Source organism: Diceros bicornis, chromosome 3 (assembly GCF_020826845.1).
Source record: "Diceros bicornis minor isolate mBicDic1 chromosome 3, mDicBic1.mat.cur, whole genome shotgun sequence".
Taxonomy (NCBI): domain Eukaryota; kingdom Metazoa; phylum Chordata; class Mammalia; order Perissodactyla; family Rhinocerotidae; genus Diceros; species Diceros bicornis.
Window position 1 is genome coordinate 30,750,936 of NC_080742.1, and position 144,179 is coordinate 30,895,114.

General features: G+C 36.5%; 1 protein-coding gene across 1 annotated transcript; it reads right to left on the bottom strand.

Annotated features, from left to right (window-relative positions):
- Positions 1 to 3,746: 3,746 nt before the first annotated feature.
- Positions 3,747 to 60,952, bottom strand: CALCR (calcitonin receptor). Its single transcript, XM_058568624.1, has 12 exons — positions 60,886 to 60,952; positions 54,002 to 54,158; positions 52,120 to 52,230; positions 47,943 to 48,055; positions 42,887 to 42,978; positions 35,005 to 35,131; positions 21,304 to 21,457; positions 16,169 to 16,229; positions 16,021 to 16,087; positions 13,166 to 13,384; positions 11,102 to 11,143; positions 3,747 to 4,396 (listed from the first exon to the last, which is right to left on the bottom strand). The coding sequence occupies exons 1-12, from the start codon at positions 60,934 to 60,936 to the stop codon at positions 4,163 to 4,165; spliced, it is 1,428 nt and encodes a 475-aa protein (XP_058424607.1). The 5' UTR covers positions 60,937 to 60,952; the 3' UTR covers positions 3,747 to 4,162.
- Between the last annotated feature and the right edge of the window lie 83,227 nt (positions 60,953 to 144,179).

Below are 144,179 nucleotides of genomic sequence, written 5' to 3' on the forward strand. Positions count from 1 at the left end.
CTGCGGTGGACACGTTATTCGACTTCTCTTTCACTTAGTTTTCTCATCACTAAAATGGGGATAAAATTAGGTTTAATTGTTACGAAAAGTAGGTAAGCTAATGTCTATAAGCCATTTATATTGACAACAGTGTTTCAATGATTGGTGTTCTTTTCTTCTTAAATCATCTCTATTTAAGGGATGTTCTCCATAACTTTAAGCCCCACAATATCCCTCTTGTGATGACAGAATACAGAAGCTATAATGCATGAGTACAGTGGAGAAATGCTTGCTGCTCTGAGAATAAAACCCCTACCTTTGTGTGCAAAGATTTCAAGAGTTTGCAGCTGGGTGTATGTTTGAGTGTAGGGCCTTGTGTGAGAGACCCCTGTGCTAGCTTTGATCAGCCAGTCTGGCAGGGCTGGATGGAGACATATTTCCTGATCTATTCTGAATTTTTTTTTCCCATTAAAGACATGTCAACTAGTTTTATTGAATTTGTATTCAGCACTTCACTAGTAATACTAATTATCTGTCGATTAGTTCAGTAGAATCAATTTCATATAGCTTACGCTGGGAGTGACGCATCTTGTCTCCTCTCTCAAAATAACAAATGGAGTTTCCTTCTGAGTGTACCCGATTGCTTTTCTAAATATGGCTTCTGAGCTCCCCTCTTCATGAATAATCTTATTTTAAACTCCAAAGTTTTAACTTCTATGATCAGCAGTTGAACCGTAATCTCACCAATGGAAGAATCACTATTTTAGACCTTGTTGTCAAGAAAATGAGTTTTTGCTAAGACTTTATCCAGAGATCTTGTTCTGAGAATGTTTCTTATAACTTGAGCTGTCCTGTCCAGTGCCAGGGGGGGAAAGGTCACCCTCAGCTACCATGTCCAAGCACATGTCGCTTTGTTCTTCCACTCCAAAGACATCAGTGGTTATGGTTTTAGGGTAATGGTTCACTTAGCAAGTCTTGATTTTTACCATTGACACAGATAAGAAGCAGTCATCACTGCATAGAAATTTTGCCATGATAACTACTATTAATATTATACTATTTCTATAGCTGAATGAAAGGGGTAGGGAATATCTGTTGAATCAATGATAATGAAAGAAGGAATGAATGAGAAGAGTTGGAGCTCCATGATGATAGTGTTTCTGTCATTTCTTTTTATTTTTTGGTGAGGAAGATTGGCCCTGGGCTAACATCTGTGCCAATCTTCATCTACTTTAGATGGGACGCCGCCACAGCATGGCTTGATAAGCGGTGCGTCGGTCCGCGCCCAGGATCTGAACCTGCGAACACTGGGCCCCTGAAGTGGAGCACACAAACTTAACCACTACGCTACTGGGATGGCCACATATCATTTCTTTTTTAATATCTTTCCCTCCTTCAGGAACCAAGACATCCATGTGCACCCAAAGGTCTATTTTGGATCACTTTGTAATAAGGATCAGAGCAGGTGGGCAACTTGATCTGAGTTCAAGTTACCCTCCTGAAGAATCATTCTATGGTATGATGGAAAATTATTCTTGTTCTTCAAGGTCACAAGGGTAATAATATCTATTTGTATTGCCCATTTCCCACAAAGGGAAAGATGTAGCCCTTATGTAGTCTTTCTGAAAAAGTTCTCCAGATCTCATGAGGCCAGCAATTTTGGATGCTATCACATAGTGTGTAGAACCTACAAATTGCTTCTGTTTCCCTTTATTAGTCCATCACAGTTCTCTTTAATCCTCACTTTTTCCATTTCATGCTTTCCAGATCTGAAAATCTTTCCAATAGTGACCTTTATGCATTCTAATGATGTTTAATTAGTCTCCTTTTATCCAACCTCAGTCTCTCTCCCAAACTATATTAAAAATCAATGATTGTAACAATTCTAATGATCTGATGTGATGTTGGACAGTTCAAGTCTGGTCCCAGAATAATGAAAAAAAAAAGCAAGACCAATAAAAAGATGTGATACTTTCTTGCCCTAGATTTCTTTGCCATGCTTTCCAAACTTCCGCAATATAGATCGACAGTTGTGTGTGGTTTTTGCATTATCAAGGGTATGAGAACTGTGCTTTGGAGTTGATAGTCAAATTGAAGATTGAAGATGGTTACGTTGACAAAGATAATAACCTTGATGTTTTTGCACATGGTTTTCTAACCTATACTTTTGGATTATCCTTCCCCCTCCTGTAATACAAGCAAGATGGGATGTTAGCAGTCTATGGCTGAAATGAAAACGAGAACATGGAATGAGCAGGAGACAAGATGAATGAATGAAAAGATGAAGAATATATTTCTTTAGAAAAATATGCAAATATACATGTTTTTGCTTATAACATACTCTGTATTAATTTATACATATACATGGCATAAGCATTTCACGTAATTTTGACACTGTAGTACAGTTCTATGGTAAGCTGTTTTGTTGTTATCAGCCCCTACTATATTAGCACAATAGCATCTAGAATATTTCAGCAAGATATTATCACATTTGTACTAGAGCTGCCAGAAATACTCTGTTTTCCATGTTTGTAAACAACAAAAATAGGAACACTACATAAACACTGTGATTGGGAAAGTACCTTCTTTTTGACTCCTCCGTTACATTCAATAAAGGAGACTTAAGCTACTTTAGTATCCAAAATGCATTTTCATTGAAGGAACATAATTTTCTTTGGGTGCACTAAATATGTAACCACAACAAATCAATTTTTTGCCTTTCTAACTAAATCACTTCTAACTAAATCACTTCTGAAAGGCAGTGGCATAAGATGACATAGATGAGACAGGTTTGGAGGGTTTCAATGTATCTCCTCACTTAGCATACTAATTAAATAACAGTAACTCCGATTACTGTCGCAAACTCAGAAATTAATTTCAGGTGCCAGTAATGATACCGGTTTATTTGGGGATTTTCGAAGATTTTATACTGAAGAAATAAAGAGAGATGTGGGAATATAATATTGGGTTTTAATGAGAAACTCTACTTTTATTTTAAATGGACTGGTATATGGTTAAATTTGCAGCAGTTACTTTTTTTTCCCTACTGTTTTGCTAATACCAGCAAACAAGAGGTCAACTACCAACTGATTTCTAATAAGCCCTAGTGAATCTTCCTGGAAAAGACTGAGACCTTGTTATGCTTTGAAGCTGGGTGGAAGGCAGTTAATGGACTTATATGGAGTCTTTTAACTACCAGTCTTAAACAAATTTATCTTTTACTGCTAGATAGCACCCAAGGGCAAGAGGTAATCTGCTTTATAAACCTTGGAGTGATTTGCTTTACAAATCCTGGAGTTTAGGAAAATGGAAAACTCTCTTTAAAGAGTATTCTCTTTCAGTAGGAATTATATTTTTGGCAGTTTTGTGAAAAATTTAGGATAGATTTTTTGTGACCTCCCAATTTATAAATGTCAGCCACCAAAGCACATTCAACATGAAGGCCAATTCCTTACAGCAGTTAGGGCCTGCCCAAGGGACAGGATTATCCAAAACCAAGCCGAGCATCTGATATTGAGAAACCAATGAACAAACTGGTCCATCCTATGTCTTGAGCAAATTGACTCTAAATTTCTTTTTCATTCAAATCATTAAATCTTCCTGCCAAATGCAGTTCTTTTCTCCCACATCCTTAGTCATCTCTGTATTATAAAGCCACTTGTCTTGCAGAGGTCATGTTATAATTTGTGTGGTTTACATTGTGCGGATGGTAAAACATCTGAGTAACATCAGAACTGATTGAAATTAAAAATCAGATCTATAGCCAAATACAGAAATATTCTAATTCAAAGTCTAGAGTTAAAAAGAAAAATATTGACAGTGATTTTAATTTTTCAAAGGTAAAAATGGCTCAAGATTAACCAGGAGCACCCTGTTTCTGAACTAGGTTAATTTAATCGCGTTTTTCTTGGATACTTTGCTTGCATTACTATGACATCTGCGTCTCTGTCCTGGATGAAAGATGGAGTTCACAAGTGTTGCAATGGGAGACTCCATTCCTAGACTGTCTCCCACAGCAATAGTACCAAATATAACTTTCTTCACTATGGACAAATTCACTTAATAATTCTTCACAAATGATATGTTCGACTCCTGGGAGGATGGGAATCACTGTAAATGCATGGTCTGTTTTTCTCCCAGGAGATGAAGGCTCAGTGATCACGATGCTGTATTTGCTTCACATTCAAGCGGATGACTCTTGCTCAATGATTTCCAAAGCGATGACCTCAGCACCCTCGCCGCCTAGGTTGTTGGCGGGTTCATTCCTCGGCTCCTGATGGCAGATGTAAACGGGGATGTCACGGGCCCCAGCTGCGGCCGCGGCGTTGGAAATGGAGCGGTTGTTGCTGCGGCGTCCCCAGCGCTGGTTCCATTGGGTCTTAAATTGGGCCCAGTGACGCTTCAGGGTGGTTTGGACCTGGAAGAGAAACGGGGTCCTTGTTTTCATATAATTGTCAGAAATGACTCGAGCCAAGTTTATGAGTACAATTCTTGGATCTATATTATAAGAGGTTAAAGAGGTTGACTTGTAATTTTGATCTGAAGAGCTGTGTGGCATATGTTCTGGCTGTGGAATATACCATCTTGGGAGAAGAATTTGCAGGTTGGAGAACTGCGTTACCTGCCTAAGCTACCATTGGCAAGGCTATCTGCTATTTTGAGCAAAGCTTTCTTCTGTAGCTCTTATGTCCAATGAATGAAATTTGATTCGGTTTCACCCTCACTATGGCATACACATCATATTAGGGAGAAAGATTTTGAAAACTTTTTATCTGCTACCACCTCTGATAAGGTAGAAGCTTCTATCTAAATCTATTCATTATGGGTCATGAAAATATATACGTAAACCATAGCACAGTGGATTTTATGATAATGGCCTCATCCTGTCAACTTTCCTTTATTCAATGTGGTTTGAGATGGGATGTGCCAGATAAAACTGGTTAATGTAGTGACAACCTTTTAGAATAAAATTTCAATCTCTATCTATTGAAAGACTTCTAATATGTAAACAAACTTATCAAACTTGCTTTATAAATATAATAAAATCTATAATGAACACAAGAGAAGGAGAAGATGCTAAAGTCAGGAAGCTCTAAATATAACAACTACGATAACCACAACTGAAAACAACAACACAGGTGGTAAATTTGCTTGTCTTGCTCTGCTTTTTACCAAACTGAATTTAATTTAGTAGTTAAGTTCATCTTTCCTGTTGTCTCCTAACTTCTTGCTTTCCTCTATAGCTGATCAAAACTAAAAAAATAAAAGATTATTGCTACGATATCTACTCTATGTTTCTGAGAGTCTCTATTGCTCAGTACATAAGACAAGCTTATATACAAAATACTTGCATCAATTTATTAATAAATCCTTAGTTATTTTGCTGCCAAATTTGAATATAACACCTAAACTTTATGGGGCACATGAGGGGGAATCTGGAAATAATATGACATGAGCTAAAGCATGTAACAAGTTGATCGTGGAGAGCCATTTCATCTCCTCTACATTTGTATGAATCTGAAAGAAGATATAAACAATAGTACAACCTATTAATGTTATAAAACCATATGCATGATATAAGGCTGAATGTTTCTGTGGCAAATACATTTTTTCTGTGTATAGCAGAGTGACAATCTTTCCAGATAATTAACATTTATCATATAATTTTAAATATTTTACTCAGGAATAGGCAAAACAGTCAAATGATTCATTGAAAAGCAAGTCAAGAAGGTATGAAACTTGCAGCTGGAGAAATTCATTTTCATACAGCAGAGCAGCTGTAAGGTTCAAGATGAAAAGTGGCAATCAGAATAACTTGGTAATCTGATAATTTGGAATACTAGTCTCTCCAAATTACTGAGGCAACAAATCCTGGGTTTTTTTCGGGTGATGAGTGCTTGAGTTCAAAGCACTTTTTATTTAATTTTATGTAAAAGAGACAAAGACAAAAACTTTAAGTGCCTTGGGTGAGCTGTGTGCCATGCAGCTGAACTTGGCATTGACAAAAGCCATACAGGGGAATAAAGGATGGCATGAAAAGCTTTAGCTACTATTTATTGAGGGTTTACCATGCACCATATTCCAAGCACTTGATTAATATTAACTTATTTAATCCTCACCACAGTCCTTAATATTAACTTATTTAATGCTCACCACAGTGCTATGCGAAGGGCACTACTATTTTCTTCACTTTACAGATGAGGCTGAGGCTGTGTAATGTGTCCATGATCAGACAACTGGAATGTGGCAGAGTCATGATCCCAGGTGAAGCCTATGGCTCCTGACCATGCCACTTGGCCGCACCATACACTGTAGAGCGCTGACCATTATGTCTAGAACTGAACTGAAAATAGGATTTGTTTCCTGTGGTCATCGCACAGGCAGGACGACAGCATTAAGAGTCCGAGCATACGCTCCAAAGACTGCGTCCTTTGGGTTTCAGTCCCAGTTTGTTTGCTGCACGTTTTTTTCTTTACCTTCTTGGAGTTCTCTCCTTTGTAAAAAGGGGAGCATAACACTAATTCAAAGACATATTGGTAAGATTTACTGAGGTTATTTAAATCACCTAGTGTGGTGCTGGCCATAGCAGCAGTAATTCTCTTTTTTTCCTCTTCTCTACCCACGCTGACCCCCAAGGATTTTCCAGTCAACGTGGCTGAATTTGAGAGAGTCAAGTATCTCCCTTATTATTATCCAGTGCTTTCAGACTCCTGTCTGGCTTGGTTCTTTATTAGGGCTATTTACTGGTTTGAAATTGATTCATGCAAGTATTTTGTTTCCTATGGTTTTCTGAGCACGTTACTAGAAGAGGCACAAAATAAGCTGTAATATGGATAGAGAGAAAAGGATGGATTGGCAGAACGGAAGAGGTAGAGGTGAGAAAGAATGCAACAGTGAAGAAGCAAATCAAGGAGGACAGTTTGTCTACATCTAGTGCTGAATAGCTGAGCAATTGACTAGTTTGTTTACCCTTTGAAACATTTCTGTCTAGAGGTCAAGACACACGGAGAAGACAAGGTCTGAAAGATGAAGTTGTTTTACTCTTTATAATCAAAACCATGTGCTCCTTCACACACATTGGCTTCTTGCATTCAGCTATTGCCATTCAAAATAGCAATGGGGTGACATACAAATGGGTTGAACTTGATCAGGGTTATTCTCTTCAGAAGGAATTCAATCCACACCAAAAGTGACCTGAAGTCTTGGTCTGATGGTTTTGCCCTTTAGTTATTTCCCCAAAATGCTTCCATTTTAGCCACTTGACCAAGCACGTATAGGGAGGATTTAGTGTCCAGTAAGCGTACTTGGACACCAGACCCAGAGATGGGTCAGTGGGAAGATGGGAACATTCCCATCATTCCACTGCTTTTGCCTGAGTTGGCTCATCTCTCTGCTGAAGTGGTTCTTAGTCACCTATTGACTTGACTTTATTCTCCAAACTGGCTGTCTCTCCCCACCAGCTATATCATTTCTTCCCATCAGGCCTCTGCTCACTCTGTTCCCTCTGCCTGGAATGCCCTTCTCTCATCCTTCACCAATGCCAAAACTCCTTTTTCAGGACTCAACTCTACTGTCATCCCAAGCAACTTTTCTTGACCCCCTAATACGGAGTTAGAAGTCTCTTTTCTGTGCCGTTATTTCACTTGTCCATCTCCTCATTATTGATCTTACTACATTATATTATAATGATTTGTTATGTCTCTCTCTCCTCCTGTACAGTAAAATCCTTAAGAGCAGGAACCATGTCCTATTCATCTTTGTATTCCCAGAACCTGCCATGCTGTTCAGCATATAGCAGTTATTCAACAAATATTTGTTGACTGGTTGTCAACATCCATTGTAGAATGAGTTTATAACTCTTTCAAGAGTTATAGATCGTCAAGAAAACAATCATCCATGACTGTATTACGATTAGTGCGTTGGTATCCAGTGGCATTAGGGTGAGGGTGGTGAAAATGTCTAGAGCGAACCAGAGAGAGAAACTGAAGTTTTCTTGCTCACAACTCAAAACTGAGTTTGATATAGGACTTAGTATCACTGGTTTTTGAGAACTTGAATTCCTCCCTGAGGTGAATTGTAAGCCACTGGAAATTAGATCATCTACAACTGGTAGTCGATTGTCTCTCATGCTATGGTATGTGTTTTTGGGAATTGCTCTTGAGCTCCCATGGGTTGCTACTTTTGGAAATTATCAGAAGCAAACACTTGTCATATTGTACCAGCAACCAGCTGGGCAGCAGAGAAAGGCTGTCATCGGTCAATATCGCATCACCCTTCCATTCCTTTTCCATCTATAGGATCATTTCACTAGGTGTCATTTGATGCCTTGAAAAAAAGTACTGAACTTTGGATCAAGAAGCTGACTCTGCCCACGTTAGCTATGTAATCTCGGGCAGGATGCTTAACCTCTCTGAGACTCCCTTCTTCAATACAACTCTTCCACCTCACCTAGCTGTTTGAAGGATGAAACTATTACAGTATATATCAAAGTCGCTTGTAAGCTTTAAAGTATCATGCAGGGCGGCTACTGTTATTATTACTATTACTATACTGTTATTATGGCAGGTTGCTGATCTTAAGTCTTTAGACTAAAATGACTTTTCTGACAAATTTTTTTTTTGGAGGCCAGCGGTGCTAAGAAAATAAAAAGAGCTCTCAATTACTCACATAGATTCTGATCTCACATTTGATTGTCTCTCATACATTCTAAACCAGGTCTCCACAAAGAGTGCTCTATAACCTGGGCTTGTCGCTCCCTGTGAAATATCTGATAGCGATGTAAATGAAAGAGTTTTCTTTACATTGCGGTTTGCACTGGGAAAATGGTGGTGTTGGATCTTTTGGGAAAGGGGAAGAAAACACTCTCAATGGGAAGATCATCTCTAGTGATATATTTTCAAATACAAGTGCATTTATTAAAGTATTAATGAAAAGGAGTTCAGACTCCCCTCTTCCCTCGTTCCCCTCATCCTCCACCGCACTCCCCAGGAAGATTCTGTGCTTCCCTGTCTAGTTTCTGCGCTTTTGCTTTGCAATCTGTGCAGTACGGAGAGCTACAGAATTCAAGAGAGACTAGACTGATTGTATCAGAAAGTACTGATATGAAACCACTACCTGAATATATCTGGGAAAGAGCATCCCTACTGAGTTATACTTTCAGATAAAACACAGGTAAATTTTACTTTTTGCCATGCAATGAAATTCCTCCTTTAACACCTCTTCAAGAATCTAGTCAATATCTATATTGCTTTCCAATTCACTTTTGGACTTTGGATTTGGATTTCTTTGCAATGTATTTTCCTCTTGTGACTAGAAAAGAGGTGGCATGGCTTTATTTGGGTTGTACTGTCTATTAAATGTAGGTCCCTAAATGCCAGGTTTATAATCTAGGAACCATCAAATGCTCTGTTAAGGAATTAGGAAGTCTACTGGTTCAGCGTATTTTTGGAGACGCAATGTCTCCAGACAAAAGAAACTGATAGTTACTGCAGATTCAGCATCTCTCAAATACCAACATTGTCTTTATAGCTAAAACTTACACTGATATTTAGAGGTATCTGAGGCAGATGCTTATAAGTTTGGAGTGAGTTTGCAAAAGTGTCCAGCAGAAAAAAAATAAAGGTTTTGTTTCGCCTCAGCTGTCCTTTTAAAATTAGCCCCATTGGAGTATTCATGCATATTAGTGAAGTACCCAGCCCAGCGCGAGGCCAAAGGGTTTGAAGTCTATTTTAATATTTTAAAATTATTATTACAGTCATGTGCATAGCTTTCTTTAATTGTATTACAGAATTATAACTTATCTGCTTGTGTGGAGATGGCAATCTGCTTCAACTTGTAAACCAAATGTTAGGAGTTGCCAATGGGATAAAGATAACATACAAAGTTTTGAATTATGTAAATTCCTCACTTGTTATAAAAGAAATTAACACAGATGATGTTCAATTTCCCCTGATCGTGTCAATTTATGTATTGCCAACTATAAAAAATAGAGCCCTGGTCTGACAGTTTGAAGACAGAATAATTCCACCTGGCTCTATTATTAACCAGTTGTCTAAGGGTGGTATATTTGGGCCCCAGTTTATACATTTGTAAAAAAGAAATTCAGGTTGGAGTCTCCTTGGTTGGGTTTGAATGCTTTTGTCTTTGGCCTTTGTCTTCCTGTTAAGTTCATTATAAGCACCAATGGAAGGTGGGATTTATCCCAGAAGTTTTGATTCAATCAATGAAAAGATTTTAAGGCCTCCTCCTTCAAACCTTCACTTGCTGCCGCCACAACTCAACAGACTTGCTGCAATCTGAATTTAAGATTAAAAATCATGAGTTTTAAAAACACTTTCAATTCACTTGGAAGTTAAAAAGTAATTGCATGCTTTAAATATTTTTATATGACTTTTCAAAGCTGGGTCCCTATTAAGCCCTATTAATTAGATGCTGAAGGATACTTCTGAATATTATTCACAAAGTTATAACTGATATTTTTTTCACCTTTTTGGAGGACTTAGCAATATCTCTACTGGTCTTTATCTTACAGAACTTTTATCTTATACAATTTATATGCTCTATAGTGGGAGGTAATTGAGTACTCATGATTACAAGATCAGGGCTTTCTAATTCCTTTTTACTACCTACTTTCCTATGTTTGGAGAAGATTTCTTCTAAAAGACAACAATAAATTAGTGTTTCAAAGTGTTGAATAAGTAGTATGACACTGGCACCAAGCAACTGGAAAGGAAGGTAGTGAGCCAGTACAAACGGACTGGATAATGGCCCTGCCCTAGTGAGGAGCTGGGTCTTCCAAAGGGAATGGAGGCGTGACTTCTCTTTCTATGGGGATCCAGAATAGCTTTCACTATTGCTGCTCAGGGTGCTGACCAGCTTAAGGTGCAAGCCAAGGAAATCAGAACTTAGCTGCCTGTCTGGATAATATCTGCAATGGTACCACACAAGCATAGATAAGATTCAGCTTGGAGTAGTGGAAAAAGGACAAGCCTGCTAGTCATGAAGTCCCGTGAGGTCAACTGTAGAAATGAGAGCAAATGAAAAATGTACGAGGCCCTTTGGGAACCATAAATTGCTGGCTTTACATAAACAAGTGATGGTATCATGTGAAACACATGCTTACCTCATTGTTGCAGAAGCAGTAAATCATCGCAACGAAGAATCCCTAAAAAGAGGAGGAAAAATAGAGTTGAAGTTATTTTTGTGTGCATTACATTGTTTGGTAATCAATATAAACAGACACCTTGGAGACGAACATTTCACTACTGCAATAGCAGGTCAAGGCTCAATGAAAAACAATTACTACCATGCATATTCAGTGCCTCACTATAAAATATTCCATTAGAAATGCATTTTTCTTGTTAGGATTCTATCGTTTGGCTAAAAGGAAAGCTCTAGTCAATCTGGTTAATATATTGCTGCCTTTAATATGGAGATTTATAGCTGATATGCTGATTATAGTGGATTTGAAAAGAATTGTTGTATTTAAAAAATTTTAAAACTGAGATCTTGTAGAGTTTAGTAGAGAAGACTTCTGCAAGCACAAGTGTCACAGTGCATGGCTGTGGGCCTGACTGTGCCCTGTGTCCTCATGGTGAACAGTGCAGTACTGTACCCACAGCCAAGTTCATCTCTCAAATAAGGACACGGACTAGGTAACCTCTGAGGTCCTGGTCACTACTCAGAAGATTCCTTGTGTCTAAGCTTTAATTATCTATGGAAATGGCCAAAGCCATAGCTCAGATTATTAAAACAATCCCTAAATTTCAATTTTAGCCCTATTAACCTTGACCTCCTTCTTCACATTAAGCCTCAGCAGTAGAAAATAAAATTACTTCGAAATTTATAATTGAGACAGAAAACTCTGGCCTAAGAGCCTGTAGCAGACACACTTCTGCCTTAGGACCCTCCATGCTCCACCTTGCTTTCAAAATACTTAGCACTATGCCTTCAATGGGGCTTTGGATCTGGGGCAGAGTGAACGGAAACAGGGCAGCCATTCTCCACTCTTGTGTGGCAGACACGGGACTGCCCGGTGCAGCCCCTGAGAGCCCACTCCATTCTCTCTCCATGAGGAGAGACCTGGATACTTCCCTTTATAGTCACTGAACTGTGATGGATGGATTCCTGACATCCCTCTGGCAAATGGAGGGTGACAGAGCAGGAGGCATAGACAGCTCTGTGCAAATTCATTACACTCTGGGATTCAATGTTTATTTATGGAAGGAGGGTCTGTAAATTACTGTATGGCTGACCAGGGAGAGTATTCCTGGGTGGGAGCAGCTGAAGACCCTGGGAGTCATGGGAAAGCAGAAGCAACAAAGGGCCTCACAAAACCCAGTTTCCTTCATGGTTTTGGCTTGGCCTGTTGACTTGGAGGCTGTAAGATATGAGATTTTAGGTCATGGGCTTTAGATTTAGATCTCCTGACTTTGCCACTAACCAGAATAGTCCGTTTCCTTATCTGTAAGATAGGCATAATAATACTTAGCTTACACATTAGGTGCCTTATTTTTGATTAGACAATGTGAGAATGTCAGCCATATCCATTCTTTGGAGTCTGCCTGACATTGTAGGAACGGCTAAACTGATAGATATTCTAAGGTCCTGACCTCTCTAATCAGCGCCGAGGCAGTGAAATGAAGTAATAGGGAACTGGGTTCCAGTTTAAGAGGGATATAGCTTCCAGCTTGGGCTCCAGCAGAGGCATTTCATACTGGTAGAAACATCTGCTTCTCTACTCTTGTGTTTTCATGGCATTAGCGACTGTGTTGATAGTAATCCAGGTTGGGCAACTGATTGGCATTGGTTATGTTGGTCTTCAAAACTCCCCTCAATAAAGCAAAAACAAATGTGGCCCTCAAAATACTGGGAAGGGGAAGGAAATGTTGAAAGGACTGTGGAGTAGAAGCTCTGTCCTCAGTACTGTGCGATGGGTTAGTCTCTGGACAAATATTTGTCCTCGTAAAGATATGTTCTCAAAGCTCATACACCTCCTGTTTCCTTCCTTAATTTTAAGGTTCAATAAATAGGATAGGAGGCAATGAGAAAGAGAGGAACCGTATCCCTTCCAGGTTACATATAGTCGATAGGGTCCTTCTAATCACAGACGAGCCCCAGAAAATTGATCATCCTGCAACAACTAGCTGAGCTAGTAGCTGAATAAATACACCATTGACTTCCTTACCTGGAAATGAATCAGAGAGTGCATCAGGTAATCATAGATTTTCCCAAGCATCTTGTTGGAAGGTCTCCAGGGAAAGACGACAAACTGGATTCCCAGCAGGGGCACCAGGATCAGAGTGGCCCTCACAGCCTTCAGGTACATGTGTGATTCTGCCTCCTGGGTTTCCCTCATTTTGCTCACAAGCACCCGGACGATGTTGAGCAGAAAGAAGAAGTTGACCTGCAAAGATATGATGTTATGAGCAAATCACCCAGGTCAGTACCACTTAAGGACGCTCACTTTCTTTGATTCTTGTTTATCCAGTGTGGGGAGCAGACATCACCTACGCAGGACATGGGACACTGCCTGAGAGGTACTATAATTTGCTCAGCATTGCTGGGACACCACATATAACCAAAGAGTATAACCAAAGACCCCTTTCAGACCTGAATTAACAGCCTCCTTTTTTTTTTCCTAAATGAAAAAATATTTTCCTGTACACGTAAATATATTAGGTTCAACTCTAACGAAGTTCAGCTCTTTGTTTTGATTTTTATAATTTTTACAAAGGGGAGGCATAAATGACACTTGTAGATCTTGCTTTCTTGTCTTTTCATTATGAAGATTTTCCCCGTAGCCAGGACAACTTACCTGAAAGTGAAATGAGGACTGAAAAATTTATCTGTAAAGTTCACATAGTGGAGACAGCTAACCCAGCCTTCTTTTGTAATAACATTTTTTTAAAGAAAATAATTCATTCAAGTATAATGTGCATTCAATAAAATGGACATTTTAAGTTTACATTTGAGAAGTTTAGACAAATTAATGCACCTGTGTAAAACTCCAAACAAGAGAAGAACATTTCCATCACCCCAGAAAGTTCCTTCCCCCTTCGTAGTCAACAACCTCCTCTCCCCACCTCAAGCAACCACTGGTTTCTATTACCATAGAAATGGAGTATTATACAGTATGTACTCTTTTGTATCTGGCTGCTTTGGAGTATTATATAGTATGTACTTTTTTGTGTCTGGCTTCTTTGATCTGACATAATATCTGTGAGATTCATCTATGTTGTGTATATTAGCATTTCATGCATTTTTATTGCTGAGTAGTACTCCATTATATAAATAATATACATAATTTGTTTATTCATTCTCCTCTTGATGGAAATTGGAATGGTTTCCACAATTTGACTATAATGAATAAACATGCTATGAATATTCATATACAAGTCTTTGTGTGGACATATATTTTCATTTCTCTTTAATAAGTATCCAGGAGTATAACTGCCTGTTCATATGGTAAGTGTGTGTTTAACTTTATAAGAAATTGCGAAACTTTTTTCCAAAGGAGTGGCTTCATTTTGTGTTCCCTCCAGCACTATATGAGAATTCCAGTTGCTCTTCACCCTTGCCAACACTTTGTATGGTAACTGTTTTTTTTTTTTTTTATTTTTTTGCTGAGGAAGATTTGCCCTGAGCTAACATCTGTTGCCAATCCTCCTCTTTTTTTGCTTCAGGAAGATTAGCTCTGAGCTAACATCTCTGCAGTCTTCCTCTATTTTATATGTGGGTCGCCACCACAGCATGGCTGATGAGTGGTGTAGGTCTGCACCCGGGATCCGAACCCGTGAACCCGGGCCACCAGAGTAGAGTGTGCCAAACCCCACCACACTATGGGGCCAGATCCTGGTAACTCTTTTTAATATTAGCCATTCTAGTGAGTCACAAACTACTTTTGGCTTTGAAGATTAGTTTTGAAACCAAAGTTGTTTTAAAATTTAATCGATAATTTATTTAAAAATATTTAGACTAGTATTTCTGCCTGGAATAGAAATAAATGTTATGGACAAAAAATTCAAGAAAGGAAAGAGATCTTATTAATAATTGAATTCTTATGGGGTGTTGTAAATGTTCAAGACCCATATGAGTGGGTCCTTGTGAGGACAGTTGGGCTAGTAAGTACATCACCACTCTGAAAAAGGGCAAAAGAAATAGAATTTGCATTGGAAAGGCCAGGAAAGTTAGAAGACAGTCTGGTGATAACCCAGTTTGATCAGTTACTAATGGTCCCTTCTTGAGTGCAAGAGCAGAAGACGGTCTTTGACTGAGACTGTTTTTATTTTTCTTACTCTTATCTGAAGAAAACACCATCATTGAGGTTAATGGGAAAAATAATGTCTAAATATTAAATTTGATGGTTCTGATGCTGGCCAACATATAGTAAACCATGGGTGGAAATAGAGAGCTTGGATATAGATTCAGACAGTCATATCCTCCCCTACCCAAATTTCTTACTGGTCATGTGATTTGGGGTGAGTTTGCTTGAGTCTTTGGGTCTAGTTTTCCTAATAAATAATGTCCTGATGTTTCTACTTTGAAGGGTTGCTATTAGGAACTGAATGACAATGTATGTGAAGTGCCTCAAGTACTTTAAGTGCATGATCAGTAGTAGTTACGATGATGGCTCATGTACCAAAGATGAAATAGAAGTTGGTTTTGCTTGGCAGAGCCCAGGGAAAAAGGTGAAGGGGACTTTGTGGTCTCTTATTCCACTAGCAAAAACCTTTTCCCCATTTCTCAGCCCCTTGGTCTTTACCTTTAACTAGGAGAATTTAGTTATAGACTTGTTTAAAAAAACCCTATATCGTTATTATGGCATGTATAGAAATGAGCTTGCTCCCTGCCCCACATTGTATTAAATAAAAATCACTTTTTTTATTTGAAGACTCTCCGATAAAATTGTTCTTATTATAGATTATCATTAAATTAACTTCATTTTGAAGTTATAATACATATGTTACATAGAACCCTCTTCACAAAAATCCCCATAAAGAGATAACACTATTAATAATGGATGTAAAAAGCAATTCTCACCACTAATGCTGCCATGACAGGGCCGTGGATGATGTAAAGCAAATGAGTTTCCACACTCAGCCAGCAGCTGAAAAAAAGAGGAGGAATACATCAATGCAAATGCATTTTATTTACATATCTGTTAACTAAAACCCACCATAATACTTACTTGTCGTTGAAGTACAGCGCCCTAGTAATAGCATGGATAGTGGTCGGCACCAATGGGAATCCTAAAAATGTGAAAAAGTACAAATCACACCTGGTTTCTCGGTCATAAGCTATAACTACAGTTGCATGGAAAATGGTAGTTTACTTTCAAAAATAGTGGCAAATTTAATGTCTCTGTCAAGATATGTCCCTGAAGTTTTCACACAAATTATCTTTGGTTAAACCAGGTAAAAATGCTCTCAGTTAGAACATCATGTGCTTTCAGAAAGTTTGTTTAAGAACATCTAGATAATTATAAGCCTTTCTCAAATGATCCAGTGTGGTAGGTCCATTATTACTCTCACTATGACTATTACACCACTGTTAGGTTTGTGGTGATGATGATGATCATGACTACTAACTGAGACTCAGCCTTTCACTGTGTGTGAACTGGGCTCTCTTACGGAGAGGAACTGGGTCACCTTGGAGGGATTTGACCCGGGACAACATATGGAAGCGATAGTCTGATTGTTCTGAAAGCCTTGTTGGTGTTCACAATATTTCTTTTTGGCTTTTTGCTTTTCTTTCTGTTTCTATCATGTGCATTGATCCTGTTTTCTTTCAGTAAGAACACTTCAGAGTAGCTGGTGCTTTCCCTACCCTCTGTAAGTTCCGGTAGCAGAACTTTATTAAGGCAGCTTAGTATCTACTTCCCCGACTAAACTTGAAGTACTAGTTAAAAATGATTTGGCATTTATAAATGAAACAATGGAGATACTTACTGGAAATGCATCCTGTCAGGTTACATCTTTTTAAAATCAATTTTTATTCTACAAATGTAATCTAGAGAAAAGCTGTGATTTTTGTTAAAAAAATTCTCTTTTCTCAGATGTACCTATGCACAATAGAATATGGTTTGCTTTGGTTGAGACATTTGTAGAAAGAGTTTTTAAACTACCAACAGATTAAGAAATGTCTCAGAGTGAATTATACCTCCACGCTTTTATTTTCTGTGAAATATATGCAAAAAGACAATGCCTCAAAATATTGAGTTTTCACCTAAGAACAACCTCAGCTTCTTAACCCATGAAGCACATAATTCAACAGGACCATCGATTAAATGTTTGACCCGAAAAAATTTTGAGTTTGACTATTTACAGAAACATAATTGTGTTTTATTCACAGCAATTCTAACATACCATTTCCCCACTTGGGTTTAAAAACAGAAATTCATTCTCTGGATTTATTCTGAAATACATATTTTAGAACTAGACAGCAAGAGAGGCATATGGAGATCTCACTGCCACCTTATCATTTTGTAGAAAGGAAAATATGTTTCTCACTTAATATAGAGAGGAGTGTAGACCCCATCTGCTAAGTCCTGGGGATTTTCACCTTCCTCTAGCCATGATGCCTTTTTATGCTGTTTGCCTATTCTTTCCTCCTCCTCTTCTCCCTCCAGGCCCCAAGTGCCATAACAACACTTCCTTTCTACTAAAGATGGTGAGGGTAAGAATAATCCTTTCTGCCTAGGATTCTTTTTTTAGGGAGACTAGATAAATTCTATTTGTTCATTGTAAAAGTCCATGGGGGGGATTTTCCTAGTTTGATTTACAATAAGAGGAGAACTAGCAAGAAGAATCAATCTGAAGAAGGTTGTAAAATAAATGATTTTTCTGAGAGTTAAACTCCAGTATTTGAAGTTGTTTCGATTTGAGAGAAATCAACCAGTAAGTGGTCCCGTGCAGACTTGTGAGGGAGTGACTACCGAAGGAAGCATTCTTTCATTTTCTTTTGGGGAGAATTTTACCACCAGACACTTTTCACCCAGAGGGTGATGTTCATAATGTCTCATACCTCTTTGAGATCTGTTCCAGATCCCGGGATAGGTAATATTATTCACAGCTGAAATGAATGAATGGGATGTACATTGCCTGCAAACAAAGTTAGGTCTTAGCTGTCTTGGCCCAAATCTTCTGCTGTCCCACTTACAGACTATTTTCAAAGTCGAGGTTAAACCTTATTTTATGGCATTGTAAAATTTAGGACCTATCATACTATTTCAGTGTGAAAATAATTTTAAAAGGACAGTACAAATATTATCCAGTAGAAATTTCTTCTTCTTTGCTCCATTAAATCCTTCAAAGTCTGGGACACTATTTTTCTTGTGCAGTTATTTGGGTTGTAATTTTACTTGTTTTCCTCCCATCCAAAGTTAATGCTTGCCTAAAGTTCTAATAGAGGATTATCGCTTTAAAATACATCATCATGCCTGTCTCTCAATTTTGTTCTCAGAGTTGAGATTTGATACTGTGATTTTTGAATGGTAAGGAGTTTGGTGGAATTTGGGTGTGTGTGTGTGTGTGTGTGTAAGAGTGGAGAAAGACAGATTTAGCTCTGGCACACTAAAAAGTAATTACATTTTAAAAGAACTATATTGGTTGACTGTCTTTCCAAACATCTCTCTGTGGAACCGCAAATCCCTCTCATTCTTTTAAACTGACGATTCTGTACTGACCTTACCGAGTGCAATGTTCTTCAGGATTCTACTGGAATCATTCTGATAAAGTTTTAAGTATTTTCTGATTAAAGAAGGTTAAGGTATCCCATAAATATTTTACTTGTTTTCATTACCTTCTTTTTGATACAGCTGAGAGGCTTGTTCCTTTTTTCCTTTGAATTGTTTGTGTGTGTTAAGAAGATGTCTTTGTCGAGGTGTCTATGATGATGCTAAAAAGTTTTATAACTAATTCACAAGGCATCAGGATGGAAAGAGCAGTATAAATCGTTCCTTCTAGGGTGCCCTCATCTCTGCTGAATGTCACAGGTAAGAATAAATGTACAGCTTTTTCCTTCCATGGAAAATTTTCCATGAGTGTGGCAGACAGGTATTTTTGAATAATCAAAACTGGTAGAAGAAGTATGCCATAAATTTTATTTCAAAGGAAATAAGTAAAATAGATGAGACAGAAATGGTGTTTGCGTGTTTGTGGCAGGCTTGGAGTGGGATGTTATTTTCAGGTCTTCAGTTGTAAGGCATCTGACCAGCACTAATCAATAGTATTGTGATGATCAGAATTGCTATTGGGGGGATTAAATCGTATCCAGTTGATTCCTAGCATGACCAGCTTTGGCAGACGAGAAATCATTGAGAGGGTATGTATGAGGCTCAGAAGGGCAGGGAAACGAAAGATCAGCCTCTTGGGGAAGGCTGGAGCTAAAAGAAAAGAATAATAAAAGACTATTTTGACCTTGAGGACAGGGAAGAGCAGGAGAACCTAGCTGCTGTGGGACTGGCAGGATAGTCACAAGCCTGATTTCTAACCCCACGGGAAGGTTAAGGAAACAGGATGCTGGGGCTGCTGCTGCTGCCCCTCATGGAGGAGAGCAGCCTACAAGGTGAGGTGATTCGGAGTATATTCTAGATGGCTGTCCAGTTCACAAAGACCCTCTCCCATTTTTTCTGGATGGGTCACCCATCCCCAGACATGTCTGCAATATGTGACAATATCCCCCTCAACGTGCTTGGCCACAGTTCATTGAACCATGGCTGGCCCTTGACTTCAGTTGGACCAATCAGATTCTCCTGTCCTGCTGTTCAGAATCGGGACTTAAAGACAAGCATTCAGTCTTTCTGTGTACCTGGAACACAAAAATGTGAACTCAGGAAACTTCGGGGTAGGTTGTATTTACCATTAGGATTGGGGGAGCAGAGACCATGTGATCTATGGTCTATAGAGAAAGAGAAGGGTTAAAACAGAAGCTCAGAGAGAAGCAGAGACAAAGATAAAGGGAGAGTCTCCTCGTTGCCTGGTCCCAGATGCACAGCATTTTTAGTAGCCCAGCTCTTGACTTCCATGAGATACACTAGATTCTGATCATTTTTCTCTTTTTGCTGAAATTAGAACATCTTATTCTCTGTTTCTTGCAACCAAATGATTGAGGTATCATCAGTTCAACACTGAGATACCCCAAATATCTGCCCCATTGACCTACCATTATAAGAGTATCCGATTGGATTTGTGTCATGTGTTTGGTTAAAATCCATGTACTCCTGTTAGCGAGGGGTGTTATGGAAACAAATATTGCATAGGGCCAGCCCTGGTATAAACTGTGGAAAAGACTTTGGGCCGCTAATATGACTTCCCAGACACATTTCTATACGTGGGCAGAGGTTTAAACACAAAGGTTAATTTTTTACGAAGCCTTTGGATTATCCTACCTTCTCATTTAAATCTTTCTTCCTCCCTTATCAATATTTTTAGAGACGCCCCAAAATGCTGCATTAAAGGACAGGCTTAGTTGAACGCAATCCACAGCCTCTGCTCCAAGAGTCAAAGGCACCCTGTCAGTGGATAGCAAGGGCGGCCTCTGGCCCTGTAGTCAGGATCCTCCTCTGGCATGGGAGTTTCATGGGATGTGTCTTTTTTTAATAAGGCAGCATGTGTCTTTGGCCCAGAGCTTTTTCACTCTTACTGTCTCACTATCCATCTGCTCCCCTTTCACCAGAGTGAGCTAGACTTTTAGCAGCCCTGGGGGAAGGGGAGCAATTCTAGAGAGTCAATCTGTACAGAAGCAGCTATAGTTTAAACAATCCAACCACAGGCTTTTCAAAGCCGTTGCCATGTGCTATGGTGTCAGGTAGGTTCTACTTGGAGGCCCATGTGGTTATGTCTATTGCTCAGCTGGACTCCACTTCCTGACCTTTCACTGGAGGAGTCTTGCTGATGGATTGGAAGGAAAGTTCCCGAGGAAGGGAAGTGGGGCCAGGGCAGAGGAGATATAGAATTCAAAATGTGAAATTCTCCTTTGTTTTATAAACTGGTGATAAGTAAAACTGAAAGTGCCTAATCAGATCTTCTTTCAATCAGGCCATGTTTTTTGCCCATCCATTAGCTGAGTTTGTTTCCTGGAAACACTCTCATAATCATATCTCTCCTTTTCTGCACTGACCCTCATACTCATCACAGTCCGTACGAACTTGTTAAAGGGCTTCTACCAGGCTCTCTTGAAGACTGAACTCCTGCCAGCACCTGTGTCCCGTCATTCCTCAAAGGACATGGGCTCCTGACTGTTCTCCGAGACCAAGACTAGAAGACTGTAAATATATAGACAGAGGTGAAGGTGGCTCAAAACTCAGCTGGAGAAAATACATACCCCAGCCCAAGAGATAATACCACCGCAAGCGTTGTTCCTCAGTAAACACGGCCACCACGATGAGGGTGTGAAGATAGATCCCTTCGCAGAGCATCCAGAAATAATTGCAGGCCATCATGTACTGGTGAAAAAAATGCAGAATCTTGCAGCTCACCTGTCAGAAAGAAATGAAGATACTCAGTGGGAAAGATTGGCAAGGGTCTGGCAGTGAACAGAGGGTAAATGTAAAATGAGCCAAAATATGTACAATTTAGCCTGCAACACAGTTTCCCCAAGCATCTGTCAACATGTGCCACCCTCTAAATCCACAAATCAGAGTGATAGTGCATAGATCATTAGTATTACATGTAAACAGCCATCTCGGGAAATGTAAGCCTAGTCCTCAGTGTAATACTCTTTCTCCATTACATCGCAGTGACTTATACAGACTAGATAGCTTCATTTTCCTGCAATGTGTCTGAGACCCATAATTTTTGAGGGCATCCAAGGATTTGTCACATGACTTTTATGGCCCTTTTTCTATAGCCAATGAGCCGAAATAATCCAGAAATTGTTAATACTGCTCCGGAAGTTCATTGATCTGTTGGTGATGTCTCCTTAGCAGTAAAGAGGAGAGAACCAGGTGATAAAATTCTCAAAAATGAGCCAGGAGCTATGCTGAACCTAACTGATGTGACCGCTTTTGTTTTCATGTGGGAGGCTTGGTTTCTATGTTGAGATCTGAGCGTTTGGTGCACAGAGATTAGGATGGCATTTTTGCTTAGTACTCAATGCAGATGTGGGAGCCACATTTCTGGGGGAATGAGATTAACTACATATTGTTGTCTGTATAGAAATAATCATTGCTTAAACTCCACAACAATATCCTAAATCATTTCCTAGTCAGCTTTGGAATAGGGCTTCTCATCTTGTCACTATTGATATTTTGCACCGGATAATTTTTTTGTTGTGGGGGGTATAAAAGGGAGCTGGGGAATACCATCTTGCCTCCCAGAACTCATTCCACTATCTTCCTGATGCCTGAAATGCCATATAATTTTATTTCTTATGCTTATGGCTATTTTCCTTATTAAAATGCCAATACTTCTGCAAGGGTCTACACGTTCAACCCTATTCTTCATTCACAGAAACCTTAGAATAGCTGCATAAAAGAAAGTAAAGGGAAGGGGGGTGGAGGATCATAGAAAATGCAGATTTAGAATGTGGTTTAACAAATGCTTATCGATCTTGTACTGGATGCAGGCACTGGTCAAACACAGTTCCTACAGTTACAATTTGAGAGGTTCACAAAAAGAAGACCCAGGGAAATACTGCCAAAGCTAAGCTTTCTCTACTGGAAAACTTCAGCCAGGGCTAAGCCAGTGCACACTTCATTCTCAGTGCACACTTCATTCTCATGATACATTTTATAGGTGATCAAAAACTCTTATTTTTCACAAAAAACATGCTTGCGATTTCTCTCTCTCATTGGTAAAATGGAAAATCAGGTGAATAGGTTCAGCTTCTACATTGATTCTATATGGTTAGATACAATAGCACACTAAGGAAAAAATTGTGAGATGTTTTGGTTTTGTTTTGCTTTAAAACAAACTTGAAGAGGAGAATTCAAAATAACAACCACGTATTTCTTAAAGGACTTATTCTGCTAGAGTTTGATTAAAATGCATATTTTATTATTTAAGGTCTTTTGGTTTTTCAAAATGGTGGCTAAGTTTCACACATAAACCAAGCTTGTGTTTTTGTGTTCAATCCTGGACTAGGTCCTAGGGTTGCAAAAACAAAGTTCAGTGCTTGCAATTGAGGGAAGTCACCCTCTGGTGGGAAGATAAATATGGAAACAAATGAGTGCAACCATGCGCAATGACTTCTAGAAAAGGAAATTTCTGTGACAAACTTTAAGACTGTTAAAAATTCTTTTCTTGGGGATATAGCAAAACCTGGCACCTAAATCATAGCAAATAAATGAATCAAACTAATGAGGTTGGTGTTATTAACATTAAATAATCGATTCAATTTGTGTGAAAATTAACAAGGAATGCATTAGTAGATTCTGCCAAAGTTGAACACATTAATGAGCACTGTCAAGTATTCTGCTCTTCTTCCAATTTTTGTGCTATTTAGGGGCTGCAATACAGACTAACTTATAGTAAAAAAGATGGCTGACTATAAACTTACTTCTCAAATTTGCATCAACAATATTGAAGCAAATGAAGAGCATGCAAGGAGTATCTCTCCTGTCCATTTAGTTACCTGGGGCTATCATAAATATGTCTGGAAATTCACGGCGAACAATTAAAACTACGTCCTCTGCTATACAAGCATATTAATAAATAATTTAAAATACTGAAAGATTAGTTTGAAATGGTCTACGCAGTACTAACTCCATAATACTTTGTACAGAATCAAAGCTGCCAAGTTTATTTCTGCTAAGTCTTGTTTTAAAGCAGAAATCACCTTTGCTGTAGGTTCAGAGTGATCTCCAGTGATTAAGCATGATTACACTTTCCTGAAGCTTCTAAAAATATTTTCTCATAAGTTCATTTTAGCTCAGAAGGAAGCGTGCAAAGTTATATTTACTTGAGCAAGGGAAGAAGAATTGATGTCAATTTCTAGATATTTTACTTGAAAGAAAAGACATTTTAAAAGACCTTGAATAATAAAGATTTGGACCCTGTAACTTTACTACATTCATTTATTATTTCTAATAGTTTTTTAGTGGATTCTGTAGGATTTTCTATATATAAAATCATGTGGTCTGCAAATAGTGACAGTTTTACTTCTTCCTTTCCAATTTGGATCCCTTTTATTTCTTTTTCTTGCCTAATTACTCTGGCTAGGACTTCCAATACTATGTTAAATAAGAGTTGTGAAAGCGGACATCCTTGTCTGGTTCCTGTTATTAGAGAGATAGTTTTCAGTTTTTCACCATTGAATATGATGTTAGCTGTGGGTTTGTCATATATGGCCTTAATTATGTTGGGGTACTTTCCTTCTATACCCATTTTATTCAGAGTTTTTTTATCATAAATGGATGCTGTATCTTGTCAAATACTTTCTCTGTAAATAAAGTCCTGTTTCTGAGTCAAAAAAAAAAAAAAGAAAAAAAGATGGACTTTTCCAGCTTATTTCTCAAGGTTATTAAAGCATATATGATTACTACAGGAAAAAAAAAGATTTGTGGTCCTTATAGGTTAAATTTACCAGGTTAGTTTTTTAGTAAATTTTACTTAATGGACATTTAGAGTACATATTGAGTGAACATGTAATTGCTATTAAATGTGTCTGCCTGATTCATCTTTCTGTCTGTGCTGTTTCTCCCATCTCTACCCTCAAGACATAAACCTAATAATATTTATACAGAAGGTGAGAGTAGATGCTTATTAAATCTAAATGAATAGGGCTTTGGGTAGCATTTATAATGTTGTTCACTGAAAGTATTTTAAATCCTAATTTGATGATCATTTTATCAAGTGCCCAAGCAATAGCTGCCTAACCAAGATTTGACAAATAAATTCCAGGGTCATTTTTTCCCTAACAGTCTTATTGTTCTTGCAAATGTCTGAAGGCGTCAGGCTACTGACATCAATAGAAAACTTACAATTTGGGCAGCATCCCTGGGGGGGCCATCTTGAGTCTTTGTCATGTTCTCCTAAGTTTCCAGCAAGGGTATCTTTAGAAGGCAGCATCCCTAAGGCTGCCATACCCTGTCATTTATACCCTGTAGCCCTGGTAGAACAGTTGTTTCTCTTTGCACAGTGGTCTTCAAACTGGGCGTACGGATTCTTCTTTCTGAAAATACTTCCTGTCATCATGATTTGCGGTTTGTCTTAATACATTCCCAGTCTTGAGATAAAGTTCAAATAAAATATTTAAAAATATAGTTGCCTATAAACTTGATAGTTTAATTTTGATAATACATCTGCTTTTCACTCTGTGTCAATGGTTCACATTTTTCAATTATTTACAGAGCACAAATCATTCAGAACATTTCAAGGTCCTTAAATTTATTGCATGTAAAATCCATAATCACTTTTTTTCTCATAAAGGAGAGATGCAAGACATTTATCAGCTGAACTCAATTGCATGTGACACTAAGATGGATGTACTCCATTGAAGTACTATTTATGTATGCAATTGAAACATTTTTCTACAACGGCTATCTTTGCATGAGACCCATTAAGAGTATGTGTTTTTGCTGCTCCCCTTATCATTTCAATTAAAAGAAAACAAGTTTTTGTCTGAATCAAATATACCCAGTGTCCCTTCTCCACACGCCCCCATCCCAAACTGCATTTCCTCAGAAAACAGAAATTCCAGAGAAAACACTGAAGTGCCTGAAAAGAGTTCTACTTTATGGACCAGTCTGCTCCCATCCATGAGAAAGGCTTTTGATTTAAGGATAGTTTTAAAGTATTATTATTAGAGAAGAGCTTTCATAACTAGCTTTTAGTTTCACGTGAAAAAAGTTTACAAGCGTTTCCATTCTTTGTGATATGAGTGGAAGCGTGGTTTTATTTCTCATTCATTATAAACATTACTGAACTGTTATAGGACCAAAACAAAATGCGAGATGCTAGATCTGAGGAGGGATGTTGAGAAGAGTTTTATTTCCTTTACTTAATTATTTAAAGCTGTGAATCATGTCTTGAGACATGTCATGGGAGAATGAGATATCTGAATATTTTGGTATGTAATCGAAGAAAGGTAAATTATTTTACATTTTGTAGAGTCAAGGACTCCTCTTTTGTTCAACTCTTCCGTTGCTTTTCTTTCCTTCTAAAACAATATCAGTTTTACAAAGTTTCCAAAAAGATTTAGCAAAAAATTAATGACGTTATTTATCACTGCCATTTCCTTCCTCTTGTAAGTGGTCCCTTATCTTTCTGGAAGCTATTTTAAAGCAAGAAATTCAGTGTTCCCAGCAGAGAAAGATGCCCAGAAAAACGACCCAAAGTATTTTAAACTTTAGTGTGTGTAAGAATTTCTGTACAGGGATGTACATTGTACTTGATGGATGATTTAAGGGATTTTAGAGGACAATTTTGATTCTGTAAGGATTTGATTTTTCTAGGCTAACGTTAATACCCAACATTTCTAGTAAGATATTTCTCCACTATACTGCTTATCTCTTTAGGCCTTTACTTTCAAGGAGAACAATTCGTAAATTTTCAAACGAAATTTATATTCTTCAAATCAATTTCTTCATTAGGTATTTGATTATTTCCTACTTTCAGAAATGTCATCTGTTTCACTGGCATAGTAAACCATTGAACTGCTTTCCAAATGTGGAGAGTTTATGGGGAGAAATGAGAATGTTTCTCTGGAATGTGATATATTTATTTCAAAGGCAGCACACATCAGACCTGGTCCTTCAGGCCCTAAATGCTTCTAGGTTTCAGTGAAGATTTTTATTTTATTGTTTTTGTCCTAGGTTTTCCCTGCCTATAATATGTCTGCTTTTCAGACTAGCATTTACCTTGCTTCAGTTATTGTAACGTTAATTTTTTTCAGAAGTATTTTTATTTCTAGATGACATTTCTAAACACTCAAGGTCTCTTTATCTTCCCATGGGGATAATTCTTGATTACTTTTTTCAGGGCAACTTTTCTTTACAACTTTTTGGGGGAGCTACAATAGTGCTACTCTAGAGAAGTGTTTTGTGTCACTCAAGGGTGTCTCAGGATGTTGTGTGGATCTAGAAACACTGGAAAGAGCTTTCTCTAGTTTCTCCAGGGAAACATGCCAAGTGGGTCCCAGGGCCAATAGAAGAGGAATTTTATACTTTCAGAATCAATGTGGGGTTTCCTTCGGGAAAAGTAGTCAGGCCCAAAAGAGCAATGCAGTCACTTCCGGGTGACTGCCTGGGTTAGGACTTTGTCCATCCTCTAGTCCCTGCTACACAGAACACCAGGGTCAGTCAGAAATGAGAACTGGGGTACTCTGTCAGAGCAGGCTTCACTGAAAATATCCAGAAGGGCCAGGAGACAGGAAGGAGTGATTGATAAAAATGTGGAGAAGAAAATTCTTGTGGGAGAGAGATAGGTTAATAAAGACTAAAAGCCAAAACAAAAAGGATTCGATCTTCTACTTGATTTCGTTGGAGTCTCATACATTTCTGGAAATCGCATTTTGTTTATTTGTGAATGTTCCAGGGAGGGCTGGCTATCATCGATATCTCAACAATGCACCAGCCAGCTCTGTATCACAGGGGTGTGTATATCACTCTGCCTTGTGTGGACACAAAATTTGGGGAATGGAGGTTGCATCTGCATTATCTTCCCTGAATTATTTATAACTGAAGTGGGCAATGCTGTGGAGAGAAATTACTTTCGTTTGTCTACCAGAGAGGATGAATCAAATGAGACTGATATTTGATTAGGTTGGTAGTTTTCCCAACTCGCCTCCCTTGAAATGAGAGGGTGATTTTGATACACAGAGAACTAGAAAGGACACATGGCTTACCTTTTCTTCTTCATCCCTTTACACATCTTACAAGCTTTAAATGCCCTTTAATCTACTCCTTGACATTATACTCTAAAAGGTGTGGGCATGGCTTATTTATAAGAGTATGAGATCTTGAAAGCAGTGGTGTTATAATGAATCCCTCCAACAATATCCAGTTCAAATATAAATAATAAAAGAGCCTATAGTAGTGCTTCTCAAATTTTAGCATATATCAAAATCACTGGGAGAGCTTGTTAAAACACAGACTCTTGGGCCCCAGTAGCAGAGATTCTGATTCAGAAGATCTGGTCTGGGGTCTGAGATTCTGCATTTCTAATAAGTGCCCAGGTGATTGGTGCTGTTGGTCTATGGGCCACACTTTGAAAGGATTTAGGGTATAGAGGGAGTTTCCTCAGTTCCTGACTCCTGTTTTGGTTACCTGCTGGCCTTCCAGTGCTGATAACCCTAACCATCAAAGTGCGCAAGCTTCCTGTTCAGGTAGACTCATGTGCGATGGGAAACGTCCTGACTTTGATTCACATGCATACTCAAACCTCATAAAGAGGAGTTACAGAACTTTTTGTCAAGATGTGAGTGCAGTTGATAAACTAAGGGGCAAAAGGCTCTCATATCAACTTGAAAACTGTCAACTTGTACAGTCTTTAAAGCTAGCTGAACGAAGGAGAAAAATCCTCCAGCCAGAGAGTCAGCATTAAGTACCTTTGCAGGCAAGTCCTGCAGTTTTTTTTCTCCAGAGGAATTTAAAGGTATAACATATTCAATTAAACGTAAGTCTGTCATGCAATCCTGAGCTGACTTCTGATAAAACCTTAGAGAAAATGAGCTTGAATCTGTGCAACTGTAGTCATGATTCGGTGTATTTAGGAAAAAAGAATGCACTGGAGAAAAAGAGTTCCATCTGAGATAAGGACATTGGAAGATGATCCAGAAATTGGCAAAGGAAATATTCTGGAAATGTTCAGAAAACAAAGCCAGAGTAAACAAAAAAAAGGAGGATACAATACACGATGGAAAGGAAAGCCTGTTAGAAATGTAGCAGGAGAATAAAAATAGCTTGCTGTGCTCAAGGGTCTTTCTCTATATGGTGTTAGAGGATATTATATCACTTTTCACTGGGGATTCTCAAGCCATGACTGATTTAGTTTTATATTCTCAGACCACAGCCCTTTTGGTTATTTGTGGTTTACAATCCTCTGAGTATGTGCATTCTGCTTTTACACTTAGTCCCTTTTGGATTTAAACAGTATTTTACAAATACTCTGAGATTCTACATCTCCTATGCCATGTCACACAGAAATGAAACTGGGTGCCACAGTTAGAAAATAACAAGTGTTTAAGGCTTCATGACAATGGTAACACCTATAATATAAATAATAATAGCTAGCATTTGAGAGTTGTTATGTGCCAGACACTGTTTTGCGGATTTTAGGTGTATCGGTTCATTTAATCCTCACAAACAACTCTGTGAGGAAGGTACTATTACTATCTCCATTTTACACATTAGGAAAGTGAGGCACAATGAGGTTAAATAACTTGCTCAAGATTACAGAGTAATCTGTAAGTAAGTATAACAGCTAGGATTTGTGATCCTGTAGTTCAGGAAGAATAATGCTATAGTATTTGGAGCAATCCACTTAAGCACAGCAAATATCAAATTGACTGTGGCTCCATGACAATGAACCAACATACCCCAAGGGAGTGTACAAAACTCCTGGTATCTCTACTGAAAGCTTTCTGAGAGTGAAAACAAATCTACAAGAAGTTCTGCACTAAATTCATGACAGCCTTCTCAAAGCAAGGGAAACTCGCTGCAAATGTTGAGATGAACACACACTATATAAACTATTTCACAAGACACCATTTGTAAGTCACTGATTCCTGCACAGATGTACCACCCAGATTGGCCAGAAGAGAGAAACTGGAGATTGGGTTGATGTTTATAGCCATTTTAGGAATAAATTCTTTAAATCCATATGGGAAAGTGGTTGATTATAAATAATACATTTAAAAAGGAATAAAGAAATCCTCTATACTTTTATGCACCATATGATCTTGGTTAAAAGACCATTTACTGGTTTTGCCATATAAGTAAAGTGAAGTAGCATAAGTGACCAGGGTAGGATATTTTATTCTATGACCACATTTTGGCATTATTCTCTCCACATTATCCCTCAGATACATCATACTTTTTCATTCCCAATCTAATTTCTTCCATAGGCTATTGAAATGGATAATTACAATCTAGTTTTGTCTGCCATTGAACTCTCATCTCAAAAACTCTGCTGTCTCTGTCACCTCCCTTACACTGATACGCCCTCTCTTGCACTAGCCTCTGCTGGGCTGGGCAGAAGGAGTCCAGTTTCCGCCCTGGATTTCATCAGTCTCTAGGGCCTCAGTTCTGAGCATCCATTCCAAGCTGATCTTCCTGTGACTAGGATGACGTTCTGACATAGCCCAGTGGCTCAACCGTCCCAAACAAATGAGACTTAGAAGAAATTCACTTTGTTTTTCAGAAGTTGGAACTCATTCGACTTGACTTTATAAGAGGCTGGAGAAAATGTGACGATTGTTTTGGCTTTTGAGTTGCATAGTGCTCAGGTTCCCAGTAAAAACTAATCTCCCTGCATTGTCCCTTTCAGACCCAGATAAAAAGTTCAGAGAGACGTTCTTCCTAGAAAATGACAAGTATGCCGCCAGCTTCCTTTAGATTCAACAAGAACAATGCTTTTAATTCTGCCTCCTGACTCTCCACATGATGATCATTGAACAAGCAGATAGAACAAGAAAACGCAATTTTAGATATTACGGAAATCAAATGCTCAAATGACACAAATGACAATGGGCAATTTTCACATCACTCAATAAACTGAAGATCTATTCAGCTCTTATGTATGCCATGAGTTATTCTGAGTTTAACTTTTTAAAAAAAGAATATGAAGGAATAAGACTCTCACCCTTGGTTTTACAGGAGACACTCTGCCTAACCAAAAAAACTTCCAAGGGAAGAAACTGACTCCTTTGATGGGACAGAAACCACAAACCCATCGGGATTCCCCACTGAGGAGTGAGAACTCTGTGCTTTCTTTTGGCCCCAAGAAAATAAACTCTTACAGAAGTAGCACGACAGCATGTGGGAGGATGCAGCCTCCTTTTACAAGAAATAACTTTCTTTTTAATATATTCCCTTGGGCATTGAGGAGGAAAATCTTTTTGCCTCTTAACTGCTGATTCAATGACCTGAGAATTGGGTCAAAATGAAAAAATAATCCACAACTCTTACTTTAGTTTGCTTAAGAGAGAAAGTGTCTTGAAAAATTATATATTCTGCTTTTTTAAAAAAAGACACTATATATGCTTGAATCACAGAGAGATGAAGTGCTGATGGATGTGCTTTTCTTTAATTCATGACTATGGTTATGTTTTTCATGTTAGTTAAAATTTCAGTCAATATTTGTAGATTGACAATGTCCAATAACTTCCCTTTTCCAAAAATTTCTTGTGCTTTTTTGTTTGTTTGTTTCTTCTTGGGTTTTTCTTTATTATCTTCACTCTTCTTGGCTATGGAGAACCTTAATCTAATGTTTTCTGAAGTGTCAGTTTTTTCAAGAAAAATGCAATATTTCAAATAATTCATTTAAAGTATAAATTTTGAATATATAATGTTGCATGTGACTTAGTAATATATTGATGACATGAGTCTCAGAGTATGGATGCACCTCTAAAGCGGTGGAGAACTTTACTCCTAGAAAAGATGGGGCTTTTCTAGTTAAACCTTTCTTAGCTTTTGTTTATCCCTTGTATATTCAAATATATTACAACAGGGAAAATTTCTTTTTTCTTGATGCCTGAATTTCAGTTTCAACTGCAATTTACTTTAATAGTCTTTTGGATGGGAAAAGATACTCAAGAAATTGGGCTTCTATGAATGCATTTATGACAGAATTTGCATTTTCAAGGGGAGATACAACACAAATTTCAAGTCCTGTGTCTCTCTTGGAAATAGTAAAGAAGCAGTTTCAAAGATGAATAACATATAAGACATGTCTATTTGAGGGTTCTTTCCTGTCCTTTCTTGAACTAATTTTGTTTGTCTAGAGAGAGTAGTCCTGTGTTGTTTGTATATGGAGGATTAGATAAGAGATTTAATAAAATCTCACTGGAAAACAATGACTGTATTCAAATAGAGAAAGTACTAAAAACAAATGACCTAATTTTTTTTTCCTTTGGGTCAAGTGTATGCTTTACAAACATAAATTAATTTTTGTCATTGTAGTCATTTGTTTTTAGCTTATACTCCTTATATGTATTTGGTGAGAGGCATGTGTTTCCAAATTTTGTCTTACAGAAGAAACAGACATTTGGAAATGTGAAGGAGGGCACAGTGTGTACACACATTATGACATTCCCTGTTTACTATCGTAAGGAGCTTGTTAGTGGTGGGCTTATTCTCATTTTGTCTACCATCAGAGGGAGGGAGGCTTCTCATTCAGGCACAAAGACTTTTTGCTCCTTTGTTTTCCATTAAAAACACACACACACACACTTTGAAGTATGTAAACAAACAACTGAACTCCATGTGTATGGTTGCAAGACATAGAAAGCGGTTTTCGTGTGAGGCTTGGCACATTCCTAGGGATTGTGAAAGGAACGTCATAAATGTCATAAATATTTCCCCCAAATGATATGAATTTAGTTCAGCCTGAAGACTAAAATTTGAGTTTTGGGAACTCAATAAACACTTGATTCATTGGATTAAATTCTACCTTTCAAGTGTTGGATAGGAAGTTTGCTCTTGCATAGCTAAAAATAACAAGTGTGTTAGGTTAACAATACATTGATCGGGAGAACCAGGTGCTAGCCATGCCATAAAGATAAGTTTCTTTCCTGTTTTTCAACTTAGGTCACTTTGAGAAGGCCTAATGTGTGTGAGAAAGACACCCTCACTCCTCCATACCGGGAAGAAAGCTTCCTGTTAATTCCTCTGGCTCCCCCATGCTCACGCTTACATTCTCCCAGGAAATCAGCTGCATAGTGGCTGAGTCAGGTCCCTAGACACCTGCTTACAGGCTGTATTAAAGGTTTCTAGGCAATAGGGGAGCTGCAAGGCAGAGCTGGGATGGCCTGTTGGTGGCTAGGAGGCTTGCTGGTGTGCGTGGTGACTGGCAGAGTGCATAGGCAGGTCTGCCCCTAAACTGTCCTATGAAAGTGAAAACATGATAACTCATGAGATCATTAAGAGCCATGAATAGAGTAACAAAATGGTTGGGAAAGCCAAGTGCAGAGACCTAGGGAGGTGGCCCCAGGGCAAGGGTTAGCAGCAACCCTGTGAACATTGCTTGTAATACTAGCCCCTGGGAAATTTTAAAAGCTTTGTGTCTCTTTTGGGACTCCAGGATGACCTCTTGGAAGTAAGCAGGGCAGTTTTTATTATTCTCATTTGATGTATAAGGTTAAATGGCTTCTATAATTTAAGAGTGAACTCAGAAAAATCCTGAATTGAGACTATTTCAGGAAGACAACAGGTTTAGTACAATTTCACGATGGATGAGAAGTCCCCTTCACCTAAACCAGAGGATGGGCTGTGGTATGACACATGGGTATGAGACCCCCCTTACAAGAGTGATGGGAGACAGTCTAGTCAAGAATTTATAATACTTCATAATTTGACTGAGCACTGCTCCCAGGTTGGTGGGTTGATTATTTAATGACTGAAGCGCCATTTCTTGGCCTGCTCCGTACAGATAGGAACTTTCTCAGGGTTTCCACACTTAATGGGACGCTAAAAATTTGAGTCTTCTCTGCTGAGAGATGCTTAGTTAATTGCTTCTACATCTGTTTTAAACTTAGTGGGAGTCAGCTCCCCTAATTAAATACAGTGTGCGTGTCCAATTATGGACAGTTATTACTTTGGAATGGTTAAGCCTATTTCTTTAAGAACACATCTTCCTAAGGAAATAAATCAAGACTATCAAGAGCACCATGTGGTATAGAGGAGAGAGGATGAGCTTCCTTATGAGACAGATCTGGGTTCGAATCCTATCTCTAACTATCCGCAGTACGGATGACAGGTGCCTTCACTGAGCCTGAGTTTACACAGTTAATAATGGGGATGATATTCACCTTTTGCCAGGGTCTTGTGAGCATTAAATGAAGTGAGATTACTTTTATTAAAACTGGTGACATTAAAAAAGAAAACTCATCAAGATAAACCCAGAATCACATTCTGCAGATAAGACAGGACTTTGTCTCAGATAATAGATCCCATGGTTTTAAAAGATGGATCATAATGCCTTTCTGGATATATTTACACTGCAAAAATTATTAACACTGTGGATACATTAGAAGCCAAATTAAGCTGCTTTCCCATGCCATGCCACTGTCATGCAGGATGCATGCTCTGGGCAGATTTCACGCATTTTTGTCACTGGGTTGGCAGAGCTGTCAAATGCCAGTTTTGAAAGATGAGGCTATCTACAGATGCTTGTATAACACAGTTAAGCAGAGAAACAAAAATGAAAATATCCCTTGGCCATTCATTGTGTGCTAGATAGCTTCTGTTTGTGCTTTCAAGTGCACTCTCCAGCCTGCTCCCACTGCCCTGGGCCCAGAGAATTGGATCTGTATATCTCCATCAGTGCTCCCTTGCCCTCTGGTTTCTGGCCGAGCTCAGTTAATGAGGACTACCAGCAGAGATTGGGAGGCAAGAGTGACTCAATTTTCAAGGCATGCAGACATAAAACATACTAATATTTATATGGCTTATTAGAGTAAATGCATAGCTACTCATAGCTGAAGTGACTGGTCCAAGACCAGCCTGGTGCCAGAATGCTGATGGGATTAATATCTAGGCACATCTGTAACCCATTAATGACACACTGGGGCCACTGGGAAGCATTGCCTTAGTATACCTAGTATTGTCTATGTTCACAAGATGTACTCGGTAAACTTCCCATGGATGTTAATAAATTTTTGATTAGCAGTAAAAACTCACGATTTGTTGTATAATTCTTATTTGGTTATGATTAAATTACTCCCAGCCCTTTACTATAGCATATAACAATTACTTCCAATAACTACCTAGAAATGACATGTCTTGCTTAATGCAAAATTCAAGCGTAAAAGTAAATATGACTACACATATAAATGCTGCTTAAGTGAAATAATAATACCAAATTCACTATTTATGGGTACTATATCCTTAAAAATAAAATTAAAAACAAATCACGCAGTGCTTACCGGATCCCTTCGCACGAGCTCTCCGTTGGGTACGACTTCAACCAGGTGGATGATGATAATCATAGAATTCAGAATGTAAGTCAGAAACATGTTCTTGTGCAGAGTCACCCTTTGGCAGCCAAGGCTCCTGGAAGAAAAAGTAACAGAAAGCATTAACCAGTGCCGAAATGTTGAAATACCTGGAAAAAAACCCTTTTGGTAATATTTTTAATATTTTCTTTAGCAACAGGTGAGAGAACATATAGAAATAAGTGAGGCTGGTTCCATCTTTAAGACTCATTACAACTTTTCTGCCTGATTTTTAAAAACAGTTTTCCAGTCACGGTAGCTCATAGTTTTCAGTCCTCAAGGTCACTTTGTACAATAACCGAAAGAGTAGGATAAAATCACGTTTAATTATAACAAATGCCGTGAAATTAATTAAGAGAAGGACTCTTACAAGAGAAACCATTAGGGTTTGGAGTGTGCTTCAGATGAAAAGTTGACTATTCATTGATGTAACCATGTAGAAATTGTGTAGCAAGTGGGACAACAGAGCGTGAAGTCAGAACCAAGGTTGCCTGTGACAAAGGACTGAATCCCTGTCCTTGTCCCATCACATACACAAACTTTATGAAGTCTTCCGTCATCCTTCTCTTTTCACTATTTCTTTTAACATCTTATTTCTCATGTTCCAACTGGAATCAATTCAGTGGTTCCTCCTTTCCACATCGTCCTGATGGTGGAGCTCAGACACAGGTAAAGAAACCTAAAAAGGCTCAAATTTGATCTCATTATGAGGCATGCTGCGGTATGGATCTGACAAGACTTATCCAAATGCTGCTGCTTGTTGACATAGCCATTTCCCACCTTTTGGGTACTAGATAATTTATTGGATTTTTCATTCCTTTCCCCACCATTTCATAAACTTGTACATATGTATTTGTGTGAATGTTCACATAAATAAACATTAGTTCAGATATCTTATTTTACTTCTTGATGCAAATAGAGAGAGCCTGCAGGATGGCTATAACAAAATCGGAATGATTATCCTAAATGAATAAAAATCTTGTATTTACCATATTTGATCCAGTCAAAAAAATGTTTAGCATAATGTGAAAACTTAAAACATTCAGTTAATGATGCCAATGATTGATCATAGTAACTATTCCTAAAATAATCTCATGGAAAAAAGTTAGAATTCCGGGAATTTTGAAAAGGAAATTCTAGGGAAAGATGAAAGATGAGAATGGTCTGGGTTTACTTACAACGCTTTCCTGCATTTCCAAATCAAAGGAAAATGAGTTGTCAATTATCTGTAGTAAAAATTAAATTTTATGTAATGGGGGCGTCTGTTAGAACACATTTTGATTACTGTAGCTACATTTCTCAACTTTTCAGGAAGCACAAGCATTAGTAAATAGTTAATATAAAATATTTTAAGATTCTCAACTTGTTGAGCACGGGTAGAATTCAGAACTCTACATCCAGGAAGCAGCCTATGGTAAAGATGGGGTTTAGAGAAGAACTTACACACACACACACACACACACACACACACACACACACGTGCTACTTTATTTAGCAGCAGAAAAGTCTGTTAAATAAACCGAACTTAATTGGTTTTATAAGAGTATTATAAAAGTAGGCTGCAAATTTAAGGCTTTAAAAAGAAAAAAATTATTGATGTGAAACCTCGTACCCATTCATACTATATGATCCCTTCCATGTTGCAACTGCTGTACTTAGCACTGTTCAACCTGTGACCTGACTTTTCCCATACAGTCATGATAGTATTTTATTTACTCCCCTTCTCACTGGGAGGCAAACATCTCTGGTCTCATTATTGGATTCAGCCTGGCTGAAACCAACGACAGTGGACATTATCCAGAACAAAGGAGAATGGATGACTGCATCCCACAGCGCTGCTGTTCTCAGGCCTGGCTTTCTTTCGATTGCAGAGAGTTCAATAATCTGCTGTTGTGCAACATTAGCTCAAGGACTGGTGAATGTTCAAGCTCCCGTGTAAACCAGAACCACCCTGAATAAGACACACTTCCTCCACCTCCAGCTTACTCTGTCGTCCTTGTATCCTTGCTTTATTTTTCTTCCCAACACTTATCACCTCTTGACATATATATTTGTTTATTGCCTGTTATTTTTGCCTTTTGTCTCACTAGAATGGAAGCGCTAAAGAAATTTGTTTTATGCACCTAGAAGACTGGCTGACACATCATAGGGCTTAATACTCATTTTTTTGAAGTAAAAATCTTTATATAAGAACAATGTTCTTCTTCAAGCCGTGACCACTAAACAGTTTTCCAGTACATCAGAGAATTACATTAAACGCTAGATGATCTCATATCTTATACTTCGAATCATACTGAACATTTGCCAAATTCTTAATATAGGTATTAACCAGCTGATGTTGGGCATTATCCTGTTGTTCAACACTAGCTAAAACATATATACTGTACTGCATTATGTACACATAAGAAAATGATGGTTTAAAGCTGGATTAACTGTTAGGCTCCAGAGGAATAATATGACTAATATACAATATGAGTTTCTGTTTCTCGAAGGTTTCAATATAATTTCTGCTTATTGAGTTTTAAAATTTTATTACATTTACTTGATGACATTTACACTCAGCTTTTTGAAGTGAGTTAAAGGTACTTTAAATTTATTAAAATTCATTCAATAATCCAACACATATTACTGTGTACCCACTATGATTCAGCCCTTTTGGTAGATGCTAGGGACATATGGGTGAGCAAAACGAACCGCTTCTGCCTTCAGGGACCTGATATAACATATAATTGTTTATTTACTCTTATTATGGTAACTGTTCTGAAGGAGAGGTATAGGATGCTAAAGAGGATTAACTGAATTTAACATAAATAATTATGTGTTTAATTGTTCCCAGTGCAAATATCTTGTTGCTTGAAAGAACATGAGAGAAGCTGACATTTTCCAGTCAGATCTGAAATAGCTTATGTAGAAATAGCACAAACCTGATGTCAGCTACACTTATTCCTCTTGATAAAAAAAAATAGGTATTTAGATGGACAGAACATTGCTTACTCTTTGAGTGACAGGGAACCTTAAGTACTACAGATTCTCCAATAGTGGGAGGATAAGACAACATAATCTCCTTCTGTCTTGGCCCAATCAAGGTGTCACTCAAATGTGAAGAAGAGATAATGATTTACTTGAGCATGAATCTCAAGATGTCATATTTTAAGGCTAAAGCTAAATGTCGTTTTCATGGTTTTAGTTTACCTGGTGCAAATCTTTTCACACTAAAAAATTTGTTTCAAGTTATTGGTACCCTATGTGTGTGCTTTTTGGCAGCTTGTAGTTGTATGAGAAGGCATTTAATATTTGCCCTGAGTTTCGTAGATTGCGTAAACCAGTGTGATATCATAGGACAAGGAACAGCAGCATTCACTCCTTTATAAGACAGTGTAATTATAGTCACATTCAAAGCAACAAGGAAAGTAACAGTAACAAAACAAGTAAAAGTTGTTATGAATTTACTGGTGCATGGGAAAACATGCATTTGGAATAACTGTTGTGATCGGTACAAGCAAAGTCCTATCCTCCAGTGTAACTTTAAGTTTTCTCTTACCCAGGTATTGTACCTTGTTCATGAAGGGCAAGAGAAGTGAGGGGAGGAGAGGGAATAGGGAATAGATTGCATTAAAACTTCTAGAAAAATTCAAAATATATCATAAATACATAATATATGATGTAAATAATATAAAATATAATATAATATACATTATATATTTATAATAAAATATAAAACGTATAATAATATAATATATTATTGTATATTATAACAAAATTCACAATATATTATGCATCTTTCCAATCTAATAAGGAACTTTATACCTTTGGATTTAGAACAAAATCTTCATCTGTAAGGAATTCCCTTTCGATCATAAATTTTGCTTCTTTTCCTACTACTTCTATTCTAAGACTGAGTGGTATGCCCAGATATGACCAAAAGTTATCTTTGGTGTCATGCCAAGGGTGGGCTGGGAGAAAGAAGGCTAACTTGGGTGCCATTGATTTAACGGTTTCTCCAGAGGAATGGGAAGGCAGCCAGAGATGTATAACATTGGATACTGTACAAGATAAAAAGTTATCTATCCATGAACTATGTAGATGTGACAAAGAATAATAGGGAATACTGAGTGAGTAGTAGAGGAATCCGTATTCCTCTGGAGGTCCTAGGGGAAACCCTCCTTTTTTGCTGATGTGGCCCATGTAATGTAATGTAGACAAAGTAATGCAACGAAGACATCCGCTATCTTCCAACATATATCTCTATTAACTTTCAGGCAAGAGAAATTAATATTCAAAACATTTAACAATCAGGAAGCCCTGCATATCAAGCAGTCAAAGTGGATGTTAGTGAATGGTCTATTATTGTGCTTTCTTGAGAGAAAACAGTGAGGTGTTTCAGTATTTGGGATTAGTCCACGGAAAAGTAAATTGATAAATTGTAAGTGGAACGGAGGGGATAAGTGAATTTACTGCAAACTTGCTTAAAATGGTCAGGAAACAAACACAAATAAAGGCCCACTTATGGGACTTTCTCAAGCCAGCCTTCCCTAAGGGTATCTTCATCTTAACTCTTGCTGACATTTACTATTGGCATCTAGTAGTGAGGTGTCTTGCTGAACTCACTGGATGTTTCTATTTAATCCCTCTCCATATTATTGCTCCTAACTACTTTTCCCACCAAGGTCCTAAACTGAATACCATCCTAAAGAGGCTGTCTTCAGTCATAAGCCAGAGATAACCTGTATATCATCCTGAACGTTATTTTAATTCTGCCACTTTTGTACAGTTAAGATCTTTAGTATTGTCTTTTCTATGATTTAAATCACTGAAATTTTTTTCCCTATCTTGAAGAGGGCATAGAAGCTCAATTTTCCTCTTTTAAAATAACGAAGACTTTATATACATTTCTACACTTATTTTCTGATAGCACAGGGAGCATAATTCTTATTTGTTTCAGAGTTACATAGCCCTGCCTTTTACATTCCCCTGCATGCTCAGAATAAAAGCACATTAAGATTAGAAGTGTGTCTTACTGACTGCATTCTGAGTAATATCCCAGGATTTTTAGCAGCAAAGTATTGGCAGTTCCACAGCCTCCCATATATTCAGCAACTTTAAATTCCTCTGCAGGCCGCCTTAGCCTGCTGGTTTGAGGAGGACACCTGCAGGGTTATTCTTTTTTACAGACCCTATAAGGCACATTTTACGAGTGTAGAGTGAAATTTCAATGGGATGATTATGAATTGGGCATTAGGTCTCAGGAGTGGAGCTGGGTGTAACTTCCCATGTAGGTTTCATGAGCGTTTTATGAAATTGATTGTTTGGATTTTGCAAGATAACACAATCTTGGGAATGTGGAATTAAGAAAGAGAGTGATGATTATTTTTTTTCCTCAAGTTTCACACAGATGATGCCATTTAAGTGCATAAATCATAAAACCTTCCGTTATAATGTGCAATAAAGACCTTAAGGGTGATGCTGAGTGTTTGAGAACAATTCTGGGAAAAGGTTGCTAATCAAAAGGTAAAATCCAGTGATAGATCAGAACTACCTTTTATTTTTCATAATCACTTTTAATATTTCTGAAATGCAAATGTAAAGAAAAAATTTGAAGAATCAGACACGTACTTTAATTTTAAGAAAACAGACGCTCTTGATATTTTTAGTTTGGGTAGGTTTAAGATAAGATAAAGAACAAGTACAAAAATAAGATAGGACTTCTTTTGGATTTGAATATTTAGCATCTCAGCATGTATGTTTTTCATATCCTGTTCATTTCTTGGTGTGTGTGCTCTGGAGAACTAGCTATTTCAGTTTTTGTCTTCCCATCATAATATTCAGATTATAAATCAATAGAACTTGTTTTTCCTCCCAAGATTTAAGTTGCTATTTGGTAGGTTCCTGGAATTGAGAGACGGTAGGACAAACTCAGTTGCTTCCTAGACAATCTGCCCCCACACTCTCTCAAGGAATTGACCAGAATAATTTTGTTTTGGGGCCAAGTGGAGTAGATAAATATTTTACTTTGCCCATGCGCTGCACTTTTAAACACCCATCTTCAGTGGCTTAATAGAGAAATGATTGCTGAAAAAACATTCTTATTTTCTTTGTTGATTTGGCTCACACACCTCACCACTCATTTAAGTGACTGGAGAAATAAGGAACTAAGAAATGCCCCCTTGACATTTTTTATCTTTAAAGTCCTGAATCCACTTATTAGTTGCACTATTACAAATCTGGGGACTTTTTCTTTCAATTTTCTTATGGTTATATTAAAAAATTTTAAAGAATAGTCTTTTAGTGACAGACTTTTTAATCAAAGTTGTATGAGAGCCATGAGGATGTATTTATTCACTGTGATCAACTGCAGTTGAAAAATGAACAGACATTCCCAGATGAATCATGCTATGTGTTCACTCTGATGTATTCCAATCATTATAATTGAAAATACTCTTCTGTTCTAATTCTAGCAATTAATCCCTCATGTCTTGTTGCTTTGTTTATGTCCTTCTTCTCTTAAACCACATATGGAAGGAGCTCATTCTCTGTTTATTTAAGTTATTATTTGCTATTCAATTAACAAAAAATTGCTATTCAGTTATATTGTTTGGTCAATATAAGAAACTTGACTATATAATATATAGACATTATATATAATTATTATATAAGATGTAGACAAAGATTAAAAAAGGATCAAGGAAAAAATAATAGTAGTAGTTGTGTTAAGGGTGTGTTTACAGGTGAGTCTCCCCTTGGTTTAATTTTCTTTAGTATTATCATGATAATATTTTAACAAAAATCAAATTAAGATTCTATTATTCTATATGTGAATGACTGGATCTTTAAAGTGTGGCTGATTATTTGTAGTCGGGGCCTATGAAGGAGCTTGTCTTCATCATTTTTATAATACCACCACAATTAAAAAAATATTAGTGGAGGGAGACACCGTGGTAGTGTAGAAGTTAGTCAGAGTTCTCATGAAAGTGTAATGTAGAGCCTCCTGCCTTTGATTTAAAGAAATTACACTAAGTTTAGGACATGTTTTTAGGACCAAATTTAAGATATATTACTATCTCACATAAATTGTGAAGTCATTCCTGAAAATAGAAAATCACCGTTTTAAATTCTCCGTTATTGTGAAATCAGCGTATATATCAACTTAATCATTTTGCCATAGATAATGCAGCACGTGTATAGACACAGCGTCAGAATAGAAACCCTCATTGGAAGATAATTTCAGTTAACAATGCTAGGTTTGCAAGGGCAAAAAATTAACACTTGACAACAGGCTATCTTTTTCCAGAGATTCTCTCGGACCCTGGCTGAGTCAAGGCCAGAAGAGAGACCTACCTTCCTTCTCTGGCTAAACACTATCATGGCCTCACCAGCTCCATTTCCTTTCGGGCCAAATCCACTTGTAATGCAGTTCATAACTAGGCAGGGTGCATTTGAACTTGTGGCTGCGGCCTCCATGTTTTAAGAGTGGGGGTAAAAGAAGGAGGTGGATCCTTTCCTCAACACCTAATGGAACCTTAGCCATGGTAAACGGAACCTTCACCATGTTAACACAATGCACTGATGGGCTCGTAGGACTGTCTCATTTTGGGAAAGAGACATATGGCCTTTGAAAATTATTTCAATCAATCTTATTTTCCTTAAAGAGAAGGTTAAAAGCATATTTTAATTAATTTCATTTTTCTTGCTACTTCAATGTTGCATGTCTCTTGTGATTTGCAGAAGATCCCCCCCCCCCACTCTTGCAGAGTTTGCCTTTTATTTCAATACCTTAAAGGAGAAAAAAAAAAGCAGACGCTATAATGGTACTTACTTGAAAAACACGAAAATCCCCAGGGAAATCACTAAGGTGAAAATCGACAAAGAATGGCCCACAATAGCCAAGTAGTACAGAACATATGCATTCTGGAACAACAACAAAACAGAAAAACAAATAGGTAAATAAATGACTATAAAAGAGGAAAAATAGTTTCCATTTTTAAATATCAGTGTAAATCAACTGTTTTCCTCCTTAAAAAATATCTATTAAAATTATAACAAATATTTCAAAGAATTAAATTATATTGAATTATAATAAGATGGATTAACAGATTAACTATTATATGATTATCAGTCACACTAGAATATGCATGATATGGTGGGAAGAACGTAAGACTGGATTCATCAGAGCTGCTCTTTACTCAGAGTATTATCATTACGTCTTTGTGTAACCCTCATAAGTTAGTCACTTCACCTCTCTAGACCTCAGTAGTCCTCATCTGCAAAATAATCTGGCTGTACAAAATTATTTTTAAAGCAATTATATGCTACTTATAAGAAATACCATTAAATACTGGCATACAGAAATATTGGATTTAAGGGATGGGAAAAGAGGACCCAAGTAAACACCAGCCATAAGAAAACTGGTGTAATATCATACAGGTCCAGATGTTAAGTCAGGAAGATATAACAATTTTAAATTTCTATGCACCTAACAACATAAACTCAAACCACATAAAACATAAAACAAAAACTGACACCTTTTAGTAATTGATAGAACACATAGACAAAAAAATCGAGCTATAGAAGATTTGAACAATGTGATCAACAGATTTTACTAACTCACGTATAAGATGCACTGCACCCAATATCTGCAGATAACCATTCTTTTCAAGTGCACAAAGAATATTTATCCAAATTGACATAGTCAGTAAAGCCAATCTCAACATATTTCAAATAACTGAAATCTTAAAGAGCATTTTCAGCGACCAATATAGTCTAGAAATCATTAATAAAAACATAACTTAAAAGCACCCTCACGTTGTTGAGAATTAAGCAATACATTTCTAAATGACCACGGATCAAAGAACTCACAACAACATACCAAAACTTTTTGGATACAGATAAAGCTGTACATAGAGGAAAGTTTAAAGACTAAAATGCATATATGAGAAAAGGAGAAAGTTGAAAATCAATGACCTAAATTGCCATCTAAAGAAGCTAAGACAAATGAAAATAAAATTAAACTCAAAGAATGTAAAAGAAAAGAAATAGTAATGATAAAGAGAACTTGAACATACAATTGATTGGATCAACTAAGATAAAACTTAGTTCTTAAAAAAAAATTAATTTTAATATCCCCTAGCAAGACTGATCAAGAAAAAGAAGACCCAAGAGAAATGAAAATGTATGTCCACACAAGTGTTTATAGTACCGTTATTCTTAATAGCCAAAAAGTAGAAACAACTCCAATGTCCATTAACTGGTGAATGTGGTTTATCCATAGAATGGAATAGTATTCAGCTATAGAAAGGAATGAGGTACAGATACATGCTATAACATGGATGAACCTTGAAAACATGGTAAGTGAAAGAATTCAGACACAAAAGACCACATATTGTACAATTTCATTAATATAAAATGTCCGGAATAGGCAAATCTACGGAGACAGAAAGTAGATTAACAGCCACCTAGAAAATCATCTGTAATTATTTGCAGCTGATATAATCCTATATGTATAAAATGCAAAATAATTTATAGACAAACTAATAAAATTAATAAGCGAATTTTATAAAATTGCTGGATATAAAAATAAAAACAATTTTTAATACATGAACAACATATAGAAAATAACATTTCAAAAGTGAAATTCATGATTTCATAAAAAAATCAAACGCCTGAGAATAAACCTAAGGAAGGATGTGTGTAATCTCTACACAGAAATCTACAAAACGTTATTGACAGATATTAAAGACAGATGAATAGAGCAATATATCCTATTCAATGTTTGGAAAACACAACATTATAAAGATCTCAAATTTCTTCGAACTGATCTATACATTCAATGCAATCACAAGGTTTCTTTGTGTGTGAAATTTGACAAACTGATTCTAAAATTTATATTGAAATACAAAGGACAAAACACAGCCAACACAATCTTGAAGGAGAAGAACACGGCGGGAAGACTTACTCTATAGAGTATCATGACTTATAATAAAGCTACTGTAATCAAGCAGTGTGGTATTGGTGCAAGGAGAGACAAATAGACATATGTAATGGAGAGTCCAGGAGCATGTAGTGACATGTATGGTCACTTGATATATAAAAATGGTGACACTGCAGAGTAGTAGGGAAAGGAAGATCTTTTCAATAAATGTTGTTGGGTCAGCTGAATATCAATTTGGAAAAAAATGACAATTGATCTCTAACTCTCTAATTTTCAACAAACTAAAATGCATGTTCTAAAATGAAAAGAAATAGCACCTTTTGGGTGTAATCTGTGATTACCTGTAGACATAGGATCAGGCAGATAAAGGTCTGTGGTACGTGAATGGTTTGAAAGTGCTGTTAGAAAATCATGTTGAATCTAAGTTCTTTACTTATTTTATCCTCACATTTTTATATTTTCCAGTGTTGCCTTTATGTTTGTGATGCTAGTGGGAGAGACATTTGGGGTCAGGTGGGCCTTTGGCACTCCTCAGATAACAGTGGAGGATTTCCTTCTCTATTTACTGATGGGTACCACCCCCAAACATCTAACTCGTTTGGGGAGCTGGTCGCATTTTGTCTGAGAGAGAAAGAAACTGTAATATCCACTGGATGGATGAAAAACATAGAGGCCCAGAGAGGACAAGTGACTTGAAATGAAGACAACATAATCTCTTGACTTCTGGTCTTAAGTTCCTTCCACAGTTTATTGGGTCCTGGTATGATCGCAAATGTAGTGTAGATAAGTGGGATAATTTCTTTGCAGTTCTTCGAATTCCTGGGAGAAACATGGCATTTATGTACAAATCATTATCCGTGAACATTTTGATGCTTGTCAATTTCCTTGTCAAGGGTCTGAGATTGAAGCGCTAATTCTGCTAAAAGGCTCTCAAAGCATGTAGACTCCTTTGTTTGGTTATATGCATTATTGCTGGACAGAAATAAATACTGCCTTTCTAGAATTTCTTTCTTAGACTTTCAAAGTGAACTAATCAACTTCTCCTGAATTACGCCTGTTGCACCATTTGACCAGGCATTTACATATTGTTTACCATTTTCACTGTTGATACTATTCCCCTAACAGCACTTTTCATCCTTGCAAGTAATGATAATAAAGTTGGAATAGTTGGTTTATATTTAGAGCTGATAAAAACTTCAAAATGGCTTATAGGTTTCTTCTTAGGAGGTTTAGGAATCTTTGCAAGAAAACAAATGCTCAGTTCCTGTCTTTTCTCCCAGAAATTCATTTTCTGGCTATTTTTCTAACTTCAACACTAGACAAAGCCAGGAATACCATTTCCTAAAAGTTCTTTCTTTTAAATCGTTTGTCATATAGAATCCCCTTACCATTTAAAATACTGTTTTTAATTTGGATATATATCCATGCCCCTATCCTCTGTCAGTATTTTATTTTTATCTTTGCATATTTTATTTCTAAGAAAACTTCATATAACTTAATTCTTTTTCTTTCAGTTGCCTCCAGAATACTTTAAAAATATTTATTCTTCTGAAATAGAGTTGTCTAAATGTGTAAGATTAAACCAACAGCTCATAATTTAGTTGCCATTCTTGTGTCATTCTTAAGACTAAGAAGTGTTTTTTCTTAGTAAGTTCTAGGTTGATTTCTTCAAATCTTTTTTGCCTGTATGTAGATGGAAGATTTGTGCAAATAATTTCAATCATTATGTTAGGTGTCTAAAGCGAAGCATTTATTCTTGACATACTTTATTTCCTTCTCAGATGTGGCCAGAGTGTGTGAGAAGGTCAAATATGGCGGCACTGAGAATTATTTATTTGGATCTGTACTCTTTATAGCAATTCAGTTAACAGAGTTATATTTTTTTCTGTAAAATCATAATCAGCACTTATTCAGGAAATTCCTTACTCAGTGACATATCATTTCAGTCAGACCTTATTAAGTAAATAGCTCTGCCTTAGGGGGTGACTAGGCAATTTGTGAAGAGGTAACTGGCTTTGGTGGCCTCAGCCTGTGCCTATGATGAGGTGTCTCTCTACTTAACTGGTCTCCAAGCTATCTATTCATCTTGTTTGTTTTTTGTCACTTGTTTTGTTTTTAATAAAATGAAAATTTTCTGTACTCCTAAAGTTTCTCTACGGCAAACAATAGCACTGATGTGCTTTTAGCTTGCAACTTAGTTATTTAGCATACAGGCCTATCTTTGAAGGAAACAATACATTTCTGTTGCAGCCACCAGGGATGCTCAGAGATGCCCTGTGTGGCTAAACTGTGACCAACTGTTTCTCCCAGCTCTGTGGAGAGAGGAGGCTGGTTGTGGGCTTAGTAATCTTTTCAGATTTCTCTTGCATCTGAAGCAGAGTGTAGGTGTCTGGGTTTTTTTCCACTGGCTCACATGTTTCTAAGCAGAGATGATATTAAAAATATTTAACAGCCAGTAAGACACACGTACTAACAAATCAGAATGGACTCCCACTGAAAATAACCTACACAGCCACATCTGTATCAACAGGCTGATGAGAAGCCCCATTCTAAGGGTAAGTGTTAGCTTGTGATTTGTGGACAAATCTGTAGTTTTAGAACTCTTCCAGGAGAAGAGAGATTTTATAGAGTCCTTGGAAATGCTGCCTAATGTCTGGCATCACAGGGAAACCCATCATCTGTTCCATGGACACTGCTCCTCTTGCCATAAACAGCCTGATTCCATATGCTTACGGAACTCTCATTGACATTAAGTGCCAAGCAAGATGTAAAATGTTGTTTTCTCTAATGCCACTTTGTAGAGTCCCTAGAACTTACAGGTCACTATCTGATTTCCTTCTTTAAAATAGGTTGGCGTCTCGGTAGCAGGTATTTTGTATGAATACATTTCTACGTATAAATAATGGCATTCTTACCCAATACTAAAATTTGAAATAGAACCTACCTTCAGTTTCTCAGGAGTGAAAGCATTGCACATAGTATAGTTGGACCAGGTTCGATTGTTCTCAGGATGTTTAAACCAAACTCCTTTTTCATCACAGTATTTTGTTACCTTTTCTGTTTATGAAACATAACAGTTATTACATTATTATCTCAAATACCAAGAAAGAAAAATAATAAATTAAAGCTTAAAAGCCATTCCAAAGTGTTAATCACTTTATAGAACTTGAATGTGAGTATAAGTCAATAGAGACTGCCCTGAATCCTGCATTATACAAGATGCCTTAATATCTGTTGTCTCATCTTATCTTCAGCAGAGCCATGTAAAGCAGACATTGCTGTCTCCATTTTACAAACAGGAAGCAGAGAGTGAGAGAGGTTATGGAGTCTGAAAAGTCACTTGGCAATGGGTGAGCTAGGATTTAATCCTAAGTCTGTCAGATTCTGAAGTGCTACCCACACTGTACCTCATATTTTATAACAGATGTTAAACTTCTGATTTTAGATAGGAACTACGTGAGAAGAGCAAGACCATATGTTTCTTCATTTATTCATTTGAACAAATATTCATTTATTAGGTTGACTGTGTGAAATTGCAGTTTTTGTGGGTCAAATAGTCAAATATTGGCAATATCATGGGGTTAAAGCCAATAGGACAAAGAAGCCCAAAACTAAGGGATGTATCAAGAAGTCATTTTTACACCTCTCAAAAAGATTCCATTGGAATCATCTATCTTCATTCCACAGAAAATGTATTAGGAATTCATAGATTTAGCCTACACTATTCTTCGATCATCTCTTCGGAGAGAGTGAAATCTGCTGATTCAGCTGGGTTGGCCTATTAAAGATTTCTACCTGCTATAGGCCAGGCATTGAGCAAAGCACTTTGCAGAAGTATCTTCTTAAATGTTAATAATGACACTTTAAGGTGGGTATTGGTCTTCCCATTCAATACTGTCATTCACTCTTCAGGACCTACCTGTCTTTTACCAAGCGCTTTGTTTAAAATGAAATTTGTCATTTCATTAAACTGTTTTGTGTATCAAAATATAGCTTTGGGTCAAGAGTAAATCCTAAAGCATTCAAGTTTGTTGAATATAGGTGTTTTTAAGATGTGCTTTTCTTTTGAAGTGGATTTGTCCCCCCCCCCCCGCCGCTGAAAGGGTTCTATCTAAACACCAGGCTGTAAAGATGGATCTGTGCCTGGAAATCCCTGTTTTGCTGACCAGAAACTTGCCTTTTAGTCAATAATTACAGCCACTTTGGCAAGCACCTGTTGCTGCTTTGGAACTGGCCTTGCAGCCTCAATTGCAGAAAAGCTCTTTGTGCCAATCAAGTTACCTCTAAGGTAGTTGTCAAATCAAGATTAATGGAGCCTCATTTATTGGGAAGAGCCAATAAAGGCCTGAAGGATTACCATCAAACAGCATTTAGTTAGAATTTACAGGAATGCCTTGTTCAGCACTAAGCCCTTTCTCTTTTCGCACCCTGACTTTTCCATCAAAATGAGAATTCCCAGATGTGGCTGGCCTGAACTGGTTTTATTTATTTATTTATTTTATTTATTTTTTATTTTTATTTTTTATTACTTTTTGCACTTTTCAAAATATTTTTAATTGCGCTGATGTGCTTCCTTTTTTTTAAAAACTTTTTGTTTATTGCAGTAACATTGGTTTATAACATTGTATAAAGTGGCCTCCTGTAATCCCATTTCCATTATCTCTGTTTTATGAGGGTGGAACTTTGGATCTTATCCTCGAAGAAGCACAAAAACCATCTCCCAAGCACTGTCTCAGGGATAGACTAATTTCTCTGTTCTAATCTGGATTCCAGAAACTTTCTTGCCTAGATTTTACCATGTGACTGCTGTTTTCTATCTTAACTCATGTCCTCGCTTTCAGTCTGTGGGCAATAACTGATTAATAATAATCGTCATTCATAGTCAATAAGTGAAGGTAACCAGATGGGTTGGCTGACCCTGAAATGTGGCAGGAACTCTGACCAAACAGCTCTTGGAAAAATCTGAAAGTCAAGGTTGATTTTCCAGAGTCTCTGAAGCATGAAACAAATACCGACACCTCTCTTCAAAATGCTATTTCTAGTCCAGACCAGATAATTCAAAGAAGATGCTCCTTTGTCAGGACCCAGGCATTCCCTTCCGCTGAGTGGATGTTCTAATTATCTTCCATAGAACCACTCCCGAAAGGACGCTGAAGGAAGGAGGAGGAACGTGAGCACCGTGAGGTGTGGAGGATTACTGTGTTTTGTTATATCACGTCTTGTTAGAAGAGATTTGGAGTTTGAGGTGAAGCGACCTGCTTGCCTGGGGCCCCGTGCCCACAGCCAGCCAGTTTCAACATCTAGAGCCACTTAAACACACACTCTACAGGCTCAGGCGCACTGTACTCTCAGGAACAAATCTCACCCCTTACATGGTGTGTCTTACATGGTGTGTCTGTAGCTGGACCCACTTAGTATCAGCATCTGGATCTCCTGTATAACTGCGATTTATACTCCCTTTTCAGTATCTTAATCCCAGATTTATTTCAATGAGACAGATTTTCTATCTAGTTTTTTGGAACAGAACTTTTCTGGTCCTGACACCTGCAGTTCCTGGAGCTGGGCAGCTACCCCCTTTAACTCCTCTGGGACCCACCTTCCTCCATTGCCGGGATGAGTCTCATCTGGTACTGTGCTCTGCCGCTCACCGACACAGCTACGTAGTGCACTGGTCGAGCTTCCCTGGTACCAGCCATTTTCTTACCTGGACTTTCTTCGTTTGACGTATTTTCATCTTGGCTGCATATTTAGTCACAAGCAGAACTTCTAAAAATCCTGATGCCCAGACTGCACTCTAAACTAATTAAATCAGAATGTCTAGGGTGGTACCAGGCATCAGGAAGTTTTTAAGTTTCCCAGCTTCTCAGCAAAGTTGAGAATCACTCATTCACTACTACCACCTACCCAATCCCATTCCCCACCCCCACGTGTCTAGTCTCTGGATTGAGACTGTTATACAACCTCATATATCTCCTCATACATTCCTCTGCATTCCTCCTGACTGCTAATCATGGAGCATCTTGGATTTCAGTCTATTTGGATATCTGACAATTCTAAGGTACAACTGTAGCCCCCTAGCTTCTCATTCTCCTTGGTACCTGGTACTCCTAGACCTTTATCCTGCCAGCCCAACTTCCAACCACACCAGTGTGACTAGATTGAGGCCTGAAGGAAAAACATGTCCTTCCTTGAAAGTTCTAAAAGCACTTCAATCTGCACAAGTTTGTATGGAGATTTAGAAATATTGTTTCTCAAATGCTTTTCCAAAACTATCGGACTTAGAGAGGGGGGTTAGGTAAGAGCTCAGGAGACTCGGGTTCACGTGCGGTTTTGTATCAAATATTGTGTGAGCATAAAACAAGACAATATATATGAAAATGTTTTGAAAACTTAAAAAAAAGATGTTCAATGAAAAGTATTTATATGTTACTTTTATAACTGAAGCGAATTTGATGTCACTAATTTACTTAACACATATTTGTTGGCCACTCATGTTTGTGCAGGGCACAGAACTGGGTGTTAGTATAACCCATTTTAACAGTCTTATTCTTATTTACTGAGCATAGTTTAATAATCTACTAGTGGAACAGAAATCTGCTAAGTGTCTATAGTTAGCACCTTCTGGTTTATTTTTTCTGACACCTGACAGTTTTATGTAATTCCCAAGGTTATATAAAATTTCTATCATGCATGTTATACCAGCTCAGTATGTGCAAACTCTAGATCAAGCACTTGCATGTCATCAAGTGTGAGACAATTGAAAATTACAAAAAAAAAATACATTTAAATCAAACTGTTCACAGTTTTAGAAACATTAATTTAAATTTTTATTAAAATTTAACTTTAAATACTTAAAATATATAAAAATTTAATTTTTATTTAAAATTTAATAGAATTTATGATCAATATGCACAACTGACCTGTAATGTGACTTAAAAAATAAGGAGAGCTTACAATATTTGTACAACCGGATAGTATTTCATTTCCGGAAATGCTTCAGAACATGGTAAAATCTGTAGAGTATGATTAGGTACGTATATTTTATATCTGATTTTCCTTACAGAACCATGAAAATTCTAAAATCTTCATAGCAAAATATAGAATGAAAATAAATATTCTACCTGCTGGATCAAAGTCTGGGAAATAATCTGGGCAGTACTGATGGGACAGGACTCCGGCTGGTGTGTCGTCCCAGCACAGCCATCCATCCCAGGTGCGGTTGCAGTATGGACCTGGCCATTTAGAAAGAAATTAACATTGCAGTTGTCAAAAATTGCAGAATCCTCAGCAGGATTTTACAGGGCCTAGACAGAGGCTCTCCACTGGGTTGTAGAAATATTAAAAACGATAGTAGCAGTAGCAGCAACAAAAGTATTAACTTTACCAACTACTAATGGAATTTACATTTTTGTAGAGTTTTCTCCATTTGTTTCTCAAAAGACATACATGTTATCTGTACAGAATCTTTCCTCCCAAGTCTTTCCTTTGAAATATCTCCAGAAATGCTACAAGAGAATTCTTGTGAAAGCATATGCAATATCACCTGTTGATAAAAGGCTTACCTTGAAAAAAACTGTATAACTTTGGAACATAGGTATCCTACTAACCATTAACCCTCAAAGAGGCTGGCTTGGGTAGTTCTATTCTTAATCTGAGGGTGATGCAACTGTTCAAAATTCCTACTGGTGATGCATTAGCAGCCAGTAAATGGATCACATATAAAAATTCTTATTACTTTAGAATCACACTTTGTTACTGGCTAAAATAACGCTTAGTTTGATCACATTATGTATTCATCAACATTGGCTCCAAGTGGTTTCTCACCGCTTTCAAAAATTAAATCTATCCTAAAATATGAAGATTTACCTCTATAAAGATATTCAAAAGAATGAGCCTCAGGCTTTGAAGGCAGTTCTTTCGGAGAAAAGAAAAGTTTTAAATAATGATCATAGCACAAAAGTTCAACCTCCCAAGATGACTAAGACAAAAGTGAAGGAGACTGCTCTCACTTGGTCTCTGAAAATATGTTTTGTTTCTATTGTTTCATTTGCTTCAGAGAAATGGTTTCTTCTTTGGCCCAAGTTGCATCTAATTTCTTTTCAGGTTCTTAAAAAACACTGAAAGTACCACAGGCAGGAAAATAACATGTATCTATCTTTTTTAATTGACTTGATTTTTGTTCAATGGAAAATGCTAAAAATAGGAACTACAGATTAAACTTTAACTGTTGGAAGGCAAACCATGTGTAGTAATAGAGTATATTTAACCAAGTTTTCGCCCTACCAAGCAGTGTTGTATTAGAATATACAAGGGTGTACAAGATCTTGTTGGGTCTTTTCAAACGTTTTGGGAGATGAGGGAGAGAATTTAAATTGATGTAGCACTGTTTGGCCACCACATCCTTCCTTTTGTTTTCTTCTGAGCCCTTTATAGCTAATAGAATATGCTTGGCCCTGAGAATATTTGGGCAATTACCTAGAGCATTCTAGAGACGGTGATAGATAAACAGTGTCTGCCTAAGAGATATCTTTTCCTAATTCCTCTGGGAACTGGGGGTAGAAAAGGAGAAGGAATAGCATGAGTTGCCAACCAATTGACAACTAAGGGAAGATACTGTGTAATTAACCCAAACAAGACATGGTTTTGACAAGTTCCACCTCAGGCAAATTCTCTGCCCATCATTTTCCAATTCTCTTCCCGTCATTTTCCAATTCCACTTCCTCACGTAGTCCTGTATTGTTCCTGCTTGCCGGGTGTGAATACTGAGTTACTGAAGTAATTTGTTATAAGTACAGATGTTAGCCAAAAAGCGGTTGGATGAACTTGAGCAAAGAAACTAGGCATGTCTGCTGCATGAAATACACAAACGCACCATGGTATGACAACTGCTGTTAAAACTGCTGGGATGTTAAATTAAAATTAGTCAACACATATTTACCCATGGAAGAAAATAAGCCTTTAATGATGTATGAAACATATGTTTACATACATCCTTCTTTTTACCTTCTCCTTGGTATGGGGGTAACTGTTTCATTCGGTCATAGCATTTGTACTGTGCATCCATCATTCTCTTTCGTCCTAGAACGTACAGAAATGGCTCGGACTCTATTGTTGGAGGATAGGTGTCGTTTGAAGTGGCAGGAAGAATCGGGGTTGGGTGCTGCATTAAAAAGGAAAGTCAGTTACTTATGGGAGTAGGGATGGGTGTATACATAAACAAAGGAGACAATCAAAAAGTTTGAAAACATTTATTTCTTCTTCTAAAAGCAACAATTATGCATGGTCTTCGTGTACAATATTTTTGCTTTATAACTAAAAAGCTTATTTGTATTTTATCTACAAATTCAACCTACAAATTTTATATTTGCATTCATTATACTCACTATTGAAAATGCATAGCATCCACACAAACTCATGCACCTCTTTATCATATAAAATCGTTTTAATTTTATTATCACTGTAAAGTTTAGAAATAAACAAAGCAAATAACCTGATTTCCAAAAAATACTAGTATTAAATCAACTTTGCCTTCTTTGGAACTCCTAAGAATCATAAATCATGTTATTAAAAATAAATATATTAGTGTAATAAATAAGGTTTTTTATTGGATTCTTTCAGCTAATTTTTATTTGTTTTTAGATTGTGTACACTGCCAAAAATTTACCTCATTTATTCCACAGAACAAACAAAATCTGTTCTTCTGAGATATTCTGCCTTGGATAATTGGCCTTAATCTCTTTAAATTGGTTTTATCAGCAGATGACCTATACAGGGTAATTCATTTTCACTGCTGAAAATCAATGTAAATCTTAAATATTTCTCTTAGTGCTTTTGCATTTTTGGTACAGGCTGGCATTAGTTTTGTCAGACTCAGTTAATCCTCATTACCATCATAGGTCCTGTTTATGAAAGTTGATGTGTGTGTGTGCGTGTGTCTGAAAACAGCACTGTCTGACATATTGTTCTAAGTTGTGTTTACATAGATTTCAGTTTCTTTTGTGGCTGTGATGTTTTTAGTGGTGCTCAAATTTAAAAATCAAATGATTTTTAAAATCCACGTTCTCAATAGAGACTTGGAGACGATTTGCAAGCTTTACCCTGCACTGACTTTTCTTCTGAAGTTAGGGATACTTTTTGCTCTCTCTCTGTCACACACCTGGTGAAACATCCTTGTAGTTGGCCTTATTCTGCCTAAATTATTCTAAGATTGAAGTTTTCCCAAATGTATTGATGGCAGAAATAGTGTTATGTACTTCTCTCTATTTTCCACAGTCTCTAAAACAAACTCATCCTTATTAAGTGGACCTGTATACCCCAGGTTATTCATGGTAGAGCCTCACTGTTTTCCAGTGTCTATCATTGTGTAGATGGGGCATCCTGACCTAAGATACAGATATCACTAAATGCTAAACTGTACAGCACATAATACAATAAAAATTCAGAGTGGAGAGAGAGCATGGAGCAAGAATAGTCAATGATGACTACAAATCTAGGGTAGAATTTGAATTGGACCTTGAGTATATGTAGTGTCTGCATGGGCAGAGAGGAAAGGGAAGGCTTTCTGGATGGAGGGGAAGGGACGCATGTTAAGTCCAGAGGTAGGAAACGGCATGTGTTGAGACACTGTAAGGAAGCCATCCTGCGAGGAGGGGAGCATATTTGGGGGTTAGTAAGAAATGGAGTCGAGGAAAATCAGATAATGCAGAGCCCTGAGAAAACAAACACAAATACAAAGCTCCCGGGACAAGAAAGGCTCAAGACATTTTAGCTAATGTTATTAAAACGTGAGAATAAAATAAAGATATTTTGCAGCTTTTTGATCAGTGAAGGTCGAGAAAGGAGAGTGTTAGTAGAATTCGTGTGGGAGACATTAGATGTCCACAGATTAGAGTTGAGGAGGCAGCCAGGAAGCTAAAGGCATGGACTAGGTCACCTCGTGGTGGAATACAAGGTGTGTTCCTCAGCACTTTCTCAAATAATAAAAACAGAGGCATATTTGAATATAAGGAATAGAGAACAGTAATAGTCAAATAGGCCATATATTTTAGCCTATATAACTGGAAAAAAATGTTAGTGCCCTGAGAAAGAGGAGAAGTTGGGAAAGGAAGACTTTACTTGGCGGAAGAAGGTAAGTTCTCGTTTGGACTTGTTTTGGAGATGCCAGCAAGCTGTCTGAGTAGAAATCGCTTGCAAACAGAAGAAGATGAATGCTTGTTACTGTTATCACTCTAGATGGACACATTGTGAATACAGTTGATACTACTCTTTAAATATTAGGATTATTTCTCATTTTGATGCCTCTTGAATTTATGACAGAAGAAAGAGAAATTAATGAAGCAACAAAAATGATTAAAAATGTACAAATCCTTTACCAGTGTAGTTAAACACAATTCTGTTCTCAAAATACCCTTTTCCCACTGGTTTTAAGATCAGTTAATCAGCAAATATTTGTTGAACTTGATACGACAATCATTGTGCTAGATAGTGAGGATGCAGTGCTGAATAAAACAACCATAGATCCTGCCCTCAAGGAGCTTACAGTCTAGCAAGAAAGACCAACACTATAAAATATTTTCTGACACCAGAGATTGTGAAAGATAGAGAATCATCAATCGTTAAATGCTGAGATGTTCCATCAGGAATTGGAATGTGATTTGGGAGTAAAAATAGTATTTTGAAGAGGTTTCATGTTAAAGCTTCTTTTTGGATTTTATTAGCCTACATTTGAATGAATGCATGTGCATGTGTTTTAATAATTCGACTAAAGATCGTGTAACCATGACCTTGAATGGATCATGGTGTCCTCACAATAAGAGATATTAATGATTGGTTCAGCTTGTGCATCTATTTTAAATTCTTTGTGGCTCTAGTCTTAGAATCTTTAGTTGATAAAAGAATTATCATTTGATATATTTTTTAGTTCTGGGTCATTTTCTCACAATCTTCAAATCAAATTAGAAGATGGAATATGACATCATATATCAACCTTTTCTGTCACTTATATTAGATACTTTTGACATTAGGGACTGTTTAGCTTAAGTTTGGCATTCTTTCCAGAAGTCACATTCTGAATTCTACCTTTAAATGGACTGGATACCAATTAAGAAATGTTTCTGTACTAGTTGGAAATTCATGGAAGCCATGGGGAGGCAGTATGTGCAAAGATATCAAGTGGAAAATCCTATACTTGTATTTTCAATTACAGCATTATTTGGTTTAATGTAGTTTTAACATCAGTAATAGAGGAGATATGACCATCTGAAAGAGTAGGTGTAGTTCATGTAGATGACAGTAGCATCAATCTTATCATTCTTGCAATATTGAAACAAACTCCAGTGAACTTGGTTTGGAGCCTGGTTCAGCAGAGATTGTTTCAACACTGAAGGAATGAGGAATTAGAACCTCTGTCGTTAGATGAGCCATAATAATCTGAGTCCGCTCCTGGTCTGGTTCACGTCTGAGCACTGATGATGGAATTTTTCCAGTGGTAGCTGAATATTTCAGTAACTTTATTCTGAAAATAACATACACATTGAGGCATGCTGTTATATATGTATATATAGCAGATATTTAGATATTGATATGTAGATATAGACATATAGATATATAGCCGTTATATATGTATAAATCCAATCATGGAATTACTACTGCTTAAAAATAACATGTATACAAATTTCATAAAGTTCATTAAACATATTAAACTTTTTGCTGATAATTTAATACAAATAAAAGTTGCTAGTGAGGTGGTATAATTTTCAGCAATAAAAAGGCAAAATAGAAGCAGTAGTGATTAGATAAAACTACCAATGATGTGAAAGACTTAAAAATATTCTACTTATCATAAGTGTTATGTTTATATTATATATTTGGAGGATACAAATAAATATACGACATGAAGATAGAAATGAGACATTAAGGCCATACTGCTTTTCTAAAGAAAGATCGATGTTCAAAGTTTTGCATCAAGCCATCTCACATGATTCTTCCAAAACTAAACAAAAAAACAACCTCTTAATTGTTGTCTTATGTAGCAGTTTAGCTGCCGTATATGTGATGTCACTCCTAAAGGGTCAAGTAAATGGCACCACACATATGACCACCAGGCTGCCACCAACAGCTGTAGTCCACAGACGAAACATCGCTGGTTCTTTCGATTAATAAACATTTTGAGAGCCTCTCATGTGCCAGGCACTGTTCTAGGTTCTGGAGATTCAGCAGTGAATAAGACTGGCAAGGTTTCTGCCCTCATGGAGCTTACATTCTAGGAGGTTTCATCCACACTAATTATGGAGCGCAGAGGAAAGCAATATCATTTGAATGGCCATATGCTCAAGCACATGATGTAAGACACATGACGCAAGATAATTCATCTACTTTTGGGTTTCAGGTGGTTTCTAGAAGTACAGAGACAGGACCATTACAGAGCTGTTCTGGGTAGAACTTTGAGAAATCATCCATCTCTGCAATGGTTCAAACCTACTGAATGTGGGGACCCATGCGTCTGTGCTGAAGGGTGAGATTCCTATTGATTGCCACAGACAGAACTGCTCTAAAAGGAATATGAATCCAGAATCCACAAATTGATATGACCAACAGGATTCCCATGTCACCATCCTTAATATTGATAATGTACATGTTCGAATTATTTGTAGTTTTCAGTTGCCTCTACTTTTCAAAATAACAAAGGATAAAATAGAACTTTGTAATGTGTTAGCCCTGGTTCTTCCAGGTAAGATTAGATGCCTGGTTGGTGTCCTATGTACTTTCCACTTAACCATTATATGAACAACAGAACTGCTGCGTATATGATAAATTCAAAGCAAATAGGGGAATACAGCTATGTAAACAACAACAAAATGCTTCTCAGAAGAACCCAGTTTTTCTATGTCTTCGTCATTGTTGTTGTCACTGCCATCAACAACAGTGCCCAGCACTGTTCTAAGCCTATTGCATTACTGCAGATAAGAGAGAGGAAGTGAATGGGTGGCTTTGGCTAATGTAGATGAGTCTAATGAAATGTGGTGACCCAAACGGACACTTTAAAGACCATTTGGAAATCAGGTTAGTAGAATTCAATCAATACACTCGCAGTGGTTTTCCACAATATGTATCTAAGAAGTGACATTTTGAAGTAACTAAAATCAATGTTGTTTTTTTAAAAAGTTTACTTTTCTCTGAGGAGTATCAATGTGGAACATAATGGGTGTTTTAGAAGGAAACTATGTATCAAAAAATTTTTATGGACAAATCCTCCAAAGCAAATATATAATCCAAATATCGACAGAGAAGCAAATTTCTGTTACAGCAAAGAGAGCACAGAGACATTTAAGTGCCCAGTGCAATTATGTTTGACAGTAAAAGAGACGCCCACGAACTATAAAACATTTCTGTCCCTGGCTGACGCAAATATATGAAATTCTTTCAATCTTTGAATTTTAAAATATATCAGGTAAAAGTTTTGAATAAAAGTGAGCTACTTCAGTTTTTTAACACATCAAAAAGTATCTGTAGACTTCATAATAAAAAAGATGGTAACACTCAAACTATCGTGTTAATATCTAGTAGTTACTTTAATTTTTCTTCTATCAATGTCACGTATAGTTGATCACATAGGATTTTATTTGAGCTATGAAAAATAACAATATCAATTTCTGAAGAGAATATATCAATATTTCTCCATCTATAGAATACAGCATAAGGTTTGGGCATTTACAGACACAATAAAATATTCTAATAGTTTCTAAAATATTCTTGTTTAGATGTTTTTATTATTTTTCCAACAGCATGAGGTATGTGCATTTCCAAATACTGTATTACTTTTAGCGAATTATACTGTACTTTGCCTAAAGATTAAAATATGACAGTCTTACATAATAAAATAAACTATACTCATTATCCAAATAGGTACAAAAGGGCTATGTTAACGACCATTGCCATAAACCATTTATTTGGTTTATAACATCACAAAATAAAAACTCCCTTAAAAATTAAGCTAACATTTATGGACTATTAGTAATATTTTTCCTTGAATAATGTAAAGAGAAACAGTTTATGCAAACTTGTAAGCCTGTGATTACACATTAATTAACAATGGAAATCCTGGAACCCTAGGCAAGCTTTGTCTGGGTGAATATAACAGTACCAGATACTGAGTGATCTTTACTAGCAATTATAATTCATTGGCCAATCTTATTCTGATGTGGTAGAGAGGATAAGGATCAAGATAACTCCAAATTTATTTATGTAAAATTTACTCATTTGCCTTTCATGTGCTGTTGAAGCTGATGTGATGAGGGGTTAACAAAACTGACACAAACAAACAGGTGGTGATGGTGTTTTCTAAGACAATTATAGTTCTGACTACTTGCTAAGTCATTTAGGAATAAAACAATATAAAATTATATAAATTGGACATGATTTAAAAGGCTGGAGAGTTATGGAATGACAGTGGTATGTTAAGACTTAAGATTCTTAGTCAGTTTTTGATAAATACATTTGAAATCAATAGCCAGACTGAAAGAATTCATATGTTTTAAAAAGACAGCCCAGAAACTAGAATTCAAATCCACATGTCTAACATGAAAAACGTTTATCCAAGAACATTAACCTTCAACGTCAACTTCCACGATAATATGGAGATGTCTCAAATTAACGCTAAATTTTTGTAAACAAACAAAGCTCACATTTCTGGGTAAACCATAACATTAATCTAAATCAGTGAAAGTTCAAGGGGGAGATTTGCTAACAAAATATTAAGAAAATGATAGTTTTGGCTTCTGGAGAACAATGTCTACCTTTGCAAATGCCCATTCAATCATACTCAAAACATTCCTCTCTATTTCAGCATTCTTGATTAACGTAGTTTAGCATAATTTTGTTTTACTTACGTTTAGGAAGATGAACAGTACCAAGCACCGGCGTGTAAGTGAGAACTTCATTTTTGGATTTTGAAGATGGTCTTTTAAGTCCTAGAAAAATGTAAAAGTAATAAAGACATTTAAATTAATATAGCTTTAATATTGACTATAGTCTTTCTTTTTCTTTTCCTTCTGTTTAGTTTGAAGAGGATCTATGTCCCAAGACACCCTAAATAAAATCCATGTAAGTTAAGAATGGTATGCTTGTGACACAAATGCGGCTGCGTGTTGCCCTTCCTTTCAGCCACGAGGGATTGGCGTGTGTTTGTTGTCTAAAGTGCTCCTATTAAGAAATTCTGGAGCCACCTTTACACATCAGGACCAAAACAAAGGATTCAGAGAAATCAAGAGCAATCAATGTGGACTTCAGTTCAGACGTGGCATCAATAGAACTGCTGAAAATTTCAAGGGAAACATCCACCCAGAAGTCACCTCATTGGACACGAATAAGTAAAATCTGGTTTGTAAAGGATCAATAGTCATGCCCTCCAGGTAACTTAAGGTCAACTTTTATTTAAGTAGTCTTATTTAAAGCCTTGAGTATTTTCCTTTCCTACAAAATTTGCTTCAAACTTCAAGTTGCTGTTAAGAATAAATTTCTTCCAGAGCAAGGATTGATTATGTCACCTAACAGCTGACCATTTACTCAAGAGCACAATAGTCAGAAACGGGTTGTTTTGTCATAAATATCAAACAGTTTTTCATGACTCTGCAGATAATTTTACACAGGAAAGATAATAAAGGGGTGGAAATTTACTATATATATATTTGTTTTCATTGGTGGGATTTGTATGAAAACTATATTTTAACTAGGGTGGAGTGGTTATGATTGCATCTTATATCTTACATGACGTATTTTGCTAGTTATGAGTTAGTATCTACACTGCGTGCCTAATATACTCCCCGCTAAGAGCATAAGTTGTATTCAGTTTACATATCAGTATGACAGGAAATTGAGAATGTAAAGTATAATTTTCAAGTGTCATATGCTGATCATTATTTATTGCTTCTGATTTACCTCAAGTCCACTAGTTAGTTAAAAACACAAATATACATGTACTAATTGCTAAGGCACTACAAGGGATGCAAATATGGGTGAGCTGGATGAGGTATAGTTCCATTTCAAGAAACTGAGCATGGGGAGGGGGCAGGCAGTGGGTATGAATAATATAAGACATGTGCTAAAATAACTATAATACAGACTTGGTAAAAAGTTCAATAAAATGGTACAAATACAGAGCCTCATAAGAGAGAGGGATAATTCCTGATTGCGGGACCAGGGCAGGATTTGTATATTGACATACAATTTGAAAAATGAATAGGATTTTGAAAAGCAAAGACATATAGGCAGAGAAAACAGACCAAAACAAGATATGGAGATAGGAATATTTAGGGGTAGCCAAAGAATAAGGAATATAATAGTTTAATTTAGCTCGAGCTTACAGATTCTCAGGAAGTGAACATAAGGCTAGAAAAGTAGGTTTTGAGTGCCTAGGAAATTTATTACACAAAAGACCCTTTTGGCACTTTATGTGCCTGCTATACACTTTCATCTATGTAGATACACAACCTAACAACCTTACCTGATGCTAAACCCCTTTCAGATAAGACTTATGTTTTAGTTATCTATATATCTCTAGTACTTCACACAATCACTTACACATGATTATTATGATTGATAATGATGGTTTGTGGTCTAATGAATTAAATGAGGCATAGAACTCTGACTTTTTACAATTGTATCCTCTCTACACCACTACATTAACAAATCTGAATATATTTATTTTCTCTTTCCAATTCCTTGCATCCCCACGTCAGTGACTTGCATGATTATCCACGAATTGTCCGAACGAGAAACCAGGGATCATACTTGATTTCAACCGCTTCCTCATCTTGTCTCCACGACTCCGATTCTATCTGCCTTGAATATCTTTTTCAAATACGTCCACCCCTCTCCACCACCTTGGTGCAGTTCTCCGGTTTTCTCTTCAGGACATTAGCAACTGCCTCACAACCAGTTTCCCTGCTTCAAGTCTTGATCTCTCCAACCCATTTTCTATACTTAAATGAGTGTAATTGTATCCTCCTTCAGTGGTTCCCTACAAACTTTAAGTAAATGCATAAAACTCTTGGCTAGTAATATAATACAGGCCCCTCCTGTATCAAGAAGCACCAGTATAATAATGGCGAGAGATAAAGAGGAAGAAATTAAAGTTGTCTCCCAGATGGCTAGCTTGGGTACAAAGACAGATAATGAAGGAATTCAGAAAGGGGAAGTAGGTAGAAGAGGAGAGCTTTTAACTTGTCTTCTCCCTCAATTGGGAATGTTACTACCTGAGTATTGGATGAGACTTATATCCTGGTGTGAAAGGTAGGACTTTTGAAATGTAAACATACTTGTGAAATTTGACACAGTTTTCCTTAAATAGATCCTGCATTTTTAGAAGGAAATCATAGACATACATTGAATTTCTAAAGGTCTGCTGCTTATGATAGTCCTATGATTTAGCCTCTGAAGGAAGCAGGATGTGTGGAACATCACAGCTGTCAGAATTAAAAGCCAGATCTCTTCTTCACATGAAAGTCCTGCTCATTAGTTCCAAATGTGAGAGCTGAGCACAGTGAGAAGCCACCTTCTCTATGAAGGTGAATATGGAGCGATTAGGCAGTTAATTGGCTTGTTCTATCTATGTTGTATATTTGACGTCATTTGATATTTTATGAAGTGTAAGTTGCACAGTATCATCATAACAGGGAGCCATGGAGGTGGTGGGAGACTTGTCACCCCTAAGGTGAATGGAGCTGCATAATCATCCTACTGTAGGAAAGGGGAGCCCCATGATGTCAAAGCCCCACACACTGCTTATACAACTGTACCATGAACAACTAAAGGTGAATGAAAATAGACCCAAGAGTGAACATTTGGAAATGACAGAGGGGTTTAGCCAAGAAACAAAGTCCTTTCTTTTTTCCTGTTAATCGAAGATGTCTATAATTTTAAATACTCTTGCATTATTTTGAACTATAACAAATTCCTCATATGCAACTTTATAGTAGATCTGGGCTTTACTGAACCTGCCTTTAGTCAGAAAAGTTCATCTGTAATTGTCCAGGGCTAAACAGTATCTTGTAGATATGCCTTTCTTTGAGTATTTCATGGTGATTTGTGATAAGGAGAGAAAGAACATATAGGTAAAGTTGTGAAGAAAGACATGGCTTTATGAATTTAAGGGGGAAAAACAGGCAAAGAAGAGTAGAACCTGAATGGAGAATGAGGTAATCCCTCTTCTCTAAGATTCTTCAAAGGAAAGAGAAAAAAGAATGAAGAAAGAGAGTTAATAAGAATGACAGCCATGGAAAACCCAAAATGAACTAACAGAGACCTATAGCTTAGTTGAATGGATGATTAAAGAGTGGATAGACTGCAGGGTGGAATCTAGGGAAAGACTAATAACGGAATTTTTGATAGGCAGGGCTCAGAATTCAGTGGCCTTGAGCAGGAGAGTTTTGACTTCAGGCTTAGAGAGTTAAACCTGAACCCAGGTTGGAAAGGACAAAATCAGGCAAACGGCAGCTAATGGAGATAAAAATGCAACTTAGAAACTCGCAATTTGGAATGGGAACAGGTGAGACAGACAACCTGTGATCAGACAGTATACCAGGAAGATGACTCAGAACAAAGCTTAACTTTGACATCAAATTATTTATTTGTTTACTTGTTTCTTAATGTTTCCCTACTCCTCCTCTACAGCAATCACTTTGTTCAGTCTTGTAACCCCGGAACCCAGGAAAGCGTCTGGAATATAGTAAATGCTCAGTCAATGTTGATTGCTTAGTTTAAGAGAGGATTTAGGGTCAGAGTTTAGTAAGGCAGGAAGCATTATTCTTTTCACAAAGAGCCCTGATTGTGGAGCCAAGAGACTCTAATTTCTGCTTCTACTTTTACTATTTCTTTAGTTTTGGGCAAGGAGCTTTACCTCTATGCCAGTTTCCTATCTATAGAAAGACTCCTTAGTCGTAGCCTCCTTGAAGAGGAGAAGAACACACTTCTGTATGTGAAGCATATTGATCCCCTTGGATCTGTCTCAGTAGTCTAGTTACTTGGGGCAGTGGTTTCCAAAATGTCTTTTAACCACTTTTTTAAACAGAAGCTCTTGTGGGAGCTCCATATATAAACCAGATGAATGTGGAGTCTAAAAACCTGATTGCAGAACCTGGTTTAGAACATGGAGATGAAGTAACCTTGGACAGTGGTTCAATTACTGGGTGGGACAACAGAATCTGCACTGCTCTGAATCCATAATGAGAACTCAGCTCTCATCTCCTCTGTAGAAAGTTGTATCCACATGTTGCAGGGGTGAGTAGGTCAGTGGAAACCACTCCTCCTGGGCATAAATAGAGTCTAAATCACTAATGCAATGATGATAATTGAATAGAATAATCTTCATTTAAGGACAACAAATTTCCTTGAAAAATAAAGTTATTATTTTTGGGGGGGGGAGAAAATGAAATGTCAGTGTCTGAAAATAATGTGTCTATTCTCATAGATCAGCATCTCCAAAAGTGTATTCCATAGAATAGCAGTAATCCCATGAGAAGCAGTATAAAATAAAATTTCCATGGCCAAAAAAGTTTAGGAAATTAAGCATTTCCTATATTCCTCTTAGAGATTTACCATAGACATTAACATTTTAAAGTATCTAATTTTCCTGTATCAAAAGCACTAGTTTGACTTTAACTCTTAATTCCCCAAACCTGTTTGACCACGAAAAAAAAATTTTTTATGATAATTATTAACCCATCTACAGAATATACTTTGGAAAATGCTCTTTTGGCTCAATGGCAACTTCTAACCCACCATAGTCAATTGAGCCTGCAAGTCATGAAAAAGAGCTGCCCTTTTACTTAAAATTTTCTTTTCTTCTTTTCCATAGAGCAAAAGTGGAATTTCTGGGGTCTTAAGCGTTCCTAGCCCTGGTACAAAGCCCAAAGCTATAAAAGGCATCTCAGAGGCAATTGCTCCTTTGGAGTATTATTTGTCAAGAACCTCTTCTCCAATCCCCTGGCTATGAGAACAAGGAATAAGATGAGAGGTATGGGCAAAGAGTAGCAAAGAGAAAAGGCAAGCATTGCTTATCTAAAAATAGCTGTGGGGTTATGTCACCCAAAGCCTAGAATCTGTTTCAAATTTGAAATTTAGTATTTCCTTTGAAGATAGCTCTATTTAATGTTTCTGTAGATATAGTCCAAGTGAGTGGGTAAGTGAAGTTTGTAACCATGGGGTATGCTAGTTTGTTGTCTCAGCAATGCCTTCTGTTTGGATAACTCCTTGATTACATAATCTATTAGAAAATCATTCTTCATTACAGTAGGAACTAACTTGCCGAGGCATAGTGTGGTCATAAATGCATTTTATGTTGCCACGTTAAGCAAAATAGAATGCCTTCCTGCTCCTCGTCATGCGTTTAAAATGCCCATCTAAATCGAGGCTCCAAGTCTTGCTGGTAAAAAACTGGCACTATCTGCATTGGGGAGCTGTTTTTGGCCAACAGGTTGGCACACCAAGTAAAAGGAAGAATCTAGATGAGAAGTGAAGCAGAATAAAAATAATGTCATATGGAAAAAAAATAAGACTTTTTCTTTGACTCACGTCAATGACCTGACATGGTAAGTGCTCAATAAATATTTATTGAATGAAACAGATAGATTGCCTCTAAGCAGTTAACTAGGTAACATTAATACACGGGGAGACCTTGCAGAAATGGTTCAGAATCATGTGCAGTTCAAAGCATGCCATTACTCAAATGGATATTATTAATGAATAATTAGATAAAATTTGGCTAATTAAAACTAACTGGAGGAAAGGGCATTGTAACTCCACGGATACTTTCTCTTACTGGATCTCCAATAGCGGCCATGATAGGGAAAGGGGAAATAGATACTGTTTGGTTGAAATGAATTTAATTAAAAATACATCATGCACTTATTATATGTGTCTTAATGCCATCTCAAGATAAGGTTTAACTTAAATATGTGAGAGGTTGGGAGAAACATAATGTAGTCTAAAGGGTCAGCATGAGCAAAGATAAGGATGCAGGAATCACTGAATATATTAAAGAAACTCGAAGTGGGCTGATGATTCCAAAGTACATGTTATTAGCCATTACACACATACTGGCATATAATGAGAAAGAAAGAAACTCAGTTTTGGACAAATGGCATTTCAATTGTCAGCAGGGTCTTCTATTTGGAGAACCTAACATGCATCTGATAGTAATTAGCATGTTCATGGGTTCTTTCTAAGCACTTCCGTTGCAATCAGCGACTGCGAATATGAGAAGAGTCAGTGCAATGTAATGGAAAAAAGATACTGAGGGTAGAAATAAGGGATCCATATTCTAATCCTAGAACAACCTCAAACTCCATGTGACCCTTAAGCACATTACTGCACCTTTCTGGACATCAGTTTCATTATCTATAAATTAGACAACTGGATCATACTTAAGGGTTCTTCTCACTCCAACATTGGCTCTAAGTTGAGCTGCAACAAAATACAAAAAATATATTTTGCATATATTTTGAGACAGCATAGCAACTAGAAAAATATTGGGTCTATTTGACCCTCCAATAGGAAATTTTAAAAAACCGCCTTTCCACATTGTGTTCTCCAAAACATGATCCCTGTGACCACTCATTTAATAATGGAAAAGGGAAGTACTTCACCAGACAAGCTTTGAACAATGTGGAATACTATGTGTTCTTTTTTGGAAAAATTTTATATTTATGTTAAGATATTTATGTTAAGATATTAAAAGTTCTGAGAAGTCCTGCAACAACAGATCCTTTAATTAAATTCATTTGGATTAGCTCTTGTTACTAATTATATTTACCAATAGTAATGTGCAATCAACACTCAAGGAATGAACAGGCAAGCTTGACTAATAGTTGACTTCTACTGATTTCAGTGAATGAAAGGTGTGTTGCTCTCTCTTTATTAGCAGAAAAGGCTGTATTACAGGCAAATGTTGCACACTTATTAGCATATCTTTATTATATTGGAATGGAAATTGCAGGACTTTGCCACAACTTGTCTGGATTATTGCAACTCGGAGGAATAGATGATTGAGTTAAATATATTACTGCCTTGTTTTGAAGGTCCACTTTAACAAATACTGATATGTGAAAAGTATCCTTCTCTCTTACCCAGGAGACTTCTTGAGAGGCTCTGCATTGGCTGATACAAGTTATGAACTCTTTTAAGTCAAAGTTTAAAATGTTTATATAGAATTCAATGTCATACACACATCAAACCATTCTATAAATACCAACAGGAATTTAAAATTGTAAGTTTATAATTTAGTCCTTATATACTCATTATTGTGTCCTTATATACACATTATTGAAAATCTCCTCATTCAGAAAAAGATAAGCCTGATTTCATTGGATGATGAACTGGAAGGGATTCTAGAATTCAAATTTTCCAAACTTTTCACTGGACAGATGAGCTAATAAAAAATTACCGAGGGCCGGCCCTGTGGCTTAGCAGTTGAGTGAGTGCACTCCGCTACTGGCGGCCCGAGTTCGGATCCCGGGCGCGCACGGACGCACCACTTCTCTGGCCATGCTGAGGTGGCATCCCACATACAGCAACTAGAAGGATGTGCAACTATGATATGCAACTATCTACTGGGGCTTTGGGGAAAAAAAGGAGGAGGATTGGCATGGATGTTAGCTCAGGGCTGATCTTCCTCACACACACACAAAAAAAATTAATGAAATTATTTCCTTCAAATTTGTTAGAAAGTTAGTGGGAGAGCTCTGGTTGAACCTCTATCATAGATTCCCAAACTAGTGTACACTCTAAATTACTGCCCTGCCTCACATCAAAGGTTTTTCCTAGCTAGCTTCAGTTTTCTGCCAGTGAAGCCTCTAAGGCCTGGTGTAGTTGGGACAGAAGTGACCCAGGACCTCAGTTCATACTCTTGTCCAGATGGATTTCTTTCATCATCTTTAGGAATTTTGTTTGGTTCTGATTTCAAGGCTATCTTAGGGTAGAAGGTGCTTAGACCTGAATAAAATGGGCTAAATAAAGGAATATCCTGTAGTGTTATTCAAAATATTTAACAATCATTGCTAGTTAAACATTCACCAATCAGAACAGTTGCTGGATATTAACCACAGGCACTGTTATACCAATGCTCACTAGCTGTAAACCAGCCCTTGAGTTCTCTACTTTCCTCCTCTCTCCCTAAACCTTGCTGTTCATTGTTCGTGTATCTCTGTATATTTGTGTTTGCAGAAATGGAGGTGGGGTGGAATGAGGCAGAGAGCACTTATTGTATTTATAAATTCACTCATCAAATATTTACTGAGTCAGATACTCTTCTTACTCATACGAGTCGTTACGCACTACAGAGAATGCCTGAGTGGGAGCTAACCTCTTGGACCTCCTTATTTATACATGTTTTCTAATCCTCTCACCATTTCTGGGATTCCACATGAAGATATTTCACCTAGAACCTTACAAGTGACAAGTTTGGCCCTGTATTTCCAATTCCATATATTTGCTAGAATATATTTGCTAATAGACAAATGCACCATCAAGTATAATTTAATCATTACAAAGCTTTCCTTTTCCTCCTATTAAATTATTTAAGGACCCATTTCTCTGAAATTTGAGTGCCTTGGAAATTATGCTTTTTTCATGGCTGTATAAGCAGTTCAAATGTGTAAAATTAGCTAGATTCCTTTGAAAAACAGAGATTAAGCGGGATTAATGACATCAGGGATGGCCAGCCAAGCTGGATCCCTAAATGTCAGCCATAATGATGCAAATAGTTTTCATCATAGCAGTTGTTTCCCACTATGATCCTAACAGCTAATATTCAAGGCTCTGTTATAAGGAACTTTTATCTAAAATGATGACGTCAAAGTCAATTTCAATGTGACAATTTAATATTTCAAGTGAAGCAAACATTTTACAACCTGTTTTATTAATGAAAGCTTGGTTCTTGTGAGGAACTTGCATATAATTCACTTTGCCAATTCACTCTTAAAAAATTAAGGATACGAAGAAGTTCGGGTGCATAAAATAAGACTTAGCCAATCAGAAATTTAATTAGGATTCTTAGTTCTCGTTAGCAACCCATTATAACCACCAAAAACCTCCAGTAGGACCAAATCTAAAAGGCATTAAGAGATTTATGGCTGCTCATTTTAAAAACATTAGACAAATGTTATTTTCCAAGATCAACTGTATTGACTACATTGACTTTTATCTAAATCATACTTGGGAATGATTATTGCTTAAAGACAGATGTAAATTATTTAGATTTTTTTCTAACTTAACTCTATTGAAGCAATTATTCACAAGCGCATCAATGTCAGTTTCAGAGTTGCTCTCTGCGGAATTGAGCTAATTCTAGAGTTGGCCACTAAGGTGAATACTGGGCTAGATTACAACTAATACTCCTTGATTAACTGCTCCAATATTTCTACATTATGGAATTTAAAGATGAAGTACTATATTTTTCTCTTTTTATCAGAATCAAATGCAGAGTCCATATAACCAAAGATAATTAAGATCAGTACGAAAATACTTAAATCATCAAGGATCTTCTTAACCCAGTATGAATGATGAGGCTACTGTTCACAGATCCTGATCCCAGGACTCTCTTAAACCAAAGAACTGTGAGAAGTAGAGCCAGCTAAATGTTTCCATTTGGTCCATATCAACTACTGTTTTAGAGTCAGCTTAATTAAGTATTGGCAAGAGAAATGTTGAAATAATTTAGAAAGGTGTACAGAAAGAAGCCCATTAAAACACATACAAAACTTAAAGGAATTTTCAAACATAAAAAGCAACATTTTTATGAGTAGTTTCCTCGTGTTGCCATCAGTTAATACTTTGTTAAATGCCATGGAGGTTCACAGTTCGCGTCACTAGATTAATTGTAGTTCAATTATAGTCTCTCTCCATAGAACGGAAAGAAGTTTTTCTGTGTATACAACAAATTCAACATTTGAAACATTGCTGTATAGTGCACTACCCCACCCACTCCACTCTCCAATACACACATACTCTCAACTGACAGAAAGGTAAAACCATGACCCCATGGGCTGGCAATATTAGAACAGGAAACAAAATCAATAGCACAATTAGAAACATAGCCTAGAAGGTGTTTCCTTGATTTATATTTTAGACTAGGATATTTATCACGGTCATTCAGCAGTGTCTTAAAGTTATTTGTAATGAAAACCCAATGTTTCTTGAAAAATAATATAATATAAGGTCTATTTTATTAAAAGAAGACAATATAGAAGAGTTTGATTGTCATGCATTTGAGTCCTATGGCAAAATGCACCTTGCTGTTCTCACACAATAGCGTCAAAGATACAAGATGCTACAGTACCCCATATAAGAAAAATGATAATATCATGCTCAGACAGCATATTTTCCCTCATATCAACATAAATATTAGATGCTTAGAAAACAAGTCAGAATAGGTCCTTTTTGGCTAAAATAATTTAATGAAAGCAGGAAAAAATACTGCAACATAAGAGTCTTGCATTTCAACATAATTTCTTGATGGAGTTTTACCACAGGAAATTTTAAATATAGGTATTATAGCAATGGAGACATATAACTATCTTCTGGCAAAGTTTTGCTTTATTAACTGTGTAAGTGAGTAAACTGTAACCAATTTTGTAATATATGTCAAAATCCTTAAAACATCCATATCCTTTGACCTGAGATTCTTTTCCCAGGATATAATCATAAATTGGCCCAGATTTAATTATAGAAATATTCATTATAACATTGTCTACTGGAGTGGAATTTGGAAGTAATCTAAATGCTCAAAATAATGGACTTGTTAAATAAGTTTTGGTACACTATGGAATACTATGCAGCCACTAAAAATTGTCTATTAGAATATTTAATTACCTAGACAGATATTCATGGTACATTATTACTTTAAAAAAGTACTACAAATTGAATGCACTGTATAATTTCATTTTTGTAAATATATATTTATACGCGCAAAGATAAAAGCCTTGGAGAATATAATAAACTTAATTTTTACAATATACAGGAATTGCTTTTAAAATATAGAAAAGAAGAGAAAAAAGAAGAGACAAAATAAACTAACTTGCTTTTATTCTGGGTTTTATTCAGTGTTGCTAATAGGAATGTTCCCTGTGGTGTAGCTTTGGAGCACAGAATCATAAAGCTGTGGAGGGGAGGAGGGCAAGTTATACTCCTCTCACTTTAATTGTTTGGCTCTGTTTTCAATCTGTCTTTTGGTAACTGGAAGTATACTTAAAAAAATGTTTGACAATAATACTTGATAAAAAATACCCCACAAATTAAAAGAAGACACTTAAACCAATGGGAATGCCATTTTAGCGAGGACCATTCTGTATAATTAAAACTTCTTTCATGATAACAATATCAAGTTGCAATAAAAAAAATGAGTTAGTACTAAATTAGCAAAACATTTAAGACAGAATGTCTGATGGTCTTTCTAATTACATCTCTTAAGAGTACCCTGATGGTGATTAAGTTCTAAAAAATTATTTCACAAATATAATTACTAAACTATAAAAGGAAATCAATCTCAGTGGCCAATGAAGAATAGTCATAATACACCCATAAAAACACCTCCCAACAAAACACAAACAAAGGCAGAACACATTCAGTGATATTATAGAAAATTGCCCAAGTTTTCCATTTTACTTCTTATCATTGTTTTGCTTCTTTGGAAATTCCCACCAGCAGGGGAGAAAAACAACAATTCTATCTTACATTCCACATTTCCATTCCCTAATATACACTATCATAGTAACATTATTTAAATGTAGCTAAAAATAGTTAAATTTTGCAACATCTGTGCTTGAAATTAAGGCAACTCCTGACTGCAAAATAATAGACCATAAGGTAGTTAAAATAGCTAACCTCAGCAATATCTAGTACTCAAAGAATGCCAGCAGGAATTCCTTAACCGTATGTTACTTCCTCTGTTCAACAGCGTCTTTGTCTTTCTCCCACTGTATGTGAAATCTGTGATCTGCCACCTTGGGCAGACACTCAAATAGTACTTGTAAATAAGATAGGCTTCTATGTCTACCACAATTCGTGAGGTTTTAAGACCTAAGGGAGACAAATGTTCAAAATGTTCAGTGACTAGGCTTGTGATGTATCTTTGACCAAAAATGCCAGATCGGCAACTCTATGTAAATTATACCTATGTTATATCTCGAAATGGTATTTGTTTAGCATGATATTTCTCAGAAAGAGACAGGTGTTATATAAGCTAGACAAAAAAAAAAAAAAAAAAAAAGAAACCCTCAACAACAAAAATCAGCTAGCACATTAAAAAATGGGCAAAGGACTCAAATAGAAATGTCTCTAAAGAAGATACACAAATCGCCAATAAGCACATGAAAAGATGCTCAACATCATTAATCATGAGGCAAATGAAAATCAAAACCACAATGAGATACCACCTCAGTAGGAATGGGGGAGGATGGTGGTTACTGTTTAATGAGTACAGAGTTTCAGTTTTGCAAGTTGAAAAAAGTTCTGGAGATAAATGGTGGTGACGGTTGCATGACAACGTGAATGTACTTAATGCTACCAAACTGTATACGTAAAAACGGTCAAGTTGGTGCATTTTATGTTATGTGTATTTTACCACAATTAAGAATGAAAGTAAATAATAATAAAAAGAAAGACCAGGAAAAAAAAAAACCTCTAAATTATTGGCATAACAGAGAGTTCAGCACTGACACAGTGGGAAAGAATAAAGTAACTGACTGGGGTGGGGCTGAGGGGGATAACTTGAGTAGGAGTCTAGAGATATGGATTCAAGTTCCAGCCCTGCTGTTAGCTACTTGTGAGAATTTGGGCAAGATGAGGACTACAGATGTATAAAATGAGAGACTGCCCTATAAGCTCTCTAACTTTCAACAACTCTACAATTCTATGAAGATGGAAAATGATGAATAGAGAATTGAGTATTAAGCATTGCAATACTCAGTATTCGGGATGAAGGAGGAAACAGAAGGGATTTTCTTGTGGGAAAAAATCCTGTGTTCTAAACGGTAGCCAGGATCTTAGGACCTAGAGGATGCATTTTGTTCTCTTCTGTCGCTCTGTGAGGCAAGATCATTTCTCCCCTCTGGATGGCAGTGTGCTGAACAACAAAACACTCAATTTAATGATACTGCTTAGACAGGGGCAGATACCATGCTCCTTTAGAGAACTGCTTGGAAAGAATCATGAGGACATCCATTCTTGGATAGCTCTAGAACTTGGCCAAGAAATAGAAGACATTGAATCAGGGCTGTTGGCTATGTTAATAACTCTTCTCTTTTCTTTGTGGACGTTGTCTGCACAGTTCCTCACGGAAAAGCAATAAGCACAGCTGCCTTGAGCTACCATCAGAAACAGAGAGCTACTTCATTAAAATGCTTCACTAGAGTGATTTTGCCTGGTTAATAGGCATATCAGTGGTGAGTGCTGAAATCATCATAAAAAGGCAAAAAGAAAAAGCACAGAACAAAATTGAATCATAAACTAAGACAAACAAACAGGTAATAAGATTTTCAACGAAAATGAGCTAAATGGCCAGAGGTCGTGAATGAACTACTAAAAATTATTACAGATGTGTTGCCTATGTGGAAGCCAAATATGGTGAAAACTGTATCATTATGGGACGGATATTAGAGTTTGGTCACAACTAGAGATTTCTTTGTTAAATCTTTGTTTGATCTCTTACTCAGGGTTGTAGAAACTCCAAAATGTACACCATTTCCTTATGCTAATTTTATTTGCTTGGTTATATGTGTTGGTGAACACAATAATCTTTTAGAGTCATCTCATTTTTTCAAACCAAAAAAAATATTTGTTGAGCTTCTATTCTGTGCCAAATGGTGTACTAGACCCTGGAAATATAATAGTAAACAAAAGTATATGAGATCCCCATAACATGGCACTTAAAGTAGATTTAAGGAGACAGATAATAAAAAAATTAGGAGAATAAATGCAAAATTATAATCATAGTAAGTGCTACAAAGGGGAACTAGGAGTTCTGAGCATCTTTAATAAGGGACTTTGCCCAGCAAGGGTGGACAGGGGAGATTTTTGAAACAGCATAGATTGAATTGGCTGTGACAGAAGAGTTGGAATTTACTAAGCAGAGGAGGAAAGAGTTCTCGGTAGTGGAAAGAATACATAAAGTTCTGTGGTGTGGGGGAATATGAAGAATTTGAGATTTCTGTGAGCTAAGTTGAGACATGGGGCTGGAAAGGTGAATTGGGGTCAGGTTACACAAAACCCATATGTTATGGGCTGAATTGTGTCCCTCTAAAATGGATATCTTGAAGTTCTAGCTCCTAGTAACCCAGAATGTGACTGTATTTGGAGCTAGGCCCTTTAAAAAGTAATTAACATTACATGAGGTCATTAAGGTGGGTCCTAATCTAATATGACCAGTCTACTTATAAGAAAGACAATTAGGACACAGACACACATGGAGGGAAGACCATGTGAAGACACAGGGAAAGATGGCCACCTATGAGCCAAGGAGAGAGGCCTCAGAAGGAAATCAACTCTGTCAATAGCTTGACCTCGGACTTCCAGCCTCCAGAACCGTGAGCAAATAAATTTCTGTTGTGTAAGCTACCCAGTCTGTGGTACTTTGTTACGGCAGCCCTAGCAAACTAATTGACCATAGAAGCTCCTTGAAGGCTTTGACTCTGTAACCTAAGATCCATAGAAAAGCCTTTAAAGTGTTTCAGCAGGGGTAGAGGGAGGGGTGGTGACATGACAGGTAAGATGGAGGAAAATTTGGAAGGGGGCCGGAATAGAAGCAAAAAGACCAGTAAAAGACATGATTACAATTGTCTAGGGGAGTGACCCTGACTATTTGGAAGTGATTTAGGAGGTAAGATTAACAGGACTTGATCTTGGATTAAATATGGGGGAGATGGAGAGTGAGGAAGGTGTGCAGGATAACATCTAGGTTTCTGACTTTTATAACATGACTGACGGGGGTGCGATTTACTGAGATAAAGTACACTGGAGGAGAATCAGGTTTTGTCCAGAGGCTCATAAATTCAGTTTAGGACATAAGTGGATTTTATTAAAGACCAATTTCACCATTTCTTATCCATATTCTCCTAGAGATATGTGTTTCTTGGTGGCACAATTAAGGTTACATCACCAACTCATAGCCACTTTAAGAGCAGTCACACAAGTGGTGTTTAACGTCCCTTAGTGTGTTTCCTTAATGTCCTTAAAACAAAAAATGATCTCTACACTACAGAAGAAAATTGCTAAATGGCCCTGTAGAAAATACACAGGACTCTGCTGTTGTTACTACCTGCTACCAAATATCCAGATGGCTGAGTTGTCTGTTGAATCATTTGGCCTAACAGTTGTCTATGGTGATTGGTTTTTTCTTTTTTTCATTTCAGTTGGTGATTGGGGCATAAGATCTGGACAGTCTCAGCTTCCTAGCTTACTATCTAAGCAAGAACTTCTCCAGGAAGTGGCTAACAATCAGAAAATAATAAAGTCCCAAAGAGCCAAATTAGGGTTAGTTCCGTGAGAATGAAGAGTAAGCAGACTTACTGTAATTAGAAGGCAGCAGCACACTTCCTTGTTGAACACACACACAGTAATATACCAGTGAGATGAGGAAGTGGTAAAAAGGGGACACATTAAGCGGTTATAAGTCACTTAACACCTGACTGAGAAAACATTGGTGTAACAGCAGCATTTCAAAAAGACAACCAGCTGGCAGGGCGATGAAGAGCAGTGAGGGTAGTGAGCCAAGATTGAAAGGGGCAGGGGCACGGTCAGGTAGGGCAGGCCCACATGGGACCTTAATGTTGGGGTTCTTGAAACAGACTGGATGCTGACTCAGGTCCCAAGGTAAGGAAGAATGATTGAGAAAGAAAAGCAGAAGAAACCAAAAAAACAATCCCCTGCATCTTTGAACAGGACTGGAACCAACTGATGAAGTCTGCATTCCTTTGTGCAACTGTTCACATACACAAGATGATGATGACTACCTCTTCTCAATTTTAATCTATAAGAATCAATGCTCCCAATTTCACAAAACCTTGAATCTCTGATTAACTTAAAGAGTTCCAGGATCAAGTCTACGATATGTCATAGGATACTCTCAGAGAATCTTATGGAAGCATAGATACTAAATACAATTAAATCTCTATTGCCATTTGGTAAATACTCACAGAAAGATAAGTATACATTTACTGCACAAATATGGACATAAGATAATTCTAATGTATATATTAAGTGTTTTACCAAAAACAAATTCAATGTACTTAGTCAACAAAAGGGAGGAATGAGTCAAAGCAAAACGTAATATATTTTCCAGTTGGATACACTACACTCTCAGAAGTGCAGCTATCAGAAAACATGTGGACTCACAAAGGAGGGTGGGCTTTTCAATACATTCCAATTAAAGCATTAAATGCAATTGCTTTTTAATGCAATTTAATTGAACTTAAACCTTAATTCTGCTTCTGTTGGCATTGAACTCTCCTGTAGCAGTAAACAAAATGGAAGTCATGACTGTAAATAGCAGTTGAATGGTTTGGTGGGTAGGGTCATTGAAATATTTTTAATTAACCCTGTTTGAAATAAAAGTCTAGTCAAGGGCATCACAGGTTGAGTGTGGCCCTTGCAATGACCTCTTTGTATGTGTGATAATAGCTGTGTGCCTGGAGAGGTGCTTAAGGCCTTTAACTTAAATTAATTTTCTCAACAACCCTAAGAAGGAAGATTTGCAGGTGAGGAAGTGGCGGAGCTGGGATTCAATATCAGATCTTTAAGATCTTATAGTCGATGTACTTAGCGACTATGAAGTGATGTGTCCCTGATTTTAATTTGTATAGAGCTGGGTTAAAAATTGGGTTCCTCTTTCCTACTCCCTTGCTCAAAATTCAATAAACTATGTACTCAATACAGAAAAAGCTGGCTAAGACTTTTCTACCTCTCACTACCCACAAAATGACTACCATTCCTGTGCACTTACCAATCAGGAACATTTGGGGAATTAATTTCAAATAGACTGTACTTATATTATGCCAAAATAGGTGCCAGAAGAGACTGAATCAATTAACGAAGAGAAAACATCAGGCAAACTAGAAATAAGATATTACGTAGATATGTGGTTCTCACCTTTTCAGTTTATGGGTAACTTGATTGGCAAAGGAATTCAAGAATCATTTGTCCCACCCATTTGTGCCTTCCACTGTATGTGTATGCACACAAATGTAAACTCATTACATATATATTCCTTTTTGGAGTTGACAGAAAAAAATGTGTTATTAGTTTCTGCTAAGAATGAAAGTATGGACAGCGATTACAAACATCATAAATATAGATGCTACAACAAAAAAGTTCATGAACCACCTAAAAAGCCTTGTGACCTTCATTTGTAAACTAACAATACTAGATATTTTTCTAAATAGATCTTTAAGTTTTAGATACACTGTAATTATAGTGTAGAGTGCCCTGATAAATAGATGGTAACAGACATATGACACGATCCAAGATTTTCATTTTTGTACGATATATAATTGTCATGATTGAGTAGTGTATAAAACTTTCAACATTGCCTTTAATAATGTTATAACATCAAGAAAAATTTTATACTTGTAATTCTTTAAGAACGTGCTTTTGAATTCAAGTTAGTGTTAAGGGACTCTTCAGTTGGGGTTTGACTTAAGGGTTATTCAATTAATGACGCTTGAATCAAGGACTCTGTCCCAGCTACATTTTTAATTCAAGGGCTGTGTTTTAAATTCTAAAAATATTTAGAAAACAATTCCCAAATAAATTGATAGAGCTTTTAAAATTGAGAGAACAAGGACTTAGACCATCTACATGTTTAGTGGTTGGAAAGGATGAATTAATGAGGATGTTCTTCCTTTGGGACCTATACAACAAATTAACTTTGACATTAAATTGAAAGGATTAGAGAGATTTTTCCTCTTACCTTTTAATACCATCTTTATGCATGTATTTAAGTTATTACATACAGTATGAGAGATGGCTTCTAAATAAGATAATAACAATGGCCCCCTGTGTCAGCAGCCAAATTGGTAATTGCATGTCGAAATAGTTTGAATCTACTAAATTATGGTGATATTTGCTCAACTATATCAGCAACAATAAGGCTGACAAAAATGGACTATTTTCCAAAACAAGATGTCAATGTAGTAAATTTTAAAAAAAACAAAACGTAAAACTAAGGTTTCCCATCATGAAATCAAATTAGTTAGATGATTTAAAGTGTCTTAATTTTTCTGATTATTTTGCAGAAAATGATATCCTATTGGTTTAAAGTCTGTCAATGATTCTTGTCTCTCAACATTCAGATATATATTCTTTAATATTCCAAAATAATGAGATATTTTCTAATATGACTTACATAATAAATCTCTAGTGAGTTTTGACTATGAACCTGCTTATCCATATTAAAAATAAAGCCAATACAATTCTATTTCTCTCCCATGAATAAACAGAAGGAAAAAATCACAATGATAATAAAAAGAAGTCTTCTGGTATTTTTCAGCATACACCCCCCCAACAATGTTTCTGAAAGGAGATAAAATGGCTCAATATATATATTGACATATATATCTATATATTATATATGACATGTATATCATATATATATTGAAATATATACATATTGTGCCAAGGACTGTGCTGGCATTAGAAATGCAACGATGAGTGAAAAAGGCACAAGCAATTCCCTCTCAGAACTACAGTCTATATAAGGATACAGAGAAGAGAAGAGGAAGCTGTAAAATATATGCTTGGGAGGGGAAAGTTCTAGGTTTCAGGAGACATTCAGTTGTCTTACTCCACTCAGTTGCCCAGATATATTATAATTTTTTTCTGACTTCTTGAGGATCCATATGATGGGACTAAAGTCCCTTTCATTTTCCAACATTGTGAAAAATAACGAAAAGAATATTGTTCAATTTTTCAAGGCTCTTACAACCATCATTTACGCAGCATTAATAAGCCAGAGGATGAAGATAGAGCATAAATTCAGAACATTAAATGTGGAGGGGATATATTGTATGTATGTGCATATGTTCTGAGGTGATATACTGTTAAAGCATGATTGGCTTTAGGCTTTTCAGGGATGTAATCTTGGTAGAGTTGTGCTGTCTTGCCCCATTTATATAAAAAAGTGGTATACGGTTTTCAACCCGTGCCACGCTCCCATAAGTAAGCTCTGACTTGTGGCAGATAGTATTCTCCCAAATATGGCGGCTCCACTATATATCTCATCTCACATGATCTTCTTACAATGTGATGTGGACACTCTTCCATCAGGAGGTGGGGTCTATATTCCCTCCTCTTGAACCTGGGCATATCTTAGTAACTGAATTGACCTTCAGAGTGTGGCAGAAATGATTCTTCATGACTTTCTAGGCTCAACTATAAAAGGCTAATGGTTTCTCCTTGGCTCTCTTTTTCTCTTGAGACACTTGCCCTTGGAACCCAGGCACCGTGTTGTAAGGAAGCCCAGGCCATAATACACGGAAGGGCCAAGCATGGGTGTTCTGATCGATAGTCCCAGCATCAACTGCTACACGTGTGATGAAAGAGCATTCAGATGATCCTAGCCCCCTACCTATAAATCTGAAGCCCCAGACATCAAGGAACAAGGTCAAGTTGTTCCCGTTGTGCCCTGTCTAAATTCCTGACCCACGGAAACAGTGAGAGAGAATAAATGATCTTTATTGTTTGAAGCTACTAAATGTTGGGGTAATTTTTTATGCAACAATAGATAACTGTGATAAAATATGGCTCAAGGGCCTCAGATAAAAGATTAAGGAAGAGTATTGGGGTCTATTTCTAGCTCTACCACTAACTAATGGTGTTAGTCTAATGTAACTAGTCTTGAATAAGTCACAATACCCTCTGGGTCTTGGTTTTTCCATCTTCTAATTGGGAAAATTAGACTAGGTCCCTTCCAGCTCTAGGATCCATGATTCTGTGATGGGGCATTCTAAATAAGAGAATATCATGAGGTGTGTCCAATGGATATTTGTTGAATGAATGAATGAGTGAAAATTTAAAAATAAACGAATATAATAGCCATTAACTACAAACCTTGGGAACTTTAATTCTGGCAGAGTGAACGGAGTGGAAACGATATACTGATCATCCTAATCACACTGATGCACATTTACGACATCCTCAAAAGAATGAATTGTTATATGGAAGGTAAATGTTTTTGCCTGTGGCTTTCACTACGAAAAAAAGAAAATAGAGCAGTTATCACCACTTACCACCTCCATTTTTCAGATACGAAAACAGTATAGACAATATTAAAAGTCACACAGGTAATTTGCAGTAGCAAGTGCAAGCTGGGGACACAAGAAGTATTCAATCTTGTTTCACAATTGGAAACTCTAGGGCTTCTCAAGCCTGGGTGCATATTAGAATCACCTGGGGAACTTTGAAAGCACACTGGTTCCCTGGCCTCTCATTTGAGGTTCTGATTCACTGGGTGTGGCCCAAGTGTTGGGAAGGAAACCTCCCCTTAAATTCCTGGGGAGCAGTCTGGCTACATCTAAAATTATTAACTTTTAGCACTTCATTTCACTCTTGCCTTTCACTTTCCCTGAGACCTCTACCTGAAGAGAAACATAGAAGAGAGGAAAAGGGAACTTCTCTGTCAGGAGGCATTTGGTATGCTTTTTTATTTTTAGAAACTAAATGATTTGTAACTGAAATGAGGGAAATAGTTATTTTAAGGGAAGAAAATCAGATGAAAATTATATGATTCCTCTTTCTTGATCATAGGAAATCCAATTCCTATGTCAAAAATCCTGTGTGGCAGAAATGAACTATGACATAAAGTGAAACACCACCCTGTGAGGCTGGGACTCAACTGAACCATAATGAAGATCTACACCAGGTAAGGGGCGTCAATTTGTTATTCTCAGAACCACCAGCCTGTCTGCTCAGGAAACATAAAGATGACCTTTGGCAGGCAAATTAGATTGAATGTTTTCACTTGAAAGATGACGTGGTTTTAGGGAGAGAGGATTACGTTTTGTTTCTAGGAGTTGGACTCTGCCTTTGAGAGATTGTGACTGAGCTGAGGGCAGAGCAAGGCACAGTGGTGCCATGCTGGTTCACATAGAAGCAGGGCAGACAGGGATTCCATCAGATTCCCAGGCAAAATGTTTTCCCCAAAATCTCTAAAATTGTCCCCCACAATTTTGGTTTTTGGACAGGCAATGATGAAGTCTCATCTTGCACAATACTGAAATCTAATCTGGGGAGCCACTCTCTCAAGAGTTGCTGGCAACTCTGAAACTCAGGTTATTAGAAATACGATATTGTCATCTGGGAAAGAGAAGATCCTAATAGGGTGTTTAAAAACTAACAGGCTTCCTAACCTCATATCATATCAATAAACAGATGCCCTTGGTCCTTTTGGACCTTTTAGTATATGTGACCAAAAAAAAACAAAATGAAAAAACTTTCAAGACAACTCAGCAAAAAATTCCAATTTAGAATCAATCTAAAACTTTGGAGGTCAACTGCTTTCAAAGCAGAAACTAGCTTTATCTTCTTTCTAAAGACTTTGGCCAAAGCAACATTTGGAATACTCACATTTGGAGATTAACTTTCTGCCAAATGCAGAAGTTCCCAGTTTATTTCCTTAATGGAAATCATTCCATCAAGTGAATCTTATTTATTCCAGGAACAAAGTTGCATTTGCGGACTATGTCCCTAAGGACTCAGCATCAAGTGAATTATACATATGATGTCAGTGTATCATGAAAGTTTAAATATAGAACTGAAAAATCTCTATGGTAAAATTAGTAATATTTAATTCTAATTCCAAAATGTGGATATTTATAGGCTGAGTACATAAAAATACAGTTTGTCTACATCATCAGTTTGACCTAAAGCTTTTCTATAATCATATTAGTTAAGCATTATATTTAGAATACTTTTATAAAGTATTATAAATTTTTTTAATGTAGAAGGAATTTTCAGAGATGATTTGGAATGACCTATATCTTTAAAAACAAAACAAACCAAAAAAACCAAAAACCTTGTCTAAAGGCTTTTGAGATGTTATTTTTTTCTTCCTGTAAATTTACCTGTTGTGAGCAAAGGCTTTTATGTGCATTATTTCACTGATCAGAGTGGAATTCAGAGTAGAGTAACAAGTACTCCATAATCATTACATTGATTGTATAACAATGTGTGTTCCCCTAAAAACTATATTTTGAAGTCAGAGTAGGGCTGCATTTCTCTGCTCCACGTTTTTCTGGTTCAAAGTAACAGGAGGCGCTAAAGACCTGTCCAATAGCCATGGGAGGAAAGGTCCCCAGTAAATATCAAGGTGGGGTTCATCTTTCACTGCCAGAAAGCCTCCAGGCCTCTCTGGGACAGCTCTGTGTAGATTCCACTCTCTCCTAGTAGACCCAGTGGGCATCCATCAGGGAGTAGCAAGACTTTCCCAAAGGAGCTTTAACCAGTCTTTTGAGAAAAGCTAGGAATAACATTGCATTTGCATATGTTGCATCAAATCCTTCATCTCTAAACCTGGACCAAGAGAACTGAAGAGCCTCTAGAGTGTTAACCTCTCCATTTGGAGAATGGGTTGGGGAAGAGCAATCCCAGAGACAGGAATAGTCAGGGAGCTGGGAGCTGGGGGGTTGGGGAAGACTTCATGGAGGAGGTGACCTTGAGCTGAGAACAGAAAGACAAGTGTAAAAATATGCAAGGTGAAAAAAAGTACATATGTATTCCTTAGGGACACAAACACATGTAATTAAGAAAATAATGGAGATAATAACTAGAAATTTTAGCATGACAAATAATAGTTGCCTCTAAGTGGGAAGGGAATGGAGTGAGATCGGGGAAGGATTCATAGGGTACTGATAGCGATCTTCTTAAACTCAAAATTGTTGGAGACCTGGTATGGCCAGGTATCATGCCTTTTACCTTTGCAACAACCCTATGTGGTACACAGCATCTTCATTTCATTGAGGAAGAAACTGCATCCTAGAGAGATTAAGAGACTTAACGTCTTCCATTTAGTAAGAGGCAGAGTCTAAATCCAAACCTGAGTTTTTCTGACTCTATAGCCCATGTTCTCATTTTTCCAGTCCCTCATGATGGTTTCCTCATTTTAGAAAAGCATTTTTTTGTTTTATGGTACCACAGTTTGTAATAAAAGTAATTCAGAGCTTTAAAAATATATGTAACATGAGACTTTTGTAAAATTTACATGGAATCGACAACCATTTGGTGCATATAAACATGGGGGTACCCTCATGCTTAATTAAATCCAGCTGGAGATCCTAAAATATTTAAGATGATTATATTTTTGATACTATGACTTATACAGATAATCTGAAAAGTCTAATTAAAAAGGAGCTCTCTTTCAGAACAGAAGAGGCTCTTCATCAGTTCTTAAAGAGCTCCATGCAGTTTGGCTGCATCTGCCCTGTATACACGCAAGAGTATCATATGATTCCATAGAAAATTATCTGGTTCTAAATAGCACTTGTAAAATTTTTTTCCTTGATACAAGGCGACACTGACGTAATTTATGATAACCACATTTTTTCCAATGTATGATTATCGAACTTAGGAACTGGCATCTAATTAATAAGGCAGTAGAGACTGCTATGTAACAAACAAAATATTTAAGGCAAACCAGAGGCCCCATGGAGGCCAGGAGTGACCATTAACACTTCCCAAATACATGTCCATTCCCAAATCTAGACAAGAGCTGCTGCAGGAGGCCGTTCCTCCTCCATAATGCTCTGAGCTCCTCGGAAAGCCCAGAGAGTCGGCCTTCACCTGCATGTGAATCCTGACACCCCCTCCTCTCACTGGCTTCTAGGATGGTCTTAAAGTAATACTGGCTGCAAAGGGAACTGGGATATGAGTAATCCCAAAGGACAATTAGAAGTCTCAAATGCTCCACAGAGGATGTGAAAAAAATTATTGATTATTTTTAAAGAAGATCAAGCATTCATTCACGTTAATAAATGTTAAAATGAAAAAAAATCTTTCTAACAACATCTACTGCTCAGAGTAAAAGTATATATATTTTTATTCGCTAGGACACTCTGTTGAATACCGCAATAAAGAACCACTGGTTTCTCACAGGATAGCTGGTTTAAAAAGATATTTCTTCTGTTTTTATATTTCCATTCATTTGAGTTGTTCCATGTTTTAGTATTACTATTTCTATATATGTTTTAAAAGGTAATATTTTCCAGAATGTTGTTTTTTTCAATAAAACCTCTTATATGTTCCACATGGCATCATGAAATGACCAAGCTAGGGGTGAGTTCTTGCTACAGCATTTACTAGCTCTGTGACCTTGGGAAAGTTAGTCAATCTCTCTGAGGTTCCATCTTCTCATTTGAAAAATGGGGCTCATAATGCCTGTCTTGCAGTGTTAATGTGAACTTCAAGGAAGTTGGGTCCATAAAGCATTTGACATGCAATAAGCATTCAATATATAGAAGACAATTATTTTTATTGTGACCTGGACATTTTCCATTTCTCTTTGAGAATAAATTATAATTTAAGAATGCAGCCTCTAGAAAGCCTAGTAAGTCAGGGAGAGGGTCCAGATATAGTCAGAGAAGTAGAAAATCCTTAGAAAGCTTATAGAATTAAGATAATAACCTTTATCTCTTTGTGCAATAAAATTATTAGGAGAGATTCACACACTCATGGGATTGTTTTTGTGTATTCCTCATAAACTTTTTCCTTTCATAACCAAATTGAAAATTTTACACATTAAAAAAGAGTTCTGTTCATACACATACTATCCTCTACACCATTTTCTGTCATTATAATTATAAGGAACAATGTTCAATGAGATCTTAAAATTATTCTTCTCTTAAACTGATCTCAAAATATATTGAGGCTATTTCACCAGATTTTTCCACATGCCTTGTGAATAGCCTTACTACCTTAAAAAGTGGTATCTCGGGGCTGCCCTGTGGCCTAGTAGTTAAGTTTGGCGCGCTCCACTTTGGCAGCCCAGGTTCGTTTCCAGGGTGCGGACTTACACCACTCATCAGCGGCCATGCTGTGGCGGCGAACCACATATAAAATAGAGGAAGATTGGCACAGATGTTAGCTCAGGGCGAATTTTCCTCAGCAAAACAAAACAAACAAAAAAAAGTGGTATCTCACTGACACCGTCTGAAGAAAGGAATTAGTAAATAACGATGCTAATAATAATAGCCAATATTATTAGCATTTACTATGTATTAGCAATGTTCAAAGTGCTTTATATATGTTGTCTCATTTACTTCTCACATTAATGAATGGGGTAAGTACTGCTGTCACCTTGATTTTACAGAAGAAGAAAAATGAGGCACGGAGAGATTACAAAGAAAGGAGGGAGTGATTGACATGGCATGCCCTGAGAACATCAATATTAAAGCATCTTGCCCTAGACATCCTGGATGCAACTGAGCATAGACCCTTCAAATTAAGGAAATAAGGAAAAAGGAAGAGTGACAATGAAAACAATAGAATCACAGCATTCCTGTCCCTCTTCCTTTCCTCTCTGTGGAAAGCTTCCTTTGACTATATAAGCCATATATAGAACCAGTTCTATGGAAAGAGCATCTTAAAGAGTGCCCTAAGTACTTATGGAGCAATATTTATAACTAAAATTGAAGGAAACTTAGAGTGTAAATAATTACTGGAGTTACGAATATTAATATTCAAGTGATGTTATTGATCCATACTTTTGTCCTGGTTTACCACTCAGTGTACCCATATCATCTTAGGCTAAGCAATACACTGCTCTAGTTTCCCATGTATAAAATGAAAGGGCTTTATTAGCTGATGTCTAAGGTCCCTTGAAAATAGACATTCTCTAGTGCTTATAACAGCTCAGGAAACTTCACTCCAGTCTTTTATATGATGTTCTGATCTTTAATATATTTTGAGACCAAGGTCCTTATCAAATTGCACTTGACCTCTACCCACAAGGCCAGCTTCTTGTCTTAGTCATTGAAACTAAGGCATGAGAGATTTCATTTGCCTTGAAAACAGGGAAAATGAGACTGACATCCTGTAGATGTAATCTGCTCCGTTCTGTTTGCTGACTGAGTTATTTGTTTCTGCTGTGATACTGGCCTAATAAAAAAATTAGTAAGTTCCAGTTGCGGCCAAGACAAAGAGAATCTATATTTTAGGGGAGTTATGCCCACCTTTGACATAAATGATGAGAATAAACTGTTCGTTAACTTACAGTGCAAGAGAAGAGATGGAAAGCTTCTTTGTTTTTATATGTTATGATGGAATTTTTATGTTAAAGGCCGAACACTTCTGGAGAATAATTAGCACATTTGTTTGTGTCATTCTCAATCTCCTTACATACCAACAGTAGACCCCTCACACCAATAGAGACCAGAAAGGTATGAGCAGGATTCATACAAAGATTAGCATCTCTAAGAGTGCATTGCTCTGAATCTTTGAATCTTATGCTACATTACATTTTGCAATTGATTTCTACATACATGATCTCAATTCACAACAACCCTTAATGAAGACAGCAAATGCAAATGTATTTATTTTATAGATAAGGAAATGAGGCTTAGACAAGTGGAATTTGTCCATGTTTTACCATATGCAACCAAGCTAGATACAGGACTAGGAGCTCAAGGGAATTGCCATTATTACCCAATTTATGAGTGCTAAAGAAAGGACTAGAACCCAGATCTTTCCACTCAAAGGTCCATTTTCTCTTTGCTCTGTCATGCATATATATATATATATATATATATATATATACACACACACACACCCATATGCAAAGTTTAAGATTGTTTATCTCTTATTGTAGAATGATGGGTGATGTTTCCCATAATGCTACTTATTTTCCAAGAGGGACTATATATTTCTTTTATAATAAAAACTAATAATCAATTGCTAGAAGTTCTTCATAAAATATAAATGGCCCGGAAGAGAGGAGTATATTGCATCACTCTTAAATTCTCATCGGTTTTTTGGACATCACTGTAGGATGCAGAGCTGTAAGTTTATAGCATTGAAAGTGAAAAGGAAATGTGGTTCAGAACACGTAAGTCCAAGGAGGACAGGCTTCGGTAGGACATTGGGGTGTTTTTTGCCCATTAGAACCATGAGAGCACGACACTGCTGGTGTTTGAGAAGAGGATACTATAAAGTTGCCAAGAGGGTGTTGAGATAAGCCACTGCTTCACAGTTTTGCCTCTGCCTAGTCTATAAGGGACTTCAGAGGCGATTCCACCTTAACATAGGGAGTAGAACTGAAGATTTTTTTCTACCACTCAACGCCTATTGTAGTGTTAGGCACAAAGCCTAAACTCTGAAAATGCTTCTAATTTTAGGAAATTTTAAGTACTAGAAAGAGTTTTGGATTACTGTCAAAAGATCTGAGTTTGATTTGAGATCTTTCTGTTATTTGCTAGCCATATGTTCCTGGGCTAATGATGTACATTTCTGAGACAAATATCCCCCCTATAAAATTTAGATGGTATTTGGGAAGACTAAATAATTATATATTATAAACTATAATGATTAGTATACATAAATTATTACTATTCTTATTTTTGAAAAAGACTTTTTAAATATAGCATTATAACAATTCATAACAATGCTACCATCTTTTTAGAATTCTTAAAGATTACATGACTAAGAACTAAGAGCAGATGAAATTATACAGAAAGAAAGGAAAACTTTAAATTATTCTTACACCCAAGCTGCTAAAACTTTAAGGATTTGAGATATTAAACACACACACACACACACACACACACACACACACACACACACACACAGGACTTCTTTGTGTCTAGCTGCTATGAAGGCAGCGTGACTCGCCTGACTCATTGACCCCTTAGGATTACTTTCTATCTCATAGCTATAATGAGGATATATTTTCTATCCAAGATAAAGAAACCTTGTTGAGTAAAATGTTAACCCAAGGAGAACTTTAAAAGAGATTAGTTCACTATAACTATATAGAAAATCCAGAAATAAGTCCAACTCCCCATGGGAATTTATTATAGGGTAAAGGTGGCATTTTATATTAGTAGGGAAAAGATAAATTACTTAATAAATGGTGCTGGAACAACTGCAAAGCCATTTGGGAAAAAATTGGGTTTCTTCTTCATTCTCTAGATCTAAATAAATTTCAGATGGATAAAATAAATAAATGGAAAAACATGAAACATTAGAAATAGTGGATAGAAATATGAATATTTTTATAATCATGGAATAGAAAAATGCCCTCCAAGCATATCAAACTCAAGAGGCATAAAAGACAAGATTGATAATTCTGACAGGATAGAGATTTAAAATTTCTTTACAACACCATGTACACATACACACACAGCCAAACATAAATAAGCAAAACATAAATCAGGAACTGGGAAAAATATTAAATCTTTATAAAAACAAAGAAAAAATCAATAAGATGAAAAAATCAATTAAAATGGAAAAAAGAAAATAAAATACAAATGACCAGTTCAACTATGGGAAAGCTCCACTCATAATTAAAGAAATACTTTCTTAATTCTATTAACAATTAATTTACTCCCTTCATAATTAAATAAATGCAAATTAATGTGAGGAACTTTCTCACCTGTTAGTACAGCAAAGACTAAAATGTCTTATTATTTTTGAAACAGCAAAAATTTGGAAAAAATCTAGAATAGTTATTTTTCATCAATGAAATGGAACATTAACTATTAAAAAGAACACGATCAGTCTCTATAGAAAGACCTCAAGATGCACTAAGTTAAAAAAAACAACTCTATAACAGTATTTATAGTTTGATCTCATTTAAATTTCTAATAAACATATATTTGTATTTATAAAAAAGTATCCAGAAGGATACCAAAGAAATTACTTACAGTGGGTTCTTCTGGGGAGTTGAGTTGTGGGCTTGAAAGAAAAAATACTTTTATTTTTATGTAAATCTTTTGTATTATTTAACTTCTGTATAGTTAGCATATTAATTTTATAATAAATAGCTTAGACCACACTAAGTAAATAGTGAGTTATGCTCATTAACTGCTATACGTAATCTCCCATGAGATCTTGAGTCTTCTATGAAGACCTTTTTAAAGTTACAGACTTGAAGGACTTCCATTCCTCACTCATACATACCAATCTTTTCCTCTGGTTTATTTGCTCTGTGAATTTAAGTTCTACAAATTTGGTTATCATATTATCTAGAATTCGTTATATTGCCATAATTACCTGATTAGCTTAACATAAATTAGCCTAAATGAAAACTGATACCTATCATCAATATAATAATTTTAAATAAAATGATTTTATAGGGTAGTGATTCTAGAATTAGACTTTCTGGATTCATACCCAGCTCTTTCATTTTTTAGCGGTATGACCCTAAGAAAATTACTTAATTGCTCAATTTTTTCATTTGCACAATGAGGTGAATGATGGTCCTTATAGGGCAGTTGGGGGATTCTATAAGTACATATAGCACGTTTAACAGTCCCTGGCACATAGTAAGCATTCAATTAATGTGTTGAGTATTATAATTTATATTATTATTAAAACACTGAAAGATATTTTCAAATTCAGTGCTGTTACAATGTAGTCTGGTGTTCAAATACAAAAAAGCCTCCAAAATACGTTTTTAAAAATAGAATAAACTGCTATTATTGCTGAAGCTATTTCTCATTTGTTGAAAAATATCAGAGTTGCAAATATTACCTTCAACTTATCAAGCAGAAATTATTGAATATACAAAAAATGAAGAAAGAAAAAAGATGAAGATAAACCCTGAATCAAAATTACCAGAGGGTTCACAAAGGAAAAGGGAAATTATGTCATTTGACCTGATGGGGCAGTGAGATTACAGATGTACATGAGGACTTAAGTTTGATTAGTTAACTTTTACTCTATTTAAATGTAACATGTAACACATAACATGTGTGGCATTTACCCAGATATTTTCCTTTTATTTCACTGTTACCATGATTTACTCATTAAGTGGAATACATTGCTTGATTCAAAATAATTCCACCTACAGCTAAAAAAGAGAAAAAAGTTAACCCTACAAAAAATTGTTTATTTATCACAGAGAAACTGACTATGGCTACAAATACTCTGACAAGAAATGTGGGCTTTCGTCCATAGAAGATGCCTGATTGCTATTTGTTTATTTTTTAAATGGTACATAGTGCACTTTCTGCTTCCCAGAGTGGCCAGTTCTTGGTGAATCCTTTTACTCTGAGGTGAAGATAAGATTGGTGGGTGTTTTTATGTTTATACTTTTTATGTGGCCACTTTAAACGGTGTCGGAGCCCATTAGCAATGAACACATGCAATTTGAGAAAGGTCACTGTGGTTTTCTTCAATAAGATGCCACGGCTATGAAATATTTGGTGTTTCTCAGTTGCCCCCTGAGTAGTGGGCATAAATCCTTTCCTTTTATTCACAGCCAGTGAAAGGTCCAAACACTTAGCCTAGTAGATGTAACCTATTCAGGAAGCCCAATAATTTGCCACGTTTAACTCTAATTTAGTAAACAGCTCTGGGGTCTATTAAGTTCCAGTACCTCAAAGTTCCAATTGCCTGATTTGTTGCCAATAAGGCGAAAGTTGTGACCAGCCTGGATAGGCCAGGTAACCTGACGCAGTTCCAGAAAGTCTGTGCAGCCACCCCTCACACAGGACACATGAGCACCTCGTAAGAAAATGTCTCCGGAAGAGCAGCAATCGACCACCTCTTCTGGACATGAGAAATAGTAGACTGTTCATCCGACCAGTAAGCAAGAGAAACTTCATTTTTATATGCAGAAAGGAATAGGCCATGTATCAAATAAGCACATTCACATTTCTCAAATATTTTTCTTGCCTAACCAAAAAAACTAAGGCACCAGAAGAGGAAATCCTGTAATCAGAAAACTAGGGGGAGAATCGGCTGCTGCCAAGTCAAAACTAAAGGACTGTGTGTTTCCCTTTATTTTTCATCCTGGATTCTAGATTTTTTCCAACTCATTCTTTTTGTATCCACATAAATTCATTGTTAGGGACTCTTTTCCATTTAGAACTGTGCAGAACCACAGATATTAGGATGCATAGGTATCTCCATATCTATTGCATATATAGCTATCCCATACTCTATTACATAATCACCTCAAACTTGCATTACCACTACTTTCACTTTATCAAAATTCTGAAGGGTGCAGTAGTCTTTTAGTCAGGTTTATTGAGGTATACTTTGTATACAGTTGAACTCACCGTTTTTAGTGTACAGTTCTGAGTTTTTTTTTTTTAATTTTCTTAATATATATTTAAAAAATTTTTTTTTGTTTATTGCAGTAACATTGGTTTATAACATTGTATAAATTTCAGGTGTACATCATTATACTTCTATTTCTGCATAGATTACATCATGTTCACCACCCAAATACTAATTACAACCCACCACCACACACATGTGCCCAATTATCCCTTTCGCCCTTCTCCCTCCCCACTTCCCCTCTGGTAACCACCAAGCCAATCTCTCTCTCTATGTGTTTGTTTGTTGTTGTTATTATCTACTACTTAATGAGGGAAATCATACGGTATTTGACCTTCTTCCTCTGAAGGGTGCAGTAGTCTGATTGCTAAACTTTTGTTATGTGATTAGGCTCTGACTTTATAGTATCAGCTTGGAGAAAACAGAAAGCTACAAACACACTTCTGGAGTTTGTCATTTTCAGTGAATTCTGCCGCTCTTGCCCCAACAGTTTTGTTTTTATTTTTTAAACAATAGTTCCAAGATAATATCCCAAGCACAAGTATATGAATGAAAGCCTGTGTGTATGTTTGTGTGTGTATGTGGGCAGGGTTTTTTTTTTAAGTAGTGTGAAGCATATCACTCATATCATGGAGGAAGCCAGATACCTCATCAACTTAAAAATTGAGTATCCAATTCTCTAGGTGGTAAATCTAGTAAAATAAAAAGAAAATAACCTTAAATCTCTCAATGCTGCTCTTCATTTGTTGATTTGTAAAATGTTTGAAGCCATTTCTCTTTTCTATGTGAGATGTATTGTCTTTCATTGAATTGGACACATGACTGTTTGCTTTCGATAATGTGTGGATATGAAGCATTTCTCTGTCTCTTTCAGTTTTTGGTCCTCTGGGTCCTTCAAGGGCTCTCAGAACTGGAGATTATGCGTGTTCATGTGTACACACACACACACACATCCACACATCCGCACATGCAAGACAAAGAGTATTCCCTGAGCCAGCAAAGATATCTATAACCACCTGCTGTTCTTTTAATTTTAGGACCTACAATATTGATAAAATGTTAATGATTTTTCAGACAAAGATTTTACAGTCTGTTCATGCAAACAAAAGTGCAGTTTTCTGGGATGTCATTCTGGAAATTCATCAGAAACTTTTCAAATTGTGCTTCTAACAATTCAAAAACAGATCTCTCATCAAGCCCAGTCATTAAAAACAGTCTAGACAGACTACTGATCATTAAATTGGCATCTATATATTCAGAGGCCTTGAGGAAATAGTACAACTTGGTATGTGCACTTTGGTGAACTATCAAAACTTTGGAGATGTTAACTAAAGATAGTGGCATTTACTGAAAGTGTTTAAAAATTGACATGAGAAGTGAAAGTGTGGCTTAAATTTTCTTTGAGTTGATATTCCAAGAATTACAAGAAATAAGAAAATACAACATGTGTAAACTAAACCTCAAATACCTGTTTATGGCTTTGTTTTCTCTGATATGTATTTACCTGCATATAGACAGATAGGTATGTATATATGTGGGTATGTATTTATACATAGTACATATATGTGTATACATGTATGAGATTGAGAGGCAGAGAGAAAGAGAGATAGCAATAGAGAGAGAGAGAAAGAGAAAGGGAGGAAGGTAGAGGGAGACAGAGAGAGAGAGACTGTTGCTCTTTTCAAGTAAATCTTTAGGAGTCAAGTATTTATTTTATAAAAGTGAAGTATTATAAAGCTGAAGGGTAATTCTTTATCAATTTCCTTCAGATTTTCCCATTTTGAAGCTGAGTAAGGTGAGTCACAAAGAGCTTGAGTGGTTTGCACCAGATCACAAAGCTAATTTAATGCATAGCCAGGAAAAGCCCAGTACACTATCCGTGATCCAGGCTTCTTTTAACTCCATCATCCTACCTTTTTTTGTACAGTTCCTCTCATGTTGTTACGAAGATGCAAATGACTAAGAAAGAAGACTAGTATTTAAGTAAATATCAACAAAATTTTTTAAAAGTATGTTCTCTTATGCCACTCGCAAACGTTTTAGAAGCAAAAACCAAAGCATAATCAACTTATTTTTAATTAGCTTATTACTTCTTGCTTTTTTTTGATATGTGTAAACTAGGTTAAGAAAATTGAGATGACTTGGCTACTACATTATTAATGTTAATATTTTAAATTAGCATTACAAAAATGTTGCTTCACAATACTTATCTCTTTGAAATGTAATAGAATGCAGTAATTTAAAAGTTATTTGTTCAAATGAATGCTTGAGAATACTTCATCCATGAATGTGTCCCTGGTTTAATCAGGTTTCTAATTTATTTCCCTTCATACCACTCAAAACCTAGAAGAATTGTTTTACATTTTCTCTCCAATAGTTTCAAAAGCAAACAGTTGCCTGCTTCCTTCTACGTAGTAAATTTCTCTCCCTAAGGACTTAATTTTGACATGCTTCTGTACCCCTCACGTTTATTTTGGTAGTTTCATAGAGGGTGCTTAGTGAAAGCTTTAAAAATGAACTAGAGGTAAAAGGATGGGTAAATGAGTACATTTGTCTCATAATCACTGGATTTCTTATCTATTGCCCTTATGGACTGTGATGTTATCTAGGGCAGAGACTGTATCCTGTTGACCACCATATTCCCTTCAACTAGTAGATATTCAATGTTTGCTGAACGAACCTATGAATCAAGTCTATCCCTCTTATGTCTTCGATTTTTTTTCAACTTTTATTGGTTATATGTCTCATGTCTTCAGCTAGACCGGGAACTCTTTGAGGACAGGACTCATATTCTGTTGGTCTTGGTAAGCCCCAAATAGTGCTGAGCAGAGTGCCTTAAAGCAGCACTTCAAAAGTACTAGCAAATGAGCAAAACATTCCCTTTGATTGCTTTTTTAAGCCTATAGCTTGTTCTTATATTTTTAAGTCTAAACCACAATAGTGAAATAAAACTTAGGTCAATATAAAGAAGTTTCCAATAAGTAGATATTAAATATTCAATATCTAGTTACCATATCTAATATTTTAATGGTTTCCTTTTGAAGTAGTGAGTTTCTAAGATCCCAAATCTAACAAATGTGCATATTACTGCCTAGAAATTTCTATTATGGATGACCATATTTTATAGAAGTTTATTTTGGATAATATATTTATAACTCTAAGACTCTGATTATGGCACTCTGTAATTAGATTTCCTATTTCCATACTTAAATATTTTTCATCATAGTGGTAACAACCACTCATTAAATAAAGTGGAAAATAAATGTAGAATGAAGAAGAAAATTGGCTAGAGTCCCACCACCCCAACACAACCACCTCCAATATTCTGGTCTACTTTTTCCAATTATTTTTTTACATATATTTATAATTTTCTTTTCCAAGTTATAATAAAATTATAATCATGTATCAAATATTTATTAATTTTATTTCTGCTTGAGGAGAAAAATGCTTTCTAGTACTAAGTAAGCAAATTTAACTCCAAGTTACCATAAACTTACTGATCATGTTCTCCTCTCATGAGGAGCTCACATATGCAATTGAACTCAACGAATTATCAAAATATTAGACTTGGAGACAAAATAAATAAAAATGAAAATAATGTGTGTGTATACGTGAGTGTGTATAATTTTTATAAATATTTGTATCTTTAACCTTTTGATCCCAAGTAGAAAATGAGACTCTACAACCTTTTCCAGAAAGTTAATTCCAAAGACACTTATAATAAAGTAAGCTTTAAAGTGAATTTTGTGTCTGTATTGGTTTCTAGTATAAAATTGAAATTTTTAAGGCAAATCATATCACCTCTGCAAGTGTCAGTCTCTTCATCTTTAAAAATAAAAGGCTACTATAAATATTTACCTTTTAGAGTCATTTGGAGAATTAAAGAAATTAATGCGTGCGATGTATTTAGAGAAGTGCCTGAACACATAGAATGTGTTTCTTAAATGTTAATTATAATTATCATTGGGAAAGTCTTGTGGTCAAATAATAATCTCAAATCTTGAGGCTGAAATTTTTTTTCTTTTCCTGGTCTCAGTTAAATAGAAAATGATAATCATTTTTTTTTGTAATAATAATCTTTTAGAAATCACTTAAACATTCTCATATTTCCACTGTTCTATACATTCGTATCTTCCCGTTGACCAATTCAAAAACTATTGAAAAACATGACCTTTTAATACTGACTCCCTGCTGTACTTTTCTCGAATTATTTGAATTTCTTACAGAATCTGAATTTAGTATAACAGAAGTTGCTAGGCTACTAGGGACTTCCAGAAGCTTCTATCTCAGAAGCTACCTGGTTGGATTTCTCAGAACTGTGTTCAGACTAATAACATGAAATACCTATCCCATCAAAGACAGAGAGCTTTCAATTTAAAGTTGAGAGCAGAAGACGATGTAGAGCAGGTCAGAGTGTGTATGCTAAACACAAAGCAAAAGGAGCCCGGAGCCAGGAACTCAACTTGGGTCTGCTTTGCCCGACAGCAATCTATCCTGGATATCAGTACTGCATTTAGTCATTGAGATCAAGACTGGAGATTTTAGTCTAGTTTTTAGTCAATCAGTGTTAATCCTTAAATTGTTTCCTTCCTTCCTTTCTTCCTTCCTTCCTTTCTCCCTCTCTTCTCCCTCCCTCCCTTCCTTCCTTTCTTGTTCTTAGAAACATCTTTATTACAAGTGTTCTAAACACTTCTCTACATTCGTTGCAGAATGCGTATAACTTCCATTCACTGATTACTTCTTTGACTATAGAATATTTCAATAATGGCTTCAAATATTTTCTTTTCATTAACGTTCTTATGTGTTTTAAAGACTTGTTTCTTACTAAGTTAATTTAAAAGTGACTGAGCGCTTTTTGGAAAAGAATTATTGTGTGATGAGAAATACCAGTGCTTACTCCTAGTGGAACATGTGAGCAAATTTGGAATTCACCTTTTTGCATCAATTGTCACTTCTAGACATAGAAAATAAACAAGGACAGATGAAATGTGATTACAATTAATGGATATTTCTCAATAAGCTCTTCTAATGAGGAGTCAATATAAAGATTAGAAACCACTATTCCAAAAGGATTTATTGGTAGGAAAATACAGACAGCCTCTAATATCCATTTATGTGAATTGGATTGGTTTTTGTTTGTTTAGGTGAGGAAACTTAAACCCTGAGTGATGAAGCGATTTTCTTCAAGATGACACTGCTAACCAGTAGAAAACATGGTAGAGACACCATCTCCTTTGGCATTTATTCTTTTATTTGTATCAATTCATTACATTGTTATTGTCAATACCCTCTATAAAATAGTATAAAGAAGGGCGGGAAAAGGTAAAGTATTACCAATATTGATTCAGAGACAAGGTAAAGAAAAAAATTAGATTGCAATTTATAATGAATATTTTGAATCATTTAGATTTGTATATGGATTATTTATTTAAGTATGGTCATAAATAATGTTAATAAGAAGACCTTCAAGAAATTCTAGAGAACATAAAATAATGTAAAAAGATAATTTACAAAATTTTATTCCATTCAGGCAGATCATACAGTTTAAATAGCAAATCATTGCAAAAAGAAACAAAATGATTCCATGTGTTTGTCAGTAAGGAGATCATACAAGATGTTAGTTCTTACAACTATGTAAGTTTTAGAAGTATTAAACAACATAGTTCCTTATGACAAATAAATTTTTTTTAAAAGGACAGAGGGAGTCTATGTTTGATAGGATAAGATTATCAAAAAGTATAAGATACGAAAATTCTAGCTTTGGGTCACTCCATTCCCAGAATGCATGGCATTAGACTAGCTACCTATTGATAAAAGATAAACTAAATTTTTCCAAAGTGCATAAAACTATGGAACAGAATAAAATGGTTTTGAGAAAAAATCTAGTTTTTCTTCACGAATGTTCTCTTTCTCTCAAATTTGGATTCATATTATGAAATGTATTTTTCTTTATAAGAACTGATTATATACAAAAGTAGCTCTAAAGCTCTAACAGAACCTTAAATTCACTCAATAACATATCTTCTTCCTTCTCTGTCTGTCAAATAGGTGGCTTGGCAAATGAGTGAATTTCAGAGGAGAGATATATATATATAATATTCATATTTGTCATATTTATATATATTTATACATACTAAAATAAATATTCATATAAATACAAATTTACATGTGATATATAATTTTTATAATTTAATATGTATTAAACACTATTAATTAAAAAGTATACATTTATATTTAAATTTTATATCTCAATGTTGTCTCTCTCTATGTGTCCCAAAAGTCTTCACATAGTTTTAAACTTTAACCACTTCCAAATTATAAATGCTCTAAAAACTTATAAAAATATCACTTGAAAATTTAATCACTTCAATTTATTTTATACTTATTTAGTTTTGTGATTTTTGAGTAATAAATATTTTATTTAAAAATTTTTTAGATCCCTTGATTGAAGATGACAAACAACTGAAGTAGGTAGACATCTTCAGAAAATGACTGAATGGTTTTCAAAAGAAAGCATCCAAAGCAAACTTTTCTTACTTCAAAATATTGTCTAGGGATAGCTTTGTATATAAGCTCCTGAGACAGAACAATGGCCCACAGCTATTATAAAAGATAAAGATAAACAACAGAAGTGCTTCACTAAATAGACGCCCATTTCATGAGGGCAGAATTCTGAGCTACTTCATGCAAGTTTGCTCTAGTGGGAAAGGAAATGTTGTCTTCAGGGTTAACATGATTAAAGCTGAGACATCTTTGGAGAAAACAGACCTGCTCAATTTTAATTACAGAGATGAAATTTTTGCTATTCATTGCCTCAAAGTGTGAACATTTTAAATTTAATTTAGTAAGCTTATTAAAGAAGCATAGTAATCAATGGCTTATTTGAGGTTCCAGAGTATAATATACCAGAGTATAATATAATGTCTACTGCCTTAAAATATTAGTCTTTTTTTCTCAAAGAGTCTAAAACTGCTCAGTAAATTCTCTGATACCTCTGATTAGTCCAAAAGTTGATCTAGGTTTAAATAAATTCTGTCCACTACTCACCAGGATTAACACTAGCCTGCCCACTTTCAGGTCCACCTCCAGACTCCACTCACTTCTGCAGTACTGGAGGCTTCCACAGTGTTTGGCCCAAACTGCACCCTCAATAATGTTTGGGAAATTGCTGTGAAATTTTAAATTTTATGATATAGTATAAATAGGCTCTAAAACATTATTCTCTATTTAAATATATCAAAATTGATTTTTTTATTTGAAAATGTAATATAATTTTTAAAAACTTTAATGGGAAAAGAATTAGAAATATGCCTTACTCATATTTAGCCTTTAAAGAACAAATTAAACACAAATGAAAAGCCACAGTGAAATTTCCTAAAGTCAGAGTTCCATAATACTTGTCCTGAATAAGGCTTCTGATTACCCTCACTCAAGTTGCTAACTTAGCCTGAAACTGATATATAGTATTTAACCAACTTTATTGGAAATTTTGTGAAAGAGGAATATTAGTTTTATTTCTGTAGAAAACCTTGGTCTCCAATTTTTCTTGGAGTAATGCTGTGTTCTCTAGCTGTAGGCACTGGCCTGGAGTATGATTACAGGAAAATTAGTTTATTTTAATGCCTGCTGCATGCATGGATCAAGCAACCAATGAATGAAATTTGACAAGTGGACCAATGATAAAGATATAAGTATGTATTTCATATAGTTTCGAAATAAAGCAACAATTTGAAGAACCACAAAAACTGCATATTTGATATTATGATTTTTCATTTATTTTTAAATCACTTACCCTACAAAACCCAGCTATCTTTTCATCTGTCTTCTTTATTTCTTTTAATTTCATGTTTGAACATCTTGTATCTGGGACTTATGTAACTCTGATTAAAATGTAGGGTCAAGGCATAGTTCCAACCACAGTTCAAATAGAACACTAGGTATTAGTATTTGCTCAATGAATGAGTGGATAAATTAATGGAAAGATGTCTAAGGTTGGGACAAAGTCAGTGATTACCACTCTAAAATACCTAGAGTAGTCATTGGAAAGATAGTACAATAAAATTAATGTTAGCATATGTGAAGGCAAAATTTTCCTCTTTGTTTAGATTACCAGTTCAATTTATACTCCCCTTATAACAGCAAAAGCCTCACAAACATCAGTATTTCTACATTTCTATATGTAAAACAGTTCTTTTTTTCAGTGCTCTCTATCAGTACTCATATTTTATAGCATGAACTCTCAGGTAAATTGGTTAGCCAAATTGAGCAAAGATATACTAATAAGTACTTTGACCATTATTTATATTCTAGAATGTTAAGTTCTGAAAAGGGCTCTTTTCCATTAATCATGTTCTCATACAGTTATGCTGCAGGTTGACATAATTGTCCCTTATTATGGAACTGAGAAAAAATACAGTGTTTGAAAGGTTAAGTGATCCTCATAGGAAGTCAGTGGTACACAGAGATTGTAAATTTATAAATCAAAATATTTATATTTTTGCTTAGTCTGATGACCAATTCTACTATTTTTATAGAAACGTTAGATATGTGCTCTCCTGACTGCGGATAATACTCCCTAGCCCCTTCCTGACTGCTAGACCTATTTGGGACTCAGCAGATGAACCAGTTTTTTTTCATTCTAGAAGCTATATAGATTAGGTAACTATAGAATTTATTCCCATCTTTTAATTTAACTTTAATGTCACATCACACAAAAGGGTTGGCCCAATTTCATTTATTTGGATTAATGTAATATATTAGACAAGAGACCCATAATTTCCTTTATATAAAAAGTGCTTCAGATCATCCATAAGTGGTGCATTTTAAAATTCATTAAAGATCTTTGACATGTTCTCCTATTAGTAAGGTTCCAGAGAGCACAGATGGCAATTAGGCACACAGATGTTGGTGGTTAACTTCTTTGATTGAGGAGAGCAGCACCATCTACGAAAAGAACCTCTGAATCTTCAGAAACAAACAGTAATATTAGACGCTATTCAAAGCATCTCCTATCAATACTCCAACTTTCTTACATCCTTATATAAATTCTTTGCTCATTAAGCAGCACGTGGTACACCTCAAACTTGCACAATGTTATATGTCAATTATACTTCAATAAAGCTGATAAAAAATAAATTCTTTGCTCATTTTAGAGCTTTCAAAATGGCTGATTGGTGGAAAAATCCAATCCCAGCAGGATGGATGGTCCTCTAAGCCAGGGGTTCTCCAAGTGCAGTCCCTGGACCAACTGCACCATCATCACGTGGGAGCTTGTTAGAAATGCAAATTCTTTGGCTCCACCCCAGGCGTACCGAGCCAGACACTCTGGTGGTGAGGCCCAGCAATCAGTGTTTTTACAAACCCTCCAGTTGATTCCCATGCAAAGTAAAATTTGAGAACCTTTGCTGTAAGCTACTTGGAAATGCCTGGAAAAAAGGCTCTCCAGAGAGAACACAGTGGAATGTAAAAGTTGAAGTATTATTTTAATTTATATTATATTTAAATTATAAAATATTATTTGGTCATGGATAGGCTGTTTAATTCTTATCTTTAATTTCTTCATTTTGAATTCATTAGAATTAATGTCTTTGAATTAATAATTTATCAACATAGCACTATATGGATGCTAAATGTGACTTCACTCTGTGAAGAAGAATTTGCTTTAGGCAATGGTAGATTGAAAGTTATTGAGTGTGGTAACCTAGGCTGAGTTGCTGTTAAATTCTTTGCATCCCGTCAGGGACCTGAGATGCTAAATTATCACCTTTTGCGTTTCACATGTCCATCTTGCATGCCCTATCACTTTAGGAATATTTCTTCAATCATACATCACCTTTACACATCACAAAATAGATCTGAAAATCACAAACCATCTTGGAAGATGGAGAAATTAGCAAATTACCAATCTAGGGAGCCAATATGAAAAATATCCCGTTTCCTTGGATTTATTTTTATATGCTCTACAAAGCAACTACAGAATTTCAGGGCAATATGAATATATGTGGTCATATAATTATATTTACATTCTTTTAATCCCTTTTTTTTTTGTGAGGAAGATCAGCACTGAGCTAACATCTGCCAATCCTCCTCTTTTTGCTGAAGAAGACTGGCCCTGGGCTAACATCCATGCCCATCTTCCTCCACTCCATATGAGACGCCGCCACATCATGGCTTGACAAGCAGTGCCTCAGTGCGCGCCGGGGATCTGAACCCGGGCCGCCAGCAGCGTAGCGTGCGTACTTAACCGGTAGGCCACTGGGCCAGCCCCTAATCCTTATTTTTTTAATTTTGTTCATTCTTTATACTCGTTTCCATGTCAACACTATCAACTGGGAAAGCTACTGCTAATGGAAGCTTAAAACAAACCAAAAAAAGGAACCCTCTAGCTTTAGGATAATTGAACCAACCCAAAGATTTGGCGGTCAAAGTCCTACTCAAAATTCAACATTGCTAAAATTTTAATATGATGAAATCATCACCAATGAATTATCACAGAAGTTGTTTTTAAATTATAGCTGAGGAATATTTACTATACTGAATAAATAAATCAACAAAGCTGATAATGTGGTTAACATTCCCACCAAATTAAAAGTATAATTCTTTCTGAGATTTTAAGAAAACAACTTATACAAACTGGAAGAAGAATATGAATTTTGCTAGTATGAACACTATTGAATACTCTCAAATACTATCTATAAATAGCCATGCAGAAATAATTGTCATAACTGTGTGATATGAATAAGAGAATGTAGCAGCAAAATAACCAAAGTTCTCACTACTTCAAAACTTCTCTCCTTCTCAATTTTGGGACAGATATTGCATGATTAAGTCTATCTAAAGGCAAATGCAGGCTCTGTAATAAATAGCTATACATACAAGCCCCAAATAGATTATATTGGTCTTGGAAGGGTTTAGCTCCAAGAGCGGGATGGTGCTGAAGACAAGAAGGGAATTCTTCCCAGTCTTTCACAGTCTCCTCCTCTACCCACCAGTCACTAATCTACCTTTACAAGCCCTTCTGTTGCGTGTGCTGATGTTTGCGGCATCTCCTTTTACCTTAGGCAGAATAGAATAATATTCAGGAGGTTAGGTTAAAACAGACCCCAAACAGCAACAGAGAATATAGTTTATTGACAGGACGCTTTACAGATGGATAATGAGAGTAATGAGAAAGCTGCATAATTGCTGTCCGTGGTGGGCCAAAACCTCAGTAAATGGCCGACACACATGGAACAAAATTATTAAGGCACTTTATTTCAGAACTGGAATGGTTCCCAAATTATAACAGACCCACTCACAGTCCATCTGGCTAGGTTTTGGAATGGTGGACAGATTGTGGCCTATGGATGCAATTCTTTAGAATAAAAATGGCGGGGGTGCTCCTTTGCCAAAAGACCCAGAGGACTTCGCAGGAATTCAATATACATCTACATCATAGAGCCTGATTGCTCCTGTCCAAAGCAGAAAAATCTCAAAAAGGACATGAGTATATGAAGTCGTTGATGTGAAAGATAATTTTACACTTCCTGGTCAATGCAGAAATGCTTGGCAAACTAAATGTAGGCTCAGTGGCCGATATGCTTGGCTGACATGCTTACAAAAGATCAACGTACCCACCAAACCAGTGGGAAAAATGGTGTTTTGGCTTTCCTTCATATGACTCTGGTATACAAAGGAGCCCCAGAGAACCAAGACTTCTTTGGATCACAGTTAAAATTAGAGCTGGCCTTAAATTTAGGAAGAAAGGGATCATATGTTCCAGTTGGTTGACTATCAACTCCTTTAGTTAGTTTTGCCGATTTCAAATATGACTTTTCTGCTCAAAGAAAGATTGTGGAATAAAAGCCTCCAAAGGATTTACAGTTCTAGATCAAAGAGAAGAGCTTTGATTTTTTTTTTTTCTCTTAGGCACATGCAATCTAACCCAGGGAACACAGCAAGAAGGGTCACTCAGTGTGGGCGGGGGCTTCTGGGCTTTGTGGCGCAATGCAAGTTGGAGAAGCCAAAGCCCCCTCCCTCCTTGGTCAACTCATAGCATTAGTGTAGTGCCCAGCAGCGTTGCTTGGGTTTTAGGGGACCTGGATCACAGTAGGCACTCAGTACACAGTCCACTGAACAGGACAAATTAATTCTAGCCTCAGCTCTGCTGATAACTACCTACTCAACCTTAATGACTTGTTTTTCCTGAGCTTTCACAAAACAAGGATGACAACAGCGAATACCTCCCAGGACTCTGACAAGCACGAGGTGAGACAATACTTAGAAACACATCTTGTGAAGTTTGAGGGATTAAAGATGATACCTCTCTAAAAGTCGCCCAGGGAATAACATTTTAGAGAATAAAAGTGGTGCCAATTTTCTCATTTTTATCCTTGTTTTATTCAATAAAATAGATAATCTAAATTGAAGAATACTTCCTTTCCAATGGGACTCATTTTGTGATTTTCGTGTTGAATAAACCAAAAATGTGTCTAACGGACACTTTCATTTTTCCTGGATTAACTAAAATGCCCAAGAGATGGCTGAGTACCAATTATCCAATATAACTTTATTTTTTCAGAAAGTTCTAATTGTCTTCCTAATTTGCCACCTTTTCCTCCAAAAGCTTGACATTTTTACAAATTATGCTTCATGTTTTCAATTGAAATGTTGGCCTTTGACTTCTTTTGAAATGTAACGACCAATGGGAGAGATAAAGCACTAAGCTGTTATTGGCTTTTATATTTTTGTGTTTATGAAACATCAGAGATGAAGTTTCAATGGGGGAGGACATTGAGGGAAAGATCAAGAAGACTGGGCATTGTCAGATGCTTAGACGTGAGCTGGGAAGTGAGGGTGGAGAAACACACTAAAATAGTCTGTTCATCACATCATTTTACTCTGGGTTCATTCTGATTGAAGGAGAGTGGAAAGATAGGGTCCTTTGCTCACGAGGTTTAGTAGTAAGTAGATCTAAAACTTACAGAGATAAGCTACCAACATTTTAGAGTCTTTTTCCCCCTTGCCCAGTAAATTCAGAAAGTATTCAATTTTTTTCTGCCATAAATGTTATTTCTTTGGGAAATGAATTTGAGGGTCATTGTCCACGAGTTTGGTAGCTTCCTGATGTTCATTTAGCAGTTGGTATAGATATTCTCTTCACCCTAAAGATCGGCTCTCTAGTCCACATTTCAAAGTGGGAAACAAATCAAGCACCACTGATTAACAAAAGATCCCTTTGTCTAACAAAAGGAAAATTTTAAAGATGCAACTTTAAAAGGAATGATCTAAAAGAGAAAGCTGACTATGAACATTTTGTCAATGTCATAAGGTTCTATAACTAAATATGAAACTAAGAAACGTGATTTACTACACACCTATCAAATGTTTGGCAAGTATTGCATATTATCTCTAACATTAACAACAGCCCTAATAAAAAGTAAGTATTAGTAGATCCTGTTGAAAGAGTAGAAAGTAAAGCTGAGTGAGATTAAGAAGCATGCCCCAAATTGCACAGGGAGTAACTGGATGAGCTGGGGTTTGTAAACTCGGAGAATCTGCCTCCAAAGCCCATTCGCTTCCCACTATCCCATGCTGCCTCTTAAGATGTGGTCTCTTTAGTCACAAGTGCACAGATTTGCTCAGAAATTGCAAACCTGGATCTTTCAAAAATAATTGTCATTCTTTTGAATAAAGATGTAAATTAGGTAGATATAATTTCTGTTTCTATCCATGTTGGTACCCCTTCCAACAAAATTCCAAAGTTTTACTAATTACGGGATCAAAAGAAACCATTCTTAGGAAGAGTTTGCGTTTCTTACGGTGATAATGAGAGATTATTAAACACACATGTAGCAGTGGTTGCAGAACCGAGGACAATATTTTTGTGAAACAAGTTTCATTACATTTTCTCTTTCCCTCATTTTCCAGTAAAATCATTGTATCACAAGGCTCTACTGAAGAGACACACAGATGCTACAAGAAATGTTTACTCTTACACAAGTCCAGAGAGCCTACGGTGTTTAGAAATATTTAAATAATGCCATATAGAGCTATTCAAGTACTCATACAAAAGAGATAACATTTACTGAGTTATACTAGGTATTTTATGTATAGTGTCTCAATCTGTATAAAAATAAAGAGAAGACTGATTACTACCTTCATGTTATACAAGAGAAAACTGAGATTCAGAGAAAAACTTGCCCAATATCATTAAATTAGTGAGAGCTGTAATGTAATGCTAATCTTCCTAACTCAGTAAACTATATTGTATCTCAACATTATTTACAGATTATTTTATGGCTATTCATAATAATTCTCTCATGATTCTTCATGTGAATACACAGAAAAATGAGTGTAAATTTCACTGTCATTGAATCTTGCTAACCTATGACTTAATTGTATGCTTATGTGCCACTTCTCCAAGCACAATCAGCATTTCTTTTAGTTGTTAAGACAGGGCTTCCACAAGACCCTGGTAATTGCACAACTGAAATCTATTGGATAATTTATATCAAACAAGCTGAAATGTGAATTTTATTCTTCATACTAAAATAAAATTCCACCTAGCTGTGTACTTCACCATGTAAGCTTAAATTCCTTAAGAGCATGGGCTGGTCTTAACATTTCATTCTCTTTAGCACTTAAGCACAGTTTCTTGTAAAATGGAGACATTGAGAACCTCTATCTTACAGGAGTAAGTATGAGGATTACATGACATTATGTATGCTAAAATCTTTTATAAACTGAAAACTAATATACAGATGATTATTATTGCGCTGCTGCTTCTCTCAATAAACTTAAGTTCACAGTTTTTGAATGACTGAATGAATTAATGTTCTCACAGAGACCAAAAGATGTCTCTCACTTGGCTTCATAATTTTCACTTGAGATATGTAGAAAATTGCCAAAGAATTTCAAAATTTGAAAACCAGAAGTAAATAACCTTGGCTTATCTACTCAAGGCTGTATATACTCTTTAAGTGCTTGCTCTGGGCCTGAGAGGCAGCATGATCATTTCTCTGACCTAATTATGAAGTTAGGGGCAACTGACCCACAGCATGGACTTGGGAAACTACCAAACCAGACTGAACTCTGTCAGCTAACGCCACGATATTTAAAGTTCTTTGGATAAAAACAGAATTTTCAATTTTTTTTTTTTTATCTTTGACATAGTTATTTGCATCCTCTCAAATCTCAGCCTTCTTCACCTTTGTTGAATTGAATAATTTTGCCTATTTTCTTAATATCGTATGTGTTTATGTGCATGTACCAAGATAGAAAATGCATTCAGGTTAGTATTTTGCTACTCCATCTGAGAATACATAATTTAACTGGTGAGGCTGTCCAGAAATTATTTCTCGCTTCTAGTCCTTGACTTTAAGCTGCGAGTGCCAGAAGGAAGTATAAAAGCATTTTTAAAGTGCAAAATAAATCCTGATAGCCGTTTTCTATGCTAAACGCTTTTTGCTCCCAGACAGACACACATGATTTCATGGAAGTGAGTGGCACACTGTGTTCCCAGTCCTGGGCATTAATTTTGTTCTTGCTGTACCGATCACCTTAGAGAGATCTGCCTTATTATGCCATGAGCTTCTGTTTAAGACGTGTTAATGTTTCCTGTTAACTGATTTTGGAAAGAAAAACCAGAGCTGTTGCAGAAAACTCTGAGCTCTTCTGACATTATGGAAAAAATAAAATCTCTAAAAATTATAAGGAATAGTGGAGAGCATCATTTTTTTTTCCAAGAGGAAAGCTTTTTGTGTCTTTATATGTTTAGTGACTTCTAAATTTTCTTGCCTTTTTTCATGAAGTTTCCTTTGGGTCATTCTTGATATAAAAAATTAGTGATGGAATTTAAATGTGGACTGTGGATTAAATAATAGTACTCAATCATTATTAACTGTCCTGATTTTGAGAACGCATCTGTGGTTATTCTTCAAAAATACACACTGAAGTATTTCAGGGCAAAGGGGCACAATGTTTCCAACTTCCTCTTAAACAGTCCAAAAAAATAATTATAAAAAATGATAAAGCAAATGGATTGGCAAATCTGGGTAAAGGATATATAGGAATTCCTTATCTTCTTCTTGTGACTTTTTTGTAAGTTTGAAGCTCTGTGAAACTAAGTTAAAGAAATAAAATATTAACAAGAAAAAGTTGTGAAACAATTTTCTTCATTGTAAATGAGAATTCATAAAGCTCTTATTAAATATGAAGTAATGAAAAGATTTTTTTCTCTTAAACTCTGTTCCAGGTTTCAGGTTAAAGTGAAATTCCCTCATTTACAACATTTTCTAATATGTTTGGTGCTTTAGAGGAGAAGAACGTGACTTAGCACTTTGAGAGAGAAAGCGCTCATTTGTTAGGTTACTCCATAGAACCATGGTGTATCAGAACAGAGTTATTCAAAAGCTGGTGGTGGAAGTGGGGATAGAAGCCTGTTTCTGAACACGTTATCGCCCTTTTACTATGCTGCTTTAGACAATGTCCTGCTGTTTGTGGATATCATCTTTGTATAGGGTTTAATTAGTCGAGTTCTACATTATACATTTTCCAATTTTCAACTTCTCTCTCTGATATTAATACGATTAAATGAAATTACATTTCAAACATTCTGAAACATAAATGAAAACTTGCAGATATAAACTATATCTCTTATCCCTTTCTGAAACTTTGTAGAATCCTATAGTTTTTGAATTTAACAGTAAAAATATTTTCTTTGGTTTTCCCTATTATTATAAATTTAAGTTTAGTCTATGGAATTCATTTCTTATTTGATCATTTTTTTGTAATTTTATTGTAAAACTTAACAAAAATAATTCTCATATCAATCATGTAATCAGCTTGTTACAATTTTTTCCATGAATCACGTCCTACCAATTTCCCAATCTTGTTTATAATCCTGTGCTATGTTTTAAACCATTTTTCACCATACATCTATATCTATATATAGATACGTGGATATATATTCAAGCCATCCGGATGAAAAAATTAACATTTTTTTCCTCTTATAGAAGGTCAAACAATATGTCTAATAGGTCTTTTTTTCTTACTTAATGAAATTGACTAGTTATTATGGGGCTATTTTAGCCAGGGCCTAAGACAATTTATACTATTCCATTCAAAAATGTACATTTACTTTGTTTTGATGGGTACTATTAAATATAAAACTTTTCACATCTTTTTCTAATAGAAAATTAGTTAGGCAATATATGCTCAACCTTTTAAAGGCATGTGCTCATGTCTTTTAAAAATATCACTAAGTGATCCACTAAACTGTAGCAGTGATCATTTTGCTATGATGCTGGATGATTAATGAAGGACATAGAAAACATAATAAGGGACTAACTTAAAATTTAATTTTTAATAAACCTAAACATTCAAAATACCTTAAATGTCATAAATTCTCTTGCTTTATTAGGACCATTGTGGTTACTGTAACAACAAAAACAACCAAGAATGCATAATTATATTTTGTGCTGGAAAAGCAGACAGACTTGAATAATGTATCATTCAGTGTGTCTGACTTTCTGGATAGGTGATTGTTTAGTTTATTCCCACCCTCTGGGGTATTGCCAGCGTTGTTAGCATGAAGAAGTGTTTATGTCCTCAATTCCTTCTGCTACACTTTTATGATAGTTATTCTTCTTCCACCTTCAATAGAGGTGACGAGCACTTGGTCAGCATTATCATCCATTTAACATCACTGCGTGCTCAGATCCACCCTCAGGTTAGGGTTTCTCTCCTGGGCTAGGCAGTTCTGATCCCCTTAACAGTGGAAACATTCTGTTTCTCTATCTTTAAAATACCTTAGTTTTCTCTCCCGTATTTTAGTGATTCTTAACCTTTTTTGGATTGTGGACACTTTTGAGAATCTGATGGAAGCCATGGAGCTTCTCTCCAGGCAGATAGGCACCCATGTTCAAGGCTGTGCACCGTTTCAGGATATGCTTTACCTCAAATCCTGTACGTGCACCCTCCAGGACAGCGGTTATTGAAATAAGAATCTTCTCAGGTGGTTGTTTAAATAGTGGATTCCTAAGAGCAAATCCCTGAGATACTAATTGAATACAACTGAGGAGAGACTTCAAATCTGCATTTTAACACACTCTAAGTGAAACTGACATATGAAGACCACACCACACTCTGAAGAAGACTCCTCTAGAGTCTAGGAGCCTCAGATGAAGAATCTCCACTCTATGTTCTCCAGGCTTTATGTTTCTTAGCTCCTAGAAGAACCTGAACTCAGAGACTTTATATGCTGTATTTAGTATACAACATGTTATAACATGTTGATGTGTTACAAAAGATCCCCAGATAATTTTCTTCTATATATAAAAAGTTCATCCAAATACCGAATGTAAGGATTTGTGAAATCCCAATCACTTAAATCAAAGTCCCATTTCCTTTCTGAAGTTTTCTGTAAATTTTTAAGCACATAACGGTCTACATTTCTTGACTGTACCGCTTGTTTGGCAAATGTATTATGTTTTATGTACTCAAGATCTTGGTTGCTGTTTAGGTGAGGCAAATGGTTATCTTATTTCTCCCATTTTTTCATTGAGATATAACCGCTATATAACATTATATTAGTTTCAGGTGTATGACATACTGATTTGATACTTGCATATATTGCAAAATGATTGTCATGATAAGTCTAGTTAACATCCATCACACACACATAGTTACAAATTTTTTTTCTTCTATAAGAACTTTTAAAATCTACTTTCTTAGCAACATGGTGACTATAGTTAGTCACCTACACTAACTATGCTATATTTCCCATCCTTGTTTATAATCCTGTGCTATGTTTTAAACAATTTTTCACTATTTCTCCTATTATTATTATTTCTCCTATTTTGATCATGAGCTTTTGGGGACCAGGATCTAGTATAGATCTGTATAACCACCAGTTGCTCAGCCCAGTGTCCCAGGAAAAGTGAGGAACTTAATAAATCTTTGTTGGTTGATAAATACATGAAATGTTTGTCTGAAATCAATGATTCTCCTTAAAAGTCTATGAAAAAGTACTCTTTGGGCAATGACATCCAATGAGTCATTTCTGTGTGGCACAGGTCTCTGAAAGCAGACAGATCTGATTTAGGATTACATCCCAGCTCTGATACCTGCATGTTGTGTGTTCTTGGGCAAGTTATCAAATGCTTCCAAAAGGCTTGGTTTTCCCATATGTAAAACACGGAAATAAGATCATTTCCACCATTGGATTGTTATGAGCATCAAAATGAGTTAATAGAAGCAAATTGCCTAGCATAGAGCTGGCATATGGCAAGTACTCAGTAAGAGTTAATTATTTGATTTCTTGGTGATGTTGGCCTCTTACAGCGTGTGGTAGGCAAAATTCTAAGATGATCCCCAAGATTCCTGCCTCTCTGGTGTACTGTCCCCATATAATCCACTCCCCTTGAATGTGAACGAGACTGTGAATATATTCTAATTCACTCCCATCATTAGCCTATGTTATGTGACAAAAGTGAAGGAATTTTGCAAATATAATTAAGGCCTCAAATCTGTTGATTTTGAGCTAATCCAATGGGAGATTTTCCTGGGTGGGCTTGAGTTAATCAGGTGAGTCTTTAAAGGAACTGGAACCTTCCAGAAATCAGAAATTGGAAGAATGAAAGGGCATGTGGAAGGGGCCACATGGCAAGAAACTTTAGGCAACTTCTAGGAGCTAAGAGTGGTCTCTGGCCAATAGCTAGCAAGAAAGTTGGGACTTCAGCCCCACAACCAGCAAGAAAACAGGAACTCCTATCCTACAACTGCAAGAAAGTATATTCTGCCAACAACCTTGAAACATCCTTGTAAGAAGACCCCCCAACTCTGATGACATCAGAGCAGGGCTGATACCATGATTTCAACCTTGGGGGACCCTGAGCAGTGTATCCATAGGAGCAATAGAATACTAATACATTGCGTAACAAGATTGTGAATGCAGATTGAAGCCCGATAAACCACAAATCATACCTTAAATTTTCAAATCTGAAAAAAATTGTTTACTAATAAGAGAAAGAAATAGGTAAATGGACTACTTTCTGTTTCTGTGTGCTTCCTTTGAGATTTCTATTATGATTTGGCATTACAAGCTGGTCTTCCTAATGCCATAATCGAGCACATGTTAATCATTCACAACAACATCACAATGTTCCATTAGGAATTAATTTATGGTCACCTTTTTCTGCAGCACATTAATAAATTTTGAAGCATTTTCATATGTTTAATATGTTTTCACAATTTTCAGAATGGAACATATTTCTGAAAGCACTTCTATAATGGAATCATGACATTTCTTAACTGTGTGTACAAACACAGCCTCTACTTAAAGGTTCCATTCTTTTTCAACATAATAAAGGTAGTAAAATTTCTAAGTATAGATCATTACATACTCTTAACCACAAAAATCAAACTCAGAGTTAAATTCTTGCTTTGCCGTCTCAGTGATCCTCACCTGTGAATTAAAAAGGGGAAAATATGAGACAATCAAACAGAGACAGCTAGCGTTTGTCTTCCACATTAAATTGAAATAAATTGAAGTTGGGAAGTATTGACTAAGCTTGTACCAGCCGTTATGAAACTCTCTGAGAAGCCAGCATCTTTCAGAAGGGGGACAGGAAGCAACGGAATGTTAGAGTTTATAGCAGAATGCCTGATGTTTAGTGGACTGTCTCTGGGTCTTTTGCTATGTAAATTAAGATACACATCACTCCAAAAGTAGAAAAGCTGCAATTCTAACCAAGTCTTGTGACAAGATAGAATATATAGGTGTAATGTACAGCTGTGAATACATAATTTGGCCACTACTAACTTAAAAATTGCCTTCGGTGCAGCAATTTAATAAAGAAAAGCATTTACTGTGTTTGACTTTACTGAAATACAGCATCAGAGTCCACTGAGAAGTACCTCCCCAGGGAAGTGAATGTATATTTAGGCTATAACTTAGGTGTAAAGTTAGACCCTTATTTGATTTTCTCTTGCCTTATCAGATATTGAACATATACCAAAACAAATAAGAACGCAAAAATGTCATTAAAGAAAGACCACAGAAGCCCTAAAGAATTTTACTATGTCCTTTACTCCTATTGCTACAGAAAGAAATCCAAAAAGAGGGTATCTATGTCCTTTATGTAAAATAATTAAGCTAAAACTAGTTTTGTACAGCTCAATTTGAGCTTCCAATTTAGCTCAATTTTGGTGTCTGAGTGGGTGTCATCTTCTTTTGTTTTCCCACTGTAACTGACAACTGTCATTTCAGGATATTTTTCAAATAATTATTTCTAAGATTTAATTATTAGATATATCAAAACAATGTGAGCTGTTATTTCTTTTTTAACAAGTAATATTTTCCCAAAACAATGTGACTAATCATGGATAGAAAATAGTCATAAACAATCCCTGGTATTAGTAAAATTTCATGGAGGCACAAATAAAGGATAAAAACAATAGAAATTCCTTTGATAAAGAAAAATATCATGCAGCATATATGCACACACAGAGCTACGAATAATATATTTTAAAAGAATAAGCATAATTAGCTATCACCCTGAAAACAATGTTATTATTTGTACATAAGCGTTTTATAGAAAGGTTATCACTAAGCTGAGATGTGTTAGACTTAGGTTTAAAAATTTGAAGGGATACTGATTCAGGCATTTTTAAAAATATATTATTTGTCTAAATCAGATGCAAGAGCTACATACTGAGTTAGAATTTTACTGAAAGAAGTGAAGGCAGTAGATGTGGCAAATCATGCTGCTATGAAAACCTTGTATAAGAAGAAGGAAGAAATTAGTAATCAATCCTGAGAACATAGGTAGGGGATTGAAAGACGTAAAACTTTTAAGAGCATCGCCTTTAAGTTATCTCCTTACATAAATAATTTGGGAGCATTTACTATCCAGAGAAATTGAAATGACCACCTTGCAACAAGGCCAAGCAGATGATTTCAGTTCTCATTACCATCTTGAGCTGGATTCTACCGGGGGTCCAGGATTCCATTTAGCTCATTCCACTTTATGAGCACCCTCAAAGATTTTAAACATTGCACTAGGTGTTTCCACATATCCACAGAAACAGAATGTGCAACAGCCAATCCGATTGATTCCAGCACCTTCCAGATGGAATTCCAGGGACTAGTAAGTAGTAGAAACGTCTGAATCTGGCCTAATGAAAGTGTGGCGTTGGAGTGCTGCCCTGCCTAATGTATTAATATTTAAAAAAAGATAATTACTCTACCAGTCAAACAAAATGTGCCTGTAGCCAAATCTGGTGTGCAGGTTACTAACTGTTCACCTCTGCTCTACCACCTTTTTTTGGGGTGATCTCATTTTCTGTCATGGCAACTCTCTAGGTCATGTTCTCAGTGTCTTGAGAGACACTAGCCTCCCTTCAATTCTTCAAATGCACGTTAGAGCTGGTGTACGTTCTGATTCCTTTGTTTGGATCAGAACCCTGACTTCTTGTCCTTTAGAGGTCTCGGCTGAAATATTACCTCCTCAGGTAGGCCTTCTCTGACCACCCTGAGGTCTCCCTATTATTCTTTATCCTATTGCTTTCCTCTATTGTATTTATCATAATGGATACTTATATATTTCTCACACACTATAAGCTCCTTGAAGGCAAGGACCAGTGTTCATCCAGTACCCAGCACTGCATGTGACACAGAGTAGGTGCTCAGTAAATATTTGTTGAGTTAATGAATTAATGAATGAATGGCTTAAGAATTAAGAGACAGTCTCCTGGAGGAAACGACTTTCAAGTTGACAGCCCAAGGATCCCTAAGAATTAGCTAGGCAAAGATGTGCTGGGTGGGGTAACGGGGGAGCGTTCCTTGGCAATGGCTGTGACAGGGAGAGAGAACGGTGTACTCTGAAAACTGAAAGAAGCCTTCCTATGACAAGATTCTAGAGAGGAAGAAGAAAGAGGCAGTCCATGTCTTTGTACAGCCTGAACTGGAGGACCCATGTCAAAGAAGGATCTGAGGGGCAATTGTCTTCTCTTATAGACATTGCAAGTCTGCAGTGAAATGAAGCAGATGAGCAGAGAGGAGCAGAGATGAGAGCTAGAAAGGAAGGACTGCCAGGCTTCTTGCAGACTTTCAATGTCTAGTTCCATTCCCTAGAGGGGAGGTGGGAGGGAGGAGAAAGTAACTGCTTTCAGTTTCTGTAAGCTGCCCTAGGATCCTTCCAACAAAATACTTGTTGCTAAGGTGACTGCAAATTAGTTTCTGTTGTGTGCAATCCAAACATTGATTAATTCAGCAGGATTTGAGGGGCATGTAGTTCAATTTTGGACTTGGTGAGTTTTTGGTACCTGTGAAACAGTTGCATGAGTACATTACGTAAGAAGACAGGAGTCAATGGCTAGGATCTGGTTCTCTTGTATGGAGGATACACTGTCTACTTAAATACAGTCGCTCTATCTTTGGTAAAACTGTGGTTGAAAGTATTTTGTGCTGATGTTTAACATTTTTCATAAATGGAACCATGTGAAAAAATTTTGTTCGAATTAGGATCCAGTAAAAAGTTTGTCTTTGTTGATACATTTTCTAACTATTTTAATCTTTATATGTTTCTCTTTTTGCATTTACTTACAGGAAAAATGAAGGTTAAATTTAGTGCCCAATGGTGATCAATTTATTTTAAATGCCTAGTAAAGTCTACTTTTTCTTGTTCTTTTTAAACAATTTGTATCGTTTTATCCCCAATTGTCCTATTTTTAAAATATGCTCAAACTTGAAGACAACTCTAAGGAAAAGATATATGTCTTCATTATATTTAAGTGTTACAACAGAGAATGGGAATATATAAACATTAGCATTCCTCTATAAATCAACTTAATTCAACCTCTCTCTTTCCCTTCTCTCTTTTCCCTTTTATAATCAATCAGGAAGGATTTAATAGAAAATAGTTCAATATCAGTAGGAAAAAATTCAATTTCCTCAAGAAAAATGACAAGTGATTTGGCATTAAAACTCACTGTAGCCTTATAAAGACTGCAAAATTTCAGATATGTTTTGAGTTTATAATTTGTAAGCCTATGATTGCCATGCAAATTCACTCCACTGGGCTGAACAATAGATACAGATTAGATGATAAACTCCAAAGTAACCAAATCAAATTATGGCTTTGTAAATGAAACAGAAGCTGAGCACTGAATTCTTTTTAAGATAAAAGAGCAACAAAATTGAAATCAAGTGATAGAAACTGGGGGAAGATACATTTACTGCTGCATTTGCATTAAATATTGACTTCAGAACAACACATCAAATACTTTTATAATTAAAAAATCAGCAGCTGGGGTGTTTTATTTTATGTTCTCTTAGTATATATTAGATCATCTATGGGCTAGAGGGCATCTCAGGGTTGTGACTTCTATGCCAACATAGGAAAACAGTTTGGCAGAGTGAAAGCCAAGTACCATTGCATCCATTTGTCCATTAATATGGACAAATATCCACAAATATTGAGCTTGTGTGGCTGGAGCCAGCCATCCCTTCTAAAGGGCTTGGCTGTGACCATCCATCCACTGTAAACTGGGTCGCTGGACTTCTGAATAATCCCTATAATCTGCTACAAGACATTAGATGAGATTTGGATGTTTTTTGCCTTCTGAGAATCTCATTGATAAGCTTATGTTAAAACTCACTTTAGTGGTTGTTTTTGTATTATAAAAACAGTATGAACTCATAACATAAAATTTGGAAAATTTAAAAAAATACAGCAAAACAACCAAACAGACAGACAGACAAAAAGAAATAGCAGTATGAAGGGAAACTAGAAAATGTATAGCAAAACTTAAGATCAATCATGCCAATTATGACAATAAACATAGGTGGAATATATTTTTCCATAGAAAGACAATAACTTTTAATTTGGTTAAAAAATCCAAGTGTATCCTGCTTACATTGATAAGAAACTAAACAAAATGATACAGAAATGAATAAATAAAACAGATAAATGAAATTTAGTCTAATACCAAATAAAATGGAAGTAGTGTTGGGGCCGGCCCGGTGGCGCAAGCGGTTAAGTGCGCGCGCTCCGCTGCGGCGGCCCGGGGTTCGCTGGTTCGGATCCCGGGCGCGCACCGACGCACTGCTTGGTAAGCCATGCTGTGGCGGCGTCCCATATAAAGTGGAGGAAGATAGGCACAGATGTTAGCCCAGGGCCGTCTTCCTCAGCAAAAAAAAAGAGGAGGATTGGCGGATGTTAGCTTAGGGCTGATCTCCTCACAAAAAAAAAAAAAAAAAAAAAATGGAAGTAGTGTTAAAAACTGAAATCAGATAGTATAGAGTCTTCCTTCCACACCCTGGCTAAGGCTGGATGTTATAAGTTAAAAAAAAAACAGATCTTCCAGTTTTATAGGCAAACCTGGTATATTTATTACATTAATTTACATATCTTTCATTATTAGTGAATTTTTCATATATTTTAAGATTTTACCCCCTTTTAGTGATTTGCTTTCCCTTTTCTTTGCATATTTTCATATCAGTTTAACTCATTTTTTGAACGAATTTTAAAACACTTTATATAGTTTTATTCTTAATTTGTCTGTCATACAGATGACAATTTTGCCTTGTCTTTGCAAATTTTGTTTATGGAGATTTTTTTTTTAACACACATAAGATTTTAAGTGTTTGTGGTCAAACATACCTACCAATTTTGCCCTTTATGATTTTTTTCTTTTGCTCTTTTCCTTAGAATGGCCTGAGGGAAGGGTTCACCACCATCTCTCTCTAATTCCTCTTCATGAGTCTTTTTAATCGGAAGTTGGGATGAGACTCATCCAGCTCCCTGGCAACAGTGTGGCCTAAAAGACCCTTTCTTTATAAAGGCAGACTTGGCCAGGAGGAGCTTGTGGCAAATCTTCCCACAGCTTTCCTCCAACTGCTAAACAGCAAAGATATTTATGTCACTGCGAATCTCTACACCTGTGGTCAGTGATTTCATGCTGCTCAAGGCTCATTTCATGCGGAGCGGCAGGAAAGGCCGCTGTGCGGCTTTCCCAGGCTGAACATGAACTCATCTTTTCACGAGCTGTCCCACACTTTCCCTGGACTGTGGAGAAGGGCTGAAAACGCGCTGCATGGTACTGCTGCCTGGGCTTTTTCTTCAGGCTGCTTCAGGCACGAGGTTGGACCTGCTGTGCTAAATTGGTGGAACCGAAACAATAAAATACCCATGAGATAATGTATCTTGGCCTACTCTGAAAACTAGGCGGCCCTATGCAAATGCTATTCCTGTTGATAATACTGTCAGGAAAAAAGGAACCTATTCGACTCCCCTATGGAATGTGACCTTCACGTATACCGTTGCTTTTCACGTCACACAGATTAAAAATCCTGTCCTCTTGCCAAGTGTAGAGTGCTGGTTTTGTTAAATTTAGGCTTAGAAGAGCAAGATAATTTTGATGGTAAATATTAAAAGAATTTGAACTATGCAATGTAAATTCTGCTTCTAGATGCACAGGCTCAAACGAAGCAAATGTTGGTTAAGTAGCATTTAACAGAAACTTAATGTGGTATCTCCTAGGACTAGGATTATACTGCACTGAGAAATCCAGATCAGAAGACCTTGCCTGCTGGACTTCGGTGATGTTTTGCCAAAGAAATGATGGAAGCCCCATCTTTGGGGCAGCTGATGCTAGGCTGGCCAGGACCCTGAGAACATGCTTTAAAAAGACCCTATGCTGGCAAGAGGTATAGAGATGACTTCATGGGACTTCTGAGTCTGGAATTTCTTTGCTTCTATTACCAATTATTTTTGCTGGATTTTTGACACACTGTTTTTAATTTTTTTAATCTAAACAAAAATAACTGTCAACTTCCTGAAGTTCAACTTTAGTCCTGTCACTACTGTGGGGCTGCCCTCATATCACCCCTCTTTCATCATCAGACAAGGGTGGGGATTGGAATGAACACAAGGAGCCTCCTTCTTACACTCCATGCTTACGTTCCTCTTGCACAAAGTGAAGGTAGGGCCTAAATAAGTGAAACCATGGTAAGGGACCCTCCTAAACATATACATTTGAGCACACTTTCTTTCCCCTTATTTTAAAAAAAAAAGCTGCTGCAAATTAACAAACTCTGAAAATACTAATAAGGAAGAGAATGGAAAATACTAACATGGAACAGAAATTTTTCGGCCATAATCTCTCAGGCAATATTAATAGGATGCTAATAGCTCATTCTACCAAGATGCCATGCATCACGCTGGGAATTTTATGATAGGACAACCTCATAATCTCAAATTTCCCAGGAAAGTCTTGGCTTATTCCTATTGTCCTAATGTAACTATTAACAACATCCTGTTCACTCACAAGAGTGTACCAGTTTGAATGATACTTTATATGGTCATATTATTTATGTGACCTATTATCTTTTGTTTTAATAACTATGAGAAAGACACTATTATTATGATCCCCATTTTGCAGGTGAGTTACTGATTTACAGAAAGGTTAAGTAATTTATCTAAAGTCACACAGTTGGTAAATGGCAGAGGCTGGAAGTCAAATCCTGGCAGTCTGGCTTCAGAGTTTGTCATGGCGGGTTCCCAAGGTTTGACCCGAAGCTGAGTGACTTCTAATTTATAGTATAGTCTTAGAGTAGAGTAGAATCTAGATTCATCTTTGGGTTCTCTTCATGAGGATAAGCTGCTATATGTGCTTTCCTTCTTCTCTCTCTTCTCTCAGAGTGGTAAAGAATGCATGAGAGTACAAGCTCTCAGAAAGAGCGGATCTGCTGGCTCCCAGAGAAGAAAGTGCAGAATGAGGATGGAAATTCTCCCACTTGACCTTAGCAATTTCCAGGAAGCAAGGAAAAAGACCCCTGATCTCATGGCACAGACCTCTCAGGAATGGTTATGTGGCTTGCAGGAACTCTACTCTTGAGATGTTAGCAGGCAGACTTGGATTAAAAACTGGAGTTAGAATATTCTAGATGGTAGTTAGGGCACCCAGCTGGTGTGACATGAGGACAATATGTGTTAATCTCTAGAACACACTTTCCTTTGAAGTTCATGTTATATATAGCGCTATACATATATATAGTGCTATATATAGTTATAGATAGCACTGCTTTTTGTTGATCTCTAACTCCTGAATGCAGAAAACTCTTCTGGGTATGTAAAGAAATAAATGGAGAGTACTAAGTAAACTGCATTTTTAAAATGCCAGCTATTATTATGTTAACTAGTTTACTTTTTTTTTTTTTTTTTTTTTTTTTTTTTTTGTGAGGAGATCAGCCCTGAGCTAACACCCGCCAATCCTCCTCTTTTTTTGCTGAGGAAGACGGCCCTGGGCTAACATCTGTGCCCATCTTCCTCCACTTTCTATGGGACGCCGCCACAGCATGGCTTACCAAGCAGTGCGTCGGTGCGCGCCCGGGATCCGAACCAGCGAACCCCGGGCCGCCGCAGCGGAGCGCGCGCACTTAACCGCTTGCGCCACCGGGCCGGCCCCTAGTTTACTTTTTTGATCCTTAAAACTTCCAGTGCCTTAAAATTGAGGAGTGTAATATTTTACTTGAATAATTTTTATTTTGCGTGATTTTGCCCATGACAATCACATTTGTACTATTCCTTATTCAACAAAGAATTTGAAGCAGACCACAATTAATTAACTTCTCTGTTTTATGGGCAGGAAAATGGAGGTTAGGATCTACTAGAAGCCACAGAGGTCAATCATGTGGAGTTTGAATTAGAATGTGGATGCTCCTCTCCCAATCCCAGCTCTCGCTAATCCCATGCAATTATGTTTCACCATATTTGGAAAGTCACACTTGAGTATTCAAAGCAAGTAATTGGTTCCAATAACTCAATGTGCTGGAATCAACTATTTCCGGATCCATTTGACCTCTGTATTATGGGTTGTCAGGTGTGCCTTCTCATCAAGGCCTTACAACAACTGTGTGGGGAAAGTTTGCTTCTAAAAAAGGAGTTGGCAGAATTTCCCTGATTCCTAAGTATGAGAAGCAATGACTATTTCAACACCACACTCTTTTGGTCTAGGACGTTGCTCACCCTGAGACTTCTTTAAGCCAGTGGCCTTCAGATGGATATATGCATAATCCTGGCTATGAGAATACTTTCTAAGGTAGAGGGCATAAGAGTAATTTTGAGTGGAAATTTCTAGATTCTCAGTCTCTACATATATTCTTTCCTGAGACTGATCTGCCTTAGAATTTGTCTGAGGTATGCCAAGTTCTTCTCTTATCCTTTTTCAGAAACACCCTTGTTCCACTTTTCAAAAGAACAAACAAACCAAACACAAAAGCCCACCACTCACTCATCATTAGTGCATCCTTTGGGGTGTAAAGAACCAACCTGGCTCCAAATATTGGTGTTGTGTTGGTAAAGTGAATGACTATAACAACTGACTAACAAATCTTTTTGCAAGCCAGGTGGAGTTCAATTCTTTGCTTTCCACAAAATTGTAGGAAGAACTAAATAAATTGTTAAGCTGAAAAATGATTAAACATAATTTTTAATTTAATGTGAAACACTAAGTGATTTTTGACATAACTAGGCAGGAATTCACAGAACTGAAGGACATAAGTATAATAAAACTCATTCTATTCCATTTTCTTTTTGATGTAAACAAATTTTCTCAGCACTTAGGTCAGAAAAACCAAAAATATGAGTAGAAATGATACTGAACTCTGTATACTTCTATCAATATACGATCTTTACCCATGGGTATATGAACTAATTAGAACAAGAAAAACAGAAAAATAAAACTTCACAGACAAAACACTCATCCATCTCATTAAGAGAAACATTTGCAATAAAGCTTTACTTAGATATATAGTAATTATCAAAATTCATGGTATATTTATGTAGTTTTGCACAATTGTAAATTGATAATAATTGTAATGATAATGCAATCCAGAAGAAAATATTTTTTTGTGTGTGTATATTTAGATTTCTATTCCTTGAGACTCTTAAGATTTAAATTTGTACACTGTTTTTTTTATTTCGGAGAATTGTAATGGTGTGATTATCAAAATTTTCAAGTAAAAATTATTTTCAAGTAAAAAAATGTTACATTGGGTTTAAGTTATTTCCTTATTTTGAGGAAGTAAATGGAAATATAAGTTAAAGCATATGACAATAATAAATGACGTAGAATTTCCAATTGTTAAATTTCTAGAGATTATTCAAGGAAGGATGTCTGGCTGGCCTTGCGGCCTTTTTGCGCCTTCATTTTCTCATGTTTACAATGAAGGGCTTGGATGAAACCCATGTATCATTTTAGCTGCTGAACTCTTTATTCCAATGGGATCTCAGGCGGAGAATAGAAAGCTGAGCTGCTCTGGTGGAAGTTGGCTGTGGCTATGGCCAGGTCACTCCCTCACTGCCGTGGCAACCTTTGAAGAGCAGTTGAAGAATTCATATGAAAAACGACTCCACTTGGACACCAGGAGTTCAACAAGGCCCTTCCTAACTCAACAATTGTAACTAAAAAGAAACAAAAACTTCTAGCCTTCAACCTCATGTATAGCCCAACCCTACATCAGAGCTTGTTTATGTATTAATTTATACTGTGATCAGCCCTTTTGTTTGATATGCAAGAGCAAGAAGGAGGATTTAGTAGACTCTGGGGTAGGAAGTTTGCTTTAGGTAACAGCAAGTGTTCTGAATGTCGACCTCTTTGGAGTCTTCTACTTATGTCCAGGGAACACATGGCTTGCTTCTGGTAAGTCTTATTGAATTTGCCAATCATTCATTACAAGAAATGTGCAATTTGATGTAATCGATTTAATTTGTCTAAAAAATTTACAATAATATGCTCCAGCCAAAAAGTTACTTTTAATAATCTAACTTGAATTAAACTGATCGCTGTTCTATCTGTCTCCAGTGTACAATGAGACAAGACCACACACCACACGGGCACTATGATTCGCCTGGAGATTTATGTCAGTGTTAAAGACTGAATGAGGATAAGGTACTCTTAGGCTTCCTGTTTTTTATGTTTAAGGGCAATAACATTTTTCAGATGAGTCACATAATTCTCAATTCTATGCCCCTTTCAACTAGGGAAGGTGGAGAGAGAGAAGGAGAAATCTGGTAGAAAAGAGAGAATGAGATCCTCTCAATTAGTTTGTTTGTTGAGCAATCTCACCTTGTGGACCATCTAAAATATCCAATTTAGGAAGTTGACATTAGATAACATGAAGACAATTACTCTGGAGGCTGAAGTTATTCATTATTTTTCATAGAAAGTTTCCCAAGAGCATAATTTTAGGTTAAGACATGTGGTTAGGGTATCAAGATGAAAAGATCAAAGTAAAAAAATTAAGAGGTTAATCTTAGAATTCATTCAGACCATCCAGCTAGATAAACCCTCTGCAGACTGAAGGCTTGCTGAAGACCTTATCAAGCAGAGTTAATGGGAAATGCAAAGCTAATGCAGTTCTGTATCTTTGCAACTCTATTGAGATGTAAAGACCACAAGCAGTATTTAAATATCATTACAATGACAAGTGCATTCAAGAGGGGCTATCCAGGAGCTAATCTATCCCAAACTACCAGAGGCTGCTGATGGAGCAGTGCAAATAAGCAATTCAGTTTCAATCGCTAAAAATCTTATCTTCTGGAGAGATCAGACTGGCAACATAATTAAACGCAATGATTTGCTTCAGAACACAATGATAGAGTTCATCATTTGTTGCACTTTACCTAAATACAACATGTCAAAATGTGAGGTGGAATCTTTCTGATTTCACCCAGTATAGAACATTAAATCAGCTTTGTTTCTTAAAATGATGACTTGGTTAGACAATGTTTACTTCACAATGTACTATGTGGTTTTATTTCCCACTTAAAGACAAATTAGTGGAGAGTTTTGCCAATTCGGCATATTTTAGTATCTTTAGAATTTACATTTATTGTAACCAAGAATTTCTATTTGGGCTACACACACACACACACACACACACACACACACACACACAAGAAAATGAGATGTGGGAACTGGGACAATTGGAAAAGAATTATTGGGCAAGTACAATATCTGGATGCACTAAAGATGGCAAAACACCTACTTGACATATTCAAAAATCCGCTTTCCATCTATATCTGCTTCTACTTAATTCTAAGGAAAACAATAATTAGAAGTGTATAATATAAATATTTGGAGGAAGAAGCCATAATGAATGAGCATAAAATTAACAAACAGCCCTAAACGAGATATAAAAACTCAAAAATGATTTAATCTCAAAATGTATTTCCAAAAATGAGATAAATATGCTGCATGTATGTTTCAACACCATCCATATAAAGCAAGTCCTTCCTGAGACTGTTTTCAACCAAGTTGAAGAAAATTCCTGACACGAACAGCCATTAACAGAGTGTTAACACTCTGCCACCTACTGGACAACTTGTCAACTCCCAAGAAATGTGCTCAGGAACTTGAAACGTGTATTTCAACAGCAAGGCCTCTAAGAGCCTTTGGTAGGAATAAAGCCCTGGGATGTACGCAGGCAAGCTTTTCCAACGCGTCTGACAATAAGCATATGATTCATATGCTCCAAATCGATCCTTTAATGTTCAAACAATAACAACAACTTTCTTCTTAGTGCGGGGTATTGTATAGTCCATCCTCAAGTTATACAATACCAACTTTATTTTTAGGCACCAGGCCAAAAGTGACAGCAAACGTAAGAGGAGTCTGGCAAAAGGATATAGGCCCTTCTATCTCCCTACCCTTTGAGAAAACCAATATGAGGACCATCCTCGTGGAGTGGCATCTTCTGGATAGAGGGGACAGAAGGTGCCAGCACCTCTACTTTCAGCAAAGGGTACCTGTAGCTTCAAACTGCAGGAGTCAAATTCTATAATATTTAATTTTATTTTACAGACACAACAAATGTAAAATTAGATCAGGATGATATGGTGCATTAGTCCAACCCAAGCAGGAATTACATAATTTGGTAAATCTGACTGAAATAAATGTTCAATACAGACAACACAAATTAAAAATAAGGCCGGCCAGCAGTCAGTAAAATGGATAATAACAATAATAATAATGATATAACAGGACATTACATTTAAATATTTACTGAAAGCAAAGAATGTCAAAGTTACAAAGGATATAGAGAGCATGTAGACGTCACTCCTACAAAGAAGTTTAATGCAGAGAAAAGCTTGTGTCGAACCCTAGCTTTGTCATTTACCAGGTGAGTGATCTCAGCCGTTGTTAATTATCCTCTCAGAGTTTTAATTTGGTCATCTGTGCAAGATAAATGTATTATCTAACTCGCTAAGTTGCTATGAAGATTAAACAAGATAAAATATGCAGCTCAATTTCTCAAAGCCCAAGAGGTGCTCAATAAATACGATCTTATCCAAAGTCACAAAACCTATTTGCAGAGCTGGAACTGGAACCCAGATATCTTGACTATTGATATGATGCCCTTCCCAAGGCTGCACTGTTTCAGGACTTACATTTAAGTAATTTTAGAACTAAGATTCAGCTCCACTGGTATGCATATTGATGGGCATAGGTGTATGACTTCAATTAAACCAAGGTCAAGCCCTGACCTTTGTGAATCAATTGATTAGCCATATTTTATTCAGCCCCATCTTTAGAAAGTCACTTCCATGGCCTGACGGATGGGTGAATCAGGTTTGATATTAAACCTTTATATTAAACTACATCTCTGTAATTACTTCTCTTTGGCCTGTTTTCGTCCTCTCTGGAGGACTTAACTAGATTAATTTCAAAGTTAATCTTTGATCATTAGCATTATCTTCATACATGAAGTACAGCACATTAATAGATTGTTATATCAAAGAGAGTTTGTGAATCTCAAACAACAAGCAATTGAGGGACATCATAAGAAGAAATGCTCAAGTAGATCTCCCCTTCTCTCTATGTAGCACCCCTCCCCTGCCATAATAAAAAAGGGATTGCTTTTGTCCAGTTGAACATGGTGGACCATATTCAGTGGAATATGTCTGACAACCCTTGGGAAAAACCAAAGAAGTTCCTCCTCATTGGGTGGGATAAACAGAGAATCTGTTCCTATGGTGATGGCAAAAGTGTCCATCATTTTTTAGCTACTGAATGGCAATATGAACCCTAACTCACTTTCTTCTTCTTTTCAAATGTATAGTGTTGGTTTAAAAAGAGAAAGTTTTAAAATAAAATGGACTTTCACTCAATTATTGGTTTTTCAAAAAAATCTGCTGCCTCCTTGCTTATCAAATTTCACTCATGGTAGAGAGACTTCACTGACAAGATATTGATTGCCATCATGTGGAAGAGGGTGTAGATTGGTTTGTTTGCCCGACAGAGGACACAAGTAGGAGCAATATTATGACACATGGGGAGGTAGCTTTTGGCTTGGTATATCAAAGAGTTTTGAGAGCTTTTCAATGAGGGAAGAACCCGGAGATGCTGAGATGGGACTGGGCACCAGGGACTGGATTCTTTCACAGGTGGAAGTTTGGTCCAGATAACCAACAAGATCCCTTCCCACACTAAGATTCTATTATACTAGGTTTACAAAATTCATTCTGTAGAAAGATACTCATGAAAATTTACCCTCTATTATTTTTTGCACAAAAAACTTAGGAGACATATTAGCACAGTGGTAAGGACACAGAGTGTGGAACCAGACTTCCTGCAGCTCTGCCAGTGAGCTTTGCTCATTATTATCTTAACATCTTGGGGAAGTTACCGACGTTTTTCTGTGCCTCAATGTCTCCATTTAAAAAATGAGGTTGGTAATAGTATGCACTTTTCAGGGTTATTGTAGCAATGCAATGAGTGAGTACATGTGAAGTGCTTTGAATAGTGCCTGGTTCAGAATAATCCTTGCCCCTACTCTCCAAATATCAGTGCACTCTCCCTTTATACAAAATGTATATCATACTTTGACTATACAAAGGGAACGTACGTGAGAACCAAAATCAAGCAGGAATGGTGACTGTGGTGCAAATCCCATCACTTCCCACTCCTGTAGCCATGATAGATATTAATCTTCTGGCATGGCACTCAATGCCACTGTGCCTAGATGTGACCCCAGCATCCTTCTCAACACAGAGCTCCAGAGTAGATAAGTGAGAGGAAACCTATTTGCCGTTTCTGCATTTGTTAATTTATTCAAGACATTTGGATTTAAACTTTAACTCTGAAACTTGTCAGGATCAAAAGATAAACCTCAGATTGACACATCCACTCTACTTTTTGTTTCAGTGTGGTATATTCACGGTGGCTTTGATAAACTGCCACAAGACTCTGGTTTTATCTGTCTATTTTTTCATATGAGAAGACGTGCATTTTTAATAAGCCACCATGAAAACTGGTGTATAAAGAGGTGATTTTGAGCTTTGTAAGAGGCATTATTTCTATTAGAAGTCATCTGTTTGACAGTATTTTTATTTCTCTTGATATTTTATTTTTTAGAGACTGGCAAGAAAGATTTTCAACACTTGCCAGAAGAGATCTGTTCCTATTCCTTATAGATTAAGAACAATTTACTGTCCTCAAAGAAAGGAAATCTATATGCAAAGAGATCAAAGGAGATAGACGTTAGATAACACAAGTGATCTAAATTATTAACGATGCCCTGGTTATAACTTGTTTCCAAAAAGGAACTGATATTCATCACCAGCCTTTTCTAAGAACAAGATGGCTAAACCTAAGGGAACGAGGGACGTAAGAGAACTAGAAGGGTACAGAGTCCAGCAATAGTCCATTGGAAGAGCAGAAGGTTTAAGACCAAGAAGCAGCAGGCTATTTCTAGTCTAAGTGAAGCACTGTGTTCCCTAGGAAAGTCTCAGCTGCACGGATAGGACAAAGGCAGAATTCTGAAGGCAGAGATAGCGAACAGTTCAATTGCCAGGCTATATATATTATAATAGAAGTACATGTCATTTTATAAAGTACATAATGTCATTAATATTTGAGCACTAATTCTGTACCAAGCAGTTTGCTAAGAGCCTTACTCATTTGAATCTTTATTAACACAATGACTCTGAGAGGTAGGAACTAATACTCCTATTGAATGAATGAGAAAACTGAGGCATAAGAAGGTTGAATTGTTTGCCCCAGACCATGTTGCCAGTAACCAGCAAGGCCACGACTTGAACTTAGAAACTCCGACCCCAGAGTCTCTGCACTTCACTAATAAACTGGGGGTCCTTGTGGTTTGGGGATAATTACCAGGTCCCATCTCCCTCGTCAAGGGCTGGTGGGAACTTCTGTGCAGGTGAGTCCCAGCCAGATGACAGAGAATGTCAAACAGAACTATTACTCAGGTGTCAGTACTCCCCATGGGGCTGGAGAAACTTGTGGATGAATAGAAGGTCAGGAGCTTGATAGTCAGAGGGGATTTTGATCTGATGAGGGTCCAGCAATGCCCCATCCCTTCTGTGCTCCAAAGCAGTGCAGGCAGAGTTAACGCGGGGCTCTTAGGGACTGTGGGTGGGCTAGAGAAAGACTGACATTATCCTTAAACTGGCTGTGAAGAAGAAATGGCAGGCCTGCACGCTCCTGGGGTCACTGGAATAACTGGGATGGGACTATGGCTGGTAGCCCCAAATAAATTTGGTAGTGTTTTAAACAGCAGAAAGTCACTTATGAAGCAGATTAAATGCAAGCATTTAGAATGATGTCTCCCTTCAAGTTGTTTTGAAGGGATAGACACTTATCAAAGAGGAGACATTGAATTCCAAACTTGTTAAATAGTTTATTGATGCAGGTCAATGACCATATCAAAGTGTTACAGATTAAGCACAGCACTGGGCTTATCATAGGTTTAATAAAACAGGTAGAAACATTAAGCTAACATCTAATCTGAAATCATATCTGTAAAAATAGGTCTTGATAAACAAGAACTTGACAGCAAAGAGATAAGACTAGAGGCTGACTGGTGAACAGAGGAGGTTTATCACATTTATGAATGAACAAGTATTTCTGCTCAATTTTTAATTGAATTAAAATATCCTATATCCACTGAGATCCTTTTAACCAACTGTGAAAAGAATAAAATTAATCTGTAACACAGAGGTGAGTAACTCAGATGGCTAAATGCTTGGAGCAGGTATTTCACACTGCATGGCTTACCTTAACCAAATACTACTCCTGCAAATAGTTCAAAAATGAATATAGGCATGTGATCCTTTCTAAATTCACTAAGGTTATCCTTAAATCACCAAGATTCTTGGGGGTACTTGAATTTGTTTTTCCAGGGCAAGTTTTTGCTTTAAAACAGCAGAGTGGGGATGGAGGATGAAATGGAAATGGAATTTGGATGGCTTTTATCATCAGTGGCCTGGAAAAGTATGAAAGCAAAGCTTGACACTCAACGACATTGATATCCTTGAGTCAGATATAAATGGGAAGTATTTTCCCCGCATTCCGAGATCCTGTTCACAAAGAAATGGTCTACCCTGTTTTACTTGGAATGTCTTTGATATGTTCTTTACTTTTTAATTAAAATTTGTTTTTAAAATATTTTCCATTGCATTTTTTCTTATTTCTTTTAGCAAAATACATATTTTTAATTATGAAGTCTAAATTGGAGAGAATCTTTATTTTATTTTATACTTCATTTTATATTATATAAGTTAAAGTTCTTGCTCATATCCACCCCACTTCTCCAATATAACTGCTCAGAAGTAGAAACCATTAACAATTTGAGGTTTACCACTCTAGATATTTTTTGTGCACATAGATGTGTGTAGAATGTATAATTTTACAAAACAGGATCTATTTGTCTATCTAGATATATTCTCCCGAAACGTTCTTTTTTCTTAATATATGATGAATCTTTTTCCATGTCAGTATGTATAGATCTACTTCATTCTTTTTGAATAGCTGTATAGTATTGCACAATACAGGTATGTCATGATACATTTAACTATTCCCCATTGATTGGTATATAGGGAGTATTCATCTTTGAAGTATTATAAATAATATGGCAAGGAACATTATAGAAGTACTGAAGGATATGTACAGAAAGACCCTCATTTCTCTAGGGTAGATAGTAAATAGAAATGCTGGGCCAAAGCATATCAGCATTTGTAATTTTGACAAATAATACCAAATCACCTGCTTTTCCTTGATAGTTAGTGAGCCCAAACACCTTATTATAATGACCTCAGCCACTTGGTTCATCTTCCGTGGATTTATAACCTTCTCCCATTTTTTAAAAATTGGGTTATTGTTCCTTTTTCTTTTGGATTTATAGGAGCTCTTTGTATCTCAGTGTTTAGTAACTTAAACTCTGGAGTCAGGGAGATCTGAGTTTAAGTCCCAGTTTGCCTCTTTTTTGCTAGGTGACTTCGGAACTTCGTCTCAAGTCTCCACTCCTCAGACTGTGTGAGGATAATAAGACTACATACCTGATAGATTTTTCTTGAGTCTTAACAATAATACAATATTTGTTAATTTTTAGGATGGTACTTGGTATAGAGTATGGGTTCAATAAATATTATTTCTTCTGTATGTTGCAAATACTTTTTTCACATTGTTAGTTGACATTTTATTTTTAAAAACTATCACTTTATAGAAATTCTACATTTAGATATAGTCAAATCTTTCATTACCCCCTTCTTGGGGGCTTTTGGGTTTTGTATTAAGCTTAGAATTATAACACCTAGATATAATAAATATATTCTCTTATATTCCTCCTAGTACATTTACAATCTTAATTTTTATACTTAGACCTCAGTATTTGTTTCTGAGTATGGTCCAAGGTAGATATGTATTTTGAATTTCCCATCATTTCACCACTGACTTGAAATGCTGATGTTATCACATACTAAATTCCAAGGTGTTTCTGACTCCTTAATCTGTTCCATTCATTCATTTATCCTTTTCTGTGTCAATACCACGGTATTTTAGTTATTTCAGTTTCATGGTATGTTTTGACCCTTGATAAGGCAAGACCCTAACTCCTTTTAATCTTCTGGTTATATTTATCTGTTTATCACCTATCTTCTGCATTAGAAGGTTTCCAGGGAAGCATGGCCTTGTCTGTCCTTTTTTGCTGTATATCAATTGCCTAAAACTGCCTAGCCCAGAGTAGGTACTCAATATATGTGATGTGAATAAACAAACTTAAACCTAGTAGTCCTTTTTACACTCATTTTTTTTTTTTTTGCTTTTCCTTAAAACTTTTTTATTGTTAAAATAAAAAAATACAGAAAACGATATAAAACAAAAAATATAAACACCCTTGTAACTACTGCCCTATATCCAATTTTTAGAAAGAAATAAAACAATTTTTGACTTCTATATAATTATTATGCCAGCAGTAGTAGTTTTAAAAGCAGTCATATTGGTAGGATCTTTATTTCTTTGTATACTAAGGTTTGGCAATTGTTTATTTATTTGCGCCATTTAAAAAGACATTATTTACTCTGCCATTTGTTTCAGGAAGAAAAAATAGCTACTTCCTGGAACTTTCACCTTTAGTGAGCTAAAGAGTCCCCTTTGAACTTAAGAGAGCTTCGTTTTTTTTCTGTATGTCTCAAAGACTCAGTAGAGATATTGAGACGGGAGGGCAGATTTTAGATGTCTTGCTGTTCTTGGTAATCTTTTAAGCCAAGATGATTCTTTTTATTATATTAATCAACATTTAACTGGAATGAAGAAAATAAGGGAGAAAAACAATCCATTCTTCCTATTCACCTAGCTATTTCTGATATGAATTTGGAAATATTGGAAAGAAAGTACTGGAAGTATTGGAAGGAAAGAAAATATTGGAAACATGAGCAGTGAAGAAGTACAGCATCTGGAATGCTTCACTCAAATACAATCGCATTATTTTTGGTGCTTTGCTGACATTGGCCAGGGAAATTAGGGCTGATGTAAAGCTAGATAGTCGTGGGCATGAAGAAGTCAAGTTGAAAACCCTTGAACTGTGACGGGATGGAGAAGAGAGTGTGTTGAAAGGGATAGCTGGGAGGTATTTGTGAGCTTGACAGCTTGACCAACAGCATCAGCATCACCTGGGAATTTAACAGAAATGCAAAATTTGGGGCCCCACCTTAGACTGAATCAGAAACTCTGGGATGGGGCCAGCAATCTGCATTTTAACAAGCCTTCCTGAGTTGCCGGCTGAAGTTTGAGAACTGCTTCAATGCAGTAAGGAGAGGAGATGGGAGGTTAAAAAATCTGGCAACTAATAAAATCCTTGTCCCTATCATCAATTTCCATGTCATGAGGATGAAAGAGAAGTTGACAAAATTATTTGAAAAAATATGGTGAGACTGGCAGCAAATTGTAACTTTAAAATTTGGTAGGCAAATTAGACAAGTTTCTAAGGCACCTCTTTCTTAGCAAGATTCACACACGGTGCACAGGGCAGACCTGCTTCGTTGGTTGCTAATAAACCAAAATTTTTCTGCTGCCTACCCCCAGCCTCTAAGACAACAAGTCAGTTCCCATGATTGCTGTCCAGCAAAACTGGGCTGATCTGGTTTCTTGAGCTTGCCTGTTAAGAAGCGACTTCCAACATACAGCTTGGTGACTATAGTTAATAATACTGTATTGTAGACTTGAAATTTGCTAAGAAAGTGGATCTTCAGCATTCTTACTATGAAAAAAAAAAAGGTAAAAAAAAAAGTGATGAGAACGGAAACAAACAAAAAAAGAAGTGCCTTCCACATTCTCACGGGTTACGTACCAAGGCCTTTGCTCTTTGTAGCTTAGCAAAATGATTTACTGGTATTATAAGTCAAGTTGATTATTTCATCTAAAATATTTCATCACCTGAAATAAACCAGCAGGGCCCAAAGCTAAACGCTGGAACTCTCTCTCCTTCTCACTTTGGGGAGAGGTGGTGAGTTGCTGGCAAGATACTTGCAAAAAACATGTTGAATATTTATATTCCTTACTTTTAATGGAGCAAAGTTAATCTTTGAAGAAATATGTGGTCTTTGAATATAAATATTTTCAAGCCATTTTCATAAGTCAGTGCAGTAAGTGAGATTCTCAAACATTATCTCTGCTTTTTCACACTCTCTGTGGTGTCCCTATCACTAGTACAGCTCTTAACTTCTCTTTGGAGATCCAGCCTTGTTATCTTCCGAATTGTCTGGTGGCTGACCTACCATGTGACAAGCTCTCTGCTGCAAATTTGCACCCTAAATCACAGGAAGATATGAAACAATTAATAACTGTTAAAATCTTTAAGTCTGAGATATTCATTCTCACAACACAGTGTGTATTCAGTATATATTTGTCTCTGAATATATTAGAAGTAGCTATTTAAGATCCAGATCTCTGATGAACTCAAAACAAGAGATGGAATTCTAAATTAGAGTGTGCTATATTAAGAGAAAACCCCTTTGAAAGAAAAGAAAGGAATTGGCTTTCCTTCCTCATTTGCTCGCTCTGAGGACTGAAATATGTCATACTTCTCCTTTCTCTTTAAAAAGACAGAAACTTTTTATTCTGTAGGATTATGAGGAAAACAAGCTTTTGATTAAGGAATCAGTAAGATGCCCATTTTTTCTAATCTTCCATTGACAATTAAAGTCACACTCTATCCTAGGGAAATGAAGTCACTCTTCAGGTAATTTAAATAAAAAACAAACAACACACTGACTATCAGTGTCTGTAATTTAGGAAAATATATCTACTGGTATGCACTAGTCACACAATGAAGCCTCTTTTATAGATATAAAAATTATAGGTTCACTTTCAAATTTCATCTTCCCATTAAACTCATGACCTTCAGCTACTGCCTCCTTTATGCACTGCAGGATCTTACTTTTCATATCATCTGGTGATCTTTACAACTTCCATTCCTACCTGTATTTTCTTTAACGTTACTTATATACAATAAATTATTTTAAGTTTCATCTGATTTTCCTACTGAGAATTTTATGTACTGTACCCATATGGACAGCATCATCTAAAACACATATCTACAGAATGATGGAGGCACATTTAAATCAATGGGATTTCCCGGATTTTTAACATCACTGGAACTGTGGTTTGGGGTAGCAAAGAGGTGGTTTGAGATTCACATAGAATTGTGGGTGAGGAGTAGCCAAAAGAAGCTTTGAGATGTGGATAGAATTGGATTCTAGCCCCAATTCCATCACTTAACTAGATGAGATACTTTAGCTCATGTTTTAATCTGAGTTATAGTTTTCTCATCTGTAAAATGAGTATCATAATAGTTATAATAATAGCAGTTATTGATCGTTGGATGCCTTGTACCATGCTCAGCACTTTTTCTACTAAAAATCTGTGAAATAATCCTTTAAGATGTAAATAATTCCTTCCTTAAACGAAACTGAGGCTAAGAGAGGCCAAAGAATAAGTGGCATATCCTGTTGTATACTCTGAAGACAGCACCCTTCCTGTTACAGGAGCAGAGCAAATGAGATACAGAATGTGAAATCATTTCCTAGACCGTGTGTACATTACTCAAGCAAAGTTTAGATGTTTTGTAGACGGAGAGTGTTACTCTATAAAAATATATTTATACACTGATAATGTTTTCTTTCAAGTGTAACCTGCTTCCTTGAAAATTCTTTAAAAACTATAAGGTGGTACTCACTAGCGTAAGGGTTAATCTTGGACAAATTTTGTAGAGTTTGCTTTGTGTACCACCCCTCATTCTCAAACAGCATTCTTTTCCCTTTTTAGACGAGCCTAAATTTTTAAATTTTATGAATAAATACATTTCCTCTCCGCTTGTCCCTGATGTGAGGTAGGGGGCATAGAGTTGACAAATTTATAATTTTTAAATAAAGAATATTTTAAAAAACTATCATCAGTTATCATCATTACATAAAAATAAGGGACATTTTTGTTCCAAAACAGGAAGAACGTAATCTCAGAACCAAGTGCAATCCTTTAAATGGAACACACTTAGTGGTGAGAGAAACTTTTGACATTGCCTTTGATCTTTTTATTTTGCTACCAGACAGTGAAACTCTATCATGGATCAGCATGGGGTATCAGACCAAATTTGAGAACTACTATTTTAAAGGCCACGTGGCACCCTGAAAAATCCTGAACTGAGCAGCACACAGACCTGGGTGAGAACACATGCTCCGTACAGGATGGTGATTCAAACTATGGGTTCTGTAGTTAGCTATTTACATTTAAATCCTCTCTCTGCTTCTAGTTATAGCGTCTTTCTTTAAGTCTCTAAGCTTCACTATTCCCTGGAGGTAAAATGGGTATAATAATAATGCCCGTGATTATTATAAGAATTCAATGGGATAATCTGTCTAAGAACTAACATAATAAGCCCTCAAAAATGTTAATTTTTAATTTATTAAAATATTATTATTAATAATAAATATAATTATTTTATTCTTATTTATTCTTCTTTTATTAATTTATTCAACTTCTTTCATTTTCAGTTTTTCCATTTGTAAAATGGAAATAAAAGTACCTAACTTGCAGGGTTGTTGTGGAGCCTAAATGAGATAATGCATGTTTCCACATAGATTGGTACACATCAGAAGCATGATAAATGGTAGTCATTATTATTTTCGTGACATCTACCCTCCCTACTCCCCTAGTGCATTCACAGTTGTCAGACGGCACTTGGCTCCCCCAAACCCCTCTTTGGTGCCCTACTTGGAATTCTGCCCCAGGTTCCAGCCAATCCTTCTATCATGTGTCTGAAAACTTACCTGTCCACTTTATTTGTCCCTTAAGGTCTTGAATGCATTCTGAAAGCAATTCCATCAACAAATTGCCTTGGAAAAGTTTTGAATGTTATTTAAACAAGCACGCTGAGAAATCCTAAAAGCAAAATACATGCATGATTATCTCTTAAAAACTCAGCAATATCTATTTTGGAGCTTTGCTTAGAAGCATCGTGAGGAAGAAAGTAAAAAAAGATGAAGACTTTACAACAACAAATCTCCAGCTTGGATACAATGACTAACGGTCAGAGCAGATAAGCTTGCTTTCTCTCCTGCCTATGTCTATATTTTCAGGTGTCCATCAGCCTGGACAATTCCGGGAGTAACCCAAGGTTCATTTACCTCCCGCACCTACTGCCCACTAGTCACCATGGTGGTTATGTCTGGACCCTGGCTCTTTCTTTTATTTAATGTGGGGTGGTATCTGGCCAGCTGGAAGATTCTGGACAGCGATGGAGTAAAAAGGAGGGATAAACTCAGCCTATATTGCTATAATCTTGGCTCCTCGATGAAGAATGTCCTATTTTCTTTCTCATATACACTTCTCTATCCAAATCTAAAATTGTCCATGGGATGGAATTGGAATAGCTAACCCCTCTTATTCCCCTCAAAACATCTGACAGAGAGAAAAAGAGAAAATATCTATGTGATATTGGAGAAGTCATAGCTCTTTTATTTCTTCATCTGTATGATGAAGGAGCTGGATTAAGACGTCTAAGATCTGCTCTCATCATCTATAAGCACATGTGCAGTAAGGAGTAAAAAAAGGTAAAAGATTGCTTTGGAAAACTTACAAGTAAGTGATTGAGAAGAAGAGGGAACATGATAGGGAGGTGTTAACGTTCTTTTGAAAATTCCTCAAATATATGAGTAGATCATGGATAAACATAAACTAACGCAATTAGGACTTAAGAATCTGAAAGAAGGCTGGGAATGGGCATGCATATATAAAAATTGATGGTAAGAGTAACTTTTATTGACAAAATCTGGTGTATTAAAGTAGAGGTTTTATCCTGAATCATTTAGGTGGGAATGTATAATAAACATGAAGAAGAGCTCAAATGTATTGTTCTTGTTATGCTAAGAGGTGGTACAGATTGAAAATATCAAACAACAAAAGGGGACTTAGAAAAATCCATGACTGCTAAATCAATAAGGAAGTATCAGAGAAAGCAGCCTCTGTCTTGTCTTTCGAGGTTCAACGTGCTGTTGCCAGAGTCAGCCTGCCCTGAATCAGAACCTTCCTAAGTTTGTAATCTGGATTGTTCTTTCTCTTTCTGGCAAGGAAATATTTAGGTAGGGTCTAAGGGAATTCTGTAGTGCAACGTTTGTGAAACTTTGGGCTTCTGCTAAATTGATTTGACTAATTTACCCATTTGAACGTTCCTTAGACTGAGGAGAATGATGACTGCTCCTCTTCTATTACAGACACTGATCAATCTTCAAAAGCATTCGCTATATGTTTTCTGTGTTAAAGATCAAGCGCTTTTTTTTCTGTTCTAAGAGGATATTTTGCATTACTGAAGGTAATATAAATATTATTCTGTAATATTTTGAGATTGATAAAGGGCAAAGAAGATCTTGAACTATTTTTTTCTTGAGTACTTAGAATATAGCATCATTTTAATTGGCAGAAGAAATGTTAAGAGAAGAAATGTTAAGATTTTCTTTTCCAACTAGATGGAAATAAAACAGTTTTTCCTTGTGCCGTATACACATTTTCTTCCTTCATTCTTTTTCTCCATGAATTTGATTACACTTTTATACAACTTTGGAGGATAAAATCTTCTCACTTTCTGGTGCATTCATTTCCTTGCCTCTAAAATGATAACCTACCGCTGGAAAAATGACCGGATGCACAGGGAGATTGGAAAATCTAATGTAAAGCAGTTAGGCTCTAGGTCAATATTCTGAGAAATATCCCTGAAACGCATGTTTCCCATTCTCCCTTTCACTATTCTTAAGATAAGCTATAACAGTGGAGGGGTGAAAAAAAGCTTAAGACTAAAACATATTACACAATAGCATGCATGACAAATTTTAAAACAGTAAATATAAGAGCTAAAGTTAATGTTAGACAAGAAAATAATCTCGGATATGGTAAATAAATTAAGACTACATCATAGATGGGAAATAAAAATCCCTTGCAAAGGGCTGAGCACCTTGAACATGGGCGTACACACAGATGTTCCTTTGGGTGTCTGAACAGACCCCTCCTGTGCACAAGTGCACAGAGTGCCAACGTCGTCATCAAAGAGGGAAATCAGACCATTCAGAACACATGGAAAAGAGTTGCCATGCTCCAAAATAGATCTTGGAAAGTTTATCATCTCTAAGTGAGTGAATAGGAAACTTGACCATTTTTAGACTAATTAAAATTCAACTTGCCATTTTTAGACTACTTTTTTTCCCCTCCACTCATTAAAACCATATATATCATGGGTTTCTGACTAATTTTCATGTAATAATCAAAATGTAGTTTTGCAATTCTATTTAAAACCATGTTTTGTTAAGAGTTGTGTTTTGTATTTTTTTAGTAGAAATTGCACATTGAAAATAAAAATAACAAATTAAGATTTTGCACTTGACTCTGCTTTTTATGAATGAGGTGTCAACTTGGCAAAGTACAATTTCTCCTTCTTGTAAACCACAGGGCAGAGTGGAATACTATTAGCATGGGTACATCCCATGACAGCTGTAGAGATTAATAAGGAAAACCACTATTTGATTCCTTTAATTTTCTAAGAAAAAGAGAGAAACCCCCGGATCCGCTATTGAAAGACACTCCAAAATACAAAACTGAAAGACATTTTACATCATAATAACAAAACTTTGGTTGTTAAGCTTTTAACATAAATTTATAATAAGCACATGTCCCTTTTCGGATTTACTTACTCGCTGCCGTCAGATCTTGGTTTGATTTCCAAATCTGTCATGGATTAGCTGTGTGTTCTTTTGTAGGTTACTTACCTCTCTGTGCTTCAGTTTTCTCATTGTGTAAAGGGGATTAAGAATAGTACCTACCTGAGAGGGTTGCTGTGAAGATTAAATATATTAATATCTATAAAAGGTTTAGAATTTTACTGGCTCATAGTAGGTGCTATGTAAGTGTTAGCTACTATTATCATTATCATCATTATTGAAATATTTCAATAAATTTATTAATTTATTTTCTAGCCAAGTTTCCTTGAAAATTTTTAAAACATACTTTTCTTAAAAACCGGAAATTACACTTTCCTGTGAATCAGATATTGATCAAAATTTCACATTTGGCTCTGTTCAGATTATGATCTGGTCAGTCCCAACACCATAACAATTTCTAAGAATCTACCATGTACAAGTTGGTTATAATGACTGGCGGTGTGCCCTTCTGATTTCAGCTAGTTTTGCATATTGCAACTTGCAATACTTATAAAAAATCCCATTTGAACCAAATAATTTGTGGAAAGTTTTTCAGCATTTTACTTAGAAATGACTACCTTTATGTCTAGGCAATAAGGCAACTAGGTGACAACTGTGATTGGTAAAAACTGCAGATTCAGAAGCCATGCACAGTGGATACAGTTATGGTAACTTATAAAAATGACTAGATTAAAAAAAAAAAGCCCATATCCTCCAAGAGTGATATAGACTAAAATTAGCCCTTACAAGCTTGGGTATCGTTTTATCTTAGCAGGTACTAGGCCCATCCAGACTCATGACCATGAAACCAGACGGTCAAGCCCACTGTGAACAGCTAGATCTAAGAGGAGGTTTGAAAATTACCAAAAAGGCCTACCTGCCCTAAGCCACACTTGTATCGGTACTTAAAATCCCTGTTATTATCTTAACTTTCTTTCAGAGAAGGCAGATTTACCAAAGATTTTCAGCAGAATATTAAGAGTTGGTGTACCACAAAAGGGTCTTATGGTCACGTAAATTGAGAAATGCTGTGGATAACACAAGATTAAACGGATATATTCCTTCATTTGTTAAATAGATATTTACTGAGTGCTGGAAATTTAAAGAGTCCACCAGACAGACCTCCCGGAATTTATATTCTAATGCAGGTGATAGAAAATAAAAGAAACAGATACAAAGAATAAAATGATTCCATTGTATTAAGTATTATGAAGGAAATAAACAAGGAGCTGAGATAGAGAGTAACAGGGCAACACATACCTTACAAGTGCGACTGACTGTGGTGGACCTCTTAGGGGTAGTGACATTTAAGCCTAAGGCTTGAACTAAGAGAAACAGCTAGACATGTGAAAATGAGTTAAAGAGCATCCCAGACGGAGAGATGAGCCAAAGAATGTGGTGTGTGAGCTAGTGAAAGGATCAAGGTCAGCGTGGTGGGGTGAGTGGTCCGGAAAGATGAGGTTGGAAGAATAGGTTGCGACAGCCAGGTCACAGAGGAACTTGAAGCCACGGTGGGGAGCGTGTGGGCATGGGTTCAGGTGTGGTTGGAAGCTGTTAAACAGTTGTAAACAGAGAGGAAACTTGATCTGATTTACATTTTAGGAGTGCTCTTTGGGTGCTGAGGAGAGAATGTGTAGGGGAGGGGCGCAAGGGCTAGTAAGCAGGCCAATAGGAGGCCATTGGAGTGGTCCACAGGAGACATGGCAGTGGTTAGGCTACATTACAGGTGGTGGATATGCAGCAAAGTGGACTTCTCACAGCTTTTAGTATACTTATGTGTAGTATAAAGCTTCAAGCTTGAGAATAAAGATCCAAACCAATTTGATCAAATAACACACATCAGGAAATGCCAGGTTCAAGGATCACCTCCTGAATCATTGTTAACGCAAATATTTTTTTCCTGAAGGAAATAAGTCTTTATTCCACTACTACATTATCTGCAGACAGCAGGGTTTGTGGCAGGGTTTCTTGTAAAAGAAAAGCAATTGATTTGGGTGGGCAAAAGGGAGTTGAGGGGGAGATTGTGGAAAGACTCAAGCAATGGGACCTTTCCTTAGGAAAGCAGGCTTCTGTAATAAATGGGAACACTACAAGCAGTAGGTGCTTGGGAAATGAAGAAAAGAGAGGGGACACCAGAGACAGGCTCTCTCTCTTATGCAATGTCATCTGGGGCCACTCATTTATGTGTTTAACTCCCCTGATGGTCATCTATAAGTACATTTATGCAAATATTTTTCTGCAAATGCTCATGACTCCCTGCAACTTTGCAGACTTCAGGGAGAGCACTGGACTGGGAGTCAGAAGGCTGGAGTTCTCACGGCAGCACTGTCACCTACTGATGAGGAAATGTGCCATCTCTGCCTCGGTCTCCTCTTTAACGAAAGACACTTTTGGTCAATAATAAGGGTAAAATATTAGTTATCAAGAAAATGTATAGCATCACCTTGAATACTAGGAATGCCCCTTTAACAAATTAAAATGCACCTCAATGAGACTATAACTTCCAGTTTTGATATTTGCTGACTCCAAGTTGCTACTCCTTAAATTTGCCCCAATTACTAATATTTTAGTAGCTAAGAAGAAATGCCAAGTTCTGCATTGACCTTCTATTCACTAAAATAATATACCTAATTTGTAAGAATATGTATTTTCCTCACTGGATACAGTGAAATTATTTGCATTTTGAATAGGAAAAAAAAAAGCAACCCAGTAAATTCTTGCTTTTCCTGAATTGGCCCTCGAGCAACAACGATTGCTCACCACTTGACTGGGATCCTACCTTAATGCCATCTTTGCAGTCTATATGATGTTAGGAATGAAAAAGCATTCTAATATTGTCCCGACCTTTTATCCCTGTAGTAGGCCCAGAGACGGTGGTGCTAAAGCAATTTGTATTACTGTGTTCTCTGTTCCAGGAACTTCTTTGAATCTTGGGCTAAAGAGATCCTATCTCAATGTCCATAAACACCAACATTTTCTACAAAACAGCCTCATGCTTGCAAGAATTCTGTCTGTCAGACCTAAGGTTAGCAAAAAATAATTATGCTGAAGTTTGGGTTAATTAATGGATGAGTCAAGTCAATTTGAAATTTAAATTTGGCAGCAGTGCAATTTGCCTTTCCTTATTCCCTTGTCCTAGTTGAGTTTATGAACACTCCGCTAGAGAGGAAATTTCCTCAAATAGCAGAGCTTCCCTCTAAAAATTATTATTATCAAAGAGATTTTTTTCCCTAGTATAGTCCTGGGACGCGTGCTGTTACTTTAGGGTTCCAGGAAAAGATAAATATAGCTTTCATATTTGGCTGACACTAAACTCATATTTGTTTACAATAAATTAATTTAATGTTTACTTAATAGAAATAGATTTGGGTCAGACATGAAAGCCTAAACGCCCAGAAGAACTATACCACATTTCACATTTTCATTGCTGTGCGGGAAGTTCCTGCTTACGTATGAAGTTACCTAGAACGTCCACTTGACACATAGCATGAGCCTGGACCATTTCAGGCTATTCCAAAAGACTGGGCTTGGGCTGTTGGTATAGCCACAGATGCAGCAGCCCCACTGGGAAGGAAAGATGAGCTTAAAGCCTCCGGAGAGATTGACTTAAAAGTCCATGGAGAGGGGCTTCTAGATCTATCTGTTGTTAAAGGCTCTGATCATTCAAGACAATTAATATATACCAAGTATAACAAAAAGATCTTTAAGTCACCACCAAAATGTCACTTGACTGCATTGGCGGAATGAGCAGCTTCTCTCCGCATCAGGTAAACTCAGTTTGAGTTCTAGCTCTGCCGCATCAGAGATATGTGAACCTTGGCAAATCACGTAAGCTTTCCGAGTCGTTCTCTCCTCACCTATGGAATGGGCTTGACAATATCCCATAGGATTGTCATGAGAAGTGCCTGAACATCACTGTATCCAGCACACGGTAGGGGTTCAATGAATTATAGCTGTTTTTGTTATTATTTTAGGTATATTCCTAAAGTCTAGGCAGTATTAACTTGCTGACAATCAGTTATTCAAAAGATTTAGGATTAATTGCTTCATATTGGGAATATGAGAAAGAAACTCCTTTTTTTTTCTGTCTACAGAGGTCTAAGTACCACCTACGTAGTTTCAGCCTAGTGCAAGGGGCAGGGAGAAGCAGAGGTATATACTTTGGGATTAAGAAAGGGGCCGACGGAAAACAGTTCTGCTTAAACTGAATGCTGCGTTCTGAATATGTAAGCTGTGTTTTAAACGCTCACTGAAGAAAACAGAGGTGGCTCCTCAAGTCAATACCAACTCGAGCCGGAAATAGTGCCGGGGTAAGAAATGTGAATGGATTACTGATTTGGAGGAAGTACCTGAGAGAAGAGGCTGAAATCTCTGGGGCAACAGCTAGGTGATACTTAAAAGAGGAAAATTTCAAGCCTTAATGTGAGAAAAATCATTTTACGAAAAAAAGCACCATATTTATGGCCACATTTATGGCCACTCATTTCACTATGAGAAGTGTGTGTGCCGGATACAGGATAAATGGGCAACTCTGTCCTTTTTAATCTAGAAGGGAAATTAAAAAAATTAACAGATATCCACAACAGAAAAAGGAGAATAAAGTGCCATAACACAAGTATAAAATGATATCATTTGTGATCCAAAATTGGTATATTTCCCTGAAAAATTCACCCGTGCAATCTTTGAGTTCACAAACATTCTGAGAAATATTTGGATGCTGAAATACTGGGATTTCTAGATTGTAATCCTTGAGGGTAGGGGTTCATAAAACCCATATTTTTTTTCCCCAATACACTATTATAATAAAGAGATTAAGAGAGTTTATTTCAATGAATGAATGACAAAATAGAAGAATGTACACACATGTATGCACACGTGGTACCTCCAGAAGCTCCAAGGAAAGAGATATCAGGATGTGATACTACATCTTGCTTGTGGCAGGGGTGCAGGGGTGCAGGGGTGGGGCGTCAAGGGCCATCCAGGTAAGGCTAAAAGAAGGAAGCAGCATTTAAGTTAAACTATAGGTGATTGTAAGATTTCAAAAGACAGCCCTGGTGGTCTAGTAGTTAAGATTCCGAGCTTTCACTGCCACTGCCTGGGTTCGTTTCCTGGTCAAGGAATCACACCACCCATCTGTCTGTTGTCAGACCATGGCGGCTGCAGTGTTGCTGTGATCCTGAAAGCTATGCCACCGGTATTTCAAATACCAGCAGGGTCACCCTTGGTGGACAGATTTCAGCAGAGCTTCCAGACTACGACAGACTAGGAAGAAGGACCTGGTCACCCACTTCCAGGGATGGTGCAAAAAGACTAGCGGGGTTCTGCTTTGCTGTAGCTAGGAGTTAGAATCGACTCGATGGCACTAACAGCAAAGATTTCAAAAAGGGGAGATAAAGTAAGCA

Bases quoted from the DNA above. Each gene is read 5' to 3' on its own strand.
- CALCR (XM_058568624.1), bottom strand. From the start codon at position 60,936: ATGAAGTTCTCACTTACACGCCGGTGCTTGGTACTGTTCATCTTCCTA. The intron at 35,132-42,886 runs GTAAGTACCATT...TTTTTCTTCCAG, and splicing joins GGGATTTTCGTGTTTTTCAA to GAGCCTTGGCTGCCAAAGGG. The intron at 21,458-35,004 runs GTAAGCACTGCG...TCTTTCTGACAG, and splicing joins AGCTCGTGCGAAGGGATCCG to GTGAGCTGCAAGATTCTGCA.